Raw genomic sequence first — 133,964 nt, forward strand, 5'->3', positions numbered from 1 at the left:
TTGTGATCAATTTGATTTATTTATTTATCATTTGAAGTCAATTTAATCTTTTTTTTCACTACTTGGGAGTCAATATAAGAAACAACAAAATGACAAATTACGGTTTAGTTTTGTGAAATTGGAATTAAGTTGAAATTAAACACTTTCATGAATAATTTCATTCTATAGATTTGAATGACCCTTCTAAAAACTGTGAATGTTTCCAAACTTGTACTTGTTTTTAATTTTCAAAAACATAAAAAACAACAATAATTTTTTTTAAAACAACATATACCTGTCTGGCACCAGGAATTTCAAAGATTGATTTGGGGCTATCATCAGTGATATAAGCAGCATAAGCAGAATCATAAATAATATTGACCCATTAGTCCTTGGAAACTCCACCAGTTGCTCCAGTTGTTGTTTCGATGCTGCATTACCGGTTGTGCTCCTACCAAATAACCCATAGAAGTGAAAAGAAGACACCGTTCCAAATAACCCATAGAACCTAAAATCTTGTATTTACTTGCATGTAAGATACGTTTTTGAAGGTAGGTATAGATGAAAATTTGTAGCAGTCCATTCGCCAGCTTCTTTGCTTACCTTAAATCTGCCAATTGGCTTTCTCGCTTGCAAAGCACCTTTCGTAGCAGCATCCATGAGACCTGGACCAGCCCCTATCCATGAAGTACAGCTCAAGAGAATCCAACGTGAACATTTGTACTAGAGCTTCCCAATTTACATGCTGATGATGCTAGTTTGAGATTTATGAAGGTGAGGTGGGTGCTTTCAGATTTTCTCTGATCTACCCATATCAGTATTGAGAGAACATGTAAACAAAAAAAAAAAAGAAGAGAAATTCTTTATCATATTGAAAGTCGGGCACTCAAGAAAGTACAAGTTCATAAAATGATGCAAGCATTACAGCCTGTCATAGGAATCATTCAGATCAGTATGGCAACCCTTGGAATCACAGCACAAAGCCTTGAAACATAAAGCACAATCATCACATGATGCTATAAAACCATTTGGGAGCAAGAGCACCTGCCCTGTATCCACATTTACATCCCTCAATGAGATGAGGAACATATATTGGCTTAATTGCTCGTTTTGAATGTAATCAACAACATAGCTCAAAACAAAAACAAAAACAAAAACAAAAACAAAAACAAAAACAAAAATTTCTATATAGGAACAAAAAGTCTAGGATTCAGAAGCAGAAATGGATACCAATTTTACCTTTCTGGATCCCACCGGTTTTCAGAACAGGTCCATCTTGAGGGAAGAAAAGCATCAGCAGGAACTTTGCGCGACTTAAAACAGTCTTCACGTTGAGCCCATTGGATCTTTTCACTGACACAGTTTCAAAACAGCATTGGTATTTACATGGCCCAAAAAGATGTAGACACAATAACAAGTCCATTTAAAAGTTGTAACAAGACCTTGAGATATGGTATAGTATTAAGAAATATAAATGAAATTCAGTTTCAAGACAAAAGAATGAAAGAACTAATGTTTACATTCCTAAAATGGAAACCAAATATGGATGAAATGAAACCTACAGATACTTGCAGGATGCAACATTTAATGAAACTCAGGATACCATCACTCAACATTCAATGCAATTTAAATAGTTTAACTCCATAAAATTCATACAAAAATTAGAAAACAAAAGAAAAATATAGAATCCAGCACCAGCATTATGCAAATAAGTTTATGCCAGAATAATCTTTCAAGTAGTTTATACAATCCAAATAATACAATATTAATTTGATTGTTCATTAAAAGGGGAAACATTATCTTGGGGTGAGGTCAATTCTGTGCAAAGAAACACTTCCTCGCGCAGATAAAAACTCCATAACTAGTGCAAGAAAATAAAATCAAACTGGAAGAATTTGAATACAAGTCTGAGCATTTAAGTGATTTACTCCTTATGATCTGTTGCAAAAATCGCATGCCTCCCAATAATCGGTGCATCCTGCTAGAGTGAATCAAGTCAAAGAACCTGTTGCCTTTGAAAATAAAACACTATGGTAGTTGATCATCATTTAACAAAAACATGTATTTTCGAATGAAATCTCATATCTAAAAGGATATTGTTTCGAATGAAATTTTTAATGAGGAAAGACTATATATTTTCGAATGAGAAATTTCAAATCTCAAACAAATATTTTTGAATGAGAAATTTCAAATCAAAAACATATTTTTTGAATGAAAAATCTCAGATCTGAAACATATGTTTTTCAATAAGAAATTTCAAATCTCAAACACATTTTTGAATGAGAAATCTCAGATCTCAAACATATATTTTTGAATGAGAAAACTCAGATCTGAAATCTTAAACATATGTAAACCCTAGGAGAAGAATCGACGGAACGAAGAGCTTGAGAGAGAGAGAGAGAGAGAGAATACGAAACTGAGATTGTAGACAGTGTGCTTACCTTAGTCAAGATGCAGATGGTGGTGGCGGTGGAGCTTCGAAATTAAGAGAGAGAGAGAGAGAGAGAGAGAGAGAGAGAGAGAGAGAACTTCGAAGTCGAAATCACTTTGAGATTGGATCTGAGATGAAACCGAACTGAAGAAGGTTGAATCGTAATCTCTGAGGCTGAAGGGTTTAGAGAGAGAGCGGGCGATTGAGTGAGTGAGAGATTTGAGGGATTGGTTTCTCTAAGACTTTGACGCCTTGTTTGGTTTGATTTTAGGGAAAAAAATTGAAAATATATTTTACAAAAAAACACTTTTTTAAGAGTAATCAAACCAAACAGATTTTTCCAAAAAAACTCTTAGAAATGTGTTTGGTTATCCAATTTCCAAGATTACTTTTGAAACATATTTGTAAAAAGGCAAACCAATAAATTTTTGTACTTCTATCTCAAAAACTACTCCACAAAAGGGCAAACCAAACAAGTTTTTGTACTTTTTATCTCAAAAACTACTCTACAAAAAGGCAAACCAAACAAGTTTTTGTAAAAGTACTCTACAAAAAAAATCAAAGTTATTTTAGAGAGAATATTTGGAAAAAGACAAACCAAACAAGTTTTTGTACTTTTTATCTCAAAAACTACTCTACAAAAAAAAAAACCAAAGTTATTTTAGAGAGAATATTTAGAAAAAGGAAAACCAAACAAGTTTTTGTACTTTTTTATCTCAAAACTACTCTACAAACACAAACCAAACACACCCTGTATGTTTCCTAGATTCAAAATGGGGGCACAGAGAGAGAGAGAGAGAGAAGGGATCTGATTCTCACAGAGCTAAAGAGAGAGGGGGAGGAATATTATTGTAACACTATTGGATTTTTTGGCTTTCGAAGGTTATTATAGTAATTGTGAGCGTGCCAGCAAGGATCAATCAGTCCTTACAGAAATTTAATTGCCAACCAATTATCAGATGATTGTGTTTTAGTTTTTTCAGCCTCAATGAAGAGGACTTTTACTGGTGGCTTTGCTTAGGAGGAATAAACTGACAATAATTAAATGAAGAACAATTGCAGTATTTCATTAAGTAAAACGAAAGATTTACAATGATCCAATTCAGCCTCATAAAGGTTTACAGCAACAATCTACTTGAAACTACTCCTATGAATGAAATGCAATGTAGGAATTTGAAGTACAGAAATGTAAAGAACAAGAAATGTAAAAACTGGAAAAGAAATAAAGTAGAATAAAACTGGTTTTTTGGATCTGAGTCTGGGCCTTTTTCTGGGGCCTTCTCTGCTATTTATACTTCTTAAGGATAGCCGTCGAGCTGCACTTCTAACCGTCGAACTGCTCCTCCATAATCACTGATCATGTTGCCTTATAATTAGCTCCACTATGCCAATACCTACAGTTAGGCTTCCCTCCTGATTTTGAATTTAAATGTGAGTAACCGTTGAGGCCACATCACTTTGCATCTCCTTACTGATCCAGTACTACGCAGATCTCATGAAAACCAATACTAACAGCCACGTGTACGATCATGATTGAAGGTTTGAATTGTCCTCTCGTATTGCCCTTATTTTGCCACGCGTCGAACTGTGACTGGCCCGTACAAAATATATAGCCAACATTACCCTCCACACTAATATATCCAATACTTGGTGATATTAGTGGATCAAGGTCTTTTGTCCATGTCTTAGAACGTGCATGGGCTTTGCATTCTTCCAGAAATGCAACTGTCATTCATCATTTTGCATTAAATTCTCTTTTAATTCTTTGAACGTCCCCACCATCTTAGTATTCGAACAGACTGATACATCTTTCATGGCCAAGCCAACTCTCTTCGATTGATCGAGTATATGAGGAGTCATTTGATGATGTTGTTCTTCCTCGAAAGAACCTTCATGCATTTATTAGCCACATTTACCCACCTTCCTATATTCAAGTCATGGAAGCTTTTGGAAACTATCAACCTTTGGATTACACACTCGCTACTCATAACTTTCTAACCCAAAATTTTGCAAAAATGGACATTGGAAGCTCTTCTTCTAACCCACAATCTTCTGCATGGGATGAGGCTGTGACTTCTTCTTCCTCTGGGGCTTCTGGTTGGAGAAATTGGTCAGAACCTAAGGCATGTGAGTTAAGAGAGTGAGTTAATCATCACTTTGTTGAGTTCACTGATCCTCTAGAATTCCCTTCTGATGCTCGAAGTTCAGTGGTTTATCCTTACATGCCCATCGACCGCCGACGCAGTTTAGAGGACAATCTGCTTATAGCAAGGTACACATCCTCCATGCCTACAAAGATAGTAAAAGCTACCCGACGCCTAGAAAAGGCACAAGGGTATAACCCATCGTTCTTAGCCCAGAAGGCGAAGTTTTGCTCTTCTAAATGGCTTGATTGTGTTAATGTCCCTCAGTTTCCTCCTTCTTTCGAAATGGAAGCTTCTATACCTCTTCCGCTGTAAAATCCCCGCTGGATAGAGAGACTAAGGCTTACCCTCTTTGCGGACAAGGTTTTTCCTCCTTATAAGCCTCCACCTCCTCCTACTTCAGCTCAACGAAAGCAAGCCCAACTTCTTCTTGTGGCCTTTTCTCACTTGTCTTTCAATGTTCTTGAAGATGATGTTCCTCTCAAGAACCTTTGATGGACTTGTGATATTATGACTCGGGGTCACGTCCTCAACCCCATTGCCCAAGTAGAACTCCACATGTTTTTGGACCAACTCTCGTTGCTTCTCCATTGGCACCAGACTTCTTTGGTCACCACCCAATCTTTGAACCAACTCTTATCCCTTCGAGTTCATACCCAGTACGAAGCAGAGAACCTCATCGAAGAATACAATGACTTCAAGAATAAAGACTCTGCGTACTGGGATGACTTGGATATGGACGAGCTAGAACAAGGGTTAAAAGAAACAGCGTTCAAAATAAAGGCTAAAGAACTCTTTTATCAAATGAGAGCATATCAACTTCAACAACCAAGCTTGGAGAAAATAGAGGATAGAATAAAAAAGGAACGTAAATTTATTAACCATAGCTGGACTAAATTCCATGATCTTGTTATTTATTCTATTCCTTACTTTTATGAACTCGAATTTGTACCCAAAGAGGTCCTTTTGATGTAATTGCTTTTGTTTCAATACAGCTAAGACTTTTCTCTTTGTTTGGCATGGTTTGACTTTATCTCTGTTTGTCTTTATAAGCAAATTTAGAGCTTCGAACTCAACAATCTTATCCTTCAAATCTGGATTCAATCATCTCAAATGAAACACTGAAAAATCAACATGAACTATTCCAATTCATGGAATACAGTTGACAACTTTTGTTGATTTCTATTTAGAATTAGTGCTTCGAATTTAACAATCTTGCCCTTTAAAGCTTGTGTTAATCATGTCTAACATATGGTCATATGGTTAGTACGATCAATCAATTTTAAATTGATCATTTTTGCTTCGAACAACAGTCTATACTTTCAAAAATATGAAAGCCCCTCTCAAGGGCTGCACTGTTTTATTTCAAAAAAACAATCTCTTCTGTACATTACCAAACCAACTATTGGTTTTGATACTTCGAACAACAATTTCCATTCTTAAGGGATCTCAAGTATTGCTTCGAAGGATTTATTCTCATTAAGAAACCATAAAACAGGTTCTTAATCCTTTTGAAGCAAACAAATATCCAAACATTCTTTCACCGTGAGACATGGAATGTGCTTCAAAGTAAGCTTTCGACATTCGAAGTCGTTTGTCATTTCATTTTGGCGCCAAAAATTGGCTTCGAAGCCAAATATTCTATTGCGAAGCTGACATTAGTATTTGAGATGTGTTTCCCTCCAGAAACTATCAATATTGAGGGAAACTCTTCGCATCCATACTTTTAGTACTTCTTTACGAATTCCACGATATATTTTCAGAAACAAAGGTTTTAAAACCCTTTTATTTCGTGCTTTGAATTCACCTATTTGCCTATCACATAAATCCTTTGTCTCTACTGACTTTCCTTTTCCTCCTACTCTCTCCCGACTTTGCATCAATGGCTTCTTCTTCTCTGAAAATACCGATTATGGAGCGTGCGAGTCCGTCTATGACCTTGAAAAGGATTATTGCTGAAGAGTGTGAGAAGTATAAGGCCGGTGAGAAAAGTGCCATTGACAGACGCATCTTCATTCCCCGCCGTCCTGAGCAGCAAGAGTATATGCTTGGGCCCATCTTCAAAGAGATTGCTATTGAGCTTCCAGCTTTATATCCACGTCTAGAAGACCATTGTCTCCTTTACGAAGGTGGTCTTGACTGGGGAACTGGAGGATGAACCGCCCCCATCGCTACTGGCCCACGGTGAGACCAGAGTGGCAAGAATTGTACGATCGGGTTGTCCCTGATAGGACTCTGGACCTTCAAGAGCTCTACCTTTTTGATGCCCTCCAATTATCCAGGTTTACTATCTCAGAAGACCCTTTCTTAATACCTGCTGCCCTTTGCTTTTGGAATTCTGCCTTTAATTTCTTTCAATTTAGATGTGGGATGATGGCCCCTACTGTTCTTCATATCTGCAATCTATTAGGATTGTCCCCCATTGGAGCCCCCTTTGGACCAAATTATCCTGACCTACCAACCCCTTTTTCCCTCCCCTCTCTTAACTCATCCTATAGTGACTTTGTCAAGGCTGAGAATAAAAGGGAGGGCCCTGTGACTGATAGGGAATTCTTTTGTTTTATATTGTATTGGCTTTGCAAATTCCTTTTCTGCACCTCTTCTCAAAGAATTATGCCTGAATTCGTCCCTCTTGCCAAAGCCCTTGTTTTACAGAAAAAAGGTGGCCTTAGCTCCATACGTTCTAGGTCACGTGTACAGAGCCTGTTCTTTTTTTCTTTTCTTTTTTTTGTGAGAAACCTTTGGATGCCAATCAAGGAGGTCCATTTTGGATACTTCAGCTTTGGCTTTTTGCTTATTTCATTGAGCTACAATCTAAATGCCTTAAATGTTTTGAGCCAAACCCTACTACTCATGGCATGAGGCTAGCTAATGCTTCACTCTATCCTTCTACCTTTGCCTTTTACTTTTCTTTCTTCCACCAACTTCCAGCTTCCTTTCCTTCCCATAACTTCCGTCCCTTCGAACCTACTACCATTGGCCCATCTTGGTTGAAAACCTTTCTAAGTGATAGGTTCTGCTCTTCTCCCCAACACAAGAACATATGGGCCTCTATTCTGATCCCTGGAGAGTTATTCATTGGGACTATGAACCCCAAAGCTTACAAGTGCGTTGCGGAGCCTTACTGCCCTGCTCAATTTGCTAGGCAATTTGGCCTCACACAAAGGGTCCCAATACCTCTCTGCAGCCAGACCAATTTAAGTCATACCAGCAGGGACTTAAAGGTTCGAAGATCCAGATTAGAAGAAGCAACTTCTAAATTTATCTAGGACTTGATTGAGTTTAAATATCTCTCTTTCATTCCTCAGAGTAACTTATTGAAAAGGTGCCAAAACTGGTGGGTGACCAATATGGAGGTATACTTGGCCATTCCTCCCCAAGACCTATTAATGGTGCTGGATGTGCCCCAAGCGAAGCCCAAAAGAGCTGGAGTTGTCACCTCTTTCACTGTTCCTACCATTTCCATTCATGTGCCTACCACCACACAGTTTATTCCTACTGCCTCAACTCCTCCTAGAGTTACTCGAGCTGCCTCAAAGAAAGGTATGTATCCTTGTTTCATTTCTTTTCTCCTTCTTTATAATGCTTTTAGCCTTATCTCTAGTTCTTCTTTTTGTGAAGGTGGTGCGGGTGCCTCACAGGGAGATTCTCTTCAGAAAATCCAAGCTTTAAATCTTCTCAGGAGCAAACAGCAACAAAAGAAAAGGAAACTTTTACTTGATCCTGAAGAGGAAGCACCTGGGGTTCAGGCAGCAGAAGAAGAAGAAGAAGTAGATCAAGAGCAAGAGACACCCTTAAAAAGAAGAAAGAAAATGACTGTCACCCTTGCTGACTTCACTGGAGATCCTATCCATAAAGCATCTGCTAAAGTAGTGCAAGCAGAGCATTTCAAAGAGCTTATTGTATTCCAAAGGGCTGGGAAGAGGAAGCAACAACAAATGCTCAGGGATGAAACTGCTGCCGCTGATGCACTCTAGAAAGAGGTTGCAAGGAAACAACAAGCTGTTGGACACTATACTCTTCACAGCTTCCCAATCATGGCCATTACTTCTGAAGCCAGTAAGCTCCTTTTACTTCTATTCATCTTTCTCAAATTCTCAATGCTGAGGTTTAACATTGTTTTGTATTTCCTCTTTTGCAGCCACAACTACTTTGCCAATGCTTCCAATAAGGACTCCATCAGTTTCAATCGAAGTTGAACAACCTCAAGATGTGGAGCCCATTCAAACAATTCTTCCACTTCCTGGCCCTATATTTTCCATACCCTTCTTGAGGCCAAGTATTCCTGCTCCTTTTCCCTTTGGCTTAACTCCATACCTCCCTCACTTATCCTTTGATTTTACTCAATTTGATTCTCCCTCGAGCCCTGTTTCTCCTCCTCTTCCTAAAGAAATTCCAACTGCTACTTCATCTTTGATGGTAGCTGATTCCCCTATAGAGGTACTGGTAGCTCTCCAACTCATGGTCTATTATCTCTACCTAGTTCCAGCCGCTCTTCCCTCGACCTATTGGTGGCTAGAACTATAGAGACTGCTGAGGATGAGGTAGACATCTTCGAAGCTAGACTAGCTAGTCTCTTCGACATACCTTCCACCTCTCTAATAGCTAGCGATGAGACTGACCCATTAGTTCTGGCTGATTCTCTGCTAGAAATTTTTTAGAGCTCTTCCACCAGCAGTAAGACTTCCTTACCTTCAATAGACTTAGACAGCTGTCTAGAGCTGCTGACATCCTTTTCGAGGATCCTTTTTGAAGCCTTACAGACGCCTATAATAAGAAATGGCTTCCTCCAGTGCTGCAAGATTGTTGAACAATCCGGCATGACTATCTCAGGTCATTTGTCTTAGGCAGCAACCACCATTGATTTTTACATCAACATTTGCCATGCAGCCAAGGCTGCAGAGGAGAAATTGGTGAAAGACAAGAGTTTTGTTTCCAAAATACATACTGAAGTATCAAGGTTAAAAGAACAGCATTCCTCTGTCTCCCAATTTCGAACTCAACTATTGGAGAAGAAAGCTCAACTTGAAGATGAGCTATCCGCAGTTAACCAAGCCTTAGATTGAACTGTCACCAAATTGCAGATTACCAATCAAGGACTGGCCGACCGAAAGCAGGAAATGACCACAGCCATCCAGTTGGTCTCATCATTTAAGAATAGAACATCCATTGTAAAAGAACAACTGAGACATTGTACTGACTTTTGGGCCAATTTATGGCAGAATGTATTCAACTCTTTATGAAAAGCAAATTCTTATTTATCATTTGAATATTCTTATGTTCTTTTACTTAACATTTATTTTATTCCTTGTGTTTCCCATATGGTTGAAAAATAAGGCTTCAAGTATCTGCCATTAATCTTTTTGGGATGTACATATCCATTCAAATTTCTCAAATGGTATGCTCCAAAAGACAGAACTCTATGAACTTGATATTGTCCTTCCTAGTTAGGTGACCATTTGCCAAAGTTATGGCTTTTAATCCCTATTGGGAGTATTGTCTTCCATACCAAATCACCTTCATCAAAGCCAATGTGCTTGACTTTCTTATTATAGTTTTTGGCAGCTTTCTTCTTTTGGAAAAGAATGCTATTTAATGCTAGAATCCTAACTTCATCTATACTTTCTAATTCCAAGAACATACTCTGATGGTATTGCTCAAGATCTAATTGGTCTTGGCATCTCACCCTCAAGGATTTAACATTAATTTCCACAGGTAGCACTGCATCATGCCCATACACTAAGGCATACGGAGTGATTCCTGTACTTGATCTTGGAGAAGTCCTATAAGCCCACAATACATCCAACAATAAGTTATGCCAATCTCTAGGATTGTCTTCCACAACTTTCTGTATTCCTTTTTTCAAAGACTTATTGGATGATTCAGCTTGACCATTGGCTTGTGCATAATAGGGAGTGGAATTAACAAGGCTAATTCCAAACTCTGCCACAAAAGACTTAACCATTTTCCCATCAAATACAGTCCCATTATCAACAGTTATAGTCTGTGGGATACCAAATCTATGGATTAAATCCTTAATGAATCCAATGACTTCAGTCTGGTCTACAGCCTTGTATGGCTTAGCTTCAACCCACTTAGTGAAGTAATCAGTGACCACTAAGATGAAACAATGATGCTTCGAAGAGGGTGGGTGTATTTTCCCCATCATATCCATGGCCCATCCTCTAAATGGCCAAGGCTTCACAACTGCATGCAAGTCAGTTATGGGCACGTGCCTTATTGTGCCATGCTTTTGGCATGCCTGGCAACCTTTTACATATTATAGGCAGTCTTTAAGGATAGTTGGTCAATAGTAGGAATGCCTTCGAAGCAGCCATCTCATCTTCACACCAGGCTGATGAGTACCACAGATGCCTTCATAAACCTCAGCCATAGCTGTCAATGCTTCCTTTGGGCCTAAACATTCTAACAATAACCCATCTCCCCCCCTCCCTTTTGTATAGAGCATTACCATACACTATGTATTGTATAGACTGCAATTTAATCTTTCTGCTGGCTTTCGAAGATGGGCCAGCCAGATACTGCATTATTGGATGCCTCCAATCTTGTTCTTGTAAGTCATTATGATTGACTTCCAGGACCACATTCCTTTTATTCAAGGGTAGTATTACTTTCTGATATGTTGTTTGGTTTATGTTCCCTTGAGTATTATCCCTTCTCTTGAAATTCGAAGCTTTCTAAGCCACATCATTAGCTTTATTATTCAAGAATCTTGGAACATGAGTTACATTTGCTATCTGAAATTGAGAAAGCAGATGTAATGCAACAACATAGTATGGCAACATGCTTATACTTTGACATTTGAAAGCTCCTTTCACTTGGTTAATTACCAATTGAGAATTCCCAAATATATCAACTGCATGAGCTTGTAATCCAATGAGTATTTCCAGTCCCATTATTAAGGCCTCATATTCAGCTTGATTATTGGAACAATTAATTTCATTCACTCTGAAACCATATGTGGTTTCTACTCCTTGTGGTGACTTAATTACTATACCAATTCCAGTGAAACCATTGGCCTTTGATCCATCAAACCACATTTGCCATGGTTCAACACTAGTTATACCAAGTTCCATTATCTCTTGGCTTTCTATTTGAGATGGATGGTCTGCCAAAAAATTAGCTAAAACTTGCCCTTTTACTGCCTTTTGGGGAACATATTCCAAATGAAATTCTGATAAGGCTAGTATCCATTTGCCAATTCTTTCCCTCAACATAGGTCTAGATAACATATACTTGACCAAATATGTGGTTGCAATTACCAAGACAGTTGTAGGCAAAAGATAGTATCTTAATTTCATTGCAGCAAAATACAATGCAAGGCACAGCTTTTCTATAGCTGAATATTTACATTCACAAGAATTTAAAAACCTACTAAGGTAATAAACAGCTTGCTCCTTGCCTTCCTCATTGTCTTGGGCTAAGAAAGCTCCCAATGAATCCTCTGCTGCAGCTATGTACAACTTCAAGGGCTTATCACCCTTTGGTGGCATCAGCACTGGAGGATTGGCCAAGTAGGCTTTGATTCCTTCGAAAGCAGTTTGATGCTCTGCTGTCCACACAAACTCCTCTTCATCTTTTAGCCTTAACAAGGAAGAAAATATTTTAGTTTTCCCTGCAGTATTAGAAATGAATCTTCGAAGAAAATTAACCTGCCTAAGGAACTTTTGTAATTCTTTCTTACTTAATGGAGGTCTGGCTTCAATGATGGCTTTGGCTTTATTCTAGTCAATTTGTATTCATTTCTTGTGTACTACATAGCCCAAGAAATTTCCAGATGATACGCCAAAAACACACTCAAGAGGATTGAGTTTCAACTTAAACTTTCTCATTCTTTCAAAAGCTGCTTCTAAGTGAAACAAATGTTCCTCCATGGATTGGGATTTCACTACAATGTCATCAATATAACATTCTAAATACCCTCCAATGAGGTCATGAAAGATAGTGTTCATAGCCCTCTGATTTGTAGCCCCAACATTCTTCAGGCCAAATGGCATTTTAACCCATTCGAAGGTGCCAATATTCCTAGGACATCTGAATGCTGTCTTATGGACATCCTTCTCTGCAATGCAGATTGGTTATAACCAGAGTGCCCATCCATCATTGATAAAATTTGATGCCCTACTGAACTATCTACCAACAAATCTACTATAGGCATAGGATACTCATCTTTTGGAGTTGCTAGATTCAAGTTTCTGAAATCAATGCATACCCTCATTTTATCATTTTTCTTAACTACAGGCACAATATTAGATAGCCATTCAACATACCTAGCTGTCCTAATAAAGCCTACCTTGAGGAGTCTGAGAATTTCCTCCTTAACTTTCTGAATCACTTCTGGACTCATTCTTCTTGATTTTTGCTTGTATGGCTTGAAATTAGGCCTCATAGGGAGCCTGTGTTCCACTAATGACCTATCCAATCCTGGTAGTTCATTATAAGACCATGCAAAACAATCTTTATATTTCTTCAAAACAACCAACAACCGGTCCCTATCAAGAGCATTCAACCAAGCACTTATATAGGTGGGCTGTTGTGTAGAACATTCCCCTAAATTTACTTCTTCCAAGGGCTCTTGTATCTGAGAACTTACTGATGCTCCTTCTTTGATTCCTTCCGACTTCGAAGCAATCTTCTTGCTTTGTTCTGTTCCCAGCTTCTTTGATTCAACATCTTTACCCTCCTCCTCATAGACAAAGTCTGTCCACAAGGCTTCTTCCTCCTATATCTCCTGGACTTTTGTTTCAATGTCCAAAGCACAATATTTATCTAAGGCAAAAAATCTGACCTGTTGCTGTTCCTTCTTACAACCAGTCGTCTTGGCTTCTTTCTCTTGTTCTTGCACTTTCTGGATTATTGATTTTACATCCAATACTGAGAACTTAATCTCTTTGCCTACAACCAGACATCATTGTCATCCTTAACGACAAACTCTTCATCAGCACTCTCTTGGACCATGTACTTTAAGTGTGCGAATTCTTCATCAGCCGTCACATCGGCTGATCCATCAAGTTTCTTGAGTATACTGAGTGGTGCCACTCCTTCAGTATATAATTTGGCCTCTGCGAAATCTGCACAAGCTATGAAGGGTTAAGGATCTGCATTGATCTCCTCTGTCTCCCCATTACACAAAGCCATCATGATTTTCTGATGTAAAGAAGAAGGCACACATTTTTTGGTGTGAATCCAACCTCTTCCAAGTAAAGCATTATACTTAGCATTGGTGTCGATAACGAAGAATGCTATTATGCAGTCCCAGGTTCCCACACTCAGGTTGATGGGCAGAATACCTTGGGCCATCTGTTTGTCTCTAGCGAACCCAGCAATGGCTGTACTGGTTAGGATTAGCCTGGGGTTCTTCTTTCCTAGTTTCTTCAATGAAGACTTTGGAAGCAGGTTTACTGCTGCCCCGTTATCCACCAGCACCCGATTCATCTGTATTCCATCGAAGAAGGCCTTGATATACAAGGGTTTGACATGCTGTGTCATGGACATCGTGGGATACTCAAAAGGGTATGAGAGGTTAATACTTACCTCTTCCTCACTCTTGTCTTCAGTTTCCAATGGTGTGGCTACTTCGAACTCATCTTGCACCATACTTACTTGTGAGTCTTCACTGGAGACTGGAATTGGGTCAACCTCCTGACCTTGGTTTTCATCTTCAGCTTGAAACTCCTATGGCAATATAGGAACCATATTCACTGACACTAGAGGAAATGAGCCAAATTGAACGACTGGCTGTGCCTGGTTTTCCTCTTGGTCAACTTGTTCAATTACTTCAGAAGCGTCCTCCATGCTGCATTCTGGCATTTCTGTATTAGTAACTCCCTTCAAATGGTCTGTTTCTATTGGTTTTCCGATCAAAAATGTCTGTTCAGCCATGAAGGCTTCAAACATTTCTTCCTCAAATATTCCCTTCTTTTGGCCTGAGGCGATTTCATCTTCTATCTCACTATCACTTTCCATCAAAGCTTTTTCCAATCCCACCAAGCTGGATCTTTCCTTGGCCTTTAGTTCAGAATGAACTTTGGCCAACTACTCACTGCTACAACTCCTTTTGTCTGGAAGAGTCGATTTCAGACTATGGTCTAACTTTGAATCTTCTTCTCCTTATGCTTGGCTCTTTAGCTGAACCAATGAAGAACTTTCTCCACCTTCTTTCAGATCCTTCTGGTACTGAGTATACCTTTGTTGGATCTTCCTTCTTTGGGACCTAGAAATCACTAGGACCATGTTTGGTTATTTTGTTTTCGGGTGCTTAAGCAATACCCAATTATTTAGAGCCACCAAAGGAGGTTTGACCATCCTACCTAGGTTTCCAACAACATTTCTTTGGGTAGACATCTCCTTAGGTTTGTTCTGTATGACAAACCAATCTGGAACTCCAGGTACCCACGAACCTATTGACCCAACTGTTGAACTATTTATTTCTTCCTTCGAAGCCATCTTCGAAGCAGGCTGTGAAGGCCACTGTTTGGCCCTGACTCCCTATTTTGGGCCTAACTCAGGCTTTTGATGAGGGTGGCCACTTTTCGCCCTGTGTGAGGCTGGTCTAGGAGGCCAATCTCTAGCTTTGATCACATAAACCGAACCCCTTTCAGATCTTCTTTCAAGATGATTGCCCTCCATTCTGTAATAGTTAGGTGGCCTAGATTCATGCAGAGGTCTCTTACCTTTGGAGTGCATCCTAGTGATTGTTGGCTCAACCATTAATGGCTGCTGCTTCGTACCAATTGGATATGGCCTTTTGTTATAAGCAGTGGTTAGTTTAGGACGCCTCTGCACATCCTTGTAATATTGCTTCCCATCAATTTGAAGCCCTTTCAACCACTTATAGCTCAGCCTGCATCTAGGACACATTCTTTGCATGACAGCTGCTTCTAAAGAATCATCATCCAGTGCTTCTTCATCAAAGTCTTCCCTCTGGTCTGAGAAACCTTGTCCAATAGCTAGTAGATTTTCAGTGTCTTTCTTGGCAGTTGTCTGGCTGGCAACATGCATCTGCACATTGACTTCTTCCAATTCTTTCAAGGACAAGTTCTGGAAGTCTGGCATAATAACATTGGATGCCACCTCTCCAATTTCTGGGTATGGATTAGTATCAATCCCCGTGGTCTTTTCTACTTTAGCTAGGAATTTTAAACTCCCTTTTCGAATTTGCTCTTGGATCCTGTCTCGAAAAACAATGCAGTTTTTAGTTGAGTGAGACCAAGAATTATGCCATTTACAATAAACTTTTCCTTTAAGTTCCTCTGGAGATGGAATTTTAACTCCTTTTGGTAACTTCAGGAAATTCACATCAAGCAAACGATCAAAAATGTCATCTGCCTTTGTTAAATTGAAAGAGTATTTCCTATGAAGGTCTTTCTTTTTAAACTGCTGGTCAATTATTGTGTCTTTATGAATTAATGCTTCACAGATCACAGGTTCTTTCCCTATAATCTCTGCTGCATCAATCTCATAATTAGGATCTCTATAATACGTCTTGCATGATGCATTACTTCGATCTTGTTCTTCTTCTAGTAATGCTTCATACCTAGACACCTTATAGGTTAATTCCACTAAGTCTCTAAACTCAGTTGAGTTAAACTTCTTTTAAAGCCTAAACTCTAAACCATTTTAAGCCAATCTCACGAATTCAGGCTCTGGTAAGATTATCCTACATTTATTTCGTGCTCTTTTAAATCTGGCGATAAACTGAGTAGCCTTCTCATCAGGCCTTCGACTCAATCTTGCCAAGTCTGCCATGCAAACCTCTGGCTCTGTTTGGAAGAATTGGGCATGAAATGAATCTTCCATTTGTTGTCAAGTTTGGATGGAGCCAGGTGTAAGGTTAATATATCATACAAAGGCTTCTTGTAGACACCCCATATTTTACCGTCCTCAAGACTTGGACGTCATCATTTGAACACACGATGATCATCCATGCTCGTGTTTGTTTTGAGTTCTCGAAGGTTTTGGCTGCGCGCCTTGCCTTAGAACCTCTCAACTTGTAGCTTTGCTTCTGAGGGAAGAGGGTGGCTTGTTGGTCATCCCTACAACCCATCGGCCAAGCCTTGTGCTTATCGGCCTTGTCTTCTTGCCATCAGCCATTGGTGGTGGCCGATCGGCACCCTTTTTGGTCGATCAGCCATATCTTTTGGCCGAGACCTTCCACCTGCTTTTGCAGATATTTTTGTGCTAACTGTGACAGCTGGTGAGCACAGATTTCATCCTCCATACACGTGTATAGAGGGATTGAAACAAGTCTCAAGCTTGCTCAACAAGCTTGAGATTTGATTTTCTATAAGAAGGGAGACCCCTCGCCCTTTCCAGAGGTTTTGAAATCTTGATATAGAAGATATATATCTCTCTCTATATATATTTCCTCTCTCTCTCTATATTTACACTTGTTTGTGCTCAAAAGTGTAATTTCTTCACACTTTTGCACTAAAGCACCTAGTGAAACACCATACTCTTGTTGCAAAGGTACTTGAGGTTTTTGTTTGAACTCAAAGTTTGGTTTTTAGCTCAGAAAGTTGCTGAAGTTACCTCTTTGAAGTTGTTCTACAAGGGTGAGTCACTAACCTTCTTTTAAGCTTTCTGTTCATTGCTTACTTAGCCTTATTTTCATGCTTACTTTGGCATAACTCTCAACTGTAAAAAGCTTCATTTTCATGTGTTTGAAATGATTGTTTAAGGTCTTGTTGGTGTTGGGGGTGATCTACCCCCTTAAGTGCCTTGTTTTTCCCTATTTTGGGCCACCCCTTTAGGCTTTTGTTTTATCCTTTGTTTGACCTTTCTAGCACTGAATTCCAGAGGAATTTCAGTGGTGGAAAGTGTGTTTTAAGGCCTTAAATAGAAGGGGGTCATCCCCTCTCCTTGTGTCTTGCATGCTTGTATAGATGGCTCATCAAAGTAGCATGTTTGTCTAGCATGTATTAGTTCCATTTCAGCAAGTTTTTGGTGTTATTTTCGCATGCCTCAACTCTGTTTTAGGTTGGTTTGATAGCATGTTGCATGCTTCACATACTTGTAGTGCAATCTTGCATGATAGCCTAACATGCATCATGTGTTTGAACCATCATTCTAGCATGTTTTGGCTTAACTCCAAGAAGCTTTTGGCCAGGTTTTACCATGCTTAAGGTCTGATTTGTGTTGTTTTGGTCATACATGCATTGCTTTGTATAGCCATGGTTCATTCTAGCTCATTAGTCTTAAGTTTCCAAGCCACTAGCATGCATTTCTTGGGCTATTCACATGATTTGGCATCATTTGTTATATGATTTCAAAGCATGTTTCATTGCCATGCCCTCACATTTGTCACTCTTTCCATGCTTTGAGGAGTTGGTTCTTTATGCCTTAAGAATAAGCCATTGTGTATGCCTTCATGCCTAAGCTTGTGAGCTATCATTTCAGTGTGTTTTGGGGGTTATTTTGCCATGATGTAACTCTGATTTTTTTTGGTGAAGCCATCCCATGCTTGGTCTTAGCAGGTGTAGTGTAATCCTCCTTTTTGGCCTCGCATATTTTTATGCTTCATGCTCACCATGCTAGCTCATTTTGGCTTCCTTCCATACATGTTTTAGCATCATTTTGGCATGCCCTAGGACTATTTTGGGTTGCATTGGCCATATGCTTCATGTTTTGCATAGTTGTAGTACAATTGGCCTTGTTAGCTTTGAGTTTTGAGCACCATAGCATGCTTAATTTGTGACATGTATATGATTTGGCATCATTTACCATGACATTTCAGAGCATATAGACTTGTCATGCTCCCACTTCTTTCACCCTTTGAGTGCCTCTAAGGGTTGTGCATTGTTACCTAGCTTATGGACCAATATGTGTGCATGCAAGTCTTCCCTTTTGGTGCCTTAGCTTTGGTGTTTATGGCCACTATTTTGGACATGATTGAGGTCTGTCCATATCCAGTTTAAGTCCATCTTGCATGTTGTTTGCATGCTTGTTGTTTGCATTGTTGCTTGCATACTTAGGTTGCATTCAATAGAGTTTGCATGCTATTAGCTTTGATAAATTGCTCATGTTGTTTGCATGTTGCATGTTCATGATGTTTAGCATGTTGTTGCATGCTTGGTGCATTGCATGTTGTCGCATACTTGTTGCATTTCATGATATTTCCGTGCTTGTTGCATTGCATTGTGTACATGCCTTGAATTGCATTGTGTTTGGAAAGTGTGTGTCATGACCCGAACCCGCCCCTATGGGTTAAGGACATAACTGGCCAGTAATCCTGAGATTACCTACGGCCTCAAACCAAAACAGACATAACTCATCAGAGAGAATGGGCCAAACGGAAGCAAAAATTTAAAACTTTTTCTATAGAGCCGTGCTTATATGCACATCAAAACAAACCATACACATATGCGTTAATAACTCACGACAGAAACATAGTACCAAAAAATTCTGTACAAACAGGATCATTCGAGTCTAAGTCAACCCATCATAACTACATACAGATATACACAAAGTCCTCGCCAACATGACAAAATATAATACATGCCAAAATGGCAAAGATGGGTCTCGTGCGTGAGACACAAGGGCCGACTCTCCAAAACCTTTGTTGTTCCTGATAGACTTCACTGGGGCTGGGTTTGGCTTCTCTTGGCTCACCTACAAACACATGAATGAGCGTGAGCGATAGCCCAGTGAATAATATCAAATACAGAAGTTATACAAATGATATGTAGAATAACATACTCCAAACGGCCTTAGGCCCAATTCATATTTCTATTTAACATATATACATGTACAAAATTTAGGTCAAGTGACTGTAGTCCCGAACATACTGGCCTTTAGCCCATTCAGACTTTCATTCGTGTCAAAATGGCCTTTGGCCCATTCTTTTATGTCAAAACAGCCTTCAGCCCACTCATTCCTGTCAAAACGACCTTCGGTCCATTCATTTATGTCAAAACGGCCTTCGACCCACTCAGTTATGTCAAAATAGCCTTCGGCCCACTCATTTATGTCAAAACGGCCTTTGGCCCATTCATTCATGTCAAAACAGCCTTCGGCCCATTCATTCATGTCAAAACACCTTCGGCCCATTCGTTCATGTCAAAACGGCCTTCGGCCCATTCATTCAATACAGCAAACATTGTCCACCAATTGAATCAATGAATTTTAGAACTTACATAGCAGTAAGCAATTGGACAACAACATCTATCTTTGTTAAGATACTACTCACAGTAGTCGGTTGGTTGGTTTGCCCTGGAGCTCGACCCTACACATTCCATGAACACAAAAGGGTCACAAACAATTTAATCCGTTCTTAGTTTCACATTTTCCTCTTTAGGCTTTATTCTTATCCCTTTAACTCATTTACAATGTTTAATACATGCCTAAGAGTGCTTGCAAGTGGAAGAGAACGGAAAACGAAACACAGAATGCGAAAACAAAATTTCAGAAAACAGGGTCCCCGCTCGAGCATAGACTTACCCGCTCGAGCGGACCCTTGAGGCCTGCAAAAGTACTGGTTGCATCAAAAATATGCTCAAGCGTGAAATAGGGCGCTCGAGCGGAAGGCCTGTCTACTTAGCTCCCCGCTTGAGCGCAAACTCCCCCGCTCGAGCGGACACTAAGTCTGCAAAAAGTACTGGGAGCACGTAATTCACGTTCGAGCGGCGGGTTTCCCACTCGAGCGGACCTCAATTTTCTAGGTTTTTCAGATTGTGTTCTTGAGCTCCAATTCAACTTTCAAGCAACATTTCTTGCATGCAATGGCTCAAATATCACATATACACATACTAACATGATACCAATACCAAATTACAACATTAGGAAGCTCAATTTCTTAGATCAAACACATGCATGCCCCAAATTAACTCAAACTCATGCATTCAAGGTTTCCATTTTTAATAAACAACATGCACCCCATTTTGACTTTCATTTTCACTTCTAATGATGCAATTAGTGCTCATTCCCATGAAACTCAACAAAAACATGCTTACATGTGGGATTACACTTCCAATCTTTCATAATTTACAATTTACATGCTAGATTTTGTGATTCCATAGGTATTCTTTACATGCATGCACATATCAAGCTCTAATTCCAATAAAACCAACTTAACTCATGCTCTTGGTTACAAACAAACCTTGAACACACAAGATTACACATTAAATTCATGAATTCAAAAATCAATTGCTTACCTAGAGGCTCAATCTTCCCAATCTATGGTTAATCCTTGAGTTAGACTTCAAACTTCCAAGCCTTCAAGGCCAATTTTGATTCTCCTACACTCTCCCTCTCTCTAGTTTGGTTCTCTCTCTATCTCTTGGAGTCAAAACCAGCCAAATTAAAATAAAAGAGGGATTTGAATATGTAGTGCCTTTTTACATAAACTCCCACTAGCCACAATTTAAAAATAAGAAATAATTGGGCACTAATTCACCAATTTAATCAACTTAATCTGGTCCGAATCAATTTTTCAATTAAACTTCACCGTAGGCTCTAAAAATTATGTCAATCACAATGGCGCAATCAATTTCGGGTTTTGTGGCCGATAAGGCCTTCAATTTAATTTTCAAAGCAGATAATCAGACAGATATTCCTACGGTGGACAGATAGAAATTCAAAACCACATATTTTCACATAATTTCACACAAAATCATATTTAACACATAATCATACTTATATTAAGGATCAATTAACATATTACGGAACAGGGGTATCACAGGGTGTCAATCCAAACATGAGGAACGAAGGACGTTTCATACTTGAAGTGATGAAACGTACCTCATTTCTCGGTCGCTGACCCTCTTGATCATGCATGATAGAGGTTAAGGCATTTATGTGTTTTTGTGTGCATTCATTTGACATTGATTTGTGAAACTTGGCCTCTTTGGCTATCATGCATTGAGATGCGTGATTGATGGCTCGAGAGTCGAGTACTACACTCCTTTGAGCTTTAAACATGATACGGAGTGTGGTGGTACACACAATTTCTTGCAAATACACTGCCATGCCTCTGTTCAGTGCTTTGTTGCAGCAAAAGGAGAATTTGCAGGAAGTGTTGGTCGATCGACCATCAGAGCTGCCAACCGGCCATCTTAGTCTGCCTATCGGCTATCAATTTGGCCGATGATCATTTTCTTTGGCCGATGGTCACTCCTTTTGGCCGATGACCTCTCCTTTTGGCCGATGACCTCTCAGCATGTCCATAAGGTGTATCAGAAGAATCTTGGAGGTTGGCACAGTTTTCAGGAGTCTAAAATAGTGCAAACAGAGGCAACATGAGGCATGGTGGTGGATTTCCGAGCAAAGCCGACCGAGCACGCATCTCTTCATCGCCCGAGAGGCCATTTCGGTATTCATTATTAGTTCATGCAACTTAATCATTTGATTGGTTTTGTAATATTCATTTAGCTTAGTATAGCTATTTGTTTCGATTCAACTGTGTAATAATTAATTAGCTAAGTTAGTTAATTAGTTTAGTTTGTAATAATTAGTTTAATTAGCGTAACTAGTTAGCTTATTATTCGGACCGTCCGTCGAGAGGGCACAACTGTTGTAATAAGCGTGCGTGCGTGTGTGTGATGCATGTCTTCCAACCTCCATTTCTTTCTCCCTTTTACTTAACTGCTTACGATGGTTAGTTTTAGGGCATATTTCAATTAGCATCCTTATGCTTGCATGCGTGCATCCATTCATCTGTTTTGCATGCACCGGGCTCGGCGCATCATACTAATTGCATTGTTTTTCAATTCCAATTTGAATACATGTTATCTAGTTGCATTCACATGACATCTTAGAATAGCCGAGCCTATCTTAGTTGCATTTTGCATGTGTTGCATTATGCATTCTTAACATAGCTAGGATCATGCATTGATTACTAACTAGCTTCTTTTTTGGCTCGGAGTACACTGTGAGTGTTTTCGCTTTAGCATCCCTGCATGAGATGTGTATGTTGCCATGTTAGCATGCTTGCCATGAGACTAACTGCTTAAGTGATTAACTGCTTGAATGCCCGTGGGTGAAGGTTGGATTGCTTGAATTGGAACAATTCATCAAAATGTGCGTTTTAAGCCCACTTGAGAATGGCAAAATCATGTTTTCTAAGCCCACTTGAGGGTGGCAAAATCCACGACTTAGCCTACTTGCGAGTAGCACCTCTAAACCATTTTCAAACAAACAAACATGAAGTGTTTTGTTCCAACTTAGGCGATCTAGTCTATACTTGTATGATGTGCGCATCACATAGTAACTCTAGATTCATAATCGGAATAAGAACGCATGTGTTTTCAAAAAATAACATATCATGTTAGTAAAGGCCGATCCTTTGATCGGGCGCGCAGGGGTGCTCATTGCATGACCTCCCCTCTCGTACCCAAGTTCCCGAGCCGAGGCAACTTTGGTGATAACGGACACGTGGCCTTAGGCACGAGTCAGGGTTTCCCAAATTTCCCAAAATAAAACATTTAGGTGGCGACTCTGTATCTGGCAAAGCAGTCCATGTTTGGCATTTCTTTATAAAAAATCAGTTTTCCAAAACGATTTGCCAAATTTAGACTCTTTGATGATTTATCGATCTCACATTGCACTCTGTGAGATTAGATTCAGAACCGTGACACGAGTCCGAACTGTAGTAGCTAAGAACAAAACGATTCGTGCCCTCGCGCGCGGAGAGCAGAGTTCCAGGTGGTCTACAGTTTCTGGCGACTATGCTGGGGAATTAGAGAACTTGACTCGAACTCATGATATGTTGTTTTGTCTACACTTATGTGTTTCTTTGCGTTGCATTTGCATTGGTGCGCCTAGGACACTATGTTCGCCGTTTGCTATTCCTGAACAGTTTGCCGAAGGCTGCGTGCCATAAGGCAGATCGGTTATGGGCTCTGCCACGACAGGAACACAAATCTCGGTTGTTACCGAGGCAACCTTTTTAACCATTCGACCTAGTGCATATCGGAAACTGTAGTGACTATTCCAAGCCAAGACATGTTGCTTACCTGATTATAGGTTGTTTGAAACCGCTGCATGCGTAGTGAAACCCTAGCTCCTGACAAGATAGGACATGGAAACCCTACCCCTCCATAGGGGTGTTTTTGGCTCTTATTTACTTGGTTATGTGCTTTTAGAGTGTGCCTCTACAGGAATGCATGTATCAGTTTGTAAGCCTGGGCATCAGGCCTACAAGCATTAGTATTTGGGGAATCAGTTTTACCTGAGGGTATCAGATTCGGGGCAGTGATTTGGGAACAGTAATCAGTGGTTGAGAACAGTTCTTTTAGCTTGTGTTTGCCAACTATGTGTTGTCTTTATTTAAGCTGTTATGCTGTCCGTTTTTCTGCTCATTATTTTCTTATTGTGCTTTATTTATCTTTTTGCAAGGTAGTTTAGCACCATTGCTTCCGACCAGGCAAATATTCCCCGAGCACTTTAGGTTAGAGGTCAAAGATTTAATCGATCCGAGGATCTAATAGACGGACAAACAGTTTTCCTTTCTTTACCCCCGGTTACTAGACGGAGGTTAGTAAGGCGCAGTGTATCGGTACAGCGGTTGCCAGATCAGTGGTCTTTCCCGCCAGTGAATAGTCAGATTGAGGTTTCCGAGTCTACCACAGAAACAGATATACCGGTTATTCAACTAGATCAGCACAATATGGCAGGTATGGAAGATATGAGGTGTCAGCTCCAAGAGACTATGCAAGCCATGCAGCGGGATGCTGCCCGCCAGGCAAAAATGGCTGCACGTCAAACAGAAGTAGTGGCCCAACAGGCAGAGTTAATTGCCAGGCTACAATAGCAAACCGGAGCATCTACTTCACACCCAGCTCCTCCCCCACCAAGAGTTCCAATACTCGGGAAGACCGCAAACGTCCAGGAAAATACAGACGTTCCAACGGGGCTAGCTCTGCCCTCAATCCTACCCCAGCTGTCTAAAGCGCCTACCAACCTAGTGGATACACCCTTTGAGTTCGATGTGGATCCCACAGAGCTAAAAGTGAGCAAGCTAGAAAAGCTGTTCAAGAAGTCTCAAGGCGTGAAATCCATTCCGGATATAGAGGATGGATACACCGACTCGGCCGTGACTCTGCCAGAATGGTTTAAAATGCCGCACATAGACCGCTTTGATGGGTCTAGGGATCCTATGGTGCACTTGCGGCTATTTTTGGATATCCTAAGGCCGATGGGCCTCTCCAGATTGCAGAAGCTTTCCCTGTTTGGCCGAACCCTGTCGGGTGTTGCGGCTATTTGGTATGCAAAACTGGAGGACTCTGTCAAGAAAAGCTAGAAGGAGATGGCTGAGACCTTTGTAGCGCAACACTCCTATAACACGCAGATCGAGGTCACAACTCGTGATCTCGAGACAACTAGGCAAGAGCCGAAGGAGAGCTTCTTCGATTTTGTGACCCACTAGAGGGCTAAAGCCTCGATGATGACCATCAGGCCGGTCAACAAGGACTAAATACGGATGGTTGTGCGCAACCTCCAGCCCAAGCTCATGCAGAAGATGATCATCCTCCCCCTTCCCACCTTTGCAGATCTATATGAGATTGGGGTGCAAATCGAGGACACCATGAAACAGGATCTGATTGACCATGAAAGAGAGCAGCCCAAGAGGGCATTCAACCGCAGTATGAATACAGGCATAAGCAATGCTGCAACTTCCAGATCTTCAAATATGGGTATGGTCACCACCACCACCACCCCAAAAACCCTTACAGCTACACCATTCACCAGTGCATCCGGAAGTAGCTCGCAAACTGCCAGGTATCTACCCCGAGGCCAGAGAACCTTTACCCCGCTATACATGTCTCTGTCCAAAGCCTTGGGGGTTTTGATCAAGAAAGGGCACTTGAAGCCCCTAGAGCCGCGGCCCTTACCAGAAAAGCTTCCTTCCTCCCATAACCCAGCCAAGTACTGTGCCTTTCACCAACAGCATGGTCATGACACCGATCAGTGCTATAGACTGCATCATGAGATTCAAGATCTTGTTGACAACACGGTGATCGTGCCTCTGGAGAAGCCGAATGTCACCACCAACCCTCTCCCACCACACAACCAAGCTCCACCTCCCAAACGCATTAACTTGATCCAGACTGAGGTTGTGTCATACAACCCAAGCATATATATCACCCCTTCCCACCTACCCAAGCCGGAGGTGTTCATTCCTGACAACACTGACTTGTGCATGTTGGACATCTCCCAAACCCAACCAGAATCGGTGGTGGTGACTATCGAAGATAGAATTGGTTTGACTGTGCGGGCAAATGAGAATGCGAATTCAAAGCTTGAGGGGTCTGCGAGCTTCATGTACAACCCAAGCGGTTATATCATATCAGCAGGCCAGGCTAGGCCAAAGGTAGAGTTACCGGTTGAGGCAGAGATCTGTGTGGTACGGGAGGATAGACCTAATCAGGGGCTAGATGACCTAGCAGATCTAGAAGAAGACATTGCAAACCTTCAGTTCTTTAATGAACAGGACTCAGGGGACGTGACTGTCAACTGGTTTGATCTGGAAAGGTCAGCAGAAGCTACTAGATGGCTCAACGACGAGCTAGATGTTGTTGAGCAGCCTCAGCTAGAATAGGGTCCGTCAGAGACGGGGACACTAGCAGTGGCCGGAATGGCCAGGAATCAGAATGGACCGCCGGAGAGCACCGATGTTAAGAATTTTGCTCAAAATATGGGCAATTGAGTACAGAAGATACTGAACAGCAAGTTGCACTGAAGCAGTTTGAGCAAGCAAAGATCGAAGATTCTGAGATGGCCAGAAATGCCAAAGCCCCTATGGGGACAAAACGTGCTGTAAGCACAAGAACGGAACGTGCTATGAGCACAAGAATAGAACGTGCTGCGAGCACAGGAACGGAATGTGCTGTGGGCACAGGAATAGTTGTAACGGAACCAGACAAATGTTTGTCGGTTACCGATGGCATGTGGTAGGAAGACAACGACTTATGTCTTACCCACACCGATAAAAACTAGGGGCAAAGCCAGCCGGATGATACCTGGTATGTGGGGGAGGTTGACCACATGACTAGGAATGGGTGGTATTTCAAACCCCCACACTTGGATCAACCAGAGGCGTCTAGGAAGGACAAGGAGGCGGAAAAGCAGAAAGAAAAACTGCTCGAGGAGGAGGCTGTACTGAAACAGCTTAAGAAGATACAAGCAGACATTTCCATCTGGGGACTGCTTATGGCCTCAAGAGTTCATAGACAAGCCGTCCTTTCTGCAATGGATAAGGCCAAACTTTCAATCGACACCACACCTGAGCAGCTGGTAGGATTGGTTTTTTCGGGAGGAACTTCCCCAACGTTGACCTTCACTGACAAGGAGTTGTCGCCTGAAGGGGCAAATCATAATAAACCTCCCTACATCTCTGTCTAGTGTAGAGAAAAATGGATACCAGTGGTTCTTGTCGACACAGGATCCGCTATCAATGTGCGCCCGTCGAGGACAGCATATGCAATTGGGTTGAAGCCCGCGGATTTTGTGCCAACTGCCCAGGTAATAAGGGCCTACGACAATACCAACAAAGAGGTGATGGGGACTATACAGGTTCGGACTCAGGTTGGTCCAGGACAACAGGATATTGACTTTCATGTCTTAGACGTTCCTGCAACCTTCAATCTACTCCGAGGGCGGCCGTGGCTGCACCAGGTGAAGGCAGTCTCTTCCACCATGCATCAAATGTTGAAGTATCCCCACGAGAAGGGGGTGGCCATAGTTTTTGGGAATTCGTCAATACATCCGCCGCCAAAAGTTTTCTACACCAGTTCTGGATATTGAGCATGGCGCGGAGGATGTGTTCCTGTCAGGATTTACGCTAGCCGAGGCCCAGGTTATACAGAACATACTAGCCGTTGATGAGGGGCTATATGTCAGTACGCAATCTGTGTACCTCATGAACAAGCTCCAGCATATCCTCGAGATGGGATTAGGGAAAAGTGGCTGGAAGGGCATTGCAGCATCGGCCGAAGTACCACACAACCCACATACCTTTGGCTTAGGTTATCTTCCTACCAAAGAGGATTAGGTGAGGAAAGGCAAAGAGATGGCCGAAAGAGCCAGAGCAAAGCAAGCCGGGAAGCCTTATGAGTCGGTACACCGGCCTATCCAAGGCACCCTGAACGAATGTTTTGTCCGGGAGGGGGAAGACTTTCCATTCTACGGCTTTCGAGAGCCATGGCTAAGTGCAAAAAGGCAGCGATTGCCAGGGTTCGAGATCTTCTTTGACTTGTAGTTGTCCGGGGATGATGTTGCCGAAAAGCAGACAGACCCACCAACTGAGGCTGAGCAGTGCAAGGAGGAGGTTTTCGAGAGCACAGAGTTTGAAATAGGGGTAGCACTGGCTCGTCTACTCTCAGATCCTCAGATCGTACAAGAGTGCTTGGGGGATAACTTCTCGGTGTCCATGATTGGGAATGAAGCAGCTATGCGCCCATCTTCAAACATTCTGGATGCATCCATCGCACCCTTTTCTCGTCTAGCAATATAAGGAGGGCTTCTTATCGAGCAGCACCCGGTCAGGTAGTGAGCCGGAATCTAATTCCACTGAGTTTGTGGAGTTAGAATCAGGTTCCAGCTCGTCTGAGTCTGAACCCGGTATTCTTGGAGGTGATAACCCGGATGCCACAATCCTGTCTAGGTCGTCTTTTTCTTTTTCCTTTGAGTCTATTGTAATAGAGGAATCAGGCGATTTAGAAGTGATTAATGAGAATTGTGCAGCTATGGCCTTCGAGTACTTTTATGTGCCCTTAATTTATTGCATTAATCAAGACTTTCAAAATTTCGATGAAAACGACAGGGAAGAAATTCTTTCGGTTTTGAAATATTTACTTGATCAAGAGTAGGAGAGGTTTGTAAAACCCTTGGTTAATGAAATCACCACAATTAATGTGGATACTGAGAAAGACCCACGGCTGGTCCAGATTGGGTTCACGTTGTCTTCAGAGAAGCGCGAGCACTTAGTCGCTTTATTAAAAGATTTCAAAGATGTTTTCGCGTAGTCCTACGAAGACATGCCTAGAATCGATCCTGAGATTGTATAGCACCGGATCCCTCTTGACCCAGAGGCCCGACCTGTTAAGCAGAAGCTCAGAAGAATCCGCCCGGACTAGGCTCTCAAGATCAAAGAAGAGGTCACCAAGCAAATTGACGCAGGGTTCCTGCTGGTATCTGAATACCCAACTTGGTTGGCCAATATAGTTCTAGTGCCGAAGAAGGATGGCAGAATTCGGGTATGTGTGGACTTCATGGATTTGAACAAAGCCAGTCCGAAGGACGACTTTCCTCTGCCGTATATCGACGAATTAATGGACTTCACTGCTAGGCACGCACTGCTCTCATTCATGGACGGGTTTTCAGGCTATAATCAGATTTTAATGGCACTCGAAGACCGAGAGAAGACTGCTTTCACCACCCCGTGGGGGACCTATTGTTATAATGTGATACCGTTTGGGCTGAAGAATACTGGAACTACATATCAACGGGTTGCGACCACAGTTTTGCATGATATGATCCATAAAGAGGTTGAGGTGTACGTGGACGACATGATTGTCAAGTCCAAGGAAAGAGAAGGCCACTACACCGCCTTGCAGAAATTCTTCCAAAGGATCAGGGAGTTTCGGTTGCGGCTGAATCCTTAGAAGTGTACATTTGGTGTTACAGTAGGGAAAATGATGGGGTTCTTGATCACACAAAGAGGTATCGAGGTCAATCCTTCTAAAATCAAGGCCATCTTAGAAATGCCACCACCAAGGACTGAAAAAGAGGTGCGAGGCTTTCTGGGTAAAGTGCAATTCATAAGATGATTTATTGCAAAATTAACCTTGACTTGTGAACCACTCTTTGGTCTTCTGAAGAAAAGAGGCCGATGCCAAGCTGCTTTTGAATAGATCAAGCAATATTTACAGAACCTACCTGTATTGTCACCGCCTGAGTCGGGGAAACCGTTGATTCTGTACCTTTCAGTGACTGAAACTACAATGGGTTGCATGCTTGCACAGGAGTCTGAGGACAAAGTGGAGAGAGCTATCTACTACCTGAGCAAGAAAATGCTGGATTACGAGACCCGCTACACTTCGCTGGAGAAGGCTTATCTGGCCTTGGTATGGGCTGCCAGGAAGCTGCGGCACTACCTGTTAGCTCACTCTGTAATATTGGTTTCGAGATTAGATCCCATCAAATATCTCTTTGAGAAACCAGCACTTACGGGTAGACTAGCCCATTGGTTGCTTCTGCTTTCTGAATTCGATTTGAAGTACATGACGCGCAAGTCAGTGAAAGGGAGAGCGGTAGTGGAGCTCCTAGCCGATCACCCAGTGGAAGGGGGTGAAACAGTTGAGTACCTGTTCCCAGACGAGGCCATTCTGCATGTCGAAGAAAAGACTTGGTCGATGTACTTTGACGAAGCGTCAAACCAATACGAGTATGGGATAGGGGTGTTGCTAATAACAATTCCCGTATACCTCTAGCATTCAAACTCTGGTTCAAAGTATCGAACAATGAAGCAGAATACGAAGCACATATTGCTGGACTAGAAGCTGCCCTAGAACTAGGGGCAAAACGGTTGGATGTCATCGGGGACTTGAATCTTGTTGTATCTCAAGCTAAAGGAGATTGGAAAGTTAAAAAAGAAAAGATGAGAATCTACCACCAGACCTTGGACGTGCTGATTCCTCGGTTTGAGAAACTAAATTTCGCTCATCTATTAAGAGAGAACAACAGGTTCGTTGATTCATTAGCAACTCAATCTTCTATGATAGACATTCCTTTCGAAGTCCAGATGCGTCCGATCATCATTGAACAGAAATTTGTACCGGCCTACAACCTGATTGCTGCCATAGATGAAGTACAAGATGAGAATCCCTGGTATTACGATATCTGGAACTTATTGGAAAAGGAAGCGTATCCACTAGGGGCAAATGCCAAAGATAAGAGGGCAATTCAAATAATGGCTGCTCAGTTCATCGTCTGCGGAGGTGAACTGTACAAGAGAGGTCATCTACGGATGCATAAGTTGTGTGTTGACGTTGAAGAATCCAAGCGCCTGATGGAGGCCATCCATGGAGGAGAGTGCGGAGCGCACATGAACGGGGTAATGCTAGCCCGGAAGATCCTTAGACAAGGTTATTACTAGTCCACCATGGAGGAGGATTGTATTGGCTTTGTCCGGCGATGCCATAAATATCAGATCCATGCAAACCGCATGAACATTCTGCCGTCGAAGCTGTACAACATGACTTCGCCATAGCTGTTTTTAGTCTAGGGGATTGATGTAATTAGGGCTGTCACTCCAAAGGGGTCCAATGGGCATGAGTACATTTTGGTAGCGATAGACTACTTCACGAAGTGGGTTGAGGCCCAATCTTACGCTGTGTTGAAGGCATCGCATGTTGCTAAGTCCATCACGAACAACATCAGCTGTCGCTACGGGATCCCGAATGAGATTATTTTAGATAATGGTTCCCACTTCAAGAAGGAGGTGATCGACTTGTTAGAGAAATACGTGGCTTTTCATAAGTCATCTACATATCAGCCGCAAACCAACGGAGCGGTTGAGGCTGCCAACAAGAACATTAAACATATTCTGCAGAAGATGGTGGAAACCTACAGGGACTGTCCAGATAAGCTGTCATTTGCTCTTTGGGGCTACCAGGCTTCAATTCGAACTTCTACTGGGGCAACTCCGTATTCCTTGGTTTATGGGATGGAGGCTGTTCTACCTATCGAAGTTGAGGTTCTGTCATTATGGGTATTGGCTGAGTATCAGATAGCTGAGGCAAATTAGCAGCAAAGCAGGTTCGAGGAACTCATGCTCTTTGACGAAAAAAGGCTGAAAGCACTGTATCACGTTCAAGGTTATCAACGAAGAATTGCCAGGGCTTTCAACAAGAAGGTTAAGTCCAAGAATTTGAAGGAAGGGAATCTTGTGCTCAAAGACAACCGAGCTCCCATCCACGACCCTAGGGGCAAGTTCAGACCCAATTGGACTGGCCCTTACATCATCAAGTCTATCTGGTCGGGTGGAGCTGTCGTTTTGATGGACCTAGATGGCCTAGAGTTCTCCCAGCCGATCAACATGGACAAGTTGAAGAAATACTATCCCTGAGTGGCTCGCTAGGCCGAAAACCCGAAAGGGCGACCTAGGCAAAAGTTAGAGCATGAAAATTTTGAAATTATAAAAATTGAGCTCGCAAGGTTGAAAACCTAGAAAGGGCGGCCTTAGCAAAAGTTAGAGCGCAAAAAGGAGAGTGTCAATACACGAGTGAACCCAAGCCGAACTACGTAAGGCTTGATTCCTATCTTTGGGATACATAGGCAACTTCATCCTGAAGTCCAGCCATAAACACTTCTAAATCAACTTCATCTGTGTGATCATGTTGGTCATCTTTGTCTATTCTGCATTGAAGAGCTCGGTTGTGATCTCCGATGCAGTGCTATTCAGACTAGGGGCAACTTTTCAGTTGCCAAGATCCAGGGTTGTACATCTTAGCGATTCGGGTGTGTCCAATTGTGATCCATATCGAAAATAGTTTTGAAAAGTTTTAACAAAAGTTGATTTTGCTCAAATTAATCTTTTTACAACTTAGACCATTTTTGAACCAAACGGAAAATTTTCAGTACCCATAACCTTCAATTGCATTGATTTCAGTACAAAGTTCTCCTACTCTTGAATACAAATTGAAGTTCCTTTTTATTGCATTCATAAAGAAAAGTTGAAAGTACTGATTAAAGCAAATAAATTCGGGGCATAGTCAGGTGTTCCTGCATCTCCTCCCAAAGCTGGTGGAAGCCTCTAATGCCAAAGTAGGCCCAACTTGTGCCTCTTCATCAAGCCAAGCTATACACTCGTCAGAGAGGGTGCAACTGAAAGTGGGAGCGGGGGCCAAAAGCTTTCTCGTCCTCCATGTTGTGGCATATCGAGCTAGCTGCGCGCCTCGGACCGAAAATGCAGCAGGGTACTCTATCCCATCTTCCGGGCAAGTCTGATCATGTCTGAACTGGCGCCAAAATCAGAACGGAAAGTAAAAGACACAGTGTGTCAGGCCGATCAACTGAATCCCCGACTGGCGAGACATGCTATAACTCATCGCAAGCAGATTGAGCCAAGGGCAGCGCCAAGCAATACTGGTAGCGAATAGACTGCACAACCATTCGCACCACCATCCCTCGTCAGGGGCATCGACTAGACATCGTCGGAAGAAATAGCCGCGAGTTGAATATGCTAGGCATGAGTCCACAACCTTCAATTTATCCATCAACCATATCTGGAGAGGGATGAAAATAAGAGATTAAAGAATTGAGAGGTGTACGTGGAGAGAAAAGTAAAAAAAGGGTTTTGAGAGAAAAACCGAGCCTGAAGGCCGAGTGATGTGAGAAATATATGTGAGATGGGGTGGGAAACATTACCTGTAGCAGTAGTGGACTCCCCGCGAATCTAGTCGTCTCTCGGCGATGGAAAGCATCCAAGCCCATCAGTGTCTCAGCCAGTGTCATGGCAATGCAGCTCTTGCCCTCTTTTAAGCCTTGGGCAACTTCGATCAAATGGACGCTAGACCCTCCGAAGCCTGAGGTAAGCAAGAAATAAGACAACATGCACAAGCAAAGCGCACGTCGTCGAAAACCCTGCCAATGATGGTCGTCGTGGTCACCGGCATCAGAAAATCGATGAACCAAGCTAGGGATGTCCAATCCCCCGTCGTGGATCAAAGACCGAGTGTCGTGCATAGTGAGCCCACACATCCGTCTTAAGGCTTGGATGTGGCCGAAGTGAAATTGTGGCAAAATCTCCTCCTCACGTTCGGACTCCATCAAAGCTTGGAAGTCTTCGAAAGTGGGGCACATCTCTTGTCTGCTAAAGCTAAAAACGTGTGTAATCAGATTCCAATACCTTGCCGCAGCATGAAGGAACGGAAAATGCAGCGGGGTGCGGCTCAGCGTAAATAGTGCATTTATTCCGAAGCCCCGAAAATTTAGCTTTTCCGAGCCATCCAAATTAGCAATCCAATTTGTGAGATTTTGGACAAGAAATGCTTCCATTTGGTGCAAAAATTGAGCTGAAAGGGAGAAACTACGAAGCTGAGGCTTTTGTAGAAGATAAGGTGTTCAGTGGAAGACAGGTGGCAGCATTCTGGAGGTTCTTGCCATTTTTGGCCGATCGGCAAGTAATGTTGGCCGATGGTCATTTCTCTTGGTTGATGACCTTATGCACTGGTCGATGGCCTCTCCTCTTGTTCTCTGACCTGTCTATGTGTTGGAGGTGTTGAGAATTTGTGACTTGTTCCACTTCAAATGCCTTTCGGTGATGATTTTGCGAAGTCACGCCTGTGTTACTTCAATTTGTTTATCGAGTTGTTGTACTTTTATTTATCGAGTTGTATTTATATTTGGTTAGCATGTCAAGTTCTTTGTTTTGCTTATCGAGTTGTTTTGTTGTCAGTTGGTTCACTACCTGATTAAGGCGATGCAATCTGAGTGTGCAATTTTCAAACAAAGTTCAATCTTATTTACATTGTTATGTAATATGATGCGATGCGATGCTTAGAATGTACAAATGCAACACTTTTTCAACAAAAAAAGTTGTTTCATTCCATCATATTTTCGTTTGCAAAAGTACAAAGTTTTAAAGAACATATATCTGCCTGATGCAATACAATATGCAAAAACTACTAGTAAAAAGAAAAATAAAGCAAAAAAAGAAGAGCAGCATCTGGGTCGGCGTCGGTCGCCTCAAGTGCGAGAATCCCTCCTCGTCCTCTTCCTGGACGAAGGTCCAGGATTGCCGCCTTCACCTCCGTTGTCTAAGCCTGAACCTGAGCCATCTCCAGCCTCATCCTGAGACGACTCTGCCTCTACCTCTGCCCCAGACTCGTCGTCATCTAGGACAGGCGCCCATGAGCTACTCCTAGAGTGAGTACGCCCGGCTCTGCTACGGCTGCGTGTTGAAATCCCTCGTCCTGCTCTCCTCGCTCCTCGGGCAGGTACTGATGGTCCTGTTGAAGCACCCGCCGCAACCGGTATCTGGAATGGGGCTTGAAAAGAACAAATTGGCAGATGCATTAGTTATGCTATGCGAAGTCGAGTATGGTATCGAATACAGTGTATGAATGCTATGAGCAGTGTATGAATGCCATGAGCAATGTATGATTATAGGGTATGAATGATAAGAGCAGTATATGAGTTACAGTGTATCAGTGCCGTGAATGGTATGTGAGTACAGTGTATCAAGTGTTGTATTGATAATGTAATGCATCAGATCAATATGGAACAGACTATGCAAAGTTTTGGGACTGAGGTTGAAAGAACTCACAGGATACCGTAAATACTCAACAGGTCTATGCTCCTCTGTAGCATCCCCATCACTGAGGCTGACAACTCCAGAGCCTGCCCAGTGTACTCGATGGAAGCCTGCAAAAGTGTTGAAGTGATTAGTATTCTGTGGGATATCAACTGAAATAAAATGACGGTACAGAATGAAAAGTATAGCACATACCAGGGTCGAGCCGCGAACTCCAACGAGATCATGATCAGCCGGAGAAAGGGCGATGAGTATCTGATAAGTCTCTCTGCCCTGTCCTCGGCATGTCATGGTGGTGGGCAGCTCTGGCCACTCTGCTCTCCGTCCCCTCCGAGAACCACTCCTGTCGCGGGCCTGAGTCGCCCTCGACGCTCCTGCTCCTCTGTAGACGCGCCCGCGTGGGGCCTTCGCTACAGTTCAGACTCGATTTGTGTCACGGTTCTTAATCTTGAATCAAAGAGTCCAAATCCGGCAAATCGTTTTGAGAAACAGATTTTTTGAAAAGAAGTGCCAAACATGGACTGCTTTGCCAGATACAGAGTCGCCACCTAAATATTTTTTAATGGGGAAATTTAGGAAACCCTGACTCGGTGCCAAAGGCCACACGTCCGTCATCACCGGAGTTGTCTCGGCTCGGGAGCTTGGGTACTATCGGGGAAGGTCAGCTATGAGCACCCCCTTTCGCCCGGTCCGAAGACCGGCCTCTACTAACCATGATATCCGATTTTGAAAACGTTATGTGTTCTTATTCCATTTATTAGCCTAGAATTACTATGTTATGCGCGCAGCAAACAAGTATAGACTAGATTGCCTAATTTGGAAATAAGCATTGCATATCCGTTTGTTTTAGAAAATACTTTGGAATTTGCTACTCGCAAGTAGGCTAAAATACGGATTTCAACGAGTTTCTCCAACTCAAACAATCTAACCTTCACCCACAGGCATTCAAACAGTTTATCACATAAGCATTTAGCCGCATGGCAAGCACACTGTCATGGCAACACTCACACGCATGCGGGATGCTAAAACATAAATACTTACATCGTACTCCGTGCCAAAACAATAAACTAGTTAGCAAACATGCATGTCCTAGTTCATGTTAAAATGAATAATGCAACACAAGCAAAATGTCACTAGAGTAGGCTCGGCTATTCTATGAATGACATGTGAAAATGCACAATCAACATGTATTCAATTTGGAATTTGAAATACAGATGTAGTTAGAATGATGCGCCGAGCCCGGTGCATGCAAAGCAAATGTATGAATGCACGCATGCATTACATGAGGTATGCTAATTTAGACGTGCCCTAATACTAACCATCAAAGCAGGTAAATAAAAGGGAAGAAAGAAGTGGGGATTGGAAGACATACACACTACTCACCCACACTTATTACAGATTTGCCCTCGCTCGGAGGGACCAAATAAATAATACAAATTAATTAACTACGCAAGCTAATTAATATTACAAATTGCCTAATTAATTAACAAATTAAATAAGCTAAGAAAAGCAGTAAACCGCCTCGGGAGGAGGGCCAGATGCAGCGCGTGCTCGGGTCTCGTTCGGAAGTGCACCGCCATGCCTAGTCTGCCTCTGTTTTCCTTCTTTTACTCCTCTGGAGGCTGCCAAAACCTCTGGATTGCTTCCCTGGATACTGGAAATCACCACCGGCTAAATAGAATTGCCAACGGCAGTGGTATATAGCTATCGGCCATTGGTGAAGCTATCGGCAGAGATAGGAGTGTCGATCGACACTTGGTACTGCCGGTCGGCAGAGTGTTCCTGCAGAATCTGCAATTGACAGCAACAGAGGGCAAGGCAAAGCATGGCAGCACAATTCAAGGCATATATGCACCAATCATGTCCCTTATCATGTTTGTGACTCAAAGGGGCATGTGGCTCGATTCTCGGACCGCCAATCACGCATTTCCATGCATGACGGCCCAAAGGATCAAGTGTGCAACTTTCATGTCAAATGAAATGCAAACCAAACAAACAAACCAAGGCCCAATTCCTATCACCAAGTCAAGGAACAAGGCATGCATGCAAGATGCAATGCAACCTAGGCATGCAAGCTAAGGGTGCAACATAGCATGGCAAGACACTTATGCAAGCATACAAGCAAACATGAGGTAATGCAAATCAATGGAAAGGTGGACTTACACATAATTTAGGCAACTCTAAATAGGCCTAAAGCAATGGCCAAAGTGACCAAAACAAGGGACCAAAATACACATACACGCATGCACATGTTAAGGCCCAAATGCTTAAGCATCAAAGGGCTATTTCTAAGCACATTTGAATGAGGCAATCATGGACAAATAGCATGCAAGGTAAGCATTGTAAATCATGTTAGGATGATGTCAAACCAGGCAACAAGATAGGCTAAACATTAGCATGCAAATGGTCCAAGTACTTGAAGCAAGTCAAGGGGGGTTGAACCATGGCTAAGCCAACCAAGCCTCACAAGGCTAAGGGGACTTAAAATAGGTTCAAGGCAGACCTAGACCACGCAAAGGGGACTCCCTAGATGGCATCTAAGTGGCTCAAATTCAAAGGCATACGCAATGGCCAAAACATGGAGCATACTACACAAGTTTTCAAAGCATTAAAGATGCGTCCAAGGCAAACGTATAGGCATGCAAATGGGACTGAAATGACATGGTAGATGGTTCCAAATCACCAAATCAATACAAAAATGTCATGCTATACATTCACACGCTTAAGGCCAACAAGCCGGAATGCAAAGGAGCTATACTAAGCATGCCAAATCCGACCCAAACAACCATGGACAGACCTAAAACATGGCAAAATATGCACAAAATCTTCACAAGACTAAGCCTAAAACATGCTTGAACAAAGGCTAACAACCTGAGGCATATTAAGGCAATAACAAGGCATTACATGGTAGGTATGCTAAGCATGCATGGTGTACCAAAACCAAGTAAAAACAGAGGCATATTATGATATAATAAGCACAAAAAACAACTAAGGCATGGTCAACATGAAGCTTAGCTAGGTGCTCCCTCAAGAGGCCAAAAATGGTCCTTTTCGAGGACAACAAGGAGAGGGGGTGGCCCTCTCCTTTTGGAGACTTCAAGGCACCATCTCCACCACTGAAATCCCTCAAGATTTCAGTGGTGAAGAGGCCCAAACACCGAAGTCTCGAAACTCACTCAAAATAGCACAAAATGAGGCCTTTCAAGGCCTAAGAGGGGTCAAACACCCTCAAACCACAAAACACTCTAAACAAACTATTTAGAGGGCCTAAAAACAGAACTTTTTTGTATTATACACCAAGCTCAAAAACGATTTTAAGATAGGTAAAAACAAGATGCAAAAATGGGGTAAAAATGGGTAGTTTCTCACCCTTGTAGACCACCTTCACAAATGATGCTCCAATGGCCCTCCTTGGCTTGAATCCAACACCAAAACACCAAAATCAGCCCTTTAGAACCTCAGGAGCCAAAGGAAGGTGAAACACTAGGTGTTTGTGTGCAATAGTATGAACTAAAACACCTAGAGCACAAAGAGAGAAAAAGAGAGATAGGAGATATGTATGAACCCTAACTCTAAAACCAGAGCTTCTCTCTGTCTTTTCTATCTCTAAAATGTCTCAAGTGTCTAACCCTAAAGCCAAGAGACAAGGCTCTCTCTTATAGAGCTTATTGTCTTGTAAAGCTTACAAGACAAGCTTCTAAAGAGAGAAATCCCTCCATACACGTGTATGGAGGGGAGCAAAAAGCAAGACAGCTGTCTTAAAATATCTGCAAAAGCATATGCACAGTAGTCGGCCGGCCAAAAATGTCATTTTGACAAAATTGAGTGCCGACCGGCAACAAAAAGTGCCGATGGCAGCAAAAACCAGCCGGTGACCTCTAGCCACTGCCGGTGATGTGTGGGGATGCCTCACAAGGCATTCCCTGCCCCTCCAAGGCAAAACACAAGTGTTTGGTGCAAAACCAGACACTAAACAGTCAAGTTCAGAGATCCTGAGGCAGGGCGCGCAGCCGAGACCTCCGGAAACTCCAAATGAACACAATCATGGATAATCACCGAGTGTTCAAACGGTGACGTCCAAGTCTTGAGGATGGTCAAAAATGGGGTGTCTACAGTTGCCCCTCTTTGACAGAACTCGAAAGTCATAACAATGACGGGAGTGAATGTCAAAGCCCAGAGACGACCCATTTTTGACAACGCCGAAGACTCAAACAAACATGCAAAACAGACAAGATATGCGCCCGAAGACAGGGGCAAAATGCAAGACAATGCACAGAGCCGAGCATAACTTATGATCATGCAATATATACAAAACACTGTATAAAGAATGCAAAATGAAAATGCAAATGCAATGCAATTGAAATAATGCAAACTATATGCAAAGCAATTGAATCACGATCTGATCACGAGTGGTTCGAGACCACACCTATGTCAAATAGATTGATGGAGGTAACAAGTCTGTCTACCATAGAACGGTCAACTGAACTATGAGCATCGTAGACAGACACAAGAACAAGTATTTTGGGGGGATTGACATAAGTGGGGAAACGACCCGCTGGAGAAAGGACAATGATCCTAATGCCGGATGCGATAAGTATACTACAATGTAATATATAATGAAAATGCTGGGGAGGTGGCAATGGATATGGCACGCGGGCCAACCAAATCTTGCCTAGGTAAGGCATGTACGCATACAAGCCACGTCTAACATAGAACGGTCCACTGAACTATGTTTCGACACGAGAAGTATGGGCACATACCAGACCAAGCTCAATCATGGACGTACCCTTCTCCACTCATGTGTGCCGCGTTTGGATGTATTCGCACTGTTTAGTGCATCGCGCTCTCTTGCGCAACCTTTCTCCACTCGCGGTGTCGCGTTTTGACGTACCCTTCTCCACTCGCGCGTGCCGCGTTTGGACATATTCACACTGTTTAGTGCATCGCGCTTTCTTGCGCAACCTTTCTCCACTCGCGTGTGTCGGGTTTGGACGTACCCTTCTCCACTCATGTGTGCCGCGTTTGGACGTATTCGCACTGTTTAGTGCATTGCGCTCTCTTGCGCAACCTTTCTCCACTCGCGTGTGTCGCGTTTGGACATACCCTTCTCCACTCGCGTGTGCCGCGTTTGGACGTATTCGCACTGTTTAGTGCATCGCGCTTTCTTGCGCAACCTTTCTCCACTCGCGTGTGTCGCGTTTGGACATACCATTCTCCACTCGCGTGTGCCGCATTTGGACGTACTCGCACTTTCTTGTGCAACCCTTTCTCCACTCGCGTGTGTCGCGTTTGGACGTACCCTTCTTTACTCGCGTGTGCCACGTTTGGACGTACCTTTCTCCACTTGCATGTGCCGCGTTTGGACGTATTCGCACTGTTTAGTGCATCGCGCTTTCTTGCGCAACCTTTCTCCACTCGCATGTGTCGCGTTTGGACGTACCCTTCTGCACTCGCGTGTGCCGCATTTGGACGTATTCGTACTGTTTAGTGCATCGCGCTTTCTTGTGCAACCTTTCTCCACTTGCGTTTGTCGCGTTTGGACGTACCCTTCTCCACTCGCATGTGTCGCGTTTGGACGTACTAGCACTGTCTAGTGTATCACACTTTCTTGTGCAACCCTTCTCCTCTCGCATGTGGTACGTTAGGACGTCTACGATCTCAAACACTCAGATGCATTCCAGTGCTCAGTTATTCACTTTTCTCTTCTCGCGTGTGCTGCATTTGGATGCTTTTCTCCTTTTGCGTTTGATACGCTAACAGATGCTTCATTTGAGACTCCGGGTGTCCACGATAGTCACTTTTAGCCTTCTCCGTGTGAGACGCAGTGAGAATTGCATAATTTTCTTACATCCTTTATGTTGGAATGTATGGAACTATTCTTTCTTACTCACTTGCTTAACTGTTGTATTTATTTTGCATAAATGCTTCATCACAGCTTTCTCTACATGATCATAAGTTATGCTCGGCATTGTACATGTCATTTGCATCTTGCCCCTACCTGCGGGCTCATCTCTTTGTTATCTTGTATGCTTGTCTAAGTCTTCGGCCTCGTCAAAAATGGGTCGTCTCTAGGCTTTGACATCACTCCCGTCATCTTATGACTTTCGAGTTCTGTCAAAGAGGTGCAACTATAGACACCCCATTTTTGACCGTCCTCAAGACTTGGACGTCACCGTTTGAACACACGATGATCATCCATGCTCGTGTTCGTTTTGAGTTCCCGAAGGTCTCGGCTGCGCGCCTTGCCGTAGAACCTCTCAACTTGTCTGTTTTGTGCTTGGTTATGGACCAAGGACTTGTGGCTTTGCTTCTAAGGGAAGAGGGTGGCTTGTTGGTCATCCCTACAACCCATCGGCCAAGCCTTGTGCTTATCGGCCTTGTCTTCTTGCCATCGGCCATTGGTGGTGGCCGATCGGCACTCTTTTTGGCCGATCGGCACCCTTTTTGGTCGATCGGCCATATCTTTTGGCCGAGACCTTTCCACCTGCTTTTGCAGATATTTTTGTGCCAGCTGTGACAGCTGGTGAGCACAGATTTCATCCTCCATACACATATATGGAGGGATTGAAACAAGTCTCAAGCTTGCTCAACAAGCTTGAGATTTGATTTTCTATAAGAAGGGAGACCCCTCTCCCTTTCTAGAGGTTTTGAAATCTTGATATAGAAGATATATATCTCTCTATATATATATTTCCTCTCTCTATATATATTTGCACTTGTTTGTGCTCAAAAGTGTAATTTTTTCACACTTTTACACTACAACACCTAGTGAAACACCATACTCTTGTTGCTGAGGTACTTGAGATTTTTTTTTTTGAACTCAAAGTTTGGTTTTTAGCTCAAAAAGTTGCTGAAGTTACCTCTTTGAAGTTGTTCTACAAGGGTGAGTCACTAATCTTCTTTTAAGCTTTATGTTCATTGCTTACTTAGCCTTATTTTCATGCTTACTTTGGCTTAACTCTCAACTATAAAAAGCTTCATTTTCATATGTTTGAAATGATTGTTTAAGGTCTTTTTGGTGTTGGGGGTGATCTACCCCCTTGAGTGCCTTGTTTTGCCCTGTTTTGGGCCACTCCTTTAGGCTTTTGTTTTAGCCTTTGTTTGACCTTTCTACCACTGAATTCCAAAGGAATTTCAGTGGTGGAAAGTGTGTTTTGAGGCCTTAAATAGGAGAGGGTCATCCCCTCTCCTTGTGTCTTGCATGCTTGTATAGATGGCTCATCAAAGTAGCATGTTTGTCTAGCATGTATTGGTTCCATTTCAGCAAGTTTTTGGTGTTATTTTAGCATGCCTCAACACTTTTTAGGTTGGTTTGCTTCACATACTTGTAGTGCAATCTTACATGATAACCTAACATGCATCATGTGTTTGAACCATCATTCTAGCATGTTTTGGCTTAACTCCAAGAAGCTTTTGGCTATGTTTTACCATGCTTAAGGTCTGATTTGTGTTGTTTTGGTCATACATGCATTGCTTTGTATAGCCATGGTTCATACTAGCTCATTAGTCTTGAGTTTCCAAGCCACTAGCATGCATTACTTTGGCTATTCACATGATTTGGCATCATTTGTTATGTGATTTCAAAGCATGTTTCATTGCCATGCCCTCACATTTGTCACTCTTTCCATGATTTGAGGAGTTGGTTCTTTATGCCTTAAGAATAAGCCATTGTGTATGCCTTCATGCCTAAGCTTGTGAGCTATCATTTCAGTGTGTTTTGGGGGTTATTTTGCCATGATGTAACTCTGGTTTTTGTTGGCGAAGCCATCCCATGCTTGGTCTTAGTGGGTGTAGTGTAATCCTCCTTTTTGGCCTCGCATATTTTCATGCTTCATGCTCATCATGCTAGCTCATTTTGGCTTCCTTCCATACATGTTTTAGCATCATTTTGACATGCTCTAGGACTGTTTTGGGTTGCATTGGCCATATGCCTCATGTTTTGCATAGTTGTAGTACAATTGGCCTTGTTAGCTTTGAGCTTTAAGCACCATAGCATGCTTAATTTGTGACATGTATATGATTTGGCATCATGTACCATGACATTTCAGAGCATATAGACTTGCCATGCTCCCACTTCTTTCACCGTTTGAGTGCCTCTACGGGTTGTGCATTGTTGCCTAGCTTATGGACCAATATGTGTGCATGCATGTCTTCCCTTTTGGTGCCTTAGCTTTGGTGTTTATGGCCACTGTTTTGGACATGATTAAGGTCTTTCCATATCCGGTTTAAGTCCATCTTGCATGTTGTTTGCATTACATGTTGTTTGCATGCTTGTTGTTTACTTAGGTTGCATTCAATAGAGTTTGCATGCTATTAGCTTTGATAAATTGCTCATGTTGTTTGCATGTTGCATGTTCATGATGTTTAGCATGTTGTTGCATGCTTGGTGCATTGCATGTTGTCGCATGCTTGTTGCATTCCATGATATTTCCGTGCTTGTTGCATTACATTGTGTACATGCCTTGCATTGTATTGTGTTTGGAAAGGGTGTCAATCCAAACACAAGGAACGAGGGATGTTTCATACTTTAAGTGATGAAACGTACCTCATTTCTCGGTCGTCGACCCTCTTGATCATGCATGATAGAGGTTAAGGCATTTATGTATTTTTGTGTGCATTCATTTAACATTGATTTGTGCAACTTGGCCTCTTTGGCCATCATGCATTGAGATGCGTGATTAATGGCTCGAGAGTCGAGCACTACACTCCTTTGAACTTTAAACATGATAAAGAGTGTGGTGGTACACACATTTTCTTGCAAACACGCTACCATGCCTCTGTTCAGTGCTCTGTTGCAACAAAAGGAGAATTTGCAGGAAGTGGTGGTCGATCAACCATCAGAGCTGCCGACCGGCCATCTTAGTCTGCCGATCGGCTATCAATTTGGCCGATGATCATTTTCTTTGGCCGATGGACACTCCTTTTGGCCGATGACCTCTCAGCATGTCCATAAGGTGTATTAGAAGAATCTTGGAGGTTGGCACAGTTTTCAAGAGCTAAAACAGTGCAAACAGAGGCAACATGAGGCACGGTGGTGGATTTCCGAACGAAGCTAACCGAGCATGCATCTCTTCATCGCCTGCGAGGCCATTGCAGTATTCTTGATTAGTTTGTGCAACTTAATCATTTGATTGGTTTTGTAATATTCATTTAGCTTAGTATAGCTATTTGTTTCGATTCGATTGTGTAATAATTAATCAGCTAAGTTAGTTAATTAGTTTAGTTTGTAATAATTAGTTTAATTAGCGTAGCTAGTTAGCTTATTATTCGGACCCTCCGTTGAGAGGGCACAACTGTTGTAATAAGCGTACGTGTGTGTGATGCATGTCTTCCAACCTCCATTTCTTTCTTCTTTTTACTTAACCGCTTACGATGGTTAGTTTTAGGGCATATTTCAATTAGCATCCTTATCCTTGCATGCATGCATCCATTCATCTGTTTTGCATGCACCAGGCTCGGCGCATCATACTAATTGCATTGTTTTTCAATTCCAATTTGAATACATGCTATCTAGTTGCATTCACATGACATCTTAGAATAGTCGAGCCTATCTTAGTTGCTTTTTGCATGTGTTGCATTAGGCATTCTTAACATAGCTAAGATCATGCATTGATTACTAACTAGCTTCTTTTTTGGCTCGGAGTACTCTATGAGTGTTTTCGCTTTAACATCCCTGCATGAGATGTGTATGTTGCCATGTTTGCATGCTTGCCATGAGGCTAACTGCTTAAGTGATTAACTGCTTGAATGTCCGTGGGTGAAGGTTGGATTGCTTGAATTAGAACAATTCATCAAAATGTGCGTTTTAAGTCCACTTAAGAGTGGCAAAATCATGTTTTCTAAGCCCACTTGAGGGTGGCAAAATCCACGACTTAGCCTACTTGCGAGTAGCACCTCTAAACCATTTTCAAACAAACAAACATGAAATGTTTTGTTCCAACTTAGGCGATCCAGTCTATACTTGTATGATGTGCGCATCACATAGTAACTCTAGATTAATAACCGGAATAAGAACGCATGTGTTTTCAAAAAACAACATATCATGTTAGTAAAGGCCGATCCTTTGATCGGGCAAGCGGGGATGCTCATTGCATGACCTTCCCCTCTCGTACCCAAGTTCCCGAGCCGAGGCAACTTTGGTGATGACGGACACGTGGCCTTAGGCACGAGTCAGGGTTTCCTAAATTTTTCAAAATAAAACATTTAGGTAGCGACTCTGTATCTAGCAAAGTAGTCCATGTTTGGCACTTTTTTATAAAAATCAGTTTTCCAAAACGATTTGTCGAATTTGGACTTTTTGGTGATTTATCGATCTCACATTGCACTTTGTGAGATTAGATTCAGAACCGTGACACGAGTCTGAACTGTAGTAGCTAAGAACAAAACGATTCGTGCCCTCGCACGCGGAGAGCGGAGTTCCGGGCAGTCTACACTGCCCCAGTTAGAGAATTTGGGAACAATCTTAACTTCATATAGTCATTATTGGTAAATTCACCGCACTGAGCCGCGAACCTAGCAATATGCTCAACTGTTGACTGGTTTCCATTCCTATAAAAAAGGGCAAAATCTAGTATCCTGAAACCTCTTGAGTATTCATGTACCCTGTCTACCCATTCTGGGTACGGTTTCCTATACACAGGAGTCTGAACCCCCTGAGCCATTGGTCCACACATCTCTCTAACAATGTTAGCAATTTGGTCCCTAGAGACCATATTTTGTGCCTATTGAACCACTACTGGAGGAACAAACAGAGGATTTGGTGGACAACCTTGTGCTTGGGGTCTTCTTGGTCCATAAGGTGGTATATTTGGGGTTGGTTATCCCTGTGGTACTGGCTGCTGTTGAGGATATGGATGACCTCTCTGAGCCTGTCTTGCAAAAGGACCTACGAAAGGTGCTGGAACAGGTGTTGTGTCTCTTCCATTTGTAGGAAAACCTTCCAACCCCTCGGGTACAAATTCGAATAAAGGGTTAATGAAACCTCTTGTGCCAGGTATGGCTTCGAACATGGGATTCGGAATCATCCTTATGCCATTTTCTTGTACTGGACCAGATCCACCAATTTGCATGACTTCACTGTTAAGTAATGAGGCATTTTGACTTGTCATAGGCCTCGAAATAGGTTCATACCAAGACTGAGGTGATGGTCTTTCATAGTTTTGATTACTAGTTTGACCATTAGAATGTCCATTAATTTGCATAGGTTGTTTATCTCTAGCCAATCTTTGCTGAGGGACATTTGGAATTTCGTCCATGTGTCTTGTATTTGTTGGTTGGTGGATATTCACAAATGGGATAGTGGAGATCCCACAGTTACGAGTTACAGGCACAACAGAGTCTCCCCTTAGAAACCTAGTCGCATATGAGCAATGCTTACCAGATGCCTATTCGAAATATGTTTGTGACTATATTGCCTTCATGGGTTGGCTCATCAATTCTTCACAAGACGTTGAGAAACTTCGTCGGAGTGGAATTATTGAAAACTGGATAGGGGATGATGAAGTGGTCAATACAATGTTGAACAAGATAGACAAGAACGTCATGATACCTGTCACCCCATTCAATTATTCAGAAATCTCCAATAAATTGAATAAGCATTGTAAGAAACGGTTGAACGTGTGGATGGCAAACTTAAGGCGTAATTATTTCAACAGTCCATGGTCTTTGCTTTCCTTTCTTGCCGCTGTCCTGCTACTTGTTTTGACAATCTTATAAACTGTATTTTCTATTCTTTCTTATGTTTCACCTAAATCTTAAATCATATCTGTCACTACAGTATCAATTATTGTCTCACCTTTAAACAAACTTGCATAGTTAGTTCATCAGTTGCTCTGTTTTTAAGACATGTCTTATTGATGTAATTTGGATTTTGTTGTACCGCTTGTACTACATAAATCATCAATAAATTTCCTTTTGTCCATAAAAAACGATGAGCCTACAACAATTCCCAAGATTTAGGGGGATTGAGAAAAGGTTGTTGTTTCAATAGTTTTTTTTATTGATGTAATTGTTATGGTTGATCCAAAGAGTCCAGTTGATGGAATTCATTGAAGATCCATAAGTCATATAGGTCGTGAGCTCCTGCGAAATCGTTTCTTCTGGGGCTTACAAAATAAATTCTTAAAAATCATTTTTAACGTACTCATTATGCTTTATATCAATAAATTTTTACATTTTCCAATAATAATGTCCCCCCTCCAAAAAAAAAAAAAAAAAAGACAGAACAAAACAAAACAAAAGAGTAAAAAGGGTGAAAGACGTAAATCACACAAAAATAATTCATAAATGGAGAGCCGGTCAATATGTCTGGCTGCCGAGTGGATTGATAGAAAAGGGTAAATTACACCTGCCTCTCTTGAAATTTGAAAAAAATAATATAATTTTTGACATAATTACATTGAGTTTTCTTGTTATTTTAATTTATGTAACACTTAATTCTTTTTTTTTATTCTTTTTTTATCAATAATTTGTTAGTTATACAGATAAAAAAAATTTGTTATCTCTTTTATACTAAAATATATATCTTATATTATTTATTTTGTGTTTTTATAATCTGTGATAGTTTGATACATTTTAATCTCATTAAAAAAAATTAATATAATTATATTAAAATTATAAAATTTAATATATTTTTTAAAAATTTCAAAAAAATCTTTGTAATTTATCCGTCAAAAAAAAAGAGAGTAAATGACTATTGTCTTGCTTTGATTGTTTGGGCAAGAGATGCGTGAAGAGAAGTGAGGAGAGCACTAATGTATGCACGAGGTGATTGAGCGGTTTTATTTTATTTTATTTTTATTATTTTAAAGATCAACAACAAGTAATATTTTATTACTAATAATCATTCAAGAACTGGGTGCAAAGAGGAGAAAACAACTATGATATTAAACTTTGCCACAACATTAATTTAATGCTTTATTAAATAAACTATAATAAAGTCACATTCAAAAAAGTTATAATTTATTATCGAGTGCCACTATCTTTATTGATATACCCATTTACCATTATTGTAGTAGTGTAAAGTAAACAATAATGGATTTAATATTTCAAACGATGGTTCCACCACTGCAGATTAATGTCACCCTGACCATGGTATATATTTGATTGGCTGGGCTAAAAGTTGTGTTGACGCATGTTTTTCATCAAGATCACACAGTAGGTTTTTACCGACCTAGTTTGTGTGAAATTGTTGCAAAATAGGTAGAAATCGGAAACTATGTTTCAAATTCGATTTCTGCAACCCCTATCTTTTCAATTTCTTTCATGTTTTGTTTTTATTTTTATTTTTATTTTTTGTGAGGAGTCTTATCTTCTAATAAAGTAATTGACGTAGAAAACTCATCCAAAAAAATTGATAAGTTGTTCAAATTCAATTTTTGTATGATAAAATTTACACTTAAAATAAATTTAAATTACATATTTTTTTTTAATATATTTTAATAAATTTTATAAATTTCTAACATTGATGCCATATTAATAGACTCATCATGTAACTCAATTATTTATCATGAGCCGCGTTTTGTTGTGTTGGTTGGTGAGGGCTATTCTGAATTCAGATAATTCAATGTCATAGTATGTGAAAATTTAAGTTGATACGATATTAGTATTCATCTAATCAGATTAGGACTGTTTAAAAATCCGTTCAAACCGGTAATCCAGACCAAACCAGACCGAATCATACGGTTTGGTTCGGTTCTATTAAGAATTGGTTCGGTTTCGGATTAAGAAATATGAGAACAGTAAAAGCGGTTCGGTTAATGGATTTTATGAAAAAACCGCGATTCGGACCGAACCGAACCGAATTTTAAAAGATATATATATATAATATCAAGTTTTATTTTTATTAATTGGTTTTTTATAATTTTAATGATATTAGGAGGGTATATATATGTAATATTAAGTAATGCCTTAATATTATTAGTTTTTATCGTGAGTTAAATGTAATTAGTTTGAGTAATTATTTTGCTAATATTAACAATTTATTCTTGTAAATAGAAAGTTTTGGAACCGTAAACCGAACCGTAAACCAAACCGTTTTTTTGGTTTGGTTCTGGTCCAATTTTACAAATATAACGGTCTGGTCTGGTTCTCAAAATCACAGAACCGTTAGGATCAGTTCGGTTCTTGGATTTTCTTAGAACCGAACCAATCCGGACCGTGTACACCCCTAAATCAGATGATATATGTTTTGGAAAAATGAGCAATTTATTCTAAAATTACATTTACCGTCTATTTTATTAATCTATGATCCAATGTAACTAATACTTCAACAACTTTATTTTTCACATTGAATATGTGGGGGCCGAGTATTGAGAGTCGTAGAGATTCCGGATAGTCGGACCTGGGAGAATCGAAATTCGTGGCACTCAGCATTGGCTCGCAAGCTTGAATCCAACTTTACTCGGCCAAATAGCCGATTAAGCAAGGGGCCGAGTAAAGAGCGGTCTACTACAAAATGTGCCGAATATGGAGTTGGAAATGGATCTAATCCCGAGGCCCATGGAAGAAAAGATATAAATAGAAAAACATCAGTCAGAAAGAGGTATGTGAGAATTGGTGTGCTTCACTTAGAATACAAGCATTCTTGAGTGTGGAGACTGACTTGTCTGTCGGAATGCTAATTCTGACACCCCCAACCGGAGTGTTTATTTCTTTTCAGGTGACTATCAACGGATCACGAGCTCCCCCAAGATCAAAAGAGTATTTTCAAACCACTTCTTCACATAATATTTACTTGATGAATACTATAATGCCGACAATTTAAATAGTAAGCGAAGGTGGACACCAGCTAAAAGACGATTTATAGTGGCTTCATGTCAATCCCAAAAAAGTTGGGATGCTGGTTCCCAAAAGCAAAAGCAACTTTAAAACAAACAAAAGCACGCTCTCCTTTCCTCTTTCTCTCATGACTCGGTTCTTTTTATAAAGGGCCTACCTCTCATTTTCAAATTCAATCATACCCATATGCAAAGAAGGAGACAGAGTAACTAGCAAGAAAAACAATTTTGTAGTTTCTAACATGTAAGTTCTATGTTGTTGTAAACATTTTTTTTTTATTTTTTAAATTTAAATTTTAATTTCATGAACTAAACTTCCTTCATCTGCTACATCTTTTTAATTTAATTTATTTATATTTACATATGGCAAAGCATGTAGACACTTTGAACAATCCTCTGTTTTTAATTTTTTTTTTTTTTTTTTTTTTTAACAAATTTTATTTTTATTTTTATTGATTTTGTTTTGACAGAGTTTCTACTAATTTTATGGGATATGGTGCCCAATTCAAGAGTTGAAGATTATGTCTCCCTTCATTTAGACAATAAGCTTACTCACCTGTCTCATATGTTAGATAATATCTCAATGGGACCACATAATTAAATGTGGTGTTATCATTTATAAGAAGCTTACAATTTAAGTGATTCAATTTAGTTAATAGGCTTAAGGGTATATGTGTTATGGACCTAATGTGTAGATACTAGTTGTATAATTTCTATTTCTATGAGGGGCAGAAATAGAAATTAAAACATATTGGTTAAAGTTGGTTTTCATTACCTTTCAGTTTTAAAACCAATAATGGTTAATTTATTGGTTTTCATTACCTTTCAGTTTTAAAACCAATAATAGTTAATTTATTGGTTTTCATTACCTTTCAGTTTTAAACCAATAATGGTTAATTTATTGGTTTTCATTACCTTTCAGTTATGAAAACCAATTACAACCTTTAAAAGGTTATGGTCCCTATTCCTTCCTAAGGTGAAAGATAAGAACATTGTTTTGTTTTTCTAAATCCTCTCAAGGAGAAACATAAGGCACCAAAGGGGAAAGGATTAGAAGGCAATAACATAGTCAATATCAAAGGTTCTATTGACAATCAGACGCTTCCGTTTAACCGTTCATCGATGGATTCAGGTATGTCGTTTTAGTCTTGTTTTCTTGATGATATACATGGTAAATGATCCAAAGTGTAAGGTTTATGTTCTGAAATTTTATGTTAACAAGTGGTATCAAAGCGGTTATATCATGTGTATTATCAAAATAGATATGCTTTTATTCATCCTATTTAGTTTCTTGGAATCAGATTCTGTTTTTGTATTTCTGTTTTTCCCTCTGCTGCAAATTCTGTTTTGTTTTATGGAAATGGAACATAATTCGGATGGGCGGTTCATTTTTCAAATGGATGAACATCATGTATTTATATATATATAGATATATCTTGCGATTTGATCGGTTTCATTTTGAACATCATAAAAAAAAAAAAAAAAAAAAAAAAAAACTATTTGTTTTTTGAACCGTCAATTATATATATATATATGTATATAATTGGAATTGCTGCAGATTATATAACATATACGGGGTCACAAATTTAGAAATCTTTAAATTTAATGTAATTTCATACAACGTCTACAGAAATTTAATTTTCTAACATTCTCAATATAAGTCAATTCAAACAAGATGTCACAAAAGTGATCTCTCTTGTCTAGATTGTTTTATATGGAATGTTTTGAAGTTCATGTCTGTGTATCTCATGCGGGTATTTATCGGTCCAAAGACATGATTAAGACTTGGCAGAATTACACACACATTTTGTGGTGATAAACATGTGCCAATTGTCAAGGAAACCTAATGTGAATAATAAATCCATCAAAAGATAGATTTGTAATTTGACATAGCTTATTGTCAATGTTTGATCATTACAACAAGAATACCACTTACAGTTAATATCACTACCCAAAGGCTTGGTATTAATGTTGTGCTAGGTATCTTGAGATGTTGTCATTAAATTAATTTATTTAGAGATTATCTGTTTGGTAACTTAATGTGAAGATGAGGTAATTGTTCCTGAGGAACAAACTCTAATCTGTGCCATTAAGGCGATCCACCAGAGAAAGGAGATTTGCATTTTCAGATGATTATATTGTATATCTCCAGGAACATGAGGTAGAAAATGGAATGTCGAAAGATGATCCAATCAAGTTCCTAGTTGTAAAAGAAAGAGTGCAGAGTGGACAGATTTCCATAGAGCACATTGGGACAAACTCCATGATAGCGGATCCACTTACGAAGGGACTACCACCCAAGGTCTTTCATGAGCACACTGCTCAGATGGGTGTTGTTCTATTTGAGAACATTTTAGTTTAGTGGGAGTTTGTATTTATATTACTGCTTTATGTCAGCCTTGAGTTTTATCTATGTAATTAGATTAATTTCTGCAGAAATTAAGTATTCAGTTTATTACGCTCTGTTACGTATTGTGAAGTATTGATCTCAATAAAGTTAAGTAGGACCAGTTGGACATAGGCATGTATGGATCACATCACATGTAATTTCCATGCTACGCATCCATGATTGATCTATGTCATTTAGCTATATTTGTATACGTGACCATTGGTGGGTCGAGTTACGATTGATGTAACGAAGACCGCTTTGATCCTATATTAATATAGTTAATGGACAAGATTGTTTGGATACCCTCAAGTTATGATAACAAATTTCTGAGCTCACTAAAGTTAAGCACATTTTTCAAGATACATATGTGGTCCAGTGGGAGATTGTTAGATAATGTCTCAATGGGACCACATAATTAAATGTGGTGTTATCATTTATAAGAAGCCTACAATTTAAGTGATTCAATTTAGTTAATAGGCTTAAGGGTATATGTGTTATGGACCTAATGTGTAGATACTAGTTGTATAATTTCTATTTCTATGAGGGGCAGAAATAGAAATTAAAACATATTGGTTAAAGTTGGTTTTCATTACCTTTCAGTTTTAAAACCAATAATGGTTAATTTATTGGTTTTCATTACCTTTCAGTTTTAAAACCAATAATGGTTAATTTATTGGTTTTCATTACCTTTCAGTTTTAAACCAATAATGGTTAATTTATTGGTTTTCATTACCTTTTAGTTATGAAAACCAATTACAACCTTTAAAAGGTTATGGTCCCTATTCCTTCCTAAGGTGAAAGATAAGAACACTGTTTTGTTTTTCTAAATCCTCTCAAGAAGAAACATAAGGCACCAAAGGGGAAAGGATTAGAAGGCAATAACATAGTCAATATCAAAGGTTCTATTGACAATCAGACGCTTCCGTTTAACCGTTCATCGATGGATTCAGGTATGTCGTTTTAGTCTTGTTTTCTTGATGATATACATGGTAGATGATCCGAAACATGAAGTTTCATGTTCTGAAATTTATGTTAACATCATAGGCACTTTGAATGTAAACCAATGATTTTTAAACCAATGAGGCAGTGGTAGCACTGCAGGAAAAAATCGATACGTATGGGTCGATTTATAAAATCACGCAGTATATGCATTGTTAATGAGGTAGTGGTAGTACGGCAGGAAAATTGGCTTTTACCAGTGTTTCAAAAACGTCGCTAAAACTATCAAAAATGTCAACAAAACATATATTGGTGTTTTAAAATTACATCAAGGACACAGCCATCGCTATAACTTAGCGACGTTTTATAAACGCTGTACAAGATCTTTTGCGGCATTTTTTAAAACGCCAGCATAAAAGTTGCCCTACCCACAAATGACATCATACTAACTTATAGTGGGATTTTTATTAAAACGTTGCTAAAAGCCTTTTTTCCAAAATAAAAAAATATCTAAACCTAACCAAAATTTTTTCCAAATAAATTTACAACAAAACAACAAAATCTAATCAATATATGAATTCCTTCCTCCAAAAAAAAATTAAAAAAATCTAATAAAAGCAAAATTCAAATTACACAATTTACAATAACTAAAACATTTGATCACCTTTAACATTCAAAATAAATTGGAACCAATTAAGCCATAAATATTTTTAGAAAAATACAAATTTGACCAATGGAAATTTATGACATAACAAAAAATTAAAAATATTTACAGACATGAGCATATCATGACACACTACTACTTCATGGCATTAAGTTCACTTTTTGCCATGGCTGCTAAGGTGGTACTCCAAATGCATGCACTTAAAACAAAATAAGACATCTATGAGAATTGGACAAGTTGTTTGGATACAATAAAAACATTATTAGACATTATCAATAGGAACGGTACACATTAACAAATTACTCAAAAGTAATTATAAGTAATTAACAGTAACAAACTAATGAGGGCAATGTTATGGAACAAACGTGATAATGACAGAAAGAGCACTAGCAGCCATCATGAAGAAACCATAAATAAATAAATAAATAAAATTCAAAAGGCACTAAGATAATTGAGAGTAAGAAATAAATCTAGTATGTATTTATTGCAGAAAAAAAAAAATTCAGACACATACCAAATGCAACTCCAACTGTTGTTTGCATGGTTCCTACAATGTAGCCATTAGTAATCATACTCATACATATACTTCAGACATTAGCATGAAGAATCCCGTCCCACAATGATGGTTTCAACCAATTCCAATTCACAAATCATTTTGGAAATTCATAGATGGACTTTCTTTCTTATTAAGTCCATATGTGGCCTTTTTGAAACTAAATATATGCAAACATGGGCAACCATAGACAACCCTCCAAAACTCAGAGGGGCATGCAAACTAAACAAGTACAAAGCCAATGTGCTCCATATACTCCCACTGTCACACAGAATATTAGATGTTCTGTCAAGTGATTGTTTATAGCCCTATGATTTCAAAATCTAGCATATTAAATAAAAGAAACATTATTCTCACCAATTGTGACCCTGTTGGAAATTCTTTCGGATGGACAGTCATCCAATCCCTCTCCTCAAAGTTGAAGTCATTCTATCAAAAAAGAATCAAAAACCACCAAAATGACAATGAGGAAGCAAGAAAGGGGAGCTAAAAACAACCAAAATAGAACAATCAATGATAGTTATTAGTAAACCCCAACTGTAGTCGAGCAAGGCCATTTGAGAAAATATATAACTAGGACTTGCATCACTAATCATATCCACTCTAGTATATATTTTTGCAGCAATCCATTCAAGCATACACATATTTGAAACAATAATTATGTTTATGGTGAAAATTTCTACATATAAGCACAACCTGAAGTTGTTAATTATCCAAAAGCAAAGCCAGTTCGTCATAAAGATTTTTAGAAGCTAACAAGAAAAAGCTAAAACCAAATAGCAACGAGTAGAAGATTAGCAGTAATTTCGAATTGTATACAAAACATTTGTGTTAGGTATTTATTCTTGGCAATCCCGTTTGACAAACTCCTTTAGGTTGTAATTTTATTCGAGCTTATATTTTCAGTGAGGCTATGAGTTTTTAAATGCGAATCCAATCCGAATTGTGCCTATGTAGAGGAGTTTGTGATCTTATCCTATCATGTTTGCCACTTCGTTCACTATGTTAGGGATCGCTGGAAGTTAGGATTTTATGCTCGAGTGAACTTTACTGCACTCGAGCGAGGTTCGCTCAAGCGGCCATTCTTGCGCTCAAGTAGAGATCACGGATCAGTTTTCTATGAATATGTGGTTTCATCCGTTTTTAGGGTTACGACTTCCAGATCTTCTTCTTGGATATTAGGGTTTATATCTAGAGTTTCTTCGCTAGTTTCTTTGATGGTTGTTTGAGTTTAACTCATGGTTTGAAAAGTATACATCAAAGGATTGGTTGTTTCATTCAATACAAAAGAAAGAGTTGTTCTTCTGTAGATTTTATGGAATTTGGGCCTGAAGCTTTGGTGAATTCTGGAGTGGCTCATCGTCGTGGATTCGACATTGGCGTTATGGATTCAACATTGGACAAGAAAATTCCGAGGTGAAGACCGTGGTGGAAGAGGCATATAGGGTCAGTTCAATTCGGGCGTGGATTCGCTAGGTAATTGAGAGTACACTTATGTAATTCCTTTGTCTTCTTAATGGATTGCTTTGTGGCTTTGGCCCGTGGTTTTTTTTATCACAATTGGAGGCGCTCCAATTGTGGTTTTTCCACGTTAAAATCGTTGTATCGATTTGTCTTGATTGTTTAATTGGAATTGTTATTTACTACTTAAAATTGATACATAATCCCAAACCAAAATCTAGGGGATTTTTAGATTTTTTCAATTTGTAACCAAAAATAAATAAATCACAATCATACTGATTTTTGCCACTATTTTTGTTTGCATTAAAATCAATAAATATTTAAGGATTGAGCCTTACGACCTTTCAACAATAATCTTACCATGGAATATACCGAATCCGATAGCAAACAATCCAAATCTAATGCATTTACAGGCCTAGCCCAGACATAGACACTACAAATTTATGATTATTAAAAGCTCAGTTTACCTTTGCTTGTAAAACATCATAGTTTTTGTATGAGCACCCCATCCCCGTCTTATCAAGCTTCTTCTTCATAAGAAAATTGAAATCATTAGCTCAGCAACAAAAGTCAACTATCTGTTTAGAGAAGCAATAAACAATTAGGCACTTGAAATCGAAAGTTACAATACTGAGAGTAACTAGTAAATCACATTATATGCTCGATTATCATCTATCGTTTACATTGACAAATTTTAAGAAGATTCTATCCTGCAGCACCATCCACCATCCCAGTACCCATTGTTTTCAATTTCTTCACAATTATTGTACTTTTCAATTAAATTTCAATCATACTTTTCAGTATGATTGTGATTCACAATTATTGTACTTTTCAATTAGATTTTTTCAATTTGTAACCAAAAATAAATAAATCACAATCATACTGATTTTTGCCACTATTTTTGTTTGCATTAAAATCAATAAATATTTAAGGATTGAGCCTTACGACCTTTCAACAATAATCTTACCATGGAATATACCGAATCCGATAGCAAACAATCCAAATCTAATGCATTTACAGGCCTAGCCCAAACATAGACACTACAAATTTATGATTATTAAAAGCTTAGTTTACCTTTGCTTGTAAAACATCATAGTTTTTGTATGAGCACCTCGTCCCCGTCTTATCAAGCTTCTTCTTCATAAGAAAATTGAAATTATTAGCTCAGCAACAAAAGTCAACTATCTGTTTAGAGAAGCAATAAACAATTAGGCACTTGAAATCGAAAGTTACAATACTGAGAGTAACTAGTAAATCACATTATATGCTCGATTATCATCTACCGTTTACATTGACAAATTTTAAGAAGATTCTGTCCTGCAGCACCATCCACCATCCCAGTACCCCTTGTTTTCAATTTCTTCACAATTATTGTACTTTTCAATTAAATTTTATATAAAAAATGATATAGGTAAATGATAATAATACTAATGGACAATATTATCAATTGCAATCTATTTAGCACTTTTTAAATGTTACCCCCAAACGTACATTTGCATAGTGAAAGTATTGCTTGATTTCAAAGGACTTCCAAAATAAACATTCGCTGAAGATATGTATTCTCTTGAAAGAAGCTATGCTAGCCACTAAACATACTCTCAGCTGTTATCTTTATCACAAAAGACCATAATTTATATCCAACATCATATTAAAGCATGCCCAAAGATACTTCATGCAACGACAAGGATTATGGTGAAATCACATCTTGAGACAATGAAATGAAAGTATCAGACAATTGAGAGATAGACAACGTGAGAGAGAGAGAAAGAAAGAATAGAACACAAATCCTTACCATGTCACCATCTTGTACATAAAAATGAAGCACATCAACAATCTACACATTGAGAATTAATTTTTAGCATTCATATAAGAATGACTCTTGTGGTCAATGCTTTATCCATATATGAGCAGAATCAGAACATGAGATGGAGAAACAAAAGATAATATCCTCCAGAAAATAGAGCACTTTGTTGTCAATTATGGGATCTAAACCAATCTAACTTGTCTCCAAAGCCAAATGACCAAAAAATCCAGAAGCATCCTACAAAATTGAAATTTCATAAGTTTTAGTAATTGTCTAATGCCTTCTTACTTTCACCACCAAAAGGTTTAATAGTTAAAAAAGGAAAAGAAAAAGAAAAAGCATTGAAATGGGTCATTATTATTCCATTCAAATTCATACGTTCAACCACATCCTTTGCATTTAATTAAAAATTCTTCTAGGCCTCTACAAGTAAAATATTTAAAAATTTGGAATCAATACATAGAACTATATGCTTTGAGAAGGAAACTATCTGCTTTGTTGATTCCACTTTCTACTGATTCATATCAAATGGAAAAGAGAAACTTAACCATAGGAACTTAAAAACTGTAAAGGAAGAGTTTGGTTTAGGGGAGCAATGGGCTCCAATGCACATCACAATTGAATCCATTAAAGGTAACAGAAAAAAAATTTTAAAAAAATAACCATCCATGACAGCGCATACGAAAATTTCAAGAAACCATTTAATCAAACTATATCAGTTTCAATTGTTGAGCAACTGTATTGGTTATGTTTGAATCCAGGATTTGTGGAGAGAAAAGAGAAGGAAAGGAAAAAGATATAAAAAGAAAGAGAAAAAAAGCTTGGCAGCTTAGTTGCTAAGTACAGTGTCGGTCCACTTCTGACTGACTGTCCATAGAGAATCAAGTCTTCCTAGCTAATTCCATATTCTGTCTCGAGACATTCGTACATATGTATTGGGTTCACTTAGCTAAATTCCATAAATAGAAAAGTCAAGTAGCTGAAACTATCAATAGAACCAAACCATGACCTCATAGAAAACCAAAATAAGCATTCCAATTGGTCAGGATTACCAAAAAATAATAATAATTAAGGGAAAAAAATCCCACCATTCTTATGGCACCAAGAAACATTTTCAAACCCAGACATCAACTCAACAGATAAATTATTAGTCCGGCACATACTAACATCACACAGAATAAGAAAAGTGAAGTGTACAGTGATAAAGTGATAATCATAATAATGAAACTGAATGTAATGTGTGACCATGTCTGAGAAATATCTAACGCAAAATGCCATTAAATCTCCTGTCATAGCAATATAAAAACCGATTAGGGCTCAATTCCCCCAATTTATCGAACAAATAGCATACACAAGACACAATTTGCGGAAACAAGTCGCATTGTGAATTGTCTGGAACCAAAAACAGCAAAAACATGTAATGTAATCATTCAATCTCCATCAAAAACCAGAGACACATTCATGGATATATATTTTAGAGAGAGAAAAAACATTAAAATTGTTTCTCTCCCTGAAACTTCTTGTCTCAATCACCTCTCCTTGGTTATAAAGGAGTAAATTCATTGAGATAACACAAAGAATTCAAGAACAGATACCCAAATCAGAAGATTTTAGTGCTATATGACCAAAAACCAGTTGTCAATCTAAGCACTAATCCTTGTTTAAGAAAACACAACAAGACCAGTGACGGTTAATGTTCTTCAAAGATGTCTTAGATAAACATATAAAACTATATAAACACACATATGTAGTGAGATCATCGAATAAAGAGCAGAAATAGAGAAAAAGTAAGAGAAAAACATAGAACGCTTATGCAACTAAAAAATATAAAACAACCATACTTGAGAGAAACATAACCCTAGATCAGATCCAAATCATCCAAACCAAGCTCGAGCCATCATTTATGGAAGAGATGAGAACCTAGATCGCCGACGAAAATCGAAACCTAAGCAAGAGTTTATGTATAAATAGAACACAGATCCAGATCGTTACTGTGTAGTGATGAAAATCTCTTAATCTTAAGTGAACTCACAGAAATCTAGATTAGACTCGATGAAGAACAAGCCCCAGAATGAAAATCAAAACCCTAATCAAATGTAAATACAATAATTTTCAATAATAAATTTGAGCATATATGAAAACTAGTAAATCGAATACAAGATTGCTACCATGAAAGCTATGTATCTCAAGTGAACTCGGCAACTCCAAATCAAGAGCGATTGGATACCTGAATCCATGAAAAACAAAGACCCAGATTGATAAAGACATCAAAAAATCGAAAGGAATCGAAGGAAAATATCAAATCCTAAGACCTAGTGCACAAATCGAAATAAAGATCCAGATTGGACAAGAAACTATTGAGATTAGAAACATCAATCTCTTTGTAGATCTACAAACTCCAAGAAGTTCATTGCTGGTTACATCCACGGCTCCTTAGGGCTAGTGAAAGAGAACAATTTTAGAGAGAGACAGAGAGAGAGAGAACCATTTGGAAATGTTTGAATAGATATGGGGTTAAGTCTCTGTGAAGTTAAACAGACTTATCTCATTCAGACTCAAAGGGCATTAGGTGATATCACGCTTTGAAAAACGCATTTGCCACTGAGATATATCATAACCTTTTTTAAAGCGCTTTGATCCTAACGCCATTATAAGTTACTTTTTTAGTAGTGTAGTGGACCAATTTGCTTTTTTTAATTGGTGGCACATGAATATTCATGATGGAGTTTTTATAGCCAATCAGGTAAAAAGGATTCGATTTTAAAGCTGGATTTTGAAAATACGTATATGATAGCATGGAATAAAATAAAAGAATGTCCGAGTTTAGATTTATTGTCACCTTGTTTAGATTATATATTTACATAAATATTTAAAATAATAAATTAAATATAATAATATTTCAACTATATTTTTCTTTTTCTTTTCAAATCTGGTCACCTTCAAACGAGTTGATTTGGTGGAAGACTTGCTTTTAAACTCATGAAAGGTACATTTGTTGCATTACTTTAATTATACCGAAAAGTTTTTTTGAGGAATGAGTATTTTATTACTAAAGCCAAGAAGAAAAAAAATGTCCCTTAATTACATTGGAAAGTGAAGAGTAACTTGACTTGAAGTGCTAAAAAAGATTAGGGTTTCTATAAAGTGATCTATGCCCTCTCACTTTCTGATTCATGCATATATGATTCATATGAAATATACTCTTCTAACTATTGGAAATATGAGGGATCACACATGCTAGAGAGATTGCAAGAGGGAAAATGAATTCTTTGTTGGAAGAACAAACTCAATTTGAATTTGAAGATGGTGAATTCCAGAGAAGAGAAGAAGCTGCCAGAGCATTCAAAAGTGAATAAGAGAAGTTCAAAATGAAGAAGAAAATGAAAGCAACTGGAAGGAAGATGAAGCTTCAAGGAAGCTCTATTGATAAAGCTTAAGAAGGAAGACACATCGTAGCGCGCACACATGTTTGTGAAATCTATAAATAGATAGGTTATGTGGTTGTTTTAGAAAGAGTGGGAGAAGAAATGTAATTTCCAGGGAGAAACATAACATCTCGAGGAGTGGGAGAGCAACAATATCAGGAGTAGGAGATTTCTAAGAGAGTGGAGAGTGTATGAGAGTTTACAGAGAGATTTGCTTTGTTTTGTATAATTTGTTTGAGTTTGAATAAACGGAGTCTTTATTCAATTGTATTCCTCTCTTTGTGAATCACCACAACTAAATTCCAGAGAAGAGAAAAAAAACTGTCAGAGCATTCAAAAGTGAAGAAAAGAAGTTCAAAATGAAGAAGAAAATGGAAGCAGTTGAAAGGAAGAGGAAGCTTCAATGAAGCTCCATTGATAAAGCTTAAGAGAGAAAGACACACTGTAGTGCACACACACACATTTGTGAAATCTATAAATAGATAGGTTGTGTGATTATTTTAGATAGAGTGGGAGAAGAAATGTAATCTCTAGGAAAAACATAACATCTCCAAGAGTGGGAGAACAACAACATCTCTAGGAGTGGGAGATTTCTAAAAAGGCAAAGAGTTTGAGAGTTAACAGATAATTTGCTTTGTTTTGTATAATTTGTTTAAGTTTGAATAAAATGAATGTTTTTTAACTAATTCCTCTCTTTGTATACCATCACAACTGGTATGCACCCCCCTCCCACTTTCAACATTCTTAACTCTCAATATTTGATTCCACTTCTTTAGAACATACATGAGGTATTTATAGACTAATAAACAAACTAAGAGACCAATACATCTTCTACATCCAGTGTGCCATACAAGAATCTTCCTAGATATATTCATTCTGGGAATACATGAACTTCAAAAATACATGAACAATACATAAATAGTTACTTCTAAAAATATGTAAATTAATTGAACTAAAATCATGTTTATTATTTCTAACACTCAAGAGTATAAACACCATATAGTTTAATGGAGGAGGAAGTGAAGCTTCACTTTAACAAGTTCTATGTTCTTGTAGTTGTAGAACCTTTCTTTCTTTTTTTTAATTTTTTTTTTATTTATTAAATAAATTACACTAACCTTCCTTGAGACTTGAAAAAATACAACCAACCCCATACTTTTAACATAATTTACACTAACTACTCTTTTATTGTGTCCTTTTTTATTTTTGTTTTTTATTTTGGAATATTTGTTTGTTACATATAGGGAGTTGTAGTAGTATGTAAAGAAGATAGACCATGGATGAAAAGACACTTAAAAGTATCTTATTTTTTTATCAACGAATCACTTGCTTAGAGCATCTCCAACGGTTCACCAAATGTTTCATCAAATCTGAGTAAAAATATAACCAATTCCTCTATTTGATATCAGACACTCCAACAGTAACTACTGTAGCTTTCATCAAACCATAGGACTTCTGGGGGGTCGACTGGCCAGTCGACCGGCAAGAGCAAAATTAAATTATTTTAAAAAAAAAAAAATTTTGCCTTCATTTCTGTCTCCTCAATTCAAACAAGAATTCTTTAGAATATCCACTATGAGAATTCTCACTGGGGACAGAGCATAAATACCTAACAGACAATTTATAATTTGTGCAAAAACAAATATGAATACAATTAAGCAAACATAAAAACAAATCAGAGTAACTGAGAACCAAAAACCAGAAAATGGACTCTTTTGAAAAAGATTGAATAACTGTTAATTAAGAATACGTGTATATACATATGCAGTTAACAAGAACAAAACATGGAAAGATTGAGGAATTGAAAACTAACCACCATGCAAAGAAACAGCATTTAGAGGATACCCATTTGAGGATTTGAGCTCAAAATTTGGAGGAATATGTTCTTCATGGGACAATGATGAATTTTGTGCAGAGATGTGTCTTATGATTGAATGAAGAGGTTGAGAAAGTAGATAAAGAAGAAGAACATGGACTGAATTGTGTAGCCATGAAATTGAGTGATGATCAGAGAGAGAGAGAAACAGAAACTTAATGGATCAAAAAGAAAGAGACTAAATGGTTAGTGTTTTGATAGAGTGATTGTAACAACCACCTCCTTAATTAAGTAAATTAATGAAGTAAATTATGTGATTAGTGTTGATTATTTGATTATGTGCTAATTGTGAATTACATGCCATGTGTTTTATGCATTGACTTGATTTGTGTTGTAATGTTACTGTAAACAGGTATCTGAGGAAATGAAATAAACCTGTCTGATTCGCTAATTTTAACAAGGTAGAATTAAATTTTAGGATAGGCAATTAGAGCCTAATTCACATTAGTAAAATTAAAATTAGTTTGATTTAAGTCATAAATGTTGGGGATTAATTTAATTTGAGTGAATTTGATTTTAATTAATTTATCAACCTAATTAATTTAGGTCTAATGTATGTATGAGAAAAGAGTTAGTGTACTACTACTCATCAATTGAATAGAGGCGGGAAGTGTAGTGGATTTTCTTGCACCTAGATAGACATACACGAAGAGAGAGAAGAGGGAGAGACTTTGAGAATTCAACAAAGAGAATGAAGAGAAGAAAAGAATAAGGGTGAGGAAGAACATTGAAGAAAAACAATTAACTTTTCACAATTCATCAATTTAAGGTGAGATTTTCATTCACATTTCTTGAAATTAAACTTCCCACACTCATCATCTTCTAAGACAAAGGGTCAATTAGGATGAATTCTTGGTTAATTGGGAACTTTAATGTTGGAATTGACAAAGTAGAACATGCAAGAAGTTAGGAAAGAATTGAAGGAAATTGGCCTTAAATTCAACATGCATGGCATGATTATATGATATTTTTGTTTACACATACATTTTCTTGCATGAACTTCATGAATTCTCTAAGTTTTAAAGAGCTTTCATGATGAAGTTTGGACTTGGAAGTTTGAAACACATGGTTCATTGTTTATAATAGTTTTGGAGTCTTTGATCAACTAATTGGAAGAATTAATTCTAGTTTTGGGCATGCATGATTTTATTGTGTTCATACTCATTACTTCTTGCATGGGTTTTCAATTTGCAAGGAAATTCCATGGGATGTGAAGTTTTAAAGTTCAAACATGTATATCTATGTCTATACATTTCATTTCAAAAAGTTTACTTGGTTTTCATGGGAAAAATTGAGTTGAATTAAAGTCAAGATTTATATTCGATGTTAGAATTTGTAAGTCCAGGTCATTCTCATGGATTTTGAGTTGAATTGTATGATAATAAAGTTGAAATTTGTGAAGAAATGCATTGCCATAACAGAGCAAATTTCGGACTGTTTTGGACCAGCACCGCAAGTGCGGCTTGGGGCCCTGAACATGCGGAAAACAAGGCAGATTTTAGAAGCATTCTGCTTAAATTGCAGGTGCAGGAGGCACGTACGGAGATGGTCCCGCACGTGCTGCAGCTAGGGTGGTCCCGATTTTGTTTTCGCTCCTCTTTTCTACCTTCCGAGCCTCCGTTTGCATGGTTTTAAAGTGCTTTCATGTGCATTTGCATCTCATGAACACAAATGAATGTAGAACGAAAGTTAGAACCGAATGATTGAACAACGAATAGAAATCGATCAAGTAAACAACGAACTAAATAGAAATAGAAATGATTGAATAACAGAATGGCATGATTATAATTGAGTTGTGCTTGAATTTGTTTTTTTAGATTAGACGCCGTAATTTTAGTGCATTTAAGCACGTATATCGAGGAGCCCACTATGAGTAACAATGCCGTAAAGCTATGTTCAATTATAGTTATTTTCTGATTGATTGACTGTACTACTTTCTGAAATGATATTGTTTACTGAATGAATGTTGTCCTACTTTTGTAAATTATACTCTTGGCATCCATAGTAACTAACTGTTACTGCTATTGCTATTGTTACTGTTACAGAGATCTCTGTCAGTTCCAATCTTTGGAACTACTGTTACTGTATTGATGGTCATCAACTGGTTATTCGGCCCTTAAGACCTACAGAACTATTCTACTATGAGATGTACCATGTATAACTGTAATGATTTCATATGACACTGAAATGTATGAATATTGCTTATTGAACTAATTTATTATTGAAATAGACTGTTTCAATTGTTATAAGGACAACATTCATAAACCCTTTACGTATTTGTTATTCATTGGATTTTAGCTCACAGTTTATTATATATAAAAAATCTACAATGATGATATATAAAAATAAAAATTATTAATATAAACATATGCACTTATAGTCCCATATAAAGTTGCGTGACCATATATATGAATAAAAGCATAACAGTCAAGAACTTTTACAAGTAAATTTTCCAAGGTAGGTACACATTTTATAGAAAAATAAAATAGGAAGATCCCTGATGCACAAATCTGTTTGCATATATGTGTGAACCACGGGGCAGCGCTAATTTCACTGTCACAGACGAAATCAACGATGGCGGCGATTGGCAACGTAGCGGCAGAGGCGAGGAGTAGCAAGAGGCAGACAGAGAGTTAAATGAGATGTCTTCGAGGTTGTGACTTAGGTTTAGTTGGGAATTGATTGTGTGTGTCATTACAAGAAAAATAGGCTATTACCACGTTTTTTTTTATGGCGTTTTTCAAAAACGTCGTGAAATTTTCCATGATATTTGACCATCTCAGCAAATTTAATTATTTTATCTCGTTTTTTACGCCGTTATTAGAAAACAATCAAATAACATTTATTTGCATTGAAGAAGCAGGACTTTTCTGATAAAAAAGAGAGAAGTGAGGTTAGAGAACAGAGGCATGACTTTTGAGAGAGAGAGAGAGAGGCAGAGGGAGAGATCAAGGCCTTGGATCTTCGATCTCCATCAACTCTTTGGTTGTATGATCTAAAAATTCTTGTTCTACACTTGATTTGAGCGTATGTCTGTAATATCGCTTGAATTCCTCTTATTTAAGTTGATCTAGGGCTCAATGTTAGAGTTTTCTGATATGGATTTGCTACATTCACACAAGATCTGTAAACTTTCATGGCTTAAACTAACGATTTATAGTGGATTTCTAGTTTCTTTTCTTCTGTTTTGTATTTTCTCTTTTCGAATCGATGTATCTAGGGTTTTGAGTGTCGTGTTAATGTCTCTGACCACGTACAGGATAAGCAAGTAGCGTTGGATCTAGATCGTTAGCAACCGTGAGTAGAAGCAAGCTCAACGATGTAGAGATGTAGATCTTATTCTCATATCTGTTCTCTATCCGATCAAATCTGCTCTCTCCTTCTCTCCAATCTGCTATTATGGTAATATCAAATCTGCTCTCTTAATCTCTCCGATCAAATTTTGCTAGTCGAAGCCGTGTTTTGTGTGATGGTACATCTTCCAGGTTGCCTATTTGCCATGTTGTGTGCAATCAAACTCCACCAATGGGAGACAAGCCAAGCCTTATGACCATTCGTGAGGTATATTTTAGCACTGGCCTCTTTCCCAATGGTTACTATTTATGATTTTGGGAAATGTTTTAAGTATTGGTTTTAATAACGGAGGCAAATATTATTATTATATTTTAATATCTATATGATTATATCTATTTATTTGATCACTGGAAGGTTTGCAATTTTCTGAGGAGTCATATAAGCTGCAACTGTTCTGCAGATTTTGCCATTTCGATTTTATGATCTTCACATTGATTGATTGCTATAATCAAGTTTTGTTTTCCAAAGGTTGTTGATTAGTTTTTCCCTTTTATTCTCCATCATATTTTCCATAAAGGTGACAACTTGAAACCATTCTGTTAGGAGGAAAGCAAATTTTTCAGGGGCATTTGCAGTTTTGCCTTTGAGTAATGGAACAACTTGCACAAGCCAATCTTTAAACACACACTTCAAAATAACAAACCTAGCCTAGTTACTCTTACAACCAAGCCCAAAACTCTACACATTGAGTCAACTCTGGTGAGTGTCCTTTGTTCGATTCTTCGCCATCTTCTTCTTCTTCTTCTTCTTCTTCTTCTTCTTCTTCGTTTATTCTTTAATTCTTCTCCTTGATTTTTTACATTTTTTTTGTCTTTTCTTTTCTGCAGTGCAGCAACAAGAGCCACTCGAAGTCGATTTCCTTCCTTTTTCAAAGTTGATTTCATCTGTTTTCGCAGCAACAAGAAGGTAACTTCAGCCCAGCCCCCTTTTTTTTTTGCACTTGTTTTTTTGCTCCTGTTTTTGCTACTGTTTTCCTCTTTTTCTTTTTTTGTTTTTTTTTTTGACTTGTCTTTTAGTTTTAATTTATAATGGTTATATTTATTGAATTAATGTTACTACGTTAGTGTTTGCTAATTTTGATTTAAGATGAATGTAATATGAGTCTACATAACACATAAAAATATATTTTTAAAAAAAATCGCCGTGTAGCTTGCTGTGTCCATGTCCATGTCCTCATTTTTTGAAAATTACCATGTCCCGTGTCCGTGTCCGTGTCTGTGTCTGTGTCTATGTCTGTGTCTATGCTTCATAGATTATATCATTATTAGCAATAAGCTTGGCAGCATGCTGAAATAAAACCCAAAATTTCATAAACACAGAATTTTCCCAACTTTTTATTTATTTATTTATTTATTTTCATTTTTCCCAATATTTAAAAAATGAAGAGGTTTTTTTTTTTTAGGGTAGTGACTTGTACTTGGTAACCCAGCATTGTTTGAGGCCTCTTTAATTCATTCAATAGTAAACAATAGCAAAGAGAGTCCTAGAATCCTAGGTCCCTATCATGCATTGATCCACCTAGTAATAGTCTAATAGAGAGCTTTCATTTGAATATATATTACTTAGTAGTTAGTTGTTGTCCCATTCTGAATCATAGAATCCAAAATTCTCACACAATGATTTCAGGACTCGAAGTTTTCCTTGGATTTGGTAATAGCAAATTGACTAATATATCTCGTTGTCTATATGCTTTGTTCTTTATGGCCCTACTCATTAATTTTTGTTTGGATCATCATAGTATGAACCAGTTGAAATCAATAATGAGGAACATGATGACAAACTGGAGGGTGCAACAGATTTCGGTAATAAATCAATATTTATTTTGCTAGTTGAAGAATTGATCTCTGATATATGCCCCATTTTGAAAGGGCAAAAATTAGATTGTATTGTTTTCTTGAATTGATATCTACTGAGGCATGTATGTTCTCTCCAGATGAAGAAATTTTAGTTGGAAGGCAACTTCCTCATGAATGCCACCTGAACTTCATACGAATTATGATGTCCTTCTCAGTTAGTATTGATCTTTTACCCTTTTCTTGTTCCAATCACCAAGTTCAAGTAGTTTGAGAAGACACGTTGCAATGTCATTGATTCAACACAATCTCCATGTTGAAAGAAATGGCCATGCACTACAACTCGTGTGGCCTACAAGTTAAATACATTATTAGGCTTTTCTAATTATATAGTTGCATTGTTAGTAAGAAGGCTGTAATTGATCTTCACAAGTAATAATGAATAGTTTGTCTGGTGGTGAAACAACTACTTCATTTTATTTATTTATTGTTTCTACATAATTAATGTGTTCTTGCATTAATAACATTTTTATTTTTTTACCTTTTAACAAGTTCAGGTGGTGCTCTCCATATTCGAAATGTTTGTAATCTCTCTTATGAGTATATGTTTACATGATGAACGTGAAGTTTGCTTTAAACATTAATCATGTCCAGGGGGTTATAATGGCTAGTAATAGTTCATGGGTAAGAATTTTTTGACTTAAACTATACAGGGTTCCTTTCTCAATGGGATTTTAGTGACACTGTATTTACTAATCTCTGCCCTTTTTTTTTTTTTATAATTAATATCTGCCTTCCTTTTGGGGAAAAATTCATATTTTACTCAAGCTTCATAAATATTACTTGAAGGAGGTCTCAAGGTTTCTCCGTCTGCTAATCCTTTTTGTGTCCTATTAGTTTGTATCTTCAACCTTTTTTCTATCCTAATGGCGTATGTATCCATTATAGAGGTTTATTAGTGTAGAATCTTTCTACACTCACCTGATTATAGCAATCAATCATATAGATATCATGGATGCTCTAGTTATGGAATTGTTCATGACCAAAAAAAAAAGTTTTCCCTAAAAACCTCTTTATTAATTTTTTTTTTTTTCCTGGTTGTTCTTTCAATTATCAAAGACATGTAGGAGCTCAAAGATTTTGCTAAAAGTCAAGGCGCTGTAGAATCTGAAGAATTGACCCACTGGGACATTAATTTCTGGAGTGAGAGACTTCGAGAGTCAAGTTATAACTTAAATGAGGTAGGCCCTCTCTCAATATGTCTTACAGTAGTAAAACGAATATCAAGTGAATTGCAAAAGGGGAATAAACTCCACAGGCCCTCTCTCAACACTTCCTTTATGTGCATTCGGATGTGCACATTTTAACTACCTATTATACCATACAATATATTGGATTTAAAAGAGTAACATGTTTCACTTTAGACTTGGAGATATAAGCATGTGGAACTTTTTAGTTGTTAAAGTCTTCTACTCGGGGGTATGATTTGAATTTTGATTCTGGTAATTTAAAACGATCAGCCGGGTGGATAACAGGCTTATTGATGGAGCAAGTAATGATGCTTAACTTGAATAAGTGTAAACCAAGCACTCTTGCAACAAACCTGGCCATTATCTAGGTGTGTTTTGTTTTAACAAGCCTTCACAGGCTTTGGAAAGCATATACAAATGTAGGTGAAACTCTTTTGGGAGGCAATAACAAATTTTGTTCATTTACATGGAAAAATGACCATGTTAATGTATCTGGCCTAACCATTTTGAAATTAAAATTTGATATTCAAGTGTGAGCCAATTGGCTGCATCTACAACAGCCTCCACACTCACATATATTCAGAGATTATTTTGGACTTACAAGTTTCAATTTTGAATATATGCCTAATTTTCTTGCTTGTCATGCCACTCTTTCAATGTTGGTTTTCTTAACTTTCTTTTTCTTTCCACAGACTTCTGCAGCTCACTGTTAGACCTGTATGGATCTGTATGTTTTTGCAACACCTTATAGGATTAACTGGGATTATTATTTCTCTGCCTGAGACCATACTTTGAAATTTGAATCTTAGGAGGAAGAAGCAGAGCTGGAATATGTATTATTGTGTTCATCCTTTTTCTTTTTATTCTTCTATAGAAATCTGTTATAAAAGGTTGGCTCAGAAGCCTTCTGGTTTGATTGGATTGGTGATATGGTTCTATTATGGTCATTGCTTTGGAATTATAATGGTTTCATTACATAGGTAACATGTGGATAGTGTGTTGAAAGTGCACATGCATAGTTTGCCAGAATAACAAATGGCAAATGGATGAGCAGCCTAGCATGACTTGTACTATGCATAGTTTGCCAGAATTATTAATTTTAGGAGTCACTTTTTTTGTTCTTGTTTTATTTTTTTGTGCTTTAACAGTCATCTTCACTGTTTCATTTTTGTCGGTGAAAAAATTCTATGTACTTGATACCATCATTCATTTGCATTACATGTGAATAAATGTGAGAATGTTGAGAACTTTGCTAAATTTCTAACTGGCAGACTCTGTTCACAGGTCATTTCTGTCATGTCTATATGGACTAGAGTGCAGCCAGCATATGCTGCAAATATGTGGAATGAAGCTCTAAATAAGTGGCTTGGAACTGAGGTACTTTTCCTACTCTTGAATGCAAAAAACTGTTGTGCAATGACAAAGTACCCTTTCATCTTTCCCAACACACCAACCCTTCATCACCCTGTAGCGTGATGTTGATGTGAATCTGTGTATTGTTGTATTGGTAAATTACTTCCATCTTTGTGGTAGGCAGTTTAAATTTCAATGGGTATTTATCATACAGATGGGACTTTTATCCTCTGAAGTGGGATAAAGTTGAAAAAATTGTGTTGTATTTAACTATGCATGTTGGCATTAGGAAGGAGGAAATGATTGAATAATACTTGATTTGAGACTGAGCACAATGTTGCACCTGGATTTTTATGTTCCTTGTAGAAGGAAGCAAGGGAAACACTCCCAGTTAGGTTTGATGCGAAGCTTGTGATGGGGAGAAATTGTGTTCACTTCAAATGATCTCAACCAAAGAAAAAAAGAGATTAAAATATAGTTATAACTCTAAAACCAACTTTGTTATGGTCAACATATATTCTGAACCACATGTTGTACAATTTAGTATGGAAAACTAAAGCATTAGTAGCTGTTTAAGTTGACTTAGGATCAACATTATGCCTTTTAATTTCTAATAGCAGTAATTATTTTTGTGAACCATTCCAGTTATTGTGATGGTTGTCACATTTGCATTTTGCACCTTATTTCTTATTATTTATTTTTGTTCTTTTACTTTCTCCTCTTAGGATTTGGACGTGTATGGAATTCTAGTTGAGACTGAAAGGCAAGGCATAACCTTTGATCAATTACTTACAATTCCGTAACAAGATGACTGGGTCTACAGTAATGGGAAATCAACAACATGCGTAGCCTTTATTTGGCAATGTATAAAGAGGCGGGAATCCTTGGTCCTTATGCCAACTCTATTGTTTGTCAAATGTAAAATTTTAGCAATCTGGAAGAGGATGGAAGAGGAATTAAACTTGTTTGGTTTATTTTTAGTTTATGTGTTCTGTATAGAATCCTTGATTTGTAGATTTGGCCTTATTTAGCTATAGTGCAATTTGACCACTAAATCCTTATTTTGCTGCTGATTTTTTTTTTTTTTTAGAAGCATTATTTTGCAGATTTAGTGAGTGCAAATGAAATTTATTTATATTTTTTCTTTCTACAAATAGCAGTGTTATTTTTTTATAAAAAATAAGGAGAAAAGATGGCGTTTTTGAAAAAATGTCACTAAATGTCGTCATATGATGTCAGTGGTAACTGTAATGGAAAACATGGCGTTTTTTAAAAACGTCACTAAATGACATCATGTGACGTCAGCATTTAACTGTGACGGTTTTACATAACGGATGTTTGAGAATTTGCGGCGTTTTAAAAAGCGTCGGCTAAAGTCATTAGTGACGTTTAATAAACGTCATAAACCTAAGACGCCGGCTGTATCCTCGACGCAAGTTATAAACGTCACTTTAGCCTTTAACGGCATTTTTAAGACCTATAGTGGCGTTTTTTAAATGTCATGAATGCCAAAAATTCCTGCAGTGTGTGTGAAAGTATTTACAATTGGTTTGGTGGCTTGCTAAAGTTGCTGGATTTCTGCATATAATGGCGGGTCGGATCGGTTAGGCAAGCGGGTTGGCTATTTGGAACGGCTGACCCGTCACAACCAAAGCCCCCACCTACCCAACCCGCCCCACCAGAACCAAAAAAAAGCACAGTTCGATTCGGTTCGGTGCAATTTTGATAATTTAGACGATTTCAACGATATTTTACACCGCCCTAACCACTGTTAACAATAAAGAAAATGAGAAGACTTTACTTTTTTGTTAGACTACTGTGAGACTCACTGTTAGTCTACCATGTGGGACTCACTGTTAGGGATAAAGAAAATGAGAAGACTTCACTTTTTGTTAGTCTACCGTGAAACTCACTGTTAGGCCTGGTTTGGGGTGTTCTAAAAAATTTAAAAAGTTAAGAAGTTACAAAAAAAAGTAAAAATTATCACTATTCACAAATTAAAAATAAAATATATATATATATATAATATTTTAATCAAACCAACTTTACACAGTTTTCGGGACTGACTTGACCCTTTTAGTACCGCGACATGGAAAAAAAAATTACATATATAAAATCACTAAGTTAGGCGGTAATGTTGGGTCCGTGGGGGCCACCACGGGCCGCGTTTTAATAATCCGAACCGTTCAATGTGTAGAACTCGTCCAGAACTATATGCATGTAAAAAATCAAGTTGATCGGATATCATTAACTACATGATCAAATCAGTTTTGTATAAAAAATGAATAGTATTATAGCTAATAGTTGACAAAAAAAACTAACACGATCAAATAGCTATCGATATCCAATCAACGTGATTTTTTACAAGCATATAGTACTCGACGAGTTCTACACATTGAACGGTTCCGATTAGCAAAGCGGGACCTGTGGTGTGCCCTCACGGGCCGAACAACACCGTCCAATTCAAGCCAAAAAATGAGGCAATCATTTCCCATCTCCTAACTAAAGGGTGTTTTGGAAAGTTAGTAAAAAGCTGACTTTTGGCTTTTTACCAAGCTTTTTGGCTTTTTTGGAAGTGATTTGAGAAGTTGGTAAAAAGCTGGCTTTTTTTATTTTTGGTTTAATATTTTTTAAAAGTGTCACATCACTGTAAGATGACCAAAATATCCTTGCTTTTTAATTAAATTTACAATTTATAATTAATTAATTATAATGTTCCAGAGGGTAGTTTGGTAAATGGCTGAGTTGCTTTTTTAGGTCTTTCCAAATGGGATCTCCAGCGTTTTAATTTGGTTTGGCGTTTTTGATGATTGGTAAAAACACAGCTTTTTGCTGTTGTTGCCAAAACGACACTAACCCACTACCCTGCCCAACCTGTACGCCTACTTCACGAACTTCTCCTATACACTTATTTATACAATTTTTTAATACACATTTTTTCGTAAAAAGTCAAAAAGTTAACCCAAATATCTATATTTTTTTTCCTCAATTTTTTAGTCTAAAAAGATAAAAAGTGCACTTATTTATAACACTCCAAACAACCCTTTAGTTTATCATGTGTGGGACTCACTGTTAATGGGAAACACAATTGCAAAAGACAAGCCGACGAATATTTAAATCAAGGTAGGATAGGCACTTACAACGTAAGTCCTGTTTGGTAAGTGATGATTTTAGTTAAAAAATCAAAAAATTAATAATTTATATTAAAAATTCAAAAAATCTTTCCGCTTTACTTTTCGCACATCTTTTCTTAAAAAATCAAAAATTCATCCTAAATATACTAGTTTTTTTACATCATATTTCAGTCAAAAAGTCAAAAAATTATTTAAAAAGTCTATTTCCAAACGAGACCTTACGACATCTTTTCATTTTTTTAATTTTATAAATATATTCTTTAAAATTTATTTAAAAAACGAAATATCTCCTATAATTTTGAAAATTACATTCAGTGTGTTTGGTTTCAGTTTTCTGAATTCAATTTTTTAAAAATTGAGTTTTTGATTTTTCGTGTTTTTTTTATTTTTAGTGAATATTTTTTAAATTTTAAGTAATTTTTTTACTTTTTTAGATGTGTTTTACTTAGATGTATCTAAATAGTAAAATATTTGTGAAAAAATATATTAAAAAATTAATAAATACACAAGAATATGAAAATTTACTAAATTTTTGAATTTTTTTTGTATTTTTTGGTATTTAGTGCATTTTTTAAAGATTTTTTTCACAAATATTATACTTTTAAGTGTATTTATGTTAGGTGTGTCTAAAAATTAAAACGGGACCTGTGGTGGGCCCCCACGGGCCGAACAACACCATCTAATTCAAGCCAAAAAATGAGGCAATCATTTCTCATCTCCTAACTAACCCACTACCCTGCCCAACCTGTACGCCTACTCCACAAACTTCTCCTATACACTTATTTATACAATTTTTTAATACACATTTTTTCGTAAAAAGTTAAAAAGTTAACCCAAACATTTATATTTTTTTCTTCAATTTTTTAGTCTAAAAAGATAAAAAGTTTACTTCTTTAGAACAGTCCAAACAACCCTTTAGTTTACCATGTGTGAGACTCACCGTTAATGGGAAACACAATTGCAAAAGACAAGCCGACGAATATTTAAGTCAAGGTAGGATAGGCACTTACAACTGAAGTCCTGTTTGGTAAGTGATGATTTTAGTTAAAAAGTTAAAAAAATTATTAAAAAATTAAAAAATTAATAATTTCTATTAAAAATTCAACAATTCTTTCCGCTTTACTTTTTGCACATCTTTTCTTAAAAAATCAAAAAATCATCCTAAATATACTAGTTTTTTTACATCATATTTTAGTCAAAAAGTCAAAAAATTATTAAAAAAGTCTATTTCCAAATGATGCCTTAAGACATCTTTTCATTTTTTTATTTTTATAAATATATTCTTTAAAATTTATTTAAAAAACAAAATATCTCCTATAATTTTGAAAATTATATTCAATGGGTTTGATTTCAGTTTTCTAAATTCAATTTTTTAAAAATTGAGTTTTTGGTTTTTCGTATTTTTTTATTTTTAGTGAATATTTTTTAAATTTTAAGTAATTTTTTTTACTTTTTTAGATGCGTTTTACTTAGATGTATCTAAATAGTAAAATATTTGTGAAAAAATATATTAAAAAATTAATAAATACACAAGAATATGAAAATTTACTAAATTTTTGAATTTTTTTTGTATTTTTTGGTATTTAGTGCATTTTTTAAAGATTTTTTTCGCAAATATTATACTTTTAAATATATTTATGTTAGGTGTGTCTAAAAATTTAAAAAAAAAATTGCTTAAAATATTAAAAAAATTCATTGAAAATATTAAAATACGAAAAATAAAAAAGTAGAATTTTCTGAATATGGTTTTTTGAAAACTAGAACAAAACTATTTTCTTTTAAATTTTTAATCATAATATATTTTAATTAACAATTCTAATAATTATATTGTTGAGTTGAAAATTTAAATTTTTTTTTCCTATTAATTCTATTAAGTAAAAAATTATGACAAAAATATTTTTAATTTTTAATTTTTAAAATTACATAAAATAATTCTTAAAATTTCAAAAATATATCCTTATAATTTAGCCTAAAATAAAAGTGTGTTTGAGTTCAGATTCGATGTCAGTTACTGTGAACGGGTCACCTTCAAAGAGTTCATTTGTTGGGAGACTTACTTTTATGGTCATCAAAGGTACGTGTGTTCCCATTACTTTTAGAACTCACTTTGCAATGTCATTGAAAAATTTAGAAATTCCCTACATGTTAATTTGTGATTATATATCAATTTTAAGTAGAATATAACAATCCCAATCAAACAATCAAGACAAAGAGACACAACGATTTTACGTGGAAAAAACCATAATTGGACACCTCCAACTGTGATCAAAAAACCACGGGCAACAGCCACAAGAACAATCCACTAAGAAGATTTAAAGGAATTACACAGGTATACTCTCAATTACCTAGCGAATCCACAACGCCTAATTGAACCAACCTCTATGTGCTTCTTCCAACCCCATCTTCACCACGGAATTGTCTTTCTGATGAGCCACTCTGGATTCCACCAAAGTTTCAGGCTCGAATTCTTCAGAATCCACAACTGAAGAACAACTCTCTCTTTTGTGTATAACAAACAAACCTTTGATGTACTCTCTTTAAATCATGAGTTGAAGACTCAATAAAAGCATCAAAGAAAACAAACAAAATATCTCCAGATATAAACCTTAAGATCCAAAAAATAAGATCTGGAGAACTTCAATCAAAAATCACTTAGTTTTGGGAGAAAACCAAGTATTTATAGAGAACAAAAAGTAATCCTAGATTGGGAAGAAAACAAACTCCTTGAGAAATCCGGATTCTGAGGCTCGCTCAGTGTATTTTTCATGATTTCTACTAGTGCCTTGGCTCGAGCGACGGATCCTTGGCTCGAGCGAGGAATACACTCTTTCAGGTTTTTGTATGGACGCAATCCTTGGCTCGAGCGCGCATTCCTTGGCTTGAGCGAGCAAGCCCTAGCTCGAGCGAGAATTCCTTGGCTCGAGCGAGCAACGACGGACATGCAATTTTGAATGCAATTTTGCATTTTGCTTTGGCTGCGAGCTGACCGGGCAGCTCGACCCCCGTAATAATCAGCGAACTGGCAATCTTGAAAGCATTAACATCACAAACTTCTCTGCATGGTTCGATTCGGGTTTGGATTCACATCTAATAAACCCATAGCCTCACTGAAATAAAAGTGCAAAAATAAATACATCTGAAAGGAGTTTTGTCAAACGGGGTTGCCAAGAATAAAAACCTAACAGTCACCATCTAAGAAAAAACCTGTATAGGTTTCTATAAAGTGATCTCTGGCCTCTCATCTCCTGATTCAAGCATATGATTCATATATGAAATATCTCTCTTCTACTGAGAAGTATAAACACCATATAGTTTAATCGAGGAAGAAGTGAAGCTTTCACTTTAACAAGTAAGTTCTATGTTCTTGTGGCTGTATAACCTTTTTTTTTAAAATATGTCTACTCCATAAATTGGTGCATCCATGGTGGGGTTTAATCACTGGCTGTCTGATAAAATATGAGAAAGAGGGCAATAGTTTCTTTATTAAGTTTATTGAAACTAAAATAAATAAAAGTATATATACATTTTAATAGAAAAGATAAGGTAATATTATTTTTTTTATTTATACCTTTAACGAATTATTAATGAAAAATATTCTAACTACTATATAAATTGAAACTTATAAAGAAATTAGTATATTATGTCAAACTATGAGATTAACTATATATTTCTTAAATGTCATGGTGGTAAAATGTAATTTATCCAAAGCTAAGTCATGAGACATACTACAAAGGTGAAAAAAGTGATGGCAAGAAAAATAATTTGGGGGGGTTGGGGACTTGTTAATATTTTGTAGTTCAGCAGCTATTAAACATTAGGTTACCAATTATTTCCGTAAGATAGGTTAGAAGAAAATTCTATAATACACATGTCAAAAAAAAAATTTGTGTATTATATGCTTAATTATGATTTTTATTATAGTATTGGTTATAATTTTGTTATGATTTATTGTGGTGCTAGTTTGAAAATTATGACCTCTTATGATTTGTATTTTGATTATGACAGAAGAGGTTTTTAATTATGTCTCAAGTAGTGTTTTGTTGTAACCTTTCGTTACGACTCAGCTATGACTCATGTTGATTATGACGTATTGTAGTTATTTGTGAAAATAGATGTATAAAAGAAATAGAGAATTGTATTATTGATTGATTTGTGTGATTGATGTGTATCTATTACAATTACAAGGATTCCTATTATATAGGAGTGTGTTTGGGAGTAGGTGGAGAGTAGGTGAAGTGGAGGTGGTAGTGGTGTAGTGGGTTAGGTTTAGTGGAGTAGGTGAGGTGGTAGTGGTGGTAGGTTTATGGTAAATTCTAACAGCCCCCCGCAAACTCAAGGAGGATAGAAACTAACCAACTTGAGTTTGAAGAGAGGAACAAAACAAGAAAATACATAAAAATAAAAAAGGATAGGAGACACTGTATGGTCGTGTCAGACCGTTGGTGAAGACACTGAAAGGTGATGCCATAACGTGGTAGAGGACACTGGATGGTGGTGTCATACCGATGTAGAAGACAGTTTATGGGGTCATGTCGGACCGTTGTAGCAGACAATGTTGTGACAGTTGTTGTGACAGTTTACGGAGTCTTGCTGGACCCTTGTAGAAACTAACCGGAATCAATGTCGGGACAGTTTACAGAGTCTTGTCGGACCCTTGTAGAAACTAACCGGAATCTATGTCGGGACAGTTTACAGAGTCTTGTCGGACCCATAAAGGAGCTAACCGGAATCAATGTCGGGACAGTTTACAGAGTCTTGTCGGACCCTTGTAGAAACTAACCAGAATCAATGTCGGGACAGTTTACAGAGTCTTGTCGGACCCTTGTAGAAACTAACCGGAATCTATGTCTGGACAGTTTACAGAGTCTTGTCGGACCCTTAAAAAGTCGCACCCTCAAAAGGTGTGCCCAATTTTTCAAAAGGCGTGCCATCAAAAGGCGTGCCCAATCCATAAAAAGGCGTGCCATCAAAAGGCGTGCCCAAGTCATAAAAAGGTGTGCCTGACATGATGGCGAGGCATGTGGGCGCCTTGGCTTGCGCGCCCGTTGGTCGGCTGTCGGCAAGTGGCGCGCGATGCGCGGATCGGCCCTGGCTATTTAAACCAAGGTTGAGGCAGAGGCTGAGGCAGACAAAAAACTTCTGAAAATCCTCTGAAAAAACTCTTCCTGTGCTGAGAGAGAAACTCTGTAATACTCTGTAACCAACCCGTCTCTGAAACACTCAGCAACATGGCCTCTTCTTCCCGTCCAGCTACCCAGAACATGGCCTCCTCTGCCCGTGGGCTGCTCACGCTCTTTCCAAAATTGAACGAGTCCACAAGAGAAATAACTGGTGCGGTGGCCAGTGAACCTCAACCAAACACCCCTGGTTTTGCTCCGTTGAACTTTCCGATGTGGTCGGTGGAGCAAAAAATGGCGGTGCAAACTGATATTGAGGCCAATCAGTATACTCTGAAGTCATGCGTGGAAACCATGACTGCGGTCACAAATTTGTCGCACCGGCTGCAGAGCAGGACAAATGAGGTGCAACAGTTAAACGCCCAGCTGGCTCTGCTCCAACGCATGTATAAGGATGCGCGAGCAGAGATAAGTACGCTGAAAGCGGAAAACAAGGAGCTGAAGCGGAAGGCCACCGTGATGTTCCGTTTTGGAGGTCCGCCATATGCTGCAGTGGAGGAACAAGGAGGAGGCAACTTGCTTGGTGGTCTAGGAAGTATAGAGGCAACACCGTCAAGGGCCGCTCAGGACGGAGGCAAGAAGAAGAGACCAGCGGCAGAGTAGAGAAGAAAAAGCCCACTGTGGGTGCGGGTTTTGTTGTTGTTGTTGTTTTTTTTTTTTTTTTTTTTTTGTGTGGTGTAAAATGGTGATCGGGGTGAGCCCCGACATGAATAAAATGAGTTTGATGTGCAGTTCGTCTGCTGCCTATTTTGTTTTTTTTTTTGAGGGAAAAAAAAAAAAAATTGGTTCACGTGGGTATGTGAAAGAGATTAAAAGTGGTTTTGAAATCAAATAGAGGAGATTAAGAGATGGGTTCACGTGTGTGTATATATATATATATATATATATATATATTTTTGGAAATGAAAAGGAAAGATAAAATAAAATAAATAAAGGTAAAGTGGGGTGTATTGATTATTGGATATAATAATAATAGTAATAAAAAAAAATTAAAAGGTAGACCACCTGGAGATATCCTTGAGATTCGTTTGGTAGGGTGTGATTAAAAAAGAAAAAAGAGGAGAGAGAAAGAGGTGCACATGGGTTGATAGTTTCAATCCATTAACCTGTCAAAAAAAAATAGAATAAAAAAAAAGTGCACATGTTGGAAAGTGAAAAAAGTGCACATGGGTTGGCAGTGCACATGGGTCCGAGAGGGAGAGAGAGATTGTGGAATAAAGTAAGGGGAATGATGGATAAAGTAAAGTGGGTCTGATGATGGAGAGAAATGGACGAGCAAGAAATATAAAAAAATAAATAAAGTGAGGGGAACTTCAACAAATTTAGAGGCAGAGGCCAGTGAGTTTGTGAACTCAGTTCATATAGACGAGGATGATCCAGTTGATGAATACAGTTACGAAGAGCAGCTGCAACATCAACATCAACATCAACATCAACAGCAACAGTAACAACGGCAGCAACAGGAAAGTCCAGAAACTGACACAGTGTTGGAGGAAACTCCTGCGGAGGATTCAGCTGATTTTCTTCAAAATGTGGTGGAAGTTGTGCCAGACTCTTCACATTCTGTTGAGGAACCTGTCGGAGATCCTCCAAAATTTACTTATGCATCTATACTGCGAGCTCCTAAAGGGCAATCTGTTCCACCAGTGGTTCCTCGTCCATCTTTTACTAAGAGCATCCCACCTCCTTCAGAGTGGCATCATGTACAGCCTGCTGCTCAGCAGTCAAAGAGCGTGCCTGAGTCTAGTTTCGAGGCACTAGAGGAAAATCCATCATTAGAAGAAGGTGAATGTTGAATTGGGTTTAGTGGCAGTGGAGTCAAGGTATGTGTAGAGGTCCGGCGGGCGGCCAAGGCGAGGCTGCCGCCCGCCGGTGAAGCAGAATGACTAGGTTCTTAACCTTGCTCTGATACCATGTGAAAATAGATGTATAAAAGAAATAGAGAATTGTATTATTGATTGATTTGTGTGATTGATGTGTATCTATTACAATTACAAGGATTCCTATTATATAGGAGTGTGTTTGGGAGTAGGTGGAGAGTAGGTGAAGTGGAGGTGGTAGTGGTGTAGTGGGTTAGGTTTAGTGGAGTAGGTGAGGTGGTAGTGGTGGTAGGTTTATGGTAAATTCTAACATTATTATTTTAATTATAACTAAAAAGTCTTTCGTTATACTTTAAATGATATTTGGTGGTGATTCATTGTATTTTTTTTTTTTTTTAAATTATGACATGAAAGTGATTAAATTATGACATTTGTAGTATCAACACCACAAATGACGTAAGTTACACATGGTACACACTCTAAAAAAAAGTGTATACTATAGAATATATTCTCTCCACTAACACACATATTTACACACAAAAATAATAATAAAATAAAAAATAAATTGCACTGAACTCCCTTGAGATTTGGAGAAAATACAAGTCCTATTATTTTGGCATAATTACATTGACTTCCCTTCATATTTTAATTCACATATTATTTCGCTTCATTTTCGTTAATAATTTATTACTCATATAGATAGAAAAATAATCACCTTGTTTGGTTGAATCATCTTTTCTAAAATTTGAGTTTTTTTATTTTCTGTGTTTTTTTTTTACTAATTTTTTTAATATTTTAAGTAATTTTTTTAGTTTTTAGATACATCTAATATAAATATATTTAAAAAATATAATATTTATAAAAAAAATCTTTAAAAAATTCACTAAATACCATAGATATAAAAAAAAATACAAAAATTCAGCATATTTTATATTTTTGTGTATTTATTGATTTTTTAAAAATATTTTATTTTTTTTTAGATACATCTAAATGAGGTACATCTAAACAGTAAAAAAATTTAATTAAAATATTTAAAAAAATACTAAAAACAAAAAACAAAATATGAAAAACAAAAACTCAATTTTTAGAAGATTTGAGTTCAAAAACTGATTTTACTAAAAGAGAGATCAATATAATAAAATTGTGAAGTTTGATGTATTTATTCTAAAACTCAAATTAGATGTGCAAAAAAAATTGAAAAAAAAACATGCTCATTTTTATATGTTTATCTTGTTTTTCATTTTTTATGCAGATGAAAATTAATATTATTATCCATACTTTATTTTTAAAAATTTTATTATTATATATGTTGGCTTTGCTATCTTTAATCCGTGCGCAAAAATTGTTGAAAAATACACAAACATAGGATTGTTTTTGAAAGTTGGTTAAATGCTAATTTTTGGACTTTTTTTGATTTTTTTGAAAAAATATGCAAAAAAGTAAAGAGATAATATGATCTAAAATAAGTTAAAAGTTAACTTTTGGCTTTTATCCAAATTCCCAAATTGAGCCACAGCGGAAGCTTTGATTACAAATTGTTGTAAAATAACGAAAAAACTCTAATACCACTATTGGTGAGAGGAAACTCTTAGACTTCTTGTGATTAAGGCTCCAAACGAACCGAGCCGAGCCAAGCTTTGCTGAGCTCGAGCTCGACTTGTTTATTTATCGAGTTTGTTTATTGAGCTCGAGCTCGGCTCGATAAGGAACTCGGTTCGAGTTCGGCTCGTTAATATTAATGAAACTCAAGCTTGACTCGATAATTTTTTTAATATTATTTATATTATTTAAATAATATATTTATTATATAATTTAAATAAAAATAAACGAGCCGAGCTTATGCGAGTTCAAGCTCGGCTCGGCTTGTTTACTAAACGAATCTAATATTCGAGCTCGAACTCGACTTGTTTACTAAACGAATCGAGTCGAACTGAGTTTGTTCATGAACAGTTCTGTTCATTGGCAGCCCTACTCATGGCAGTTCAAATAATTAGCATCCGACTTTTTGAGGTTGGTGACTTTTTTAGTCACAAAAAAATAAAATAGATTAAAAAATCAATAAGACAAAATGTTATATCCAAACCATAATCATTTTATTTTTTCTCTCACAAAAGTTTAAAAAAATCAATCCAAACAAACTTTTTAGCTAGGACTAAAATAGTTAAAAATCCAAAAAATTAACCTAACTTTCCAAACCAACCCAAAGACAGAAATATAGGGTTGCTTCACTCACAACGCAACACACAACATATTATATTTTTTATTTTTTTATTTTAGCATTGCTATTTAAAACTAAAAATTAAACTTAATTTTCAAACTCAATAGTGTATCAATCAATTAAGATATTAAAGGCAATATTTTTTCTCATATATTCTCTAATTATCAACTAATCATATCATTTATATATCATTTAGATTTAAAAAATGGGTCTAGAAAGTAACTTTATACTCTATCATTTTCCTTTTCTTTTATTACATAAAACAACACAGAAAAAAAACACACTCAAACTTTATTCTGATGTCTCTCTTATTTTTTCCACAACTCCCACAATGAAGAGAAATTGCCACTCTCCCTCCTTGGAGAGAAACTCTCACTTTCCCTCATTTTGAACACTCTAATACAATGCATATATATAGATAAACCTAACAATCTGAACACACAATGTAACTACAACACAGTTTTCATTTGAGTTCTCTAGTTTCCAAACCCACAACAAACATGAAGCTGTTCTTCACAGCCTCTAGCTAAGCTTCTTGACTTCTTTTTCTAGAAACAACCTTAAAGGGCAATTCTAATATACACCCTTTTAAAAAGGGTATCATATGTACCCCTAATTATGGCATTTTTCTTTTAGTTACGGCCAATTTTTTTCTTTAATTATGACATTATTTTATTTATAACTCATAAATTATTTAATTATGCCTCATGTTATATTTTAGTTATAACATTTTTTCTTTTCTTAGTTATGACTTAAAATTTGAAATTATGTCTTCTTTTTTCTAGTTATAAGGTGCATATAAGGGTGTAAACCATAATGTTTCTCATGCTTAATTCACAATAAAAAAGATTGAGTTCCTGTGTACCTCGTTAGAAAAAAATCTAGCAACAAAAATATTAGAATAAGTTATATTTTGTGCGTCTATATTTTACACTGAATTTTACTTTACTACTTAACTTTTTAACTGTCTCAGTCAAAAATAATAATAAAACAATTCCTACTATTTTGACATAATTACATTGAATTCTCTTAAAATTTTAATTCACATAGCATTTCATCCCATTTTTATTAATAATTCGTTACGCATATGGATAGAAATTTGATATTATTATTTCATTTACAAGGATATATATAATTTTTGTTTATCCATATGTTTTTATACTAGTTATATTATTTTGACCTTTTTAATTTTACTAAAAGCGGTGTCAATATAATTATGCTAAAACTGCACTTCAAATTAGATCAATGTAATTTATAGTAAAATAAAATAAAGAGGGAATTTCAATTCATTGTAGTGTTTTAAAATATATATATATATATATATATAAATGGTAAATTTTATATATATTAATAATTAAAAACATAAATTTTTTCATAATTTTGTAACAATTTTCTGGTAAGCCCTTGATAAGTAATTTCTACCAAAATAAACTAGGGGGTTTTTTTTTAAGGTCCCTTGTATTATGATTTTATAACATAAAGGACATCTAATATTTTCATAATGTCTAAGGTCCCTTAAGTTGATCCAGAGAAAATTGGTCCAGAGAAAATTAGTCCAGAGAAAATTCACGTCACAGAGAAAATTGGTCCAGAGAAATTCTTTCCTTCCAGAGAAATTCTGGAAAGAATTTCTCTGGACCAACCCAGAGAAAATTCAGTTCAAAAACCAGAGAAATTCTCTGGTTTCAACCTAGAGAAAATTCAGTTCAAATGAAAAAAAAATTCAGTTCACAATTTGGAACCTGGAATGCTTAATTTGGAACCCAGAGAATTTCCCCAACCCAGAGAAATTCCCAGACAAACCTTTCTACAGAAATTCTCTCAACTCCTCTGGACTCCACAACCCAGAGAAATTCTCAAAAAATACAGAAAAGACACACAGAGAGAATTTCTGGAGGGTGCACCATATGAGGGTATATGCATACAGGCCTGTGTAGTTTTTTCTTTTTAAATATGGCTTTTAGTTCAGTGCCATATTCATTGACATTACCAATTATGTGCCTAGCAATTTGTTCCCTTAGCTTATCTTGCTCAGCCTTCACTTCTCAAGATTACATGATGCCCTTGGAAAATCTATTCTCTTCTTTGAGGGTCAGCGGTCTGGCAAATTACCTCCTGACCAGCGGCTCAAATGGAGGGCCGATTCTGGCCTGTCCTTGATTCGCTGGAGTGAGCAACATGATGATCATGAGATCGAGATCAATGAGAGTAAACAGAGATCTCTCTGCGTGACGATCTCTTCGACGGCGAACTTGGCAATGACGACGGCCGGCGGCGGACTGGCTCCTCCGAATCAGTGTTGGACAGGAGGCAGTGGGAGAAGGAGAGGTAGGCTGGGTTGCGGATCCGGGCGGCGCGGAGGTCTGCAACGATAGCAGAGCGGAGGGAGGAGTCAGAGGAGAAGGTGTTGAGGAAGAGGTCGTAGAGGAGGGTGGAGGAGCACAGCTTGTTGCCAAGGTGGACATTTCTCCATAACGTCAAGTAACTTGGATCTGGAAGACAGTGGGTGAGAGGAGAAGAGAGAGAGAGAGAGAGAGTAGAGTAGAGACAAAGAGTCAAATTTCTCTGATATATATTTAGGGACCTTAGACATCAAAAAATAATTTTGTGGATCTCTTTCCTTACGAAAAGTGGGAGAGGGACCCTAGACTAATTTTCCCAATAAACTAATTGTTTTATGAAGCAAGTTTTACCATACCATATATTGCAGTAGAAAACTTGCTTCATAATCACTGCGCCCTTTTTATTTTATTTTATTTGTTTAAATTTTAATTTTGGAATATTTGTTTTGTTTGTTGTTTACATACAGGGGGGTTGTAGTAGTAGGTGGAGAAGACACACCATGGATGAAGAGGCACTTAAAAGAATCTCATCTTCTATCAAGAAAGAGCTTGCTACACTATCTTATACACGGCCTTCTAATGATACATTTCCTTCTGATCTTAAGTTTTATAATTTGTGGGACAATGATCTGTGTGAGTACGGGGAAAGGTACCTGTATTGGGTTCTCAACAGACTTGATGGGACAAGTGTAGTAGATAAATTCGTCATGGCCTTAATTGGAAATACAAATTTGTTAGAAAGAGCCTCCCAATTTTATCATATTGAAGGGCGTTTTCGTTGGGATGTGTTTTTGAGACAGAGGCTTGTTGAAAGTTGCTTCGTCATTGAGTTATTTCGCAAGTATGCCATGAAGGAACTGAGAGAGGTGGATGACCCTATCTTCAATAGGCCACAAAATCTACTTGTGGTGCAGCATTATTTAATTTCGAATGATAGCTTTCCATTCTTTGTCCTAGTTGAATTCTTCAACGTGACTAAGAATCAAGATGATCCACGAGACAACTTCATTGATTTAGTCCTACTTTTTTTCGAAAATTTGGTAGGTCATCCTTTGAAACCATCACCTAATAACCCAATTCAAATTGATGAGAGCAAACCACTAGTCGACCTGGTACATAAAGCTTTGTCTGATCCCGTAGCTGCTGAGATGTCAATTACTATGGAAACGGATATAGAATTTCACTTCATAAATTATGCAACAGAACTCCAAGAGGCTGGGGTTAAGTTCAAGAGAATGAAAGGAAATAACCGGGAAATTAAGTTCCAAAATGGTGTATTGGAAATCCCGCCTATAAAAGTTGCAAAAAGCACCACACTGTTTCTCCTTCAAAGGCTAATGGAATACGAGCAGGGGCGCTGGTTTCCAGATTCTGCTCCCAGATATGTCAATGACTACGTAAAATTCATACAATGTCTCATAAATTCCCCAAAGGATGTGGAACTGTTTCGCCGTAGCAGAATCATCGAGAATTGGCTGGGAAATGACCAACTGATCTTCGACGAGCTTATCAACTTGGGCAACAAATCCAAAATATCGCTTAACTTCACTTACTCTGGAATTTTCAAGAAAGTGAATGAGCATTGTGGGCGTCGTCGAAACGTATGGATGGCCAACTTATGGAGGAATTATTTCAATAGTCCATGGTCATTTATTTCGTTTCTTGTTGCTGTTGTATTGCTTCTTCTCACCCTCACACAGACTGTTTTTTTCCATTCTCTCTTATCATCCTAGTTAGGTTACACTGTAGCCTCATATCCCTTGTGTTTTTCTCTAAGGTTGTGGTTGTATTATAAATTTAGATAGAAATTTGAAAAACTCACATTTCCCTTTGCCTTTCCAAATTTACTACTTAAATTCATCATTCAAACATAGCCTAAATCACGTGTATTACTTTTAATACGTCCTAATGAATAACCAATGAACTTGGTTGGTCGGTTGTCAAGAAAATTCAGAAACAAAATTAACTTTGTTGTGTGTGTAATGTTATTTTTTCAAGTATTTGGGTTCGAATGTGGAGTCTGTGATCCACTTAGTTATTTTTTTCTATTTGTTTGAAGCCTGAATCACCTAGCTATATGGCATTTTAACACTTGATTCATAGAATAGAATAACTCCTTCAAACTAACCACGCATGTGACTATTAGGACAGTAACATAAAGATTAACACATAATCAAATCAAATGTGACTTTGACGACACTTCATCTTGTAGATTCACTGAGCAGTCTACCAGCAAATTGCTTGTCCCTAGTCTTAGAATTGGTAAAGTAAATAAGTTTAAGCCACCAGAAAATTATCAGAAATGGTTTTCATCATTAGTCCTTATTGTTGGGATTTATTTCATATCCCCAAACGCAAACAGAAGCAAGCACAATCACACGAACACAAAGATTTATGGGTTTGACACGAACACAAAGATTTATGGGTTTGATACAAACCTGCTTGCGTTCACAAATGAGAGATAATCCATTATAAACTGTAGGGAATTAAACCATGGCCACTTCACTTACTCTAAAATTCTCACAAATGTGAATGAGCATTGTAGGCATCGTCAGAATGTTTGGATGGCAAACTTAAGGAGGAATTATTTCAACAACGCATACTACATTTGCCATTCTCTCTTATCATCCTCATCCTTAGGCAAATATGTAGACCTTAAAAATCTCGTTGGTTATTCTTTGAATCAGATGTATTTCAATTAATTATAAGATGTAATGAATAATCACTCAATCGGTTGTCAAATCTTGTCATTTGACAATAAAATTCAGAAAACAGAATATGTATCTTCACTTGAAGGGAGTTCATGTTTCCCCAAAATTAAAAAACCAAACCAAACAAGTATGGATTTTTACGACCCAACACAGGAAATTTGAATGGCCAGACTATTTTCACTCATGTTTACCCAAAATTAAATATAAACTAAAAAATAATTATAATTAAAATAAAACCAAAGCAAATAACAAAGAACATTACTTTTTCCTCAAAAAAAAAAAAAACTACTTAATATTCCAACTGTAATACACCCAGACAGTACTTTTACATCTATTCAAATGCAAAATATAATGAAATACTGCATCCAATATCCGTTCAATCACTTGAGAAATTAAAAGGTCCGCGATGCAAAATATAATGAAACACTGCAACCAATATATGTTCAATCACTTGAGAAATTAAAAGGTCCAAAAGGCGGACGCAAAAGATACCATCAGGCAACACCATCTGTAACAAATGAAGTGTGTTCTCTACACACTTCGGAAATGGAAAACCAATGCAAAGTTTTTAGAGTACTACTACAGATAAAAACACAAGGAGATGCAACAAATTCTACGTTCACCTATATGAATCTGCACGCTTTGGCTTGCTTTGAACAACAGCCTCAATCTTCTCCAGCACCATAGGTGTTAGTAATGGGATGACATCAACGGCCTTCATGTTCTCCTGAATCTGCATCAATGAAAAATCATGGCTTTTAATGTGGAGATATATATATATATATATATATTAGCGACAAAAAGAAAAGACCAATGAAAATGAGACATTAATGAAGGCAGAGCATACATGCCACATGGTTTTGTGACACATTGCAAGATCAACCTTAAATATGATTTTTTTTTTTTTTTTTTTAATCAGCAAATGTTAGTTGTTAGTTGTTAGATTAGTACCTATGGGAGAAAATTTCTCCACCCTTGGCAAAGCACCTAAGTGCTTGCACTCCCTTAAATATGTCTTTGCATAATGCTTACATAGTAGATGTGTATCCCATAGCCATCCATATATATATATATATATATATATTTATTTTTAAAAAGAAAAGACAAATCAGAAAATTTGATGACACTAAAATTGGATTTAAACAGTTAAACAAGCAAGTAAACTTGTATACAATACTATTGCATATAACATATAACATGTAAAGAATAAAAAAAAAATGTACAAGGACAATAAAAACAATGTAGATTTGATATCAAAATGAAATTTGTGTAGGACCTACTAAAAAAACATAAAGTGGTTGGCCATTGGCTCAAAGAATGGTTTGAGTTTATATATAATACAATACTAAAAATTATACATACATATTTTACGAATGTATATTGGCTGTACCCGTATCCTAATTTTTAAGTCTTTTCTCTATTTTTCATTTCTTAGTTTAGAACAAAATTTATTTCATTAACACAAACAATTTATGAGGAAAAAAATGCTGAAAGAAGGACAAAACTTCACAAGTGAAATCCATTTGCAAAAGCATGAGCTCTGAAATACAAAACCAACCTATGTAGAGAAAATCAAAAGAAAATCAAATAAAAACAAAACAAAACCACAGAACCCCAGAATTGCACCCTTGAGACAAAACTGACCTGAGACTCTTTTGTAGCACCAGTAATAACGGATGAGACATTAGGGTTTGTAGCACACCACGCGATTGCAAGTTGAGATAAAGGCACGCCTAGTTCGTCTGCAATTGGTTTCAATCCATTAACCTTTTTCAGCACATCCTCCACCAACGATCTGCTAGCAAGATTCTACCATAAAAAAAGATAAAAATCAGATATATGAAAAGACAAAAATAAAATAATATAAAGATGCTGGTGAGCCGCCACAAGTTAGAAGTATGAAAATGTCAAATCATCAACTACACAACTAGCTTACAGTAGATGCCCATATCAGGATGTTCCACATAATCCAGTAATCCTATTTGCAGTTCTCAGCACTCAGAACCGTGAAAAGAAAATTAAAAACAGAAAAGAAAATGCAAAATTCAACTATGCTACTGGTAAATAATAAGGAATAGGAGGCAATGATGGTTACAGAATCAACCTATACACCAAGACACAGATAACACCTTAAACCCCATCACAAATCAATCATTAAGTAAATTGGAGGGCTTATCCAGACCAATTCAACTTGCATGTTCAATAGTCTGAAAAAAATGCATGGGTTGTAAGATCAACTTTGCATAAAACTGCTCTGCTTGGAGCAGAAAAGAGATATGAAAACTAGACTAGGACTTTTGTATAGATGCTGACAATCAATGTCCCCAAATGGTGGATGTAAGCCACCAAGTCCCCCAACTTCTCTGATTTTCTGGCTTTGATTTCATTTCCCAAACCAAGTTGGTGATAAATTCTGAAATTTGAAGATTTAGAAGGAAAAGAAAACTAAATCAAATTGTTATTTTTAAATGGTTAGTTTCAACTTTTTTGTGTCATATCCTAAAAGGATGCTTGTGATTGGAACATTGCATTAAAGTGAAAATTAAGGAGAAAACCAAAAAGAATGAGATTCTACCATGTAAAGGGTGATACAAACGAAGAACAAGACCCAGTGAAATATAGCAGTGCTCAACAGAAAACGAGGGGCGGAAAGAGAGTGCTGTCCGTTCTCTCACAACCTAGTTTATCTACTCAATGAAAACTGGGATTACTATTCCATGTAACAGAAATTAATGTAGCATTGCATATGCCAACATATCTTCACAAAAGAATCTATGCATCCATATATTTCACATAAAAAATACTTAGCCACCCACAGATGAATGTCTTCATGTTTTTATTTTAATAAAGCAAGATAACCAAGATAAAAGATGAATTATGCAGAGAGCACATTCACCAAAAATTACAGGAGACTCGAGTGCAAATTTAACTAAGCCAAATATAAATTATGATAAAACTATAAATAAATAGGTACTTCAGCAAACAAAATTGTAACTTCCAAATAGGTTTACCTTGTAATTTTCCAATGCAAACCGACTATCAGGTGGAATGGTTCCAGAGTTATATTTTCCAGTCAAAACTCCTGATGCAAGTGGACTCCAAGTGGTAAGACCTAGACCATAGTTAGTGTACAGAGGGAGGTACTCAGACTCAACCTGCAGTATGGCAAAAATATGTCAGAATTATAGCCAAGTAATATGTATAATCAACCAAATCAAAATCCCCAAAATTAGAGGCAAAATATGCAGCGATAACTGCAAAAAGGAACATTATAGTGAGTCAAAAGCACCAATGACCAGAAGGACTATATCATGCAATAACAGGGGAACAAATGAAAAAATGAGAAGCAGAAACAAATGTCCCTGTTCAAGCTATAGAAACTCAAAAAACTTATGGTCAATAACTTGTAAAGTTGGAAGCCAGTGTCATCCTACACTGAGATCATCCACCAATGCAAGCCGTTTATCTTCCCAGACGCTTCTTTTAATCATTTTTTTCTTTTAAAAATTAACTTTCGAAAGCAAGTGCACTAGGTGGGAGCTCATATGCTCACCATGGACTATTTTGGACAAATTAAAAAGAATGCGACATATACACCAAGTCTGGCCTTCCTTTCATATTTAGTACAGACAGATATAGATAATAGTATAGATAGATAGATATAGATCAGTCTTCCCTTTATAATAGTATAGATAGACAGAAGATAGATAACTAGAGGTGGGCGCACACACTACTTGTGTGTCACAACAGTTATTTGAAGTAATTGAATTTGATAATCTATATCACATGGACTCGGGTAAGGGTAGGGGGTGCGGGTATGTTTCTAGAAGTCGGACTCATCAAACCATAAATGTAAAGGTACGTAAACTCGGCAAAAAAATGTCATATTTTTATATTTTTAATCAAATATGTGAGATAAAATAGTACATATAACTTACAGTGTCAAAAAGATAATTATAACAATTACACAACTGAGAGGGAGATTTATAATGTGGCTTTGGGCCGTGGTAGAGGCCGGGCAGAGAGAGGTCCGAGCATGTTTGGGCCGAGCTAACGTGGGCCTGTCCAGAGTTGGTTTGCTCGGTCGAGGCCCAGGTCCCATGTTTGGGCCGAGGTGATTGTCTGCCGACCCTGGTTTCACGGTTCGCACATTTAGCTCAGCGAGAGAGGCCTTCTGAAGACCGACTTAACCTGCCTGGAGCTCAGTCGTACTGGAACGCTACTAAGCTCGGTTGTGGTGGAGCTCGGCGAGTAGTGCCGTCGAACTCATTACATAGCCCGGTCATATGAGTCCGAGGTGACGTCACCGAGCTGCCTCGTTCCTAGTAATGTTGTCTAGCGGTTTGAGTTGGTGGTGTTTAGCTAGATTTGCGCTGACGGATGGGAGAGCAGCTCCACGTATCAATAAGCAAATGGATGCAGAGGTGAGCACAGAAAGTATACAAGCATGACTGCGCCCCCCATGCTGGGGATGGAACATCATTTTGGTGAGAGAAACCTAAACATTCATTCAACTCTCTTCCTCTCTCTCTCTATCTCTGAGTGTGTGCTAACTTGACCGTCGGAGGGGTTTTCCGGCAACACACCGCCAAGTAGCTCACCGCCGTTGCGTTCGCAGGTTGATCGGATAGAAGCGAAGCTTGGACGGAAGGAATACGGGCGTTGTCGAATATTTGTTCCCCGTACAATTGGCGCCGTCTGTGGGAATGCGGTCAACCTCAAACTGTACTATTTTTAGTATTTATCGTTCTTATGTAATTTTTTGTAGAAAGACCTGTTTTCCCTACATTTCTGAATGTAATACTCTTTTTGCCAATGTAATAGAAGTGAATTATTTTTGTTGAAGAGGTTTGCTATGTTCGAAGTAATATAATGACTAAGGGGCATACTTAAGTGTTTCAGCCGAGATGATTTACCCCGGCTGCAAGAGTTGGTGATCTGCCCAACTCAGCTGTTTTAGCCGAGATGATTTACCCTGGCTGCAAGAGTTGGTGATCTGCCCAACTCAACTGTTTTAGCCGAGATGATTTACCCCGGCCGCAAAAGTTGGTGATCTGCCTAACTCAGGTGTTTTTAGCCGAGATGATTTACCCCAGCTGCAAGAGTTGGTGATCTGCCCAACTCAGGTGTTTTTAGTCGAGATGATTTACCCCGGCTGCAAGAGTTAGTGATCTTCCCAACTCAAGTGTTTTAGCCGAGATGATTTACACCGACTAAAGGAGTTGGTGATTTGCCCAACTCCAAGGCTCTAACCGAGATGAGTTACCCCGGCTAAAAGGGTTGATGATTTTTTCAACCCCAGAATTTTAGCCGAGATGTGACCGAGATAATCTTCTCGGCTCTATGAAGAATAGCGCGGTTAAAACGAAAACTACAGCAGACATTGCAAAAGTAAGTGCAAAATAACAACTTTTCATTGATGGAAAAATTGGGTACATATGGTGGGGCTTGTAGCCCGGTTACAAAAATTCAGACAAAAATCAAAAGAGACGAGCCTAAACTAAGCTAGCGGCGAGAGATCGTCAAACTCATTACTAGTTCCTTCTGTCGCAACCTCCAAGTCAACCACGGTAGCCTTCTCCTTCTCGTCGAGCTCCGGTTGGCTACCCTCTTCCTCAGCTTCTTTGTCTGCCTCCTCTTGCAAGGCATTGAAGACTTCATTGGCATAAGGAATTAGGTAGACCGACAGGAAGGCCGGGGGAGGAGAAGCAAATACCTCAGTCTCCGATCCTTGGCCGAGTTTTTCGCAAGCAGCCTTCCAACCGGACTTGAAATAAATGTCCTTAGTGGCTTCGACCTGCTTGGAGTAGTTGTCCTCGGCCTCCTGGAAACCGATATTGTTGGCCTCGTCCACGACAGCCTTCCTCCCTTCTTTCTCGGCCGCGAGTTGGGCTTTCAGTTCGTCCCTTTCTTGCTTGGCCCGGCCAAGTTGGCCAAGGAGTCTTGCATTGTCAGCATTGGCTATCTCAAGTGAAGCCTTAGACCGGCCCAACTCGGTTTCAAGATTCTTGGCCTAGTTGTTGGCATCGGTCACCTTTTGCCGAAGCTTGTGAATCCGGTCCATCACGAGATGTTGCTTCTGGATAGCCTATAAGAGGACGTGTTAGAGATCAAATCAGAAGAGTAACCGTGGAAACACTTGATAAATTTGAATAGATGTACAGAGCTCTTACCCTGGTCATAGATTTAACCGAGGACTTGACAAGCCGGGTGTCGGGAACGTGCTCACTGCCGGCCAAGTCGCTTGGCAGGAGAAGTGTTTTTGTCAAGTCAAAAGCCAGAAGGTGTTCTTTATCACCTTTGACCGAAGCGTTAGCCGGGATCTCTTTTCCCCGATGCTTCAACTGTGGGTGCCATGGCAGAGTTGGTTCGGATCCCTCCGCCGGTTGCTCGGTGCTTAACTCGGCAACAAGCTCGGCAGTAGGGTCGGCGGACCGAGGCCTTTTTCCTACTCAGCGGCTTTCCTTGCTGGCCTGTGCCGAAGTGGTCGACACCAAGGCAATGACGGCCTCAAATGTTAGTCCGGCTTTTGAGGTGCGAGGTGGGATGCTCGGTAGCTCGGTAGATGTGGCGGTGATGAGATTTTTTATGCGGCTTTATTTGGCCATCTCCTCTTCTTCGGTCAGCCGAATTTGGGGCACGTCCTGTAGCATTGGATCAGGTGGTGGAGATAGTGCTCAGAAAAAGTCTGTAACTCTACTCCGGCGGGGAGCGGTGTATCTGTAGCTCGGTACGTAGCCGAGAAGTTCGTGGCAATCTTGGTTACGATACCGTAGTACGGTTCTGATGGCAGCCTCGTTGGGGTTGTAGTAGTTTGCTTGCAAGGCTTCGATAACTGCAAAGAGGAACAGAAGAAAAGGCATTAGTACAGAACAATGAAGGAAAATAATTTGACTGAGCAATGAGCACGGCTTACATGTCAAACCGAAGTTCTTGCTGATGTACCAGCTGGGCACGTCGGCTGTTTCATAGTTTCCAGACACCCAGAAAAAGTCATCGTCTTGCATATCTTTATCTGGGGTGCCGGTTACAATCTTCTCCTTGCCCGGCCTAATCTTTAAGTAGTAGTTAAGTCCATCGCCTGTATGCCCGAGGGTGTACTGGCATAGTATCTCGGCTAATCCCAAGTTCAGGCCTAGCCGGTTGTTCAACTCGGCTATCCCGTTTATTATTCTGTAGGTATTGGTTGAAACTTGTGTTGGTGCTGGCCCGATGCACTTCAGGAACTCGCACATTAGAGGATTAACCGGAAAACGAAGGCCGCCTTCGATAATGGAAAGCACGGTGAAAGGGCGTTGGTCTAGTCTGCCCCAAGGGGTTGTGTCCTCGGCATCGAGCTCGAGATGTACGTCTGCGGGGACGCCGTATTCTTCCCGAAACGCTACTAGTGCGACCGGCGTGTCAACCAGGAAGCGGCAACGCCCCATGTGAAGCCGGCTGGTTTTAGCACGGCTGTGTTGGTTTGGCAAACTTTCGTTTGATGGCTGCTCGGCCTTTGAGAGCCTCAGTGTTGGTGCTTGGTCCCCTTGGACTCAGCAGTAAAAGGAAGTGTAAGTGTAAGCAGAGTTTTAAAAGGCTTTCTTGAGGCTCGCCTCGATGCTCGCCTCGCCTCGATGTTCGCCTCGCCTTGAGGCTAAGGTAAAACGCATCAAGGCTTTGATTTTTAAGCATTACTCCCCAAAGGCTTGCGCATCATAGTTTGAGACATGCTCCTTAAGTGCGCTTTTTACGCCTTTTGCGCATAAGCATGTGAGGAGTATGCACATGCAGAAGTTGCCTTGGGCATTTGTTAAACTTAGTCTATTAGATTGTTAAACACAAAATTAAAAAGAATCCATTTTTACAACTATATTCTACAGGAAAAATTAAGTAAATGATCAATCAAGAAAAACACAGTTAATGGTCAAGTGAAAAGCTCAATCACTGAAGTTAAAAATATCGATTTCTCTTTTAGTGAAAGAAAACTTCTTTCTATGCAGTAAAATGTTCAACACATTAAAGTGAAATGTATTTACACATTTATATTTAATTTTGTTTTTATTTTTTTAACTATTTAAAAATATTTAATTTTTTCGGTAAATATTAAAATTTGAAATTTGAAATGCTTACGCCTCAACGCCCTGAGGCTTACGCCTCGCCTCATGAGGGGTAAAACGCCTCAAGGTACGCATTCGCCTTTAAAAACTTTGAGTGTAAGTGTAAGTGGAAGCGCGGTCGCGCAAAACGAGCTCGACTTTAGCTCGGTCAGATGGAGTGCCAGGCCATCTCAATCACAGAGGTAAACCCAGAAGCTCGCTGCTCAAGCGGACCAGATATTAGCCCAATCGAGCGGTCCAACACTCGATTACGTCGGTTCCTACACGAGTTTTGCAAACTCGCAACTTGCTCGGTTTTGGTGTTTTTTGGGATCAAAAGAAGACCTGGAGCCCGGTCCGCCCCAGATCCTCGCGTGTCCATCACTGAAGTTGAAGAACAGTAGAGAGAGAAGGGGCAGAGGTGGTTTTTGGGGAGCTACATCCTAAAACCTATGGCTATCGTGCCCTAAAATGTGAGTATCAAATGAAAAAAAATGAAGAGATTCGAAGAACTTACCAGTTTGGGGGCGAAGGTCGAATCTTCAAGCACGAAGACAGTCCAGGGCAAGAATGGTGTTTGATAGAGAGGATGGCACGTTGGGTCGTCTGGAATGGAAGAGAAGCAGTAAGAAAGAAATGTGAAGGGGCAAGTGACGTGCTTATAGGAGAAAAAAAACCGCTAAAATTTAAATGTGAAGAGGCGGCGGGGTTGGCTGTACGAGGCCAATGAGCGAAGGACGCGTGTCCCTATTGACGACGGCGTCAGTACTGAAGAGACAGAATGGCGAGTTGAGGCGTCGACCGAGCAAGTCAAGAAACTGAGCATGGGGATTAGCTCGGTCAACGTCTTGCGGATTTAAGTAGGGCGGAGAATCGACCCCGGTCGGATCATGTAATCCCAGTCACGCTTGCACGGACGAAATTAAGGGGCAATTAAGAGAGAGATTTATAATGTGGCTTTGGGCCGTGGTAGAGGCCGGGCAGAGAGAGGTTCGAATATGTTTAGGTTGAGCTAACGTAGGCCTGTCCAGAGTTGGTTTGCTCGGTCGAGGCCCAGGTCTCATGTTTGGGCCGAGCTAACTTGGCCGAGGTGATTGTCTGCCGACCCTGGTTTCACGGTTCGCACATTTAGCTCGGCAAGAGAGGCCTTCTGAGGACCGGCTTAACCTGCCTGGAGCTCAGTCGTACCGGAATGCTACTAAGCTCAATTGTGGTGGAGCTCGGTGGGTGGTGCCGTCGGACTCGTTACGTAGCCCGGTCATATGAGTCCGAGGTGACGTCGCCGGGCTGCCCCGTTCCTGGTAATGTTGTCTAGCGGTTTGAGTAGGTAGTGTTTAGCTGGATTTGCGCTGACGGATGGGAGAGCAGCTCCACGTGTCAATAAGCGAATGGATGCAGAGGTGAGCGCAGAAAGTATATAAGCATGACTGCGCCCCCCATGCTGGGGATGGAACATCATTTTGGTGAGAGAAACCTAAACATTCATTCAACTCTCTTCCTCTCTCTCTCTATCTCTGAGTGTATGCTAACTTGACCGTCGAAGGGATTTTCCGGCAACACACCGTCGGGTAGCTCACTGCCGTTGCATTCGCAGGTTGATCGGATAGAAGCGGAGCTTGGACGAAAGGAATACGGACGTTGTCGAATATTTACTCCCCGTATAACAACAATATATATATATATATATATATATATAATAATGTTATATACAATTATATAAGAAGTATCCTTTGAAAAAGTATCCGATGCATATCTCATACCCTTATCCGAGTGTCAGATATTTAATTTATCTTGAAGAGGGTAACATAGTTGATAAGTATGACAGTTATTTGAAGCTTTGGAGCAGTTATCATGTAATGGATATTTGGGGGGAAAAAATAGTGTACCATCCCCACCAAGAGAGGTGTTGGCTTTATAGATACCAAGTATAGATAGACACACACAAAAGAGAACATACCCAATTCACACAAACACAAACACAAACCCATAAAAAAAATTAAAAAGAAAAAAAAGCACAATTGGGAACATGATTTGGGGCTAAAATAATCACAAGAAACAAAATAGCCTATTTTAATCACTAACAAACAAAACATCACATCCAATTCATAATCATTAAATTCTTTTTTCACAAAAAAAAGCCAAAAAATTTTTTTCAAACCAAACTTTTAGCTCAGGCTAAAATAACCAAAAAACCAAAAAAACCAAAAAGCCGCTTCCCAAACATCACCAAATAATGTACCAAACAATAAAGCGCATAGACAAAAGAGAACAATACCCATTTCACACAAACACAAACGCATAAAAAATAGCACAAACACAAACTATTTACCAAACACTTTAACAAGAAAATAAACCAAAAAAACAAATCTTTACCATCTGGGTATGCATGCCCTACTTACCTTATGCCTCGACAGCAAATTATATTCAGGCTGCTCCACAATCGGCCCAACAAGATCCAACCGCTCCGCAATCCCCCAAGCCTCCGTAATCTGCTGAGCAGACCACTCACTAGTCCCCCAATAAAACGCCCACCCATTATCGATCACATAGTTCATTGCCCTCACTGTCTCTTCGATCGGCGTCGACGAATCAGGACGATGACAATAGATCACATCCACATAGTCCATCTCAAGTCTCTTGAGCGAGGCTTTGGTACCTTCGATGATGTGTTTTCTGGACAAGCCTTTGTCGTTGGGTCCAGACCCGCCCCAGAAGATCTTGGTGGACACGACGATGTCGGATCGCTTCCAACCCAGTTCGCGAATCGCCTGACCCATGATCTCCTCGGCTCGGCCGTTGGCGTAGACCTCGGCGTTGTCGAAGAAATTGACGCCGTTGTCTCTGCAGCATTGGAGGAGGGACTTGGCTTCCTTCACATCAAGCTGGTTCCCGAAGCTGACCCATGCGCCGTATGAGAGTTGGCTCACTTTGAGCCCTGATCGGCCCAGATTCCTGTACTGCATTTCGTGGGATGTGGTTTGCGGTGGTTGTGGCGGTGATGAGAGAGAGAGAGAGAGAGGAGTACAGTGAGAGAGTAGAGAGAGACAACATATAGAGAGGAGGAGAATCAGAAGACGGCATTTATTGTATTCAAGTTTTTTTTTTTTCATGTGGTTGGATGATAAAGATTGTGTGCATTCAGAATTATTTTGAACTTTGTTACAGTTGCCTTGCTGGCTCCATAAACCACTCTAGAGCTGAGTTCAGCCCTTCTCGGTACCGGTTCAACTCGATTTAATTTATTACGTAAATAAGATCAAGTTTGTCAACTCAAAAATAATTCATCTTTTATCTTTTTATTTTTTTTTCATCACATTATTCCTCTATTTTTTTGCACATTTTTTTATAAAAAGACAAAAATATATTTATTTAGATCTCCCAGAGTGCACTTATTCTGAAATTAGCTGAAATTAAAGACTCACTTAACAAGCAAGTCGAACTCAAAGTAAAATTAACTTCAGTTGTAGAATTTAGTTTTTCGTCTGTTATTTACTAAATAATAAGATGAATATATTATTTTGTATATTAAATAATGTAAAATATATTATAAGTATCTATATTTAATTTAGAATTGATATTTAACAAGTCAATCAAAATTGATTATCAAATAATTTTTTTTTAATTATCAAGTTTCAAATCAAGCTCTAGTATAAAATGGACACAATTTAATTTGGATTAATTTTCAAGTCGAATTTAAACATCATTTTTGAACTTAATAAATTCAGGAAAAATTATAATGCAGTGTAATTTTTTTAAAATAATTATAAATAGATGAAAAATGTTATGTTTTTAATTATTAAAATTGATAAGGTTTATTATTAATTTATAATTATTTTTGTACAATTATATGTAATTTTCCATAAATAAATGAGTTGAGGTGGGGGAGTACGGTAATGCAGTTGCTTCTTGCCACATTGGATACTACCTTCTCGTCCAGAATTCCTTTTCTTTTCCTTATTGTCAGCAGCCTTGCATAAATGGTTTTTTAATTGAAAAAAAAAATGCTTATTTTTATTTTACATGGTTTTTAAAAAATTTTGGTCGAAATCTTTTGATCAAATTTTGAAAAAGTTCAATTAAAATAATTTTTCTCAACTTAAAAAAATAATAATCTAAGCACTTGACCTCTTGTACCAATGGCCCGTTTGGGAAGTAAATTTGAACTAAAATAAGTATATAAAATAAAATAAATTATTTTAATTAAATAAGATTAAATGTCATAGTCAATTCATAATTATTTTATTTTTTTCTTATAAAAATTTAAAAAGTCAAAAAACTTATCTCAAATGAAGTTTTTTAATCCTAAATTATAATAATCAAAAAATTAAAAAGTCAAATCACCTCACAAATGAATTTCGTGAAAACTAATTTTTTTAATTTGAGAAATGAATGAAAACAAAAGAATAAGTCAAGGCATGGTGTAAGTGATGACATTTTGATCAGAACCAAATGAGTTAAATAACTTTTAGTTATAAATATCTTTACGGTATAAAATTGCATGGATTTGTACTTGATTGATCACTAATTTATGGATTTGACCTTTCTAATCATGTGATTGATCACTAAAATAGATGTGAAAGCTAGATATATTAAAAGAATCTAATTTTGATAATTTAAATAGTTTATCTTATAGGCTAGATAGGTAGATTATTTATGAAAAAATTATTTCAACAATTATATTAACATTATTTTAATATATTTATCTTCAAATAAATAAAATAATATTATTATAAATATTATAAATAATTTATTTTTTCATAAATAATCTATACATAAAAACTCACAAATTTACAGCTTAATTGCTAGTGAGCACCATTTATATATCGCTTGTTATATAAATTCATATGAAAATTGATAAAAACAAATTAAATTAATCTGGTAAAATATATCAATTTTTAAATAATAAACAATAGAAATTATAAACATACTATAGGAAGCCATGTAGTTGTTTGGCATGTTGTTGTTATGTGTGGAGCAGAAGCAGTATATCCATTGCAGGCCTTTATTTCAAAGTGCATGAAAAGTGCTTTTCTATTTTTATAACTTACAAAGCCAAAATAAACAAAGGAATCTTTGGTTGATGCTTCTCTTGTAGATAATTTGTATATTTTTTAGGTTGTGTTTGAAACTTTAATTTCTGTATGAATTTGTAGAAGGGAAAGAAAATGGAAGAAAAAATCAGACAAAAAGTATCTATTTCATTTACTTTTCCCTTCTTCTTCTACTTCTTTTTTTTTTCCCTCCCTTGAATCCCTACCTAAATTCAAGATTTAAGCACAATTTTAAAGTAAGAAAATAATCCCCCAAAAAAAAAGAACAAAAGACATTGAAAAATGAGAAACTGTTTCATACATAAAATATTCATGCCAGCAAAAAGCGTTAAGGATATGATTTCATGTTTCCAAAAACAAAAACAAAAACAAAAAAAACAAAGTTCCAAATAAATATAAACATTTAAGAATACATAATAGAAAATAATATCCTATTATACAAATATATGCATATATTAAACAGCAATTCATAGGATATGGCAGCACATTTTTGCAGAGAACCACAGATGGCACAAACCACCACCAATGCAAATTCAAACTCATGTTGGGCATGTTGTTTTTTTCAAGCATATCCAAATTATAATCCAGAAACAATTACAATGAAAACAGAAACCTACACAGTATAACACAAAACATAAATACCGGTGAACTGTTTTTCAATTTGGAATGTAAATATTGCTGCTAAGAGTGAGAACACAGGTTTGAATACGAAGACAACAGTTGATAATGTCAAAGGTCGATTTCATACAAGTCTACCTGTCCCAATACCCTCAACCAATGGGGACCGTCACTGGGAAATGATTATGGAAGCATATCCTTTCAATCTATTGCTCTTCTCGCTCTGTGTCTTCTGCATGTGGTCCAGAACAAATGAAGGAAGATAAATGTGAAGAACAAGAGATACCAAATCAAGACACCAGAAGAATCGAACCCGAATCCATCTGCGGTTTCCATTGGTTGTAATGTTTTTTGATCGGCGAAAGTTTCCACTGACTGTGGTGATGACGTGATTTCACATTCCTGCACTGTAGAGGATGATGGCGGCAGGCCAAAAATAGAAAATGAAAATAATAATGAAGGCATAATCACGTTATAATAGCAATGTAATAGCAATGATTTGACTAGGCTGCCATTTAATCCTGTGGAGATAAAGACACTAATGATGGTGATGTTGAAACGATTTGCTGAATTTAGCATGCTTCGACATTTAGAAATGGAAAATGGACAAATGATAGGCGGCAAAGGAGGTTCAGGTATCCATACATGATCTACCATTAGAATATAAGCATAAAAGATTCCTACAGTAATGGCATCATTAGTTTTGTGAAAGAAATATTGAAACAGAAGAAATTTGAACATTTTGTGGTGAAATGAAGAAGTAGGGAATTACTTTTGAAGGTATAGAGCACAAATGATGAGGCAGCCGCACCATGTATATTTGATCCCGTTACTGTTTTCTTCATCTTGATTCCTGTGCCAAGTCCATAATGCATATGTAGAGTTCACAACCTGCATTTGAAAATTAAATAACAAATAAGTCCATCCAATGACAATGTCGTTATAGGGATAAAACTCATAGAAAGGAAATATAGAAACATTACTAGACGAGCTTGTGTTTTCTGGAATTAAGTGCTAAAATTTGACAAAAAGCATCCGATAAATTACTAATAGGAAGATATAATAATATTTTGAGTTGCCACTTGGATTTCAGTATCCATAAATGTGTGATGTTTACTTGTTGCCAAGATTCACCCATGAACGAATCACATTCTTGTGCTAGCACAAACGCAAAGCTTCAAGCCTACAATAAGGCAAGATTGGAGCAAGCACTCATGCCTTTTGCATGAGGTTTGAGCAATGATTTTTTATTTTCCATAGTAGTCAGAGGAAAGGTCCTCGTGTCAACCACTAATTTATTTCAACAATGCTAAATTTGAGCTTTGTCTGCAACTATGCTACATCAAAAGTCCTTGCTGTGGTCACCACTGTTTTGGTAAATTTTTAGAGTTATTTTGATGGGATCTGATGTACCCTTGGAATCACATAAACTTAGCATTGTTTCATTTGTGATTATTAAATGACTTTTGGATCACACTACTATTAAATTTTGGATTCTATACTTTCCTTTATGTGAATGAATATATAAATCGCAACGATGCTCAATTAATCACTTACTGCATTAGGTTTAGTTTACATTTCCCTACCATTTTCACGTATTTGTAAATTCTTTTTGTTGTTCTTGTTTCCCTTATCTTTATTAAATGTTTCTGGTACATTTAAGAAATGTTTCCACAACCCTAACCAAACTAATAAACAGCCTTTCGGAAACTAGTTGGATGAAATCATATGATTATGTGCAGAAGAAGATTTGTCAATAACGCTATGACAAACAAATAGTCATTTCAAGGATATTTCTCAGTGCCTGAATGCTTATCAAGAATGCCCCGTAATTAAGTAAATGGCATTAACAGATATCTTACCTCAAGTATTCCATGTCCAAAACTACTCTCCCTAAATGCACTCCACTCTAGTTGTCCGTCCCAGCAAAATTTGCCTTTTGCAGGGCCAGACGAGAAATTCAAATGGCATACCCCTCCAATTTCTGGTAACTACTCTGTGGTTGAAGGACATTTGTCATCTGCATGATCAACATCAGCTGTCTCTATGTTTCCACCATCTCCAACTGTTATGTAAATAGGACCACATGGGTCAAGTGTATAATTGTACACTCTATTCATCCGCTCATAAGCATCCACCTGAAATGAATATAATATGTCACTTTGATAAAGAAAGAAAAGAGCTTTGGAAATGGAAAGTGAAGGATTATTCCATGTTCAATCTCCATCTGCTTAATGGCATTTTGGTTATTTGTGCATATACATCTTGAAACACTACGGTGAAATATTAAAAAGCAGGAGTTCACCAATCAGCATCCAGTCCAGATCCTTATATTTATTATGTATATATATTAACTTACACAATTATTTTTGTTAAATAATAATAATGTGGATGAACTGCTTCTCAGGTAAGACTTTCATGTACTTAGACAATCCTCCTCAAAACCAAGTGGGTACTAACCATACATGTCCTGAACTTTCTCACTTATCTCATTTCTGTTCAAAATCTTTAGGAAGAGAAGGATTCTTGCGAGGATTACTTCATCTGATTTTAACAAGCATATCAACATAGGAACCTCCAAATGAAAAACCAAAAGGTTTAGCCCAAATATTTTCAAGAAATGTGCAGTGGTGGAATGGAAAACAACTTGAAAGTTGGTATTTCAATATTTTCCCACACTTCAAAAACTAATTCCTTGTTAATTAACTAAGATTACACAGGTTCACATTTTTAAGCTTGGATTCAAGAGTATTAACAGAGCACATATATATATATATATGATCATGTCAGTCTAGGCAAGATGACGAGAGAACTGGAACCCCCAGCATCAAGGTTGATAGACTATCCAGTAACCTCTTGACCTACTTGGACTCGAGAGTCTTAACACCCATCATTATGTAAATAAGATTAGTTGGAATTCCTTTTAAAAGAATGCACCATAAAAGAATTAAAGCACTACCATGAGCTTTTACCTAAATGCATGCAGTTTAACTGATGTGTGTAATTTATGTAATCAGCAATGAACTTATCCTATCTGCCAACATTTGATTTGTGTATGTAAATAACATTGTAACAGAATAGAGCTAGTGCCATTCAGACAACACTAAGAAAATAAAGCTAACATGAAGAAACAAGAAACTTATGCATGAATTTTGACCATTTCCCTGTGATATAGATACATGGGAACTGCATCACCATGCCACAGGTAAATAATTTGAATGTTTCGCCTATCAATCCTCAGGAGCACATGCATTTGTGTAATGTTTATTTCCTAGTTCCAACTATTTCTGCCACTTTTGTTAAAATGCTCATATAGACCCATGTGATTGTAATGCCATAATTTTGTACAATAAGAAGTTGAATCAGAGTTGCTGCATTAAAAAACAAGCAGGAAAACCCAAGGAAACTGGAAAACCTTTGGTAGACATGAGTCAGCTGTATGTTATACGCAATAAATCCCAGATAAACATGATTCAGAAAATGACAAAAAATAAAACATTCTGTTATGTTATCTGCAAGAAAAAACTAAATACGTTTCCACTCACATGACTGGAGAAGACAATATCGACACGATATTGATACAGAAGTGCTTCCATTTCCTGTCTCATGCAGTCAAATTCCTTATAGTGTGTTTAATAGCTGTTATACCAAGGAGGATGCCATGCAGCTACCAGCCAAGGGGTTACACTGCGGTCCATATTGTGTAGGTCTTCCTTTAGCCAAGCATACTGAGCACCTGTAAAAAGAACTTGATGAACACCAAGACTAATATCTATTGAACATCAACTTGCAAAAATACTTGTAGAATCAGATAAAATGTGCATATAGGTATTGAATGAAGAATACAAGAGATAAATAAATTGAAATTCACATTGGTATATCAGTCGGAGGGGCAGTATATTTTACCAACATGATGAAATGCACTCCTCCAGCATCAAAAGAGTAGTAGAAATTAGTGTTAGAGCCAGACTCCTTTGAAGGAACAGCAAATCTTGTCAGATATGATTGGAAAGAAATTCCAGCAGCTTGAGGCTCAATCTCATGGTTGCCTTCTATAACCATCATAGGAACTCTTAAGATGAGGGGTTCCATGAACCTAGACTTACAGATAAATTATGTCAGTAAAACAACTAGATTGGATTCTGCCGATTTAATGTATATTTGGATCCATAGTTCTAACTTCTAATATTTTGTGCAGATCATGCATCCGTAACTTAATGTGTCTAAATTTAACTAACCAGAAATAGCTTCATTATTATGGATACATCAAACACAGTAGATGGCTAAGTACATAAAAGAGAAGTACTTGATGGCTGAAATGATTGGAAGAGAGGTATATGAACATAGTAATCTTCACAATAGAACATTGCCCAAATCAAAATAAAATCCTTTTCCACAGCTTATGTCAAAGATTGGTTCGACAGGGCAGGCTAAGATTGAGTAGCAGTTCACCAACACCGCCTCCCACCCCACCCCCGGCAGCCTTGACTGTGTTATTTCTGATAGGTTCAACTTATTTTTGGTTGATGTATGAGACAAGTGGACCAAGTCCCATCTCATCAAATGTCAAGGTCCCTAAATTGTCGTATGGCATTATACGTTTGCAGACAACAAATATTCAGTCACGGTCTATGGTATACGGACTCTTCAAAATAAATCAAATACCCGTGTCGGACACTTGACACTTGGACAAGGGTGTGGGGATATGTGTCCGATACTTTTCATTGGAAACTTCTTATATATTCGTATTTAACTACACTACTATTACATGCATATATTGCTGTATAATTGCTACAAAAAGAGTAAAATAACTTTTTGACACTATATGTTACATATTATACTATTTTATCTCACATGATAGAATAACAATATAACCATTTTTTGCCGAGTCTAAGTACACTTAAATTTAAGGTTTGACGGGTCTAACCTCTGGATACGCACCCGCACCCGCACTTGAGTCCATATAACATAGGTTACAGTAGTAGATGTGGAGATGAAACAAATAGAAGCAATCAAAAACCAAGATAAAAAATAAATACATTTAACCTTCCATGGTAAATTATATGGTCTATTGACAATGGATCACATCCTACTGATTGAACACACCACCACACCCCCCCCCCCCCCCAAAAAAAAAAAAAAAAAAAACAAAACAAAACAAAAAAAAGAGCCTATTTAGAGACCTGAACACCTTGCAATAGCTATATATATGAGGATAATCAAGAGACAAACAGTTCCCTTGTTAAGACACATTCAACTTTCATCACTAATAACCATGTTTTCACCCCAAAAAAATCATTTGGTTACTTTTTCCCTCCGGATAGCAGGAACCATCTATCAAAATTTGACATGCAATTTGTTGAAAGGATAAATGGAGTGTTTTGGATTCAAATTTGATAAGTTGAAGCTATAAACAATCCATGAAGGAACAAAGATAAATTGACAAAATTGTGAAAAGGCCCATCAAGACAAACTACATTGCAAACCTGAATTTGAAGAAAGTAAAATTGAATTCCCAAGGCACAAAAATTTTACTGGAACTACAAAGATTACTATACATATGCTGTTAGAGTTCACCAGAACCAAAAACAGAAGGAAAAAAAAATCCATTTATAACTGTAACTAAAAATTAGTTTAATACCTTCCCCACGCATCCCAACGGGGTTGATATGTCTCTCTAATGGGTGAATCTGGGAATGTACATGGATAGCACGCAGCTCCTTTACCACCAGTTGTGAGGTATTGATTTGCATAAGCTAAGTCTCCAACTATTACAAGCAATGAAGGATCATTTTTTATGACACGATCAAGGGTGGTCGTTGAATTGCTTGTGAGACCCAAATCTCCAATAATTGCAATTCTACAAGGATAGCTATTGGGTCCAGGCAATGGTAAGGTTTCAAAGACTTTCTCTTCACTCATAGCTGGAAAACCACCGTCGCCACACCTGTAGTGATATTTTGTTCCAGGTTCAAGACCTACAATAAAGCCCAGAGCTCCTTAAACCACCGTCACCACACCACACCTGTAGTGATATTTACTTCTTTACCATCAATCCTCACGTGATGAATGATGCCAGAGGTGTAATTCCAAAAACCCTCAAATGCATACAATTGACTGTAAACCATTGAAACGCCTCTCCTCTTCATCGGATACTTCCCACTTTCTTTCCCATACCACACCTCACTGGCAACAATTGACGGATCAAGAGGAATCACATTAAGACCAACCTGAGCATCCCCTGAAAACCGATACAAGCCAATCAAATTCCAACAAATTATATCACTCAGTCAATTAAACAATCACATGAAGAGCACGATACATATTTCAGAAGCTGAGAAGACCAGTACCAGTAACCCAAGAAACCCACATTGAGGAAGACGAAGATATAGCAGCAGCAATCTGCTCCGGAAACATTGAGGTCACATTCCTTTTCAGCCTAGGATGATCCATAGGCAAGTCATCACTGCCTCAAAGCAGTGACTTGTCGAAACTGCGAGTCACAGGCTTGAATGGGCCTTCTAAAGTAGTGTGTTCGGATTGTGCAATCACCACCACATCTAAGATGATTGAAAAAACGATTGATGCTATACATAGTTGACAGAACTCCATGGAGTCTCATGTTCCTTTTTGTTCTTGATGAAAATAGTTTACAGATTCATGGAACATGACTGTTTTGAAGGTTTATGTGGGGCTCTTGTAGTTTGAAATGGGGGACCAAAATGATTGCCAATTCGTAGTTTGATACTGTTGATTTGTTGGTTCCACATAGTGCCGTTTCAGATACTTCGGTATTCACCAAACAGACAATAATAGAAGAGTAATGCTAGAGATCTAAATATTCTACTAAAAGTTTTATCAAATGTCTCATATGGGTGTGGGATCCACACAATGTGAGTCCCATGTGAGTACCATTTGATAAAATTTTTGGTAGAATTTTTGGAACCTCTAACATTTTTGATAATAGAATATGCTATTTGTTTGGGACAATAGATTCCAGGTTTTGTTGCATGCAGGGTGGTCAACCCTGCGGGCATACAAGCAATGCAGCCAGCATGGGCCCCACTTTTGATTAAAAGATAGTTCAAAAATGAAATTTTACCGAAAAAATTTTGAAATGATAAATTATTTAAAAATAACAGATGATCGTTTGCGAAATATATGGATTGTTTTTTTGAACAATCCAGCATCCTATATATACGTACAATATCATAGATACATCCTTTTTGTTCATTACAGATCTTATCTTATGGCATATAAAAATGGAAAATCAACATTTACGTCAATATATTACCTCCAAAGTTCTTCACATGACTCCATGATTGGGGAGTGGCGACAAAACAGTAGAGATATGCCCTATATGCTATAATTCTTTCTAGTTCTAGAAAGAGCACAAACAAAAATAAACAAAAAACAAAAATAAGTTGGAAGAATCATATTATTTACAAAAATGTGTTCTTCTATATGCAATAATTAATGGTGATAACAACTCTTTTATCGTATGAAAATATTCACTTTATCTCCTCCTATATTGCATCAAAGCATTTTGTCTTTAAAAATAATCAAACACTACTCATGTGATTTTGGATTAAAATGCACAGTTAACTCTGTTAACAAAATATAAAAAAAAAAGATTTATACCTCCTCATTATAACAATGTCTTCCTCCCTTCCTTTCTCTGTTAATGGAAAATGTTAACAAAGTATAACGCAACGAAATAAAAATTATGGTCATACCTTTCAAACAGAGTCTGAATTGAAGGATCTCGTGTGTAAATCACGTGCTTCCTGAATCTGGTCAATCAACCCAGCAATGGGGTGATATTACAATAGTGAATATTACCCACACAAACCACAATGCAAATGGCTTTGATCGTTGTTTTTGGGAGAGAGTCAGTATATGGGAAAAACTAAAAACATACGTTATTTTTTCTCTTAATCACCCATATCCCATACATCAGATATATAATCTATTTATCTCATTTATCCATATTAGTTATATGAGATAATATCTGATATCTATATCATCTATCCATTTCAAGATATGATAGATATATAACCTGAGTGGCTATCCAAATAGGTTTGAATTCAAATTCAAAACCCATTTGGATAAGGTTCAAAAGGCTGAAAAGGGTCATGCCACATGGGCGCCCATTTCTAACATCTCCCACTCGCACATGAATTGGCATGACACTGCCACATCTCTATCTCAATCTCCCCAAAAATGAACAATCTCATACTAGCCAATGTACCGTGCGACCGCTGAGAACACCTGCAAGTGGGAGCTCTATACTAGAAACTCAATATGAGTCAGCATAGAAACATCAACCCAAAAAGAACAGAAATAGTGTCTCATGTACCCAGACCCATCTAGCTACATCAGTCCAAAAACATCTCTAATCCCTCAAAGAGCATGTTTGACTCTCCTAGGTCCCGCATTATATTTACACCCAATCAACATCCTATAAAGAGCGATGTGAGTTGTCGACAGTGAATATAGAGCAGAGATGTAGAACTAGATGATCTTCCCTTCACCCTCATATCATTCAATTTGAAATTGACCGCTTTCCCAGTAATGTCCCTTAAAGCCGAATCATACATGACCGCAGGCAACATACCAAAGTAGCTGAACATCAACTCCTCATCTTATGACATAGTCAAAGGTCACAAAAGGCACAAAGTGAAGTCATTTAGGGAAAAATGACTTTTAGGACTCACACGGTGAAGAAGCAGGGATCCATTCTTTTACTTCGCTAACGGGTCGATAAGCACATGCAGTATAAATGCATGTTATAGTGGAGTTACTCTTCCAAAGAGTGATGTTAAACTCACACACCATACAGATCTTAGTCTAGTCACTCTTAAGCGCACGAGTCGCTTCCTTGCGTTTAACTCGAATTCTCTATTTGCTCACCTCTCAGGCATCAAATGAGATCTCGCATAGGCTATCCATAACAGGCATATCATGGAAAAGTGGGTACTCTCATATCCATGGTCGGTCTCTAACAAGACCTCATCTTGGCTCCAACCAAGGCGACATAGCTAGTGGATAATTTTAACTTCTAGTCTCATCCTTACTCGCTACCTAGCGCTAATGGCGATTGCTCGTGTGAGTGAGCCAATCTTGCCTGCTAACATCAATTTAATTATTTTGTGTATGCTAATTCACAAACCATTGCTAAAAGTAGTAAACATAAATGTGTAATAGAAACAAATATGAATACTAATGGCATAAATATCCCAAAAAAAAATGAGTTCAACTGAATACACATAAAAATATCACCACCTACGTAGTCCTAAAGCCCTAACATGAGTAAGATAAACATCTCTAGCAATGGGCTTAGTCAAAGGGTCCGCAACCATGCGCCTCGTAGGGATGTGCTCTAGGATCACTTCTTTCTGCGCCACAATGTCTCTGATAAAGTTGAACCTCACATCAATGTGTTTGGTTCTGCCGTGGTATTTAGGAACCTTAGCGTAAGCAAGTGCAGCCATGCTGTCACAATGGATAGTCACAGGGTCTGAAGTGTGTGTGACAACATCCAAATGCTGAAGGAATCTCCTCAACCACACGACTTCCTGAACGGCAGATGAACAAGCCACAAACTTAGCCTCCATAGTCGATAAGGCGATACAGGATTGCTTCTTACTGCTCCAAGAAATAGCACCATCGCTAAGCATGAAAGCATATCCTGAAGTAGACTTACGCTCATCTAGGTCTCCTCCCCAGTCAGCATCACAATAGCCAACTAGATGTAGATCTAAACTCTGGTAGCAAAGTGTATAATCTGCAGTCCCTCTAAGATATCGTAATATCCTCTTAACTGCTTTCCAATGAGCTGGTCCTGGGTTGGATTGGTAACGACTCACCAATCCGACTGCATAACAAATGTCAGGACGTGTACACATCATAGCATACATCAAGCTTCCAACAGCATTTGCATAGGGAACACGGGCCATCTTTTCATTTTCTTCTTGAGTCTTAGGACTCATATCAAGGCTTAGGCTCTCGCCTTTTGCAACAGGAGTGTCAATGAGTTTGCAGCTCTACATTTGGAACCGCTCTAGAATAGTCTTAATATAAGTCTCTTGAGACAAACCAAGAAGGCTCCTAGAGCGATCCCTAAGGATCTTAACACCAAGCACATAGCTCACCTCACCCATGTCCTTCATCTCAAATGTAGAGAACAACCACATTTTAGTGGCGACAATCATCTCCTTGTCATTTCCAGCCAATAATATGTCATCTACATATAATGACAATATCAGAAAAATGTCCTTGGACCGCTTAACGTACACACAGTGATCTTCATCAATCATCGTAAACCCATTAGAAACAATGGCTCGATGAAATCTCAGATTTCACTGTCTGGATGATTGCTTTAAGCCATAAATAGATCGTTAAAGCTTGCAAACTTTGCGCTCCTGACCTACTACCACAAAGCCTTCTGGTTGATCCATATAGATCTCTTCATCCAATTCTCCATTGAGAAATGCAGTTTTAATGTCCATCTGATATAGCTCTAAGTCCAACTGAGCTACTATGGCCAGGATTAGGCGAATAGAGGCAAACCTTACAACTGGTGAAAAATTTTCCTCATAGTCCACACCCTCTCGTTGGGTGTAACCTTTCGCCACTAGGAGAGCCTTATACCTTTCTATGGAACGATCCGCCTTGCGCTTGATTTTGAGAACCCATTTGTTCCCAATAGTGTTGCGCCCTGGCAGTAAATCAACCAAGTCCCAGATATGATTTTTCTTCATAGACTCTATTTCTTCATCCATTGCAGTACTCCATTCTTTACTAACAGGGGATGAGAGAGCCTCTTTGAGATTCTTAGGCTCCATCTCATCACTCGGAGCAATCATGAATGCTTCTCCTTCAATCTCAAAACGACGACAGGGTATAGCTCCACATTTGCTTCTACGTAGTTGAGAATCCTGAGAATCCTCATCCATTGGATCTAGTCCATGGGTAGGTAGATCGCTCCCACTGTCCCTAGGAGCTTAAGGAATTATTTCCTCATTCTCTACTAGGCTACTAGGTGCGCCTTCAAGTAGATCCTCCATCTCATAGAGTTCTACTTCTCTAGTTACCTCACCTCTGCTAGGGAAATCCTCCTCTAGGAAATCCACATCTCGCGACTCAATTTCAGTCACACTTCCATCCGGATGCTCCCCAACAAACACATAGCCCTTAGAATGCTCACTATAGCGAATGAAGATACACTTCTTTCCTCTAGGGCCCAACTTCCCAAACTTATGAGAAGCGTTGTGTATGCAAGCTGCCGAACCCCAAGGTCGCAAATTGCCCAAATCAAGCTTTTTGCCAGTCCACATCTCATATGGGGTGGAAGGAACTGATTTGGAGGGCACACGATTAAGGACGTAGGCAGCAGTCAACAAAGCATCTCCCCAATAAGAAATTGGAAGATTAGCTTGCGCCATCATTGATCTGACCATGTCAAGCAATGTGCGATTCCTTCTCTCCGCTACACCATTTTGTTGCGGAGTCCTAGGAATTGTCAATTGCCTGATAACTCCTTTTTCCTCACAGAGCACTTTAAATTGCTCAGATAGATACTCACGTCCTCAGTCAGTCCTTAGAGCCTTAATGCTCTTGTCTAATTGACTCTCAACCTCATTAACATACCGTCTAAAGCAATCCAATGCTTCTGACTTGTGAGAAATCAAATAGACATGACCAAAACGCGTGCAATCATCTATAAATGTGATGAAATAAGGGGCTCCATGCCTTGCCCTCACATTCATTGGTCCACATATATCAGAATGAATAAGTTGCAATGGGATAGATGCCCTTATGGCTTTCCCAAATGGTTTCCTTGTTACCTTTCCAGCAAGACAGTGCTCACAAGTAGGCAAAGTAACTCTAGCGAGTGGGCCTAAAAGACCTTCTCTAACCAATCTAGTCATCTTGTCTTGCCCCATGTGGCCTAATCTAGCATGCCATCTCATAGAATCATTATTACAAAAAGATGCAATATTAGAAACAGAGCCATTGGCATTTTTATTAAGACTAGAATCATCCACATCCAAAACTAAAAAATCATCTGAAAGATAACCAAAACCATAAAAAATTGTTCCCAAATAAATGCTAACACCATTATTCTCAAAACAAAAGCTAAAACCAAGGCTCATCATGCTAACAACTAAAACTAAGTTTCGCCGAATATCCGAAGCATAGAGAACATCATGAAGATACAAGGTGCGCCCTCGTCGCATTTCCAGCTTGAATGTGCCAATGCCAAGCACCTCCACACTGGACTCGTTCCCCATGTAAACTTTTCTGCTCCCAGCAGGTACTCAGCGATACTCAACAAACCCTACTCTGTCCTTCACGATGTGGTCTGTTGCTCCGGAGTCTACAACCCAAAAATGAGGAGAATGAGGAATTAATGCTTGACTAGACACAAAGCATTGAATGCTAGAAATTAAGTAAGGGAGTACCTTCTTTTGCTCAGGGCAATCCCGAGCGAAGTGTCCTTCTTTGTTACAGTTAAAGCATGTCAATTTAGCCTTTGCCTTCTTACCACCTCTCTTGCCCCTACGCTTGAAATTTCTAGCGCCATTGGGCTTAAGCGCAGCTGCTGCTTGCTTCTTAGGGACACCTTTTGTTTTTCCACGTTTGAATTGAGAAGTCCTACATGAGCTTGACTCAACTACCATAGCAGAACCATCAGACTTAGCCGCCTCAAGGCGCTCAGTCTCTAGCTCCAAATGACGCGATATGTCTTCGAATGTTTTCACACTCTCATTATGCATCATGTTCTGCTTCATCTGCTCCCAAGAATTTGGCAGAGAGCGTATCACAGTTTGTACTTGCTGCTCTTGAGTCAAATTGTGCCCAGCAGCTGCAAGCTCACATATCATGGCTGACATGACTCTCAAATGCTGCTTCATCGAGTGATGCGCCCTTTTCTGATATGAGTCAAACTTCATAGTCAGCCCACGTAGCTTTGCCAAAGAGGTAATACCAAACTTTTGCTTGAGAGCTTCCCACATCTCAAATGCAGTCGGGCAATGCTCAAACTCACTAATCAAGTCGTTGTGCATGCTGCTCAACATAGTAAAGCGCGCACACCGATCTTTGTTACGCCAAGTCTGAAAGGCTTCAAGATCACGACGATGTTGAGCTGTATTGCCCTGCTCTGGCTCAACCATCACTTGTTCAAGTGTGGTCAACACTTCTTGCTCATTGAGGAGGTATTGGATCTTACGACGCCATATATCATAATTGTCGCCATCCAATTTCTCTCCCTTAGTTAAGTCTGCAACCACTGTCTTAGCAGCCATTTCTACATACAGAGTAAACAAATGCGCAGGGGATATTAATGATAGCAACACAAAACAAAATATTTTGCAGCAAAAAGAATCTAAATTAAATAATGATAATTTTACACATGTCTCAGGATCGAAAATTTGCTATGCTCATAATCATCTCTTGCGCCTCTAGTGATAATTATCAAAATTTAATTTAATTCCATGCGCAAAAAAATAATCAAACAATCTCCCACTACTTATGGCATATACAAAGCATGATAAATTTAATACAATAGCATCTCAATATAAATTTACAAACAACTCATGCTATATTTATTTAATAATGGAATTCAAATAAATAAATAAATAACTAATCATGCTTCTTTAATTGCAACATATTACAAACCCAAAAAATATGTTGTATTCAATATTCAGATTATGCCATAATTAAAGTGTACATCAGTTTGAAATTTTCTGAAATTTTAAATAACTAATAAACACACATAAAATTAGAGATAAAAAATTCAGAAACTGATAAACAGAAACAATATTCAGGTTATGCCATAATTAAAATGTACATCATTCTGAAATTTTTTGGAATTTTTCTGAAATATTCTGGAATTTTAAATAACTAATAAATACACATAAAATTAGAAATAAAAAATCCATAAACTGATAAACTAAGACAATATTACCAGTAAATAGTAAAACCTTTCAGAAGTCCACAATAAAAATTTCAACTCCAGAAAATAATTTATGCAATACCAGAATCATTTTAAAGCATAAATAATGAATTATAATCACAGGAAAAATACTTTTTATTTTTATAAAATTTTCAAAATTTTACAGAATGTAGAAAAATTAATTCTGAGTCTAACAGTACAAACCACGCATAAAACAAATCTATAATGAATTAATTATGAGCATTTAACGTGATTCAGAATTAAAAAAAAAAACAAACAGCGCCTAATACATCAGCAGCCAAGCCGGCGGAGGAAAACGGCACGGCTCAGCGAGCAGCTCGGCCCGCGTGCGTGGCGCGGAGGGCGAGCGCGTGGACAGCGCCGCTGACCCACGCGTGAGGGCGCGTGCAGGCGCGTCGGCAGGGTAGCTGGCACGCAGCGCGTGGGAGCAGCTTACGGCTTCAGGTGGCGCATGCAGACCACGTGCCGCCTTCCGGGGTGTTTTCTGGTCCGATTTTTGTACTGCCGGACTCTTTTTTTCAAAATAAAACCATTTATGGTATTAAAAAAGACATTAACGAACATAAAAAAAATATTTATGCTCTTAATCTAATAAAAGTAGATTTTTTTTCTCCTTTACAAACATTCATGTATATAATATATATATATACATATAAAAATATACACATGATTAAAGGAAACACGAAAATATCCATTAACGCTCTGATACCAATGTTAACAAAGTATAACGCAGCGGAATAAAAATTATGGTCATACCTTTCAAACAGAGTCTGAATTGAAGGATCTCGTGGGTAAATCACGTGCTTCCTAAATCTGGTCAATCAACCCAGCAATGGGGTGGTCTTACAATAGTGAATATCACCCACACAAACCACAGTGCAAATGGCTTTGATCGTTGTTTTTGGGAGAGAGTCAGTATATGGGAAAAACTCAAAACATACGTTATTTTTTCTCTTAATCACCCATATCCCATATATCAGATATATAATCTATTTATCTCATTTATCCATATTAGTTATATGAAATAATATCTGATATCTATATCATCTATCCATATCAGGATATGATAGATATATAACCTGAGTGGCTATCCAAATAGGTTTGAATTCAAATTCAAAACCCATTTGGATAAGGTTCAAAAGGCTGAAAAGGGTCATGCCACATGGGCGCCCATTTCTAACAAAAAATACAATCATCGGAAAATACATCTCGTTATAAAAAACCACAGAATGCATAAAATACACAGGAGCAAGAAATTTACTATGGGTTTTGACTACGTAACTTTCATATTTGTGACTTTTGTAAAATTGAGAAATTTTAAAATTTTAAAACTGTGAAATTTTATGGGAAGTTAACACCATTTTTAGTCTTAAATTGCCCTTTGAATCACGTGTGAATGGACATTCTTGTAGCATTTGCGACATTGTCATTTTTGTGGGCTTAGGTGGGGCTATCAACTTGTACAAAGAAAACATCTGCGAATGCATTACTCAGATCCCATATACCATTACGTTCAAAGCGAATTTCAAAGTCCAGTTGCAAACAAAACCCATATATAGGGGTGGCACTAGGATTTTAACTTGAAGGGGCTAAAGTAGAAAAAATAAACTTTCACCAACTTAGACCAGCTCAAGATAATTTGAGGCCTAAAGCGATAATTTCTAATGAGATTTTTTACAATTTTCAATATTGCTGTAATTTTTTATTTAAAATATATTTTTCTCTCTTTTTGAGATGCAAAATAACTAACAATTTATTATTGTATTGGAGATTTGTTAACATAATCTTTTCACTTGATAATATAGCTAATCCACTTAATTTTTCTTGTGACATAATCAATTTTGAGTTGAATTTTATTAATTTTAATTTTGAAATTGTTATAAGTAAATCTTTTAATAATTTTATATAACAGACATAAAGTTATTTGAAAAAAAAAACAATATGAGTTTCGTCTTTTGATGATGATAAGGTTATGTCAGTTGACGTTGATTAAGATTGTGTTGAGCAGTGTTCCGACCTACTTTATGTCGGTCCATGTTATTCCTGTATAAGTGGCGCATCGGTTGGAGAAGCTTCACAGGGATTTTCTGGGGGGTAGTAGTGCTAATGAATTTAGGTATCATTTGGTTGAGTGGGGGAGGATTTGTCAACCTAAGCAAGCAAGGGGGTTGGGGGTGAGGAGGTTGGTGACTTTTAATAGAGCTTTGTTAGGGAAATGGTTGTGGCGATTTGCCTTGGAGGCGGACAGGTTCTGGCGAAGGGTGGTGGCTTCTAAGTATGAGATGCGGAAGGGAAATTGGATTTCGGAGGATATGCTCACCACGCATGGCTGTGGGCTTTGGAAAGGGATTTGGTTGGGTCGGAAGGAGTTTTGGAGGTGGGTAGGGTTTAGGGTGGGCAATGGATTGCGGGTGCGGTTTTGAAAGGACAGGTGGTGTGGGGGGGAGTCTCTGGAGGTCCATTTTCCGTTGATTTTTCATATTGTGGTTGATCAAGAGGCGACGGTGGCATCTTATTTAGGGGGTGGAGATATGGTGGTGTGGGATATTCAGTTGTGGCGTGCGGTGCATGATCAGGAGGTTACTCAGTTGGTAGAGTTGTGGGGTATTTTATATGGGTTGAGAATTACGGAAGGAGACAAGATGTTATGGAGTGGACTGGGGTGGGGGCAAAGAGGCGGTTTTCAGTTGCATCTTTCTATAAAGGTTTGGTGGGGGATGATGGGTTTGCTTTTCCTTGGAATAGTGTTTGGTTACCGGGTGTTCCGTCTAAGGCGGTCTTCTTTATGTGGATGGCCGCTTTAGGCCGGAATCTTACTTTGGACAACTGAATGCGGCGTGGTCATGTTTTAATGAATCGGTGTTGCATGTGTTGTCGTGCTGCTGAGTCGGTGGATCATTTGTTTTTTCATTGTTTGGTGACTTCCCAGTTGTGGGGTTTCATTTGTTCTCTTTTTGGGATTGCTTGGGTTCAACCTAAGGAGGTGTTGGATATGCTTTGGGCGTGGAGGGGTGTTAGGTTTGGGCGTCACCGGCGGTGGGTTTGGGTGTTGGCACCGTTTTGTTTGATGTGGCTTATTTGGTTGGAGCGGAATCGACGTACTTTCTTAGACGTTGCTCATGGGGTTGCTTGGTTACAAAATCGTGTTTTAGTGGTGATGTATAGTTGGTTGGAGAGGAAGGTTGATCCGAACATATTCGTTTTTTTGGATTTTCTAGAAGATGTGATTGGTTAGCTTTGTTTATGGTTAGTTTCCCTTAATTGGGGATGGCATTTCTGTATTTGTTTGCATCAGCTTGATGCGTTCTTAATAAGATTGATTTTATTTATCAAAATAAATAAATAAATAAAATAATTTGTTTTGAAACTTAATGCTTGTGTGCTAAGAGTTATGTACGATGGAAAGACTAAAAAATGAAGGTGTTGATAAAAGTAAAAATGATCGCTCATTGGACTTTTTGTTTTTTTAGTTTTATCCTTGTATTGATAAAGTGATTTGGTAGTGTCATTATTTGTTTTTAAAGTTAACTAGTGTAATTGATTTTAGACCTTCCTTTTTAAATCAAGCCTTTGGATCTTGGGTGCCTTTATTTACACACCATATTTGGTCAAAGCACACCACTACTTAGTTCACACCTTTAATAATTTTAAAAAAAATAATTTTCTCAACACACACCACAACGTTCCATTTTTGCCCTTAGTCCCACATCACTTAATACCTATGAAACATGGATACTTCGAAAAACATGCCGTACCCGTATCGGATACTTACCGGCGTATGGTACCTCGTATGATACTTCTGCATACATACCGAGTACACGAAAAACGTATCCAAATTTTTAGCATACCCAGACGTACCTAGTATATACTCAAGCCGTACCGTACCTCAGTTGAAACGATATTTTTTTCTATTACAGAGATAAAACTCCTTTCCCTAAACTTTTTATTTTTATTTTTTTATTTTTAGTTTTATACTTAGCATGATTTAAAATTAAACTATAGTTTGTAAGTTATTTAATATATTGATATTTAATTTTGATTTATACTTTTATTTTTTGCATTAAATGTTAATTATAGGTTGGATCTTAACAAATTAAACCATTTAATTAATTTTTCCATTACTCTAAATTAAAAATAAATATTTTTTTATAAGCGTACCAAACCGTACCCGTACCCTACTTTTTCTGGATTTTAATGTATCGACGTACCCATATCATACCAGTACTCGTACCCGTACCCGTGCATGTGCTTCATAGCTTAGTACACACCTTAAATTCAAAAAAAAAAAAAAAACCTAACCGTTAGGCATAATTTTTGCCCCAGCCCTTCTCCCCTACTAAGCCCACGAAAACTCTCTTCCTCACTGACCACTGGCCTGAAGCTAGAGAGAGAGAGAGAGAGAGAGAGAGAGAGAGAGAGAAAACAGATGTCTATGCTCCATATTCGATTCACAAGCTCTGCTTTTTCTACACAAATTTGTTTGGTTACTCAAAAAACTCTAATGGGTCTGTCTCAATTCATCTAATCCATTGATTGGCAACAAGAATCGTACCCAGAATACGAAGATTTCGTAATTCTTCTATTGGTTGCTCTGTTCTTCCCATTTGTTCGTTTCTTTCTCGACAAATTTATATTCGAAGTACTATATATATATATATATAAGTTGTATAATCACACGTAATTCGAATTGGGTCTTTGATTGTATCGCCGCATTTGAAATTTAGATCATTCCACACAAAAAAAAAGAAGCTAAAAGATTAAATTTTGTATTTCAAATATATAGTTGTGAATGTTATAATTAATTAATGGTGTGTCAAATATGGTATGTAAATAGAGGCACCCTTGGATCTTCGATAAAGTTAAAGGTAAATTACACTACAACCCTCCCTTGCTATAATTTTTTTTTTTTTATAACGGTTTAGCCCTTTCAATAGTCAACCATCCATTGACCTGAGTGAAAAACACCACAGCAAACAAAACACACCTTAAAAATCCGATTTTACCCTTGTAAAGCTAGGTGTAACCCATCCCAAGAAATGCATCGCTTTGGTTTTTTATTTTTTATTTTTTATAATAGGTGTCCAGCCAGCTTATACGTACCCGATTAATTCTGGCCGGAAGTTAACAACCAGGCAAGTCATCAACCACTCAATCAAGAATATTTGGTTTACTTACACTATGTATGTTTGGTTAAGGAATTTGGAAATGAATTCGAAAAGAGAAAGAGAAATGGAAGATAAAATGAGAATAAAATATGCCTATATTTCATTTAGTTTTACACACTTTTTTACTTTTCATTTCTAAATCCCTCAACCAAACAAAGCATTAGTCTACATCCATGACATTTGGTTGCATTACTCAACATGGCATTTTCCACATGAAAAAAACAAAAACAAAAAAAAAGAATAGAAGCTCACAGAATCAACAATGGGTTGTCAAAGGACAAGGAACTAATCATGCTTTTAATCCATAAATTAAGTTATATACTGTACGGGGGTGAAATATCCTTTGCTTTCTGTACTCCTTGAACTCAAGCTTCACGTAACGACGTCTGACCTGGAAACAAAGAAACGGTGAGCTGCCCGGCGGTGTGTTGCCGGATAGACCCTCCGACAATCAAGTCAGATCACTTGAAGAAGAAGAGAGATCTTTTTAGAGGGAGAGTTGTTCAGACAACTTACCTCCAACGTTCCCTTTCCTTTCTTTTTCTAGGCTGGCCATGCAGCCTCAGGGATTGTGCGTGCACTACCTCTGTTGTCCTTCCTTGGACAAGTGGCAGTACTCGCCTCTCACCACCTTACGCATGTAAAGGCCAAAACCTCCAAATAGTACGTGTAGAATTGCCAAGCGGTATTGACGCGTGCTTGGAGCGGGTTTCCCCTCCACCACATCATTGGCCCAGGTGGCACACTCAATCGGGATATCAAGACCGACCTATCCCTTGAAGAAACACAGCTACGATCAATACGGCCGAGTAGTAAGAAGAAGGCCGGTGCGACTCATGACCAGTCAGTCCGGAAGGACTGATTTCCTATTAGGCGCACCGGCCTTCGCCCTTGTCTAAATTCATTCCAGGCTATGCTTGGCCCGGTCCCAGTCAGGAACACAAATGCCCAGCCGAATGCTTAGCCGAATCACAGCTCGGTCAAGAACATGAATGACCCCATGCTCCGGTCGACTGATCCAGCTCGGCCCTGTATTACGGCCCGTGGAGCCGCTCCGACCGAGCAAATAGTCCGGTCGTGATAACTTGCGTTAGTGTAGGTCGGCCGTACTTATCTCGGCGCAATTCTCCCTCTCAATTGCCCCTTAATCCCGTCCGAGCCTAGCGTGATTGGGATTACCATCACGATCAAGGTACTATTTGGTCGGCCTTCTGAATTGCGCCAGTAGTCTTGTCATTGATCGTACAACCGTACTGATTGGGACATCTTTTCGATGCCACGTGGCTTCACACCATTGGCCCCGTGCAGCCCCACAGCTGTCTTCCTCATGCGCAAAATTCAAACGTCTACCGCCCTTTGCGTTTCCCACCATTTTTTATACACATACGAGGGGTCATTTACGCCATTACTGTTCATATTCGTTCTCAAGCCAAACCCTGGCAACCAAGTCTCTGCCATCACTGCCATTACAACCCTTCACCTCCAGAAGCTGCAATCGAGCTCTTAGTTGGCCGATTTCTTCCTGGTATCCGATATCGGTGAGTCTCTCTACCCTCCTTCATAGTTTTGCGTTTGAGTTCTTCGTGTTCTTTATTTCTGCTTCTCCAAGCTTTCAACTAGACAGCCAGGTGCCCCCTCTTTGGGGCAACACCAGCATACCCTATGAAGAACTGGAATCAGAGAAGTAGATAGGCTCTCATGCCCCTTATTTCTCCAAGTACCCATGCACAAACTTCGAATTTAGGATAAACTGCTTGAACCCTGGGTAAGACCGAGTTGAATTCATCATTTAGATCCATAAATAGGAGTTAGCCGAGAAAAATCTCGTTTGTGGCCTCCTTCTAGGGCCTCGACCGAGCTGAAAAACGGAAACCGAACTAGGGGGCCAAATCGGCCAGAGAATCGCGCCAAGGTAGGAGTCGAACCGGTCAAACGCCCAGAAACCTTTTACCGAGCTAGGAACTTCCACCTTGAAGCCGTGCGATTTATGTCGCGCTAACCCTTGGACTTGTTTCTTAACAATGCAGAACAAACTAGGACCGACCAGGACCGTTCAGTATTACCACCGGTGAAGCTCAAAGTCTGAGCTAACACAAACTTTTCACTGAGGTACGAAATAAATTGCCCAATAACTAAAACCGGGATAGATGGGGAAATACCAGTTCATGGTGAGTTCTCCCAGGGCAATGGCCGAGTTCCGTAGAGAGTATAGCATTCCGGATGACGTTCATCTAGAGCTAGCCAAGAAAGGGGATACCCCATAGGGCGAGCTGGACAAGTGTCCCTTCACCGTCGTGTCCATAGTGGAATGAGGACTACGTTTCCCAGTCCAGCCCCCGATCTGCGAGTTTTTGAGGTAAACGAGGCTTTGTCCGACCTAGGTCTCCAACAATACATACAAAATAATAAATGGTGTGGCCGAGCTAAATAGAATACTTGGTCTAAATCTCGGCCTCGCCGAGATATTTCACCAATATACCTTTAGCAAAAATAAAGGTGGGCTTTGCTGGTATCTAAAAGTCAGGAAAGGCCGAGCAAAGCTCATTGAAGGTAATCCTGACAAAGAAATCAACGACGACGATTTCCTGTGGGTGTCCGGTCGTTATGAGGACATCGAGGCGCCCATACCAGGCTGGTACATTAGGAAAGATTTTGGGAGTGCTGGTTAGTAGCTCGGCAAACTGCATTATCTTCTTTCTGCATTGGTTTTTCTCTTGCCGATCTAACACTTCATCTTTTTGCAGATTACAAGCTTTTAGCAGAAGACTACTCCCGCGCTAACTAGGAAGCCATAAGGGTTTTGCTGTGTCACCCAGTCGAGGAGAGAGAATCACCAAAGTTGCTCGGCTTTGAACCGACCTACCATTACACAGCGCCTCACAAGAGCAGGGTAACCGACTTTCTACGTGCGCCATCTCCAGAACCAGACCCAAGTCTTCCACCGATCAGACTAGTCCCACTGACAGCCGAGCAAGAAATGGCCAAGATTCGAGCAATTAAGTCCATGATCACCGGTGAGGCTAGCGAGTCCCAGCCACCGGAGGCATCTGGGGGGACTTCCTCCACGCCGGTTGCTCCAAAAAATAGGGTTGTGTTAGCTTTGGCTAGCAACCAAGTAGCTGGCCGGTCAAAGAAGAGACAGAGGAAAGATATGGCCGGACAGCATCTGGCGGACGAGGACTTAACCGAGCAAGCTTCAACTAACTTGGGGAACCAGACCGAGAAACCAATATCCGGGCCATCCAAACGCCCAAGTGCCCCCCCGGTCTGGTCGCCTGAGTTCAAATACAAGGGCGGGGCTATCTCTGCGGCCGATTCAGTCTACGCGGACAAGGATTATTCTCTCAGCTTCAATATGACTAAGGGGCTGATCCTTCCTACCGACATGAAGAAGCACGATGAGCTGTCCGACCTGAAGGTGCTTCGCTCGGCAGCAAAATCAATTGTGTTGGTAAGTTGAGAGACTAACTTGTTCACCAAGTTTTTGCTCGGTTTGTGAATTCTAACAATCTCCATTTGCTTTCAGGCCGCGCAGAAAAACTACCTGGTCCACGAGTGAATGATCGCCGTGCAAAAAAGTTTGCGAGATGTAATTTTCGACAACAAGGCCAAGACGACCGAGCTGACTAAGCTGAAGGCCGCGCAGGAGGTGGCAGAGGCTGAGCGTAATACACTAAGTCAGAAATTGGCCCGGGCTGAAGAAGACAAGCAGAGGGTCGTTCAGCAGACAAAGGCTCGCTGCCTCGCCGAGCTGCGAAAGCTTCGGGATGCCCACAAAGCCGAGAGGGACAAGGCGGTAGATGATGCTGAAGACCACGGGTATGCAGAGGGTGAAAGGACTTATGAGCGGCAAGTTCAAGCGACCAAGGACATTTTTGTCCAATGCAGTTGGAAAGCTGCCATGGAAAAAGTCGGCCTTGGTCAAGACGCCGAGATGTTCCAAAACCTGCCTACCGCCTACATCCCGGCCTATATCCAGGCCTACGCTAGCGCCGCGCAAAAAAGACTTATTGAAGAGGCGAAGAAGGTAGCTGAGGAAGAGGCAGCCGCTGTACAACCAGCCGAGCCAAATCCCCCCGAAGCTTCTGAAGGGGCTGAGGACCGTGAGGCTGAGCAAAAGGTTGTCGCGGTCGCTGATGCTGAGACAGAAGATGCCGAGGTGGGCCTGGCCGAACAAAATGTCCTTCTAGATTTAGATTGATCTCTTCTGTCTCTTTTTTTTTTTTTTTGTTGAATATAACCGGGCTTGGCCCCACTTTTGTAACCCAGCTTGCTTTATCAATGAAAATTCTACTTTTCGCCCGTAATGTACAAATTTTCTTCGATTTCAAATATAGATGCCAACTTTTAGCTCGGCTACAAAGTTTGCGGGCGAGCAAAATCAGCTCGGCCCTTATATGAATTGGGCAAAACGCCAACTTATTCGTTAGGCGAGCGAAATCAACTCGGCCAGTTGGGAGTTTGGCAAAACGCCAACATTTCACACGGCAAGCAAAGTCAGCTCGTTTCATTTGGGTGAGCAAAATTAGCTCGGCCATTACAAGTTGGTTAGAAGGCCAACTTTTTACACGGACGAGCAAAGATGGCTCGGCCCTGAAAGAAAATAAACGAAGTGCCAACATTTTATTTGGGCGAGCAAAATCAGCTCGGCCCTCACAAGTTGGTCAGAACGCCAACTTTTTACACGGGCAAGCAAAGTCAGCTCGACCTTTAAGGAAGTTGAACAAAGCGCCAACATTTCGTTTGGGCGAGCAAAGTCAGCTCGGCCCTCACAAGTTGGTCAGAATGCCAACTTTTTACGCGGGCGAGCAAAGCGCCAACATTTCGCTTGGACGAGCAAAGTCAGCTCGGCCCTTAAGGAAGTTGGACAAGCGCCAACATTTCATTGTAGACGAGCAAAAATCAGCTCGGCCTTCATGCAATTTGGACAGAATACCAACTGTTTGTACGGCTTGTCTCTACACCGGTGAGAAAAAGTCAGTTTGGCTCAAAGTAAGTTGGCTCAGTGTAAGTTGGTCTTCTTGCCCCTGGCGTCTTCAGTGGCTCAATATCCCTGTGATGTCATTATGCAGAAGCTCATAATATAAAAAAGTGGGGCTATTTCTCATTACACGCCAGCGATTTACATCAAATGCCAAAAGGCTAAAGATTCAAAAGGTTAAGTAATAAAAACGATTACATTTCAAAAGTAAAAAATCCTAAGATTAGTTGCATTCCATGGTCTGGGGATAGCTTTTCCATCTAAGTCTTCCAAATGGTATGCCCCTTTGCCTGCCAGGCCAGTCACCTTATATGGCCCCTCCCAATTTGCACCAAGTTTCCCTTCGCCAAGGACTACCGTGTTGCCTATCACCTTTCTTAAGACCCAGACCCAACCTTGAATAGCCTCGGATGCACGGCCTTGTTATATTTCCTGGAGAGCTCTTGCTGATAGGCTGTTACGTGGATCAGAGCCTGTTCCCTTCTTTCTTCGGCTAGGTCAAGTTCCAATGCCACTACTTCATTGTTCATGTCTGGCTCAAAACTTTCAAACCGGATGGTTGGCATACCAATTTCCAGTGAGATGACGGCCTCCATGCCATAGGCTAAGGCGAATGGTGTTTCCCCGGTAGAGCGTCTGGGCGTGGTGCGGTATGCCCTGAGCACGTTGGGGAGTTCTTCAGCCCACTTCCCTTTGGCTCTTTCTAGCCGTTTCTTCAGCCCGTCCAGGATGGTCTTGTTTGAGGCTTCTGCTTGACCATTTGACTGAGGGTAAGCCGGTGTGGAGTTGTAGAACTTAATCTTTAACTCCTCGCAAAATCTGTGAAAGAGTTTACCATCAAATTGGGTGCCATTATCTGAGATGAGGGCCCTTGGTATACCGAAGCGAGTGATGACATTTTGCCAAACAAACTTCTTCACGTCTTTTCCTTTTATGGTCCCCAATGGCTTGGCCTCAACCCACTTGGTGAAGTAGTCGGTGGCAGCGATGAAGAACTTGCGGTTGCCCGGGGCTGCTGGGAGTGGTCCTACAATATCCAAACCTCAAAGCGCGAACGGCTAAGAACTTGTAAGAGGGAGCAGTTCTCTGGCCGGTTGATGGATTTGGTGAGAAAATTTCTGGCATTTTTCACACCTGCGAACGTATTTCTGTGCGTTCGCCTGCATGCACGGCCACCAGTAACCTTGGGAAATCGCTCAGTAAGCCAGAGACCTGCCCCCAGTATGACTCCCGCAGATGCCTTCATGGATCTCGTAAAGGAAAACTTTAATCTTGTCGGGGTGGACGCACTTCAGATACGGTCCGGTAAAAGACTTCTTGTACAAGGCTCCGGATGGAGAGAGCCAAAACCGTTCTGATTTGGCCCGAATTTTGTTGGCTGTCTTCTTCTCTTCTGGAAAAATTCTATCTTTTAGGAAAGCGATGATGAGGTCCATCCAGGATGGTCCCAGGTCGGTATAGAGTACCTCGGTAACTTCTGGTTCCTTTATGCTTGGCCGAGGTAGGAATTCTATCATCAAAAGATTGGGGAAAGCTGTTTGCGTGGATGCAAGGCCAGCCAACTCGTCAACTGTGTTATTTTCTTCACGGTTGATTTGTTCCACTCTTATTGTTGCAAACTTCTTTATTTCTGTGCGCACCAGCGCTTGATGCTTGGTCATTCTTTCATCCCTGGCTTCATACTCCCCAGAGACCTGATTGACCACCAGTTTGGAGTCGCTGAATACCATAAGAGCCGATGCTTTCATTCTTGATGCACTCCTCAGTCCAGCAAGGAGGGCCTCGTATTCCGCCTTGTTGTTGGACGCCGGGAAGCCGAGCGTAATTGCCTGCTCGATAATCAGCCCGTCCAGGGAAGTTAGCACGATACCCCGCCCGGCGCCATGTCTGTTGGAGGCCCCATCGACGAAGAGCTTCCACATCTCGCCAATGAACAACTTTCAGCAATCGGATGGGTTTTGGGAGCTCCTCAACTCCAAGGTTCCGGTCGGTTCATTCTGGTGTTTCTCCATGCCTCGGTTAGGCTTGTCTTTCGAAGAGTTATCCTACTTTTTCAGTTCGGCTGCCATTTGTCCTTCTTCCATTTATGACCCAACACTCGTCTCTATTGCCTGCACCATGGGCCGTGCCAAATTCACACTAGCCAAATCAACCGGGCGAACTGGATGCATTCCAGGGGCAAACTCTGCCACAAAGTCTGCAAGAGCCTGAGCCTTGATCGTGGTACGCGGTTGGAACTTGATGTCGTACTACCCCAATTCTACGGCCCATTTCAAAATTCTCCCTGTAAAGTCTGCCTTTTCAAAGAACAGCTTGAGTGGAAACTCGGTCAACACCACTATCGTGTGGGCATGAAAATAGTGTGCCAATTTTCTGGAAGCCATCATCAGGGCCAGGGCTAATTTCTCTAGCGGCAGATATCTCGATTCAGTAGGGAGCAAGGTCTTGCTTACGTAAAAGATGGAAAGGTGCTGGGTGCCTTCAGCACGGACCAAAACCGCGCTCACCGCATGTTGAGAGACCGCTAAGTAGAGATACAGTTCTTCGCCCAGCTGTGGTGTAACCAGGATGGGGCTGAGGACAGGTACACTTTTAGATCCGCCAGCGCACGGTCGCATTCGTCATCCCAGAAGAACTTGGCCTTCAAAGTTTTGAACAAGGGCTTGCAACGATCCGAGGACCGACTTATAAATCTATTCAGCGCGGCTGACATCCCACGAGATGTTGCACGTCCTTCGTGGAGTTTGGTCGCTCCAGCTCTTGCATTGCCTTGATTTGGGATGGGTCGGCTTCAATCCCTTGGTTCGTGACCAGAAAACCCAGAAACTTTCCAGTGCCGACCCTGAAGGCGCACTTGGAAACATTCAAACGAAGCTTGTGATGTTTTAGTGTAGCGAACATCTCTGCTAGGTTGATGAGGTGTTGAGACTTTTCCTTGTTCTTTACCACCATATCATCTATGTAAGCCTCCATAGTGCGTCCTAGAAGGGGAGCGAACATCTTGGTTATCATCCTTTGAAAAGTTACCCCGGTGTTTTTTAGTCCGAACGGCATGACTTTGTAACAATACAGGCCCCTCGGTGTGGTGAATGAAGTGATCTCTCGGTCTGGTTCATACATGGCTATCTAGTGGTAGCCACGGTATGCGTCCAAGAAGCTAAACCTCTGATGGCCAGCAGTCAAGTCCACCAGCTGGTCAATCCGTGGGAGGGGGAAGCTATCCTTGGGGCACGCACGGTTGACTATTTTATAATCAACACACACCCACCACTTGCCGTTCTTTTTTGGAACCACTACCGTGTTGGATATCCATCGGGGGTATTGCACTTCTTCTATTGCCCCTGCTTCCAACAAGTTCTTGGCTTCTTCCACCACCACCTCGGCGTGGTGCAAGGCCGAGCGGCGTGTTCTCTGGATGACCAGCCGTGCATTAGGGAAGACATTCAACTGATGGAAAATGAAGCTAGGGTCGACGCCAGGTGTATCGTAAGGCGTCCGCGCGAAGGCTTCCATATTGGAAATCAGAAAGTCAACGTACTCATGTCGCTCGGCGCTGGACAGGGATGAGCCCAAAAAAAAGAACTTGTTGGGGTCATTCTCGTCTACGCGCATCTCTACCAAATCTTCAACTGATTTCTCTTCGGCCTTCTTCCCATGTCTTCCAAGACCTCCTTTCCCTCTGGTCCCTCTATCATTTGAACGAACCCTTTGGCGGCTCGGCTGCCGTTCACCGCAACAAAACACTGTTTCGCCATCACTTGGTCTCCCCGAACCTCTTCTATTTGCCCGGTTGGCGCCGGGAAGCGCAGAACCTGATGGTAGGTTGATGCTATGGCCTGCATGGCGTGCAACCACCCCCTGCCCAAGATTAAGTTGTAGGTGGATGGGACCTTGAGCACCCAGAATTTTACTTGCTTTATGACTGAGCCCGCCTTGACTGGCAAAATGATCTTTCCCACCGGCCACTCTGGCTGAGAGTTAAAGCCAACCAAAGGAGAAGTCGCAGGGGCCAAGTCCTTGTCCTCCAACTGCATTTGCTTGAACGCGTCGTAACACATGATTTCGACCGAACTCCCCTGGTCAATCAAGATCCTTTTGATGTCAAAGTCCTTGACGCAAAGAGTCACTACTAGGGCGTCATTGTGGGGCATCTGAATTCTCTCCAAGTCTTTACTGGAAAATGTGAGGATATCCTTCTCTTCGGACTTTCCTTTCTTCACAGCGGGCTGAACAGAGAGCACTTCCCTCATGTGCTCGGCTTTCTTAATCATCCCTCTCAGCTAGCAGACCCTTGTCGGTTCAATGATGCCATGGATGACATTGATTACGCCTTGGGGCCCTGTCTGCAGGCCAGCCAGGCCATTTGGCTTAGTTTGCCCCGGTGGGGCGGCTTTCATACCCCCATCTATGTACTGGTCCAAATGTCCCGCCGCCACCAGCTCTTCCAAATGTTGTTTAAGCGGCAAGCAATCCTTCATTCGGTGCCCCCGTTCCTCATGGAAGGTGCATCGATACCTTGAGTTGAAGCCTTTCTATGCATTTCCCAACTTCGCCGGCCATCGGACGAAGGGCTCACCTCGGATTTCACTCAGGATGCGGTAAATGGAGATCTTAAAGACCGCGGTGATACCAGTTCACGCTTTCAATTTCCTCTTGGCGTCTTCCTCTTTATCACGGGGAGCGCTAGCCCGGTCGTTTCTATGGCCTTTGTTTCTATCATCGCGGTTTGAGTTACGACGTTGATCTTTTGACCGGTCGCTTGGGCGGTTGTCCTCCTGCCCGACTGAGTGAACCTTCCCGCCACTCTTCTATCCGCCACAACCGGATTATCCTTCTCGGTCGCAGAGGAGGCATCATCCTCCACACGAATGTGTTCGTTGATCCGTTGCATCAAGGATTCCATGGTTGTGGGCTGGTGCATTGTAAGCGAATCTCGCAGCCTATGACCGACTGGGAGACCTCGCTTGTATTGAGTAATCGCCAAATTGGTGGGGCAGTCGAGGATCTCATTGTCAGTTTCCCAGTACTTCGCATTATACGTCTTCAACGAACCTCCAAACTCCATCTTGACGCCCAGGAGATGGTCGACCTCCTTTGGCGTTTGAGTGTTGGTTTTGAATCTGGTGGCGAAGGCCTCCGCTAATTGTTGCCACTCCTCGATACTCCCCTCCGGAAGCCTTTCGAACCATTTCAGGCCCAGTTCTCCCAAGCTTGCCGGGAATATGAGGCACATCAAGGCGTCATTGCGCCGGTGTCCAGCCATTACTTGCCGATAATGACTTACGTGCACGTACGGGTCCGTCCTACCGTCGTACAAGGTGAACTTAGGCTGGTGGAATCTGGCAGGGAGTGGTGTACTCTCGATTTCTGGAGACAGCGGCGTAGCTGTAAGTCTCGCCAGCTTTTTGTCCACAAGCGCTAGGACCGCCATTTTGGGCGCTGGTATAGCCACTTCCTCACTACACCGGATTTGGGAACTTAGCCTCTGCAACGCCAACAATCTCTGAGTCTCTTTACGGTGTGCCCTCTCCTCCAACATATCCCTCAGGTCTCTGGAATGGGCAAAAAAAAAGTATCGCGACGTCGACGATGGGCGCGAGGGACAATAGGTGCTGTCGTGAGTAAGAGATTTGCCCTCCTGTGGGTTGGAGTCCCCAACCCCATAGCTCTTGGTGATAGAGAGAGAATGCATCCTTCCTTGGCAGCGACTGCCAGAACGAGGAAACGGGGTGCGCTCACTGAGGTTGCCCTCTCCAGCAGCATCCTTCCCCTTGATCTGGCGTTTCAACACCTCCATTTCAGCCGCCATCTTGCGAATGAGGGCGTCCTGATCTTTGAGTTTGTGCTCCAAGCGCTATGCATGCGAATCCCCCCACCGACGACGGCCCTCTGGACTCTTCAAGCGATCAGTACTCCTTGCGCGTTTGTCTCGCGCACCTCTCGAAGAGGTCTCTAGGCCTTCCATGGCTGGAATGTTTGGGGGGCCTTCTCTCCGACGAATCAATTCTGGTGTGACACCATCGACGACGGACAGTGGAGTTTCGTCGTTGTTAGCCATGGAAACGATCGAAAAAGCTTGAAGCGCAAGGTTTGTGTATCAAATCTTTCCCACAGACGGCGCCAATTGTACGGGGGTGAAATATCCTTTGCTTTTCGTACTTCTTGAACTCAAGCTTCAAGTAATGACGTCTGACCTGGAAACAAAGAAACAGTGAGCTGCCCGGTGGTGTGTTGTCGGATAGACCCTCCGACGATCAAGTCAGATCACTTGAAGAAGAAGAGAGATCTTTTTAGAGGGAGAGTTGTTCAGACAGCTTACCTCCAATGTTCCCCTTTCTTTCTTTTTCTAGACTGGCCATGTAGCCTCAGGGATTGTGCGCACACTACCTCTGTTGTCTTTCCCTAGACAAGTGGCAGTGCTCGTCTCTCACTACCTTACGCGTGTAAAGGCCAAAACCTCCAAACAGTACGTGTAGAATTGCCAAACGGTATTGATGCATGCTTGGAGCGGGTTTCCCCTCCACCACATCATTGGCCCAGGTGGCATACTCAACCGGGATATCAAGACCAACCTATCCCTTGAAGAAACACAGCTACGATCATACGGCCGAGCTGTAAGAAGTTGGTCCTTCCGGACTGACTGGCCGTGAGGCGCACCGGCCTTCGCGCTGGTCTAAATTCATTCTAGGCTATGCTTGGCCCGGTCCCAGTCAAGAACACGAATGCCCAGCCGAACGCCTAGCCGAATCACAGCTTGGTCAGGAACACGAATGACCCCATGCTCTGGTCGACTGATCCAGCTCGGCCCTGCATTGCGGCCCATGGAGCCGCTCCGACAGAGTAAACAGTCCGGTCGTGATAACTTGTGTTAGTGTAGCTCGGCCGTACTTATCTCAGCGCAATTCTCCCTCTCATATACTAATCACAATAGAAACAAAAAAAAATGCAGTGACAAAAACAAAACTACAAATATCAAACAAATCAATGAACCAACCTCAAATTTGTCCAAAGTTGGAAAAACAAGCGTTGTCTAGTTTCTTCCTCTCACAGTTTCAAAATCCAATTGGGAGCTCCATAATTTCATGCTAATCAGTAAGCTGCTTCAAAATTGTTTCACTACCAATGTTTGAAAAATAGGTCAAACCGTTGGTTCGCGATAGAGGAGGGTTTGGTTGGCTTGGATTCCCGAATGTGCCGTCGCCGTCGCCACCGCCTCTGTCGCCTCTTTCTCTCTCTATTTTTCATCTTCTCTTGTTCCCCTCTGACTCTTCATCCGCATCACTCACCGTGATGTTCTATTTGGTTGACGCAATGTTAATTTCTTAAAATAATGATTTATTTAGTTTTTTTTTGCTGTCTAGCCTTCTACTATTTTAAAAAAACAATCGCGCTACGTAGTTCAAAATTGGAAGCCCCCGAATGGCCTGAAATTCCAAAACGAAGTCATTTTGAGATTTTTTTTTTTTGGCTTTTTTCTCGTTTGTCTGAAGAAGAAAGAGAGGCAGAAGAAGAAGAAAAAGGAGAGAAGAGGAAGAAAATCGCTGGTGATGAACATCATCATCATCAACAACATCTTCTTCATCACATCATCATCAGCCAACATTTTTTTTCCCCCCTTCAGATTTGGATCTCCTAAAAAAAAGAAAAAATTAACAACAATCAATAACAACAACAACATCTTCATCAGCATCACCATCATCAGCACATCATCTTCATCTTCAGAGTATAAAAAAAAAAAAGAAATCGCAAGGGTGCAAGGTCACCGTCGCGTCCACCGTCGCACCCTCAATCACCGTTGCTCGCACCCTCTATCACCGTCGCCCTACCCCGCCATCGTCGTCTCTCTCTCTCTCTCTCTGTTTCCCTCTCTCCTCTCCTCCTCTCTCTTTCTCCCTCTCTCCTCTATTTCTCCCTATTTCCCCTGTTCAGATATGAACGAGAAAAAAAAAATTCAAAATCAAAACGACGTCGTTTCATCAATTCGGACGATTCGGGGGGGAAATTTTTCGAGCTATAAAACATTTTTGTTAAAAAATAATGATTTATTTAACATGATTTTACTTATAAAATATTTTGTATTATGTTTTTAATTAATTAAATATAAAAATAAATATTTTGATAAAATCACTATTTTAGAATTAACTGATGGTTGGTAATAATTTTTTTTTTTTTTTTAGGGTTTTGTGATTTTAGGGGTTGTTTGGAGTGTTCTAAATAAGTGT

At 39.0% G+C, this 133,964-nt stretch overlaps 6 protein-coding genes and 1 pseudogene across 56 annotated transcripts; 2 read left to right on the top strand and 5 right to left on the bottom strand.

Moving 5' to 3' along the window:
• Positions 1 to 46,081: 46,081 nt before the first annotated feature.
• On the top strand, positions 46,082 to 46,543 carry LOC145793802 (UPF0481 protein At3g47200-like). Its single transcript, XM_082876673.1, has one exon. It carries the CDS (start codon positions 46,082 to 46,084, stop codon positions 46,541 to 46,543), a length of 462 nt encoding a protein of 153 aa, XP_082732799.1.
• Positions 46,544 to 50,023: 3,480 nt separating this feature from the next.
• On the bottom strand, positions 50,024 to 60,068 carry LOC114301252 (protein ENHANCED DOWNY MILDEW 2). Of its 50 annotated transcripts, none has more exons than XR_014333520.1 (7): positions 59,728 to 59,753; positions 59,584 to 59,642; positions 57,404 to 57,445; positions 56,686 to 56,796; positions 56,079 to 56,189; positions 53,032 to 54,579; positions 50,026 to 50,165 (listed from the first exon to the last, which is right to left on the bottom strand). XR_014333520.1 is itself a non-coding variant. In XM_082875308.1 (7 exons), the coding sequence occupies exons 1-7, from the start codon at positions 59,786 to 59,788 to the stop codon at positions 54,373 to 54,375; spliced, it is 399 nt and encodes a 132-aa protein (XP_082731434.1). In that variant the 5' UTR covers positions 59,789 to 60,068; the 3' UTR covers positions 53,497 to 54,372. The 50 variants fall into 50 exon arrangements, 12 of the variants coding, with proteins under 12 accessions (XP_082731434.1, XP_082731441.1, XP_082731433.1 ...); XR_014333505.1 differs by lacking the exon at positions 59,728 to 59,753 and adding exons at positions 59,257 to 59,501; positions 59,901 to 60,049 and having other exon boundaries at positions 50,030 to 50,165; positions 56,686 to 57,652; XM_082875308.1 differs by lacking the exon at positions 50,026 to 50,165 and having other exon boundaries at positions 53,497 to 54,411; positions 54,508 to 54,579; positions 56,079 to 56,141; positions 56,686 to 56,748; positions 59,728 to 60,068.
• A 25,589-nt stretch (positions 60,069 to 85,657) lies between these two features.
• Positions 85,658 to 86,890, top strand: LOC114301232 (UPF0481 protein At3g47200-like). Its single transcript, XM_028246159.2, has one exon. It carries the CDS (start codon positions 85,658 to 85,660, stop codon positions 86,888 to 86,890), a length of 1,233 nt encoding a protein of 410 aa, XP_028101960.2.
• A 1,240-nt stretch (positions 86,891 to 88,130) lies between these two features.
• KAB1 (potassium channel beta subunit 1) lies at positions 88,131 to 99,090 on the bottom strand. The gene is made up of 4 exons (XM_028246188.2): positions 98,343 to 99,090; positions 90,880 to 91,023; positions 89,513 to 89,677; positions 88,131 to 88,601 (listed from the first exon to the last, which is right to left on the bottom strand). The coding sequence occupies exons 1-4, from the start codon at positions 99,051 to 99,053 to the stop codon at positions 88,488 to 88,490; spliced, it is 1,134 nt and encodes a 377-aa protein (XP_028101989.2). The 5' UTR covers positions 99,054 to 99,090; the 3' UTR covers positions 88,131 to 88,487.
• A 2,187-nt stretch (positions 99,091 to 101,277) lies between these two features.
• LOC145789005 (purple acid phosphatase 23-like) lies at positions 101,278 to 107,612 on the bottom strand (annotated as a pseudogene). The gene is made up of 5 exons (XR_014333929.1): positions 107,254 to 107,612; positions 105,523 to 105,708; positions 105,158 to 105,377; positions 103,475 to 103,750; positions 101,278 to 102,503 (listed from the first exon to the last, which is right to left on the bottom strand). The product of XR_014333929.1 is annotated as a purple acid phosphatase 23-like (transcript).
• LOC114301215 (purple acid phosphatase 23-like) lies at positions 107,475 to 108,424 on the bottom strand. Its single transcript, XM_082875316.1, has 2 exons — positions 107,963 to 108,424; positions 107,475 to 107,853 (listed from the first exon to the last, which is right to left on the bottom strand). Exons 1-2 carry the CDS (start codon positions 108,063 to 108,065, stop codon positions 107,624 to 107,626), a joined length of 333 nt encoding a protein of 110 aa, XP_082731442.1. The 5' UTR covers positions 108,066 to 108,424; the 3' UTR covers positions 107,475 to 107,623.
• Positions 108,425 to 126,119: 17,695 nt separating this feature from the next.
• LOC145793803 (uncharacterized) lies at positions 126,120 to 127,664 on the bottom strand. The gene is made up of 2 exons (XM_082876674.1): positions 126,983 to 127,664; positions 126,120 to 126,769 (listed from the first exon to the last, which is right to left on the bottom strand). Exons 1-2 carry the CDS (start codon positions 127,662 to 127,664, stop codon positions 126,120 to 126,122), a joined length of 1,332 nt encoding a protein of 443 aa, XP_082732800.1.
• Positions 127,665 to 133,964: the final 6,300 nt, after the last annotated feature.

Source organism: Camellia sinensis, chromosome 6 (genome assembly GCF_055761805.1).
Source record: "Camellia sinensis isolate YWXY chromosome 6, ASM5576180v1, whole genome shotgun sequence".
Lineage (NCBI taxonomy): Eukaryota > Viridiplantae > Streptophyta > Magnoliopsida > Ericales > Theaceae > Camellia > Camellia sinensis.

Coding starts and splice junctions, on each gene's coding strand:
- LOC114301232 (XM_028246159.2), top strand. CDS start 85,658: ATGGATGAAGAGGCACTTAAAAGAATCTCATCTTCTATCAAGAAAGAG.
- LOC145793802 (XM_082876673.1), top strand. CDS start 46,082: ATGTGTCTTGTATTTGTTGGTTGGTGGATATTCACAAATGGGATAGTG.
- KAB1 (XM_028246188.2), bottom strand. CDS start 99,053: ATGAAAAAAAAAAAACTTGAATACAATAAATGCCGTCTTCTGATTCTC. Junction 91,024..98,342: donor ATTTGCTGTCGAGGCATAAG/GTAAGTAGGGCA, acceptor GCCATACTGCAG/GTTGAGTCTGAGTACCTCCC. Junction 88,602..89,512: donor GTGCTACAAAAGAGTCTCAG/GTCAGTTTTGTC, acceptor TCATTGATGCAG/ATTCAGGAGAACATGAAGGC.
- LOC114301215 (XM_082875316.1), bottom strand. CDS start 108,065: ATGGATCATCCTAGGCTGAAAAGGAATGTGACCTCAATGTTTCCGGAG. Junction 107,854..107,962: donor GTGGGTTTCTTGGGTTACTG/GTACTGGTCTTC, acceptor ATCGGTTTTCAG/GGGATGCTCAGGTTGGTCTT.
- LOC145793803 (XM_082876674.1), bottom strand. CDS start 127,664: ATGTGGAAGCTCTTCGTCGATGGGGCCTCCAACAGACATGGCGCCGGG. Junction 126,770..126,982: donor CCTTTACGAGATCCATGAAG/GCATCTGCGGGA, acceptor TGGATATTGTAG/GACCACTCCCAGCAGCCCCG.
- LOC114301252 (XM_082875304.1), bottom strand. CDS start 59,788: ATGTTTCTAATCTCAATAGTTTCTTGTCCAATCTGGATCTTTATTTCG. Junction 56,749..57,403: donor ATGTACAAGATGGTGACATG/GTAAGGATTTGT, acceptor TTTCTTATGAAG/AAGAAGCTTGATAAGACGGG. Junction 56,142..56,685: donor ATGATGTTTTACAAGCAAAG/GTAAACTAAGCT, acceptor TTTCTTATGAAG/AAGAAGCTTGATAAGACGGG.